The sequence below is a fragment of the Pleurodeles waltl genome, chromosome 4_1 (assembly GCF_031143425.1).
Source record: "Pleurodeles waltl isolate 20211129_DDA chromosome 4_1, aPleWal1.hap1.20221129, whole genome shotgun sequence".
NCBI classification, from domain to species: Eukaryota; Metazoa; Chordata; class Amphibia; order Caudata; family Salamandridae; genus Pleurodeles; species Pleurodeles waltl.
The window spans coordinates 610019074-610163252 of record NC_090442.1 but is presented as its reverse complement, the minus strand read 5'-3'; positions in this window follow the sequence as shown (position 1 = coordinate 610163252).

Here is a 144179-nt window from a genome sequence, read left to right as displayed (position 1 = left end):
TCCAGCCATGACTTTTGTTTGCCTACATGGAGGTACAGCAGAAGGGGGTTAGCTTCAGCCCCTTTGAATTGCTGTATGGGCACCCTGTGAGAGGCATTTCAGTTTGGTGAAAGAGGGGTGAGAGCAAGCTCCCAGGAGAGCCTGCCAGGATGTAGTCAGTTACTCGGCTGGCCCAGGATAAGCTGGAAGCTAGCCAGAAGGACATGAAATACTGGTATGACCAGAATGCAACTCTGGTTGAGTTTCAGCCTGGTCAAAAAGTGTAGGTGATGTAGCCTGTGGAGCCCCAAGTTCTGCAAGACTGTTGATTTGGGCCCTACGTGGTAAAGGAGCCCAAGATTGAGGTTACCTATGTGGTGGACCTCAAGACTCCATGTTAATCACCTCAAACCATAATTCAAGAGGTCTGAGATTATCATCCTCCTGATTACATACGATGGGGTGGAAGAGGAGAGTGTACCTCTCCCGATCTCCTTCCAAGGAGCAGGACGGGTCAGTGGAGTGTGTCAGCCTCTCCCCTACACTGACACTAGACCAACTGAGAGACTGCTGTCTGTTGCTGGGTGTTAGAATTTAGGTCTCTAGTTGGCAGAGGTATGTACCCTGTCCAAGTGGGACCACAGTCGTAGTCAGGGTAAGTCACAACAAAACCTAAATTATCCTGTGCTCACCCCCTGGTACTAAGGCAGAGATCAGAAGATAATGTGTAAAGTGTTTCTGCAATAACTCATAGAGTAACACCGTGAAAATACCACAAAAAGACTCTAAACCAGGTTAGAAAGACAGATTATGATTTTATAAATAAAATAAGACCAGAACAGCAAGCATTCAAGGTGTAGAAGTTGAGATATGATTTGTTAAATAATAAAGGCAACATAGTGCTTAGAATCAAATAGTCCAGGTCTCACTGGACCAGGGAAAAGTCAAAGTTCAGGGCGACTGCGATGGGTCAGCTACAGAACCAACGCAGGCCCCGAGGAAGAAAGCACTTTTCCTGGTCACTTCGGTGACGTGTGGTCCAGGTATTCCCAGGCAGTCGAAGGATGGGCGGATCTCCATAGACTGCTGTGGTGGCGAAGCGTGGTTCCAATGCGTCGGTTCTGAGAGCACTGCACCGACTCTACTACTGTAACCCGTTGATGCACTGGTTCTGCTACACTCAGACAGGAGATGCGGCGATTTCCATGATGCAAGTATCTGGGTCCACTTCCAGTGAACCAGGCACAGGTGTAGAGGTACATACTTTGTATCTCAAGCAACAGGTGGCAAGCCAGCAAGCGTTTGGAGATCAGTTGTGGTGCCAGGCAGAGGCCAACTCTCCCTCAGCAGTCAGAGAGCAGCAGGCAGCAAGGCAGTACAGCAGAAGAGCAGTCCTTCCAGGCCAGCAGTCCAGCAAAGTAAAAGACATTTTTGCAGCACAGCAGCTCTTCTGACAGAGTCCAGTTGTAGGTCCTGGAGTGTCTGATTTGGTGGGGTCAGAGTCCCAGTACATATACCCAGTTGTGCCTTTCGAGTGTGGGAGACTTCAAAGTAGGGTCTTTGAAGTGCACAGAGGTCCTTTCTTCTTAGCTCTGGCTCCAGACTATCAGTAGAGCGTAATCAGCCCTATATGTGGGGACAGGCTCTCCCTCTAGGTATAATTGTAGCTCTCCCTGCCTCTTCCTGTTCACGAAGAGCTATCAAATGCACATGAGTTCTCTGTCACCCCCACCCTTCCATAGCTTGTGGCTCTCTAGAGGGAATGCAAAAAGTATAGCTGTCACCCACCCCAGATGTGTATTGGAGGCAGGCTGTAAGGCACACAGAGCAATAGGAGCAGAGAAATGCACTTTCTAAAAGTGATATTTCTAAAATAGTAATGTTAAATTCAACTTTACCATTAAAGAGGATTTATCATTACTATTCCAACAAAAAACATTGAAGCAAACACTCATTTCTGATCAGGAATTACAGCTTAAAGGTGTATTAAGGAATTCCCAATGCAAGCCTATGAGGGGAGTAGGCCTCACAGTAGTGAAAAATGAATTTGGGAGTTTTTTACTACCAGGACATGTAAAATTTAAAAATACATGTTCTACCTTTTACATACATAGCACAATGCCCTGTACACTACCTAGGGCCTACCTTAGGGGGACTTTATGCAAATAAAAGAGGATTTTAAGGCTGGGCAAGGGGTTCTAAATGCCAAGTCAAAGTGGCAGTAAACTGCACACACACACCCTGCAATGGCAGGCCTGAGACATGAAGAATGCACTACTTATGTGGGTGGCACAATCAGTGTTGCAGGCCCACTAGTACCATTTAATTCACAGGCCCTTGAGAATGCATTTGTAGTGCACTTTACTAGGGACATATAAGTAAATAAATTCTGCCAATTGGGTGTGAGCCAATATTACCATGTTTGAATAATAAAAATTAATTTAATCATTGAAAACATAAACTTATATTCATTTTTTAGAGTAAAATATTGATTTTGTATATATATATGTATTTAATTATATATATATATATATATATATATATATACATATATATATATATATATATATAGTTAATTTCATTTATTAATATGTATTTTTAAAAGGTAAAAATAAATTATTTTATTTGAATACTATTTCCTATGGGGTATTGTTTTAAGCCCTTGCCTCCATTATTTCCTATTGGGGGTGTACATTATCCATTGTGGTGCTTTTCTAACTCCAGGTCTGAGCTGTATACACATTTACTCTTGTTTTGGTGCTTTTCTTTGTAGTAACTTTAGAGGTGCAGTTTGTGAATAGAAGTGGGTTTACTCTTTTCTAGGTAGGTGCATGTCCTTTCCTAAACCCACATTTACTCCTCCCTTAATATTCCTTAGTCCACCCAAAACCCCTTGATTTTAATAGTATGTTAGCTCCATTTGCCAGCCACTCACCCATCCCTCTCACATTTACTACTACATGTAGGCATATGTGTGGAGAGATCTCCGCAAGTGGGGCATCAATCTCTGGATATAAAAGAAAGGAGAGGCAAGACCTTGCATTTCGGATTGAGAATGTACTTCATAAGTAATTTTACAGTACTAATAAATTTACTACAAAATGCAGTTTGTGAATAGGCTCCAATCAACTTTTCAGTGTGAAGTCAGTCAGCAATTATTGGTGAGAACTGCATCTGCCAGTGTCTCTAGATCTCCTTTCTCCTTTGATTATTTTAGAAAGGCTGAGAGACACAACTATTATCCTGAGATGCAGAAATTCAACAAATGTCCCAGTATTAATAAAAACATATCACCTGGTTGACTTCTAGTTGCTTGGTCATTGCACTATAAACGTGTCAATATTGCCAACCAAGCTAACATCATTTTTTTTGCCAGAGACGCAGGGCCAGCTCCTCCGCAATGGCAAAGGAGCGTCGCCCCACTGGCTCAGAGCCAGCAACTGAAAAATAAAACAAAATTTGATTATCATTTTTATTTTCAGCTGCTGCCTCTGAGCCAACATGTGCAGGGAGGGGTGGGGCTGGGCCATGGGAGGGGGAGGAGATGTGGACTGAGTGCGCCTAAGTGTGCATGTCAGTTTGGTCGGCCGTCTGAGGCCGGCCAAACTGACATGCACACTTAGGTTTCTCCAACCTGGTTGTGTTGCACAGCCAGGCTGGAGAAACAGCACAGACTCCAGTGCACTGTCTGAGCGGCAGACAAAACTTCTCAGACCAATCCTAACACTGCTCTTATGCTAAGTATAACATGAGAACAGCAACAGGATTGCATGGGGAGCCTGTGATGGTGTCCCAGGGACTGTTGGGACACCAGCACCATTGGGAAAGCAGCGAGGCAGATGACAGGTACGTTTTTTAAAATGTATTTTTTGTTTTATTGTTCCCACACATCCCCTTTCCCCTCCCCTAACACCCCCTCAGCTCCCCGAGATTTGTGGTGGCTGCCACTGCAGACACAGGTCATTTAAAACTGTTTCATATCTTCAAGGCAAATCAACTGACCATATTCCTAGGTTTCTATGGGCCATATGTATGAAAACTGGAGCTTGTGAATCGCAAATAGCGATTTTTAAGAAATCGCTTTTTCCGAGTCGCAATTGGCCATGTAACAAAATTGCGATTCGGAAATAGCTATTTCTTAAAAATCGCTATTTGTGGTTTGCAAGGCCCATTTACTGAATCACAATTTGCATTATCGCAAATTGCGATTTTTTTGCGATTCGGTAAAAAATCACAAAATGCGAGAAAGTTCGAGAATGCACACCTGGAGGAGCCTGATGACATCACCAGCAGGAAATTAGTCATCCCAGGCAGTTTCAGGTGCCACACCCAAACCAGCATCCTGAGAGAGAGCAGCCTAGCCACACAGAGCAGCACTCAGAAGGAGCAAGAACACCTGAGCCAGGATGGACACCCCAGGCCAAGCACAGGAGAAGGCTGAAAGGAAGCGCAAGCTGAAATTCATCGAACAGGAGCTTGAGGTTCTAACTGAGGAGGTGGTGAGGAGCCATGACCGCCTGTTCGGAAAAAGCTCACTCCAGGTGCCTGAGAGTGAAAAGAGGAGATTATGGCTGGACATACAGTCCAAAATCTGCGCCATTGGAGTGGCACAGGGCTCCATAGAAGAGATTTTAAAAAAGGTGGTACAACCTGCGCTCCCGTGCAAAGGAGAGGGTGGCAAGGAGACTTGCGGAGGCCAGGGGTACAGGTGTCGGACCACCAACAGAAGCACCATCAACACCATTGGAGGACCTAGTGGACTCCACACTCCTCCCTGAGCTGTGACTGGGGTCACAGACATCAACACCTCCGGCACACCGAGTACCAGCCAAGGTAGGCGCAATATTGTATATGTATATGCACAAAAGCCCCTTAGAAATTAGCATGTAATGTGAAACAGTGTTTGAAGTAGTCCAGTCCACATCTTAGAAGCAGCACAACAATGCATTATGCCGTACCGGGCCTCTGGGTGTCCTCCTGCACACCTGGGAGGGGGCTGGTGGGGCACTCCTGGGCAGCTGGCCTGCTGCCGGACTTGTCGGGCATGCTGCCCTTCCCACCCTTCCCTGGTCATCTGTGGTCCTTTGACACCTTTGGCGGTGTGCCAGGTGGCACCCCACTTCCACACGGAGCCAGGGTAGGGATTTTGGTCCCTGGTGTCCGTGGCCTCTCGCGCCGGGCACTGCTAACTTTTGGGTGCTTTTCCGGGGCTGGGCTGTCCGTGCCTTGGCTCCTAGCCGGAGTTGTTGCCCTTGAGGGTGGGGGACTCCACAGTCCTTGGACAACAGTCCTGACAGGTCCTGGTTTGGTGGTGGCTGAGGTGCTGATTGCAGTCTTATGAGATGGACGGGGTGGGGGAGTTGTAGGAAAGAGGTCAAGTTTGGAAAATAAAAGCAATTTTGAAAGAGAGGGACGGGTAGGTGTAGTGGGTATGGGAGTGGAGGAAGAGGATGTGGTTGTAGGAGTGTGAAGTCTGGTGTCTTTGGGTGCAGGTGCTTGGGCTGGAGGCTGTCGTGAGGTGGATGGCTGTTGGGTGGGTGGCTGCTTGCGTTTGTGTGGTTTGGAAGAGGGGGTGACAGACACACTGGGAGAGGACACAGGGGACGTGTAAATGGTAGTGGGGGTGGTGACTGCACGTGTGCGGAGTGTTCTGGTGGGTGTGCTGGTGATGGACGTAGTGGCTGAAGATGTTGTGCATGCAAGTGTGAGTGGAGACGTCACAGGGAGGGAGGAGGGAGACGAGGAGGAGGGGGACACAGTGGAGGCAGTGGCTGTTGGTATGTCTGCATGTGGATGTTGCGTGTGTGAATGCTTGTGTGGTGCTTATGTCTGGATGAGCTTCTCTTGGGTGTTGAGGTGTGTGCAGGCTGGTCTGATGGTGTGTCTGTGATAGGTAGAGGTACTGGGGATTGGGTCTGGGTGGAGGAAGTTGGAGGGGGGAGGCTAGAGACAGGGACAATTGCTGCCGTCAGTGCTGAGGCCAGAGCGTTGAACGATCGCTGATGGGCAGCCTGACCCGAATGAATGCCCTCCAGGTATGCATTACTCCGGTGCACCTCCCTTTCTACACCCTGGATGGCATTCAAAAGGGCAGACTGCCCAACAATGATGGTCCTCAGGAGGTCAATGACCTCCTCACTGATGGCAGCAGGGGTGACTGGGGCAGGGCATGAGGTGCCTGGGGCAAAGGAGATGCCCACCTTCCTGGGTGAGCGGGCACGGGGAGAAGGCTGAGGGGCTGCTGGGAGGGCGGTGCTGGTGCGCTGGGAGGTGGATGTACCTGTTGTTGCGGGGGGCACGGATGTTGCCGCCACCACAAGGGAGCTCCCTTCAGAGGACGAGTCGCTGCCACTGACATCAGCACAAGGCCCCGCTGTGGAGCTCCCCTCGCCCTCCGTCTCACTGGTGAAATCCGAGTCAGTTGCATGGCCCGCCATGGCCATGTGAGATGCAGCTCCCTCGTGCTCCGATGCCACTTCTCCTCCGCCTGATGATGCTGATGCACACATGAACAGGAAGACCACAAAAAAGGGGGGGGAGAAATAAAGGCATGTTTAGTGCATGGATTACCGCTACCATTGGCGGACAAGACAGACACAGAAGCCCCCTGCACTACGCCGCGCACTTGGGGTCCACTACGCAATCCGTGGGACATGGCCTACAAGCCTATCGACGACAACTGCACACATAGATGACACAGGGCCATGGATACCTGAACTTGGCACCCTACAGAGGTGGGGGGCAGGGGCACAGGGCCATGCCTTACGGAGGGGCCTAGCCTACAGAATTTGCCCTGACCTAGGGAGACCCACAGCCCTCCTCCCCCATCCAGACACCTCCACTGCGCGCAAAGTCACCAGAATGAGACTGTACTCACCCCCTTGTGTCTGCTGTGATGTCCTCACGTGCCCATCCAAATCAGGGTAGGGCACCGCCAGGATCCGGGACATCAGGGGGGTCAATTGACGACTGGCACCCCTCCTACGTTGGGAGGCCATCCCCAGCAGAGCCTCCGCCGTCTTCCTGCTCCCGCTGCTGATGTCCTCCCACCTCTTCCGGCAGTGGGTGCCCCGTCTGTTGTGGACCCCCAGGGTCCGGACGTCCTTGGTGATGGCACGCCAAATTGCGATTTTCTGGTGGGTGCTGACCTATGTGACATGTACAGGGAGAGAAAAATTGTCATCACCTTCTGCATGCTCAATGTGAGTGGCCCCCCATCCCCACCCTTGCCATGTGGAACATGCTCTCATCTGTCGTCTGATGCATGGCTTAATCGCTCCCCTCCCCACCATCTTTCATCCACCCGACTCAACCCAGGCATTGGCCACAAAGCATGCTCCCAGTGTACTTACCTGTTGGTCTGGAGGATCGTAGAGTAGCGCATACTGGGGGAGGACCCCATCCACGAGTTTCTCCAATTCTTCGGAAGTGAAGGCAGGGGCCCTTTCCCCAGTCGCAGCAGCCATTGTCTCTTCCAGACCGAGGTCACAGCAGCACTTGCAATGTAGTTTCTCTCCTGTGGAAGATTAGGTATCGAGTGATTAAGCTGATAGAAAATGGCGGTCACGCCCGCGGCGGTGCGTACCGCGGCGGTGCGTACCGCGACCGCCAGCGCACATCGTCATTGGCTCCTGAAACCCATAGGTTTCAATGTAAACCAATGCGGCTTTGCGCCGCGGTCTTCGACCGCCTACCGCCACGGTGTGCCACGCCAGCGCATTGACCTCACATCCCATTGTCACACTTCACAGGTCAGGCAGCCGCCATTTCAAGGGCCCACATGGCTTAATTTCTACTGCGTCACCCATACCTAGGCCTTTCCTCAACACTCATACACACCATTCAATGCATAGTGAATCGTGTTGTGTGCAAGTTGTGGGAACGTACCTGTGGGTTGATTGACTCTGTGCTCGCTGTTGCCCTTCCTAGGCACCGTCCGCTTGGCAATGCGAGGAGATGGAGGAATCTTCCCGTGTACAGACCGCTGGTGGACCTGTCGACAATGGAGGAACGACATGTCATTCTGACATACAGGCTTGACCGAGCCACTATACATGAACTGTGTGCCCAGCTGGAGGCAGACCTGATGTCACCCATCCGCCAACCTACAGGGATCCCCCCTCTAGGGCAGGTGCTGTCAGTACTCCATTTCTTAGCAAGTGGGTCATTTCAAACAACAGTGGCCATATCATCAGGGATGTCTCAACCTATGTTTTCCAAGGTGTTGTCCAGAGTGTTGTCTGCCCTGCTCAAACACATGCGGAGCTACATCGTTTTCCCTGAGGTGGGGGATTTGCCTACAGTGAAGGGTGACTTCTATGCCCTTGGACATATCCCCAACATCATAGGTGCCATTGATGGGACCCATGTGGCTTTGTTACCCCCCAGAGAAAGTGAACAGGTGTACAGGAACAGGAAAAGTTATCATTCGATGAATGTAGAGATGGTCTGTTTGGCAGACCAGTACATCTCACATGTTAATGCCAAGTTCCCTGGCTCTGTGCATGATGCCTACATCCTGCGCAATAGCAGCATCCCGTATGTGATGGGTCAACTCCAGAGGCACCGTGTGTGGCTATTAGGTGACTCTGGTTACCCCAACCTTTCCTGGCTATTGACCCCAGTGAGGAATCCAAGGACCAGGGCAGAGGAAGGCTACAATGAGGCCCATGGGCGGACTAGGAGGGTGATAGAACGCACCTTTGGCCTCCTGAAGGCCAGGTTCAGGTGCCTCCATATGACAGGTGGATCCCTAATGTACTCACCAAAGAAGGTGTGCCAGATCATTGTGGCCTGCTGTATGCTTCACAACCTGGCTTTGCGCCGCCAGGTGGCTTTTCTGCAGGAGGATGGTCCAGATGGTGGTGTTGTAGCAGCTGTGGAGCCTGTGGAGAGTGAAGAAGAGGAAACCGAAGAGGACGACATAGACAACAGGAACACAGTAATAGAGCAATACTTTCAGTGACACACAGGTAAGAGTAGACACCGGCATATTACATTTACTTAAAGACTCCTACCTCTCTACTGTCTGACTTTTTCCCCCAGTGTATGGTAACTGTGTTGTGACTTTCCCTTCCGTTTTCAGAGCTGTGGGCCCCACTGCGTGACATCTGCTTAGTTTCCCCATGGACTACAGCTGTGTGACAGCGGTTTGTTGGCATCACAATGTGAAGAAAATGTTTGCCACTGTCATGTCTAATACATTTGTTAAAATCACAGACAGACTCCAGATTGTTTATGTGCAATAAGTGTGTTTATTCAAGTGCTCTAATTTGGATGGGTGGTTGCAAATCGGTGAGGGGTGATGGTGGAGGATTGTCCATGGCAGAGTCCAGACTATCAGGTTCACAGGTGCATTGTCCAAATGCCTGTGGGAAGTGGAGCAGGGGCAGTTTAAGGTTGGACAGGGTGACAATGTGGGACAGTGGGATGACAATCAGGGCGGTATCCTTTGCTGGCGGGGGTCTTGACATGTTACTCTGTCCTCTTCCTGGATCTCAGGGCCCGCTTGCGGGGTGGTTCTCCTTCTGCAGGGGTGGGGTTCTGGTGGCCTGTTGGTCTTGTGTCGGGGCCTCCTGTCCACTAGCGCCGGCGGAGGTGGTAGCCAGTTCTTGGTCCATGCTAGTGACAGGGGCCCTTTGAGGTGCCACAGTGTTCCGCAATGTGGTGATTAACTCATTCAGGGCCACTACGATGGTACCCATTGCGGAACTGATGTTTCTGAGTTCCTCCCTGAACCCCATAAACTGTTGCTCCTGCAGAAGCTGGATTTCCTGAAACTTGGCCAGGACCGTCGCCATCGTCTCCTGGGAGTGGTGGTATGCTCCCATGATGGAGGAGAGGGCCTTGTGGAGAGTGGGTTCCCTTGGCCTGTCCCCCCCCCTGTCGCACAGCAGCCCTCCCAGTTCCCCTGATTCCCCTGGACCGTGTGCCCACTACCACTGCCCCCAGGTCCCTGTTGTTATTGGGGTGGTGGGTTAACCTGGGTGCCCTGTAGTGGTGGACACACCGCTGACTGACGTGTCCTGGGGACAGAGGTATGGGCCCGCTGGGTAGGTGCTGTGCTGGTGTTCCCAGAGGGGGGAAGGTCTGCTGTGGCCTGTGCCTGTCTGAGGGGAATCGACTGTCCCGAGGTCCCCGATGGACCGGGCTGGTCATCAAGATCCAGGGAGACAGATTTGCTGTCATCACTGTGGGCCTCTTCTGGGGGTGGAGTGGACATTTGTGGACCCTCCTGCGCGGTGACCTGGCGTTCGGGTCCTGCAGGGGTATAAAATGATGGTTATTACTTCTGTGTGTGCCAATGGCGTGCAATGGGTGGGTGCCCGTGTACCCCAGTGCTGGCATTCCTTTGTGGGGGCTGTTGTGACGGTGTTTTTGGGGGGGGGGTGATGGGTATGTGCATTGGGCATGCTTTGGTGATGGGTGTCCATGCTTTGGGGCCGCGTGCAGGGCTAAGTTTTGGGATGGGTGGGTTGTGATGGTGAGACATTTGCAAGGGGTAGTTGTGAAGGGGGTGAGGGTGGGGGTATGAGTTGGCATGCAGGTGAGGTGGGGGGGATGAAGTAGTGAAGATGAGACTTACCAGAGTCCATTCCTCCAGATACTCCAGCGAGGCCCTCAGGATGCAGGATGTTCAAGACTTGCTCCTCCCATGTTGTAAATTCGGGGGGAGGAGGTGGGGGTCCGCCGCCAGTCCGCTGTACCGCGATGTTGTGCCTTGATACCATGGAACGCACCTTCCCCCGTAGGTCGTTCCACCTCTTCCTGATGTCATCCCGATTTCTTGGGTGCTGTCCCACAGCGTTGACCCTGTCCACTATTCTGCTCCATAGCTCCATCTTCCTGGCAATGGTGGTGTGCTGCACTTGTGTCCCGAACAGCTGGGGCTCTACTCGTACGATTTCCTCCACCATGACCCTGAGTTCATCATCTGAGAACCTGGGGTGTCTTTGAGGTGCCATGGGGTGGTGTGGATGATGTGTGGGGTGGAGTGTGTAGTGATAGGTGGGGTGCTATTTAGTGGTGTGTTGTGTGAGGTGCGTGGAAGTTCTGTGGGTATTGGTATTGTGTGCCTGTGGATGCTTGGTAGTTGACTGTGGTGTCTCTCTCTGGTCTTCGTTCTAAATTTTTGGCCATAGGGGTTTGTGGGTGATGTGGGTGTGTGTTGTATATTGTATTGGGTGTGTGGGAGTGGTGTGTGTATGTGTATCAGGTGTGTGTATTTCGAATTGTCCAATGTGGTAGTGTTTTGTAGGTGTATGTGTATTTCGACCGCGGCGGTGTGTACCGCCAATAGAATACCGCGGTTGAAAGACCGCCGCGTGGATTCGTGGATCGTAATGGCATGGGCGTATTTCTGTTGGCGTGACAGTGGAGGTTTGGTCATCGCCAGTGTATCGCTGACCTTTGGTGTGGCGGACTTTTGTGGATGGCGGTATTTTGGCGGTTTGCCTAGTGTGGGTCAGAATGACCATGGCGGTTTACCGCGGCGGTGTTATGGCGGTCTTCTGTCTGGCGGTAAGCGCCTTTTACCGCCGAGGTTGGAATGACCCCCTATGTGTTTCTATGTCAGAATAATTTCCCCCATAATTATGAATTGGTTACAATTGTCACAATATCTTTGCCCAGACTGTGCTACCATATCTAAAAAGGAAAAATAATGAAGCGGTACTATCATAAAATGTGCCGCATTATGCCACACAATTTGCCCTTTCTTGAAGTCTAATTTAGCCAATCCTGTCACTTAATTTGGTCCCTCGCCGCTACATACTTCACAATGGTCGTCGCAATGGTATCGAGGCCAACACTTGGTGCCTGAGACGAATAAATCATAGCTTCTGTCCTCACGTTCATGTTTTTTCGCATGCTCATTAAGGCCCCCACGATATTGCATTGCTATATTGTTGTTTTATACTTGCATTGGACTGGGCTGAAGGAAAATGAATGCTTTCCAATTTAGGTGTCCAATGTCTAAAATCTGGAGCGTGTAACTGGTACAGCGAGTCCAACTGGATAGGCGCTCAGGGAGACTAGGGAGTTGGGCGGGTTGCGGGTTCATACTGTAATAGGATTATGCTTTACCATTCCTTTAATTTAAGGGGATAATTTGCGAGCACATTTCCAGTACTCTGACGTTCACCCGAGGAAATAACAAAAGGGAAGCAACACTTTCCTCAACGTACAGTTTTTATGCAAGGAAATAGTAACGCATGGCCAGTTTTAGGGCATCATTTGTAATTTACATGACTTGTACACTGAAAGTTATCCCCTAATTGGAAACTATAGAGCCTCAAATGTGTCCCGAGCCGAAGTCCAGCTTCGTTAATCTTCACTTGAAGCTAAAAGTAAATGTTCCCGTCATAATTAAAGCCTCACTGTAAAGTATAGAGTCATGTGACTGCTACTCAGGCTCGCTTTGTCCACCCTCGGGTCTGCTTCTCGTGAACCTCCGCGATTTTTTTTGTCAGTCGCGAATCATTGTTTCATTTTGGAGTTTCTGCTGAAACATTGGGGGTTATTCTAACTTTGGAGGAGTGTTAATCCGTCCCAAAAGTGACGGTAAAGTGACGGATATACCACCAGCCGTATTACGAGTTCCATAGGATATAATGGACTCGTAATACGGCTGGTGGTAAATCCGTCACTTTTTCGTCACTTTTGGGACGGATTAACACCTCCTCCAAAATTAGAATAACCCCCATAATGTTCTAAACACTTTGGCAAAATACTGCAAACCTGTGTTATTTTCCTCTACTCTGTACTTGCTATGTAAAAGCACATGCCATTTTAAGATGAATTCCTGGCACATTTTGAATCTAATGCTAATGTAATCATTGAAAGGTTTATATATTATCAATGCAGATTTTCTTCCCTGTTGAAGGCAGGCTATTTGAATTATTTCTGAAACCAAATTACACAGCACTTGTCGCCTAATTATCAAACTACATTTATCTTGTGAATTAAAAGCTGGTTTTGCTGTAAATGTTTCACAGGGCAAAATAATGTATTTGGCAGTTGGTGAAACTAACCCTTAACAGACTTCCTGGCCCTTTTTTTTTTTTTTTTAAAAGACGTCTTTTATGGAGTCAAATACAAGAACATTAACTTAACATTGCCAAAGCAGAGGTATGCAGTTTTGGATATATATGAATAAGGAATATTGTACTTATAAATGCATATTAAGCATGTAAATGAATTAGGCATTTACGGCATATAGGCCCTCATTCTGACCTTGGCGGTCTTTTCGCGAGACCGCCGAGTTACCGCCGCGGTGAAGACCGCCGACCGCGGCGGTATGCCGCTGTGCGCATTCCGACCGCTGGGAGCGTTCCGCCGGGAAACCGCCAGCAGCCACACTGGCGGTCGGCGGAAAAGTGGAGACTGGTCAACCTCTACCGCCACGCCAGCAGAACACCGCCCACAGAATTACGACCCACATATCTGTGTGGCGGTCTTCTGTTGGCGGTGTTCTGTTGGCGGTCACCTCCCCATGGCTCCTGTCGCCTCCCGGAGGACCAACACACAAGGTAAGTTGACCGTCCGTGAGGGGAGGGGGAGGGGGGGTGTTGTGTGATGTGGGCGTACATGGGGGTGTGCGTGTGAGTGTGTAGAGGGGGTGTGTGAGTGCGTGTATGCGGGCGGGGGGTGCTGCTGTGTCTATGGGTAATGTGTGCTGTTCGGCAGGTGCGCATGTCTGCATGTATGTGTGCGGGTATGTGTCCCCGTTGTGTATGTGTGTGTAGGGGGTGTGTATATGTGCATGTTGGGGGTGTGTGCATGTCGGGGTGCATGTATGTGCATGTCGGGGTGGGGGTGGGGAGGGGGTTCGTACCACCTCTGGCGGGTGGCAGGGGGGTGGAGGGTGTGGGGGGAGGACTCGGGTGGGTAGTGGGGGGTGGGGGAGACCCCTATCAGTGCCAGGGAAGGAATTCCCTGGCCCCGATAGTGCTTACCGCCATGGTTCGCATGGCGGTTCCCGACCGCAAGAAACCGCGGCGGTAGGCAGGGTCATGATACCGTTGGCGGTCTTGGGACGACCGCCGGGCCGGAGTGCGCAAACTCCAGCCCGGCGGTCATGACCGCCGTGGCGGTCGGAGTGGGGAAGTGGCGGTCGATCGCGGCGGTGACCGCCGCGGTCAGAATGCCATTTTTCTGACCGCCGGTCTGTTCGCGGTCCGACCGCCGCCTCTCCGCCGACCGCCAGGGTCAGAATGAGGGCCATAGTATCAAAGACTCAAAGTTTGAATGAAGAAAGGGAGAGGGAGAAGAGCTGACAGGAAAGGGGCTTCCAGTGATAGCCATATGTAAAGAAAGGCAACAGGCAATAGTTACAGCGAATATAAGATGAAATACGTGTTTATAAGAAGAAAAACAGAAAATGTATTGGACATTTTAAAAAGGAGGAGAAAAATTAATTTCCTTTGCAGTGCATGAGAGATAGTTACTTAATGGCAGCCATATCTGATGACATTTGAAGAAAGCTTGTACATGTCACGTCTATGATGATATACAGAATTCCACCACTGTGTGAGAGTAATGTTCTCTGAAGATTCTCAGTTAGAAGTAATAATAGAGATTGTAATAGGAAGCAAGAGGTCCACCAGTTTTCCAAGAGGCTTGAATGAACTTCAAAGTTCTTGTAAGCCACCCAAAAAAAGTAATTCATATGACATTGGTAAGGAGATTTGAGCTATTGCTAAAATGAGAGACCATATTGAGAACCAAAAAATAGGTAGGAATGGACAAGAAGAAAAATTTGAAAGTCAATACCCTGCTGAGTGTGGCAGTGCCAACAATTATCATTTTGTATGAGATTGGGTTTGTAAAGGTGTACAGGAGTGTAAAAATGTCTATTATAAAAAAATATAGGGTCTGCATGAGGCTTGAAGTGCTTGCAGTGGAATATATCTTATACCATATTCTATCCCATAAAAAAGTTGTCCAGACAACACCAATATCTGATTCACACAATGTCTCAATGGGTGTTTTGAGTCTAGGTGGAACAGACGTTCTTAAAAACAGTTTATAAATACCAGCTGCCCTAGGATAATTAGAAGTTACGATCGCATGTGGAGATGATGCAATAGAAGAATGATTGTGAGATAGAGGCTTATTGAGTGGCATTTGGGCCAGAGCAGAGAGAATTAAATATTGGGATTTCATGTGAATAGGGAGATTATAAATTTCTGAGAGAGTAGTAAAAGGGATTAGAGATTCTTTATGATATAATTGGGAAATGAGAGGAATACATTTAGCTGTCCATTACCTTGTTTCCTAAGAGAACTGTTGTGCCAAATAGAGCTGCTAAGGAATTGATTAATGGGAGTAATGTGTGGAAAAAAAAAAGGTTTCAGTCATTTGATGGAATGGCAGATAGTGCTGGGCAATCAGAATTTTGAGGAGTTAGATGTAAATATAATAGCCCTCATTGCAACCCTGGCGGACGGTGCAATGATGGCGGTAGGACCGCAAACAGGCCGGCGGTAATTACCACCCCATTATGACATTAGCGGTTTGGCACATGCCAAACTGCCAATGTACCACACCGTCTGCCATGGTGGTAATGACCGCCAGGCTGGAGAAAACGGTCTGCAGCCCGGCGCCTGGCACTAGGCCGCCTGCGGGATCATGACCCCGCATACCACCATGGATTTCATGGATTTTGAACCTCCACCCTTCCCCCCCTCCCAGGAGTCCACCCCGACACCCATGACCCTCCTACCGCCTCCCAAAGGTGGTAGGGTCCCCTCCCCCCACTCCTCTGACCTCCATGGGCCCCCCCAGACATACCCACCACCCCCCACAAATACACACACACACCACTCACACACATAAACGAGCACTTACAAGCACACATGCACACATACATACACAAGACATTTCCCCTGCACACATCACACCCCCTGCATACATACATGCACACACACACCCCCTCTAAACACTCACACCTCTATGCACGCACACAACACACAACACCCCTCTGCCCCCCTCCCCTGTCGGACGATCACCTTACCTGCTTTGGTGGTCCCCTGGGAGGGAACGGGTGCCATGGGTGCTTCTTTACCGCCAGCACCTGTCACCAGAACACCGCTGCGCCGAATACTGGAACATAATTCGGTGGGCGGTGTTCTGATGATTTGGCGGTGACAGTGGAGCAGTCGCCACTACACCGCAGACCGCCAGTATGGCTGCTGGTGGCTCTCCATCCAAAAAAGGGCAGAGAGTCACCACCAGTCATAATATAGTTGGCGGAAGACCACTGGCGGTCTTCAGCCCGGCGGAACCTCAGCGGTCTTACAAAAAGACCGCAGAGGTTGAAATGAGGGCCAATGTGTTTATGGGAAAAGGGAGAAATACATGTTTCTTCCAAAGGAACCATAGCTTTTGAGATGCATTATTGGGGCAGATAAATAGGGTTGTATTTGCTTAATGCCAAAGCTTTGTGATATGTTAAAAAGTCAGGAACATTATCTCCACTTAGTACTTTAGGAAATTTTTGTTTAGAGAGAGAGATTCTGGGCGGTTTACCGTGTAACAGGAACTTGGATAGAATTTTCTCAATTGATCGAAAAACAAAAGATTATGGGGGTCATTACAACTTACCGCCGCCCGCCAAGCTGTAACCGCCGTGCGGCCGCCAATGCGGCCGCACTCCCGCAGTGCCCATTTGGACATCCCCGCTGGGCCTGCGGGCGGAAACCAAGTTTCCGCCCGCCAGCCCAGCGGGGATGGGGGCCGCAACATGGGAGCCGGCTCCAAATGGAGCTGGCGGTGTTGCGGCTGTGCGACGGGTGCAGTTGCACCCATCGCGCTTTTCGCTGTCTGCATGGCAGACAGTGAAAAGCCGCATGGGGCCCTGTCAGGGAGCCACTTCACTGCCCATGCCAGTGGCATGGGCAGTGCAGGGGCCCCCAGGGGCCCCACGACTCCCCGTACCGCCAGCCTTTTCCTGGCGGTTCATACCGCCAGAAAAAGGCTGGCGGTTGGGGACTCGTAATCCCCTGGGCAGCGCTGCCCAGGCAGATTGTCACCGCTGGAGCTAAAGTGGCGGTATACCGCCGGCCCCGGTGGTGCGACCGCGGCGCTTCCGCCGCGGTCGTAATAGGGCAGGAAGCACCACCAGCCTGTTGGCGGTGCTTCCATCATATTAGCCCTGGCGGTCTCGGACCGCCAGGGTCAAAATGACCCCCTATGTATTTTAATAGAAAGCATTGTAAGGAAGAAGTTAATGAGAGGAAGTAGCATCATCTTATTGGCGTCCAAGCTGCCCCACTACAAGAGATGTAACAGAGATCATTTCTGTGTGAGGTCTACAAGCTTTGCAGATATGATTTCTGAATTAGTCTTTAGTGTATCTTTGAGCGTGTTACAGTACCATACCCCCAGGTATTTTATCTTAGAAGAATTCCAAGATACCGATGAGCTGAGAAGCTGCTGTGAGAAGTATCCAAAAACAGAGCAAAAATAATAATAATAAATACATAAATAAATTAAATTAATTAAAATAAAACCCTAAACTAGTCTCTAAGAACAGCCATGGCAGAATACCACAGGAGCAAAGCACTTTGCGGCACATAGTCAAACATCTGGTAATTAATGTTAAGGGAATGTTCTGAAGAGAAAAAATCCCCTCATTCAAAGGAACACATTTACCATATTATGAAGAGCAATTTGAAAGAGCTCCTTGATAACAAGAGCTGCCAGTGAATGCTGAAAGTGGAAGACCTGAGCTAAATGTGTTTGAAGAGAGAGGTCAAAAGTTTAACTAGCTGTCTGAAGGTAATAAATATTTTCATTTCAGAGGAAATTAGATTTGTAGAATGACATCCAGGCAAGCATTTAAAAGTCAAATAGAAACATCTTCATGAAAGTGTAGATTTGTGCAGAGGCTTATGAAGTGGATGCAAATGACATAGATAAATAATTACCTGAGGCCCTCATGGTGAAAGGAGTGTGTGTCACATTGAAGTCTCTGAAATGACTACAAAACTCCATGTGTCTGTAAGATACAGGCTTATTTGCAGTGGCAAAGCTCTGGTGCTCAAAAATGCTGGAGAAAATTATCATTTTGATTTGAAAACATCTTGGGCCAGATGCAGGAAACGTTTAGCGAGTCGCAAACGGCAAAAATTGGCGTTTGCGACTCGCTAATCGCATTTCCCTATGCAGAAATGCATATTGCGAGTCGGGACCGACTCGCAATATGCATTTCAGAATCGCAAATAGGAAGGGGTGTTCCCTTCCTATTTGCGATTCGGAGTGGTATGCAATATCGCAGTTACCATCCACTTCAAGTGGATGGTAACCCACTCGCAAATTGGAAGGGGTCCCCATGGGACCCCTTCCACTTTGTGAATGGACCCAAAATTATTTTTTCAGGGCAGGTAGTGGTCCAAGGGACCACTACCTGCCCTGAAAAAATACCGAAACTAAAGGTTTCGTTTATTTTTTTAAGTGCAGCTCGTTTTCCTTTAAGGAAAACGGGCTACACTTAAAAAAAAAAACTGCTTTATTGTTAAAGCAGTCACGAACATGGAGGTCTGCTGACGACAGCAGGCCTCCATGTTTGCGAGTGCCTAGACTTGCTATGGGGTCGCAATTTGCGACCCACCTCATTAATATTAATGAGGTGGGTCATTGCGACCCCATAGCGAGTCGCAGACGGTGTCTGAGACACCGTTCTGCACACCAATTTGCGAGTTGCAAATTGCGAGTCGCAGGGACTCGCAATTTGCAAGTCGCAAATTGGCATTTTCCTACATCTGGCCCCTTGTTCCTTCCACAAAGTGCCAAAGCCGCACTGAGCTCTAAAGAGCAGTGGCCATTTGCGTGACGTCCAGCCATGTCCCACAGAGATGTTTTAAGTCATGGGTAAAGGGAGCTCTCGCCCAGAGTCCCAGCCTTTCGGGAGGCCCCTTCATAAAGCCAGTTCTGTTCTGCAGAAAGTCTTGCCCTGATGCCCTTGAATAATTCTTAAACAGATTGTTTTAAATATTGTTTTCCTTCACTATATTTTTAATGTAGGTGATCTGTTAGAGTCTATTGCAGACACTTTGCAGGGAAATGTTGTGGTTATGTTTCATGCAACACCCATAAAAAAGTTTATTTTAGAACAAAACAGGACTTCTCATAGGAGAAATGGAAAGGTGTCACAGAGATTATTTGCAGTAGTATTAGTGAGCTGCTGCTGTGTTACAATATTGTTATTATCACTAAATATTAGATGAAAACACATTTAGAATTTGGATGAGTGTGCCTGTGCACTGTCAGTGACAGGGCCAAAGAGGGCATGAAAACACTGATTTGGATCATTAATTTGAATTTGGTCCAAACACGGGACCTCAAAATAGGTTTGGTCCCCAAAATCCTCATGATATCCCTGCCTACATAGCAAATCTTTGTGATTTACAGGGGGAAAGGAAGGTAGGGTGGCAAGACCAAAGGTTACCTGTATCACTCCTGTGGATTTGCATACATGGTTAATGCCACGCTGTACTTTTATGTGCATTGGTTGTAAACATAGTTATTTAAGGAGAATCAGACATGTGCCATTGCATAGACCCACTGTGTGAAACAATAAAGATCTCAATTATCATCCAAGAGAAGCATTTATACTATGGTAATGATATGGAATCTGAGATTTGTTGGATTGTGGTGGTACATGTCTGAATCATCGTTTATTAATATTCTGATTGGGCCCAGGCACAGAACTCCAGTCTGCGGGTGGAGTTTGAGGAATTTGGGCACTCCATGCTATGCCGAGTAGGGTGGAGTTTCTGAATTACGTTCTCCGACGCGGATCAGAGCATGACAATTATCTTCGGTCGCTAGTGGGAGCGTGTGAGACTTCGCATTTTATGGTCTGTGGTGGAGGACACTTACGAGCACAAACTCACTTCTGAAGTAGATTTTCTACTCCAGATCCACTAAATCTAGTCAAAAAGAGCTTTTTAAACATGATATTCTTCTCGTACGGATCCTGCAATTTGTTTTTCAGATTGAGAAGCCTTTCTTTTTGTTTTCAAACAGGAAGGAAGTGTGTCAGAGACTGCAACTTCCTGTTCCCGTCTAGCAGGCTCCTCCCAGTGCTTTGTCCATCCCCTGGTCACTTTTCATTTGGATTTCGAGGTGGAAGGATCACTCTCTTTGCCTCCTGGATGTACCTTTGGATTTAAGGACTTTGGGCCGAATTTATGAAAAGTGGCGCTGCATCCAATGCATCCACTTTTCTTGCATCCCCCCTGTGCCCTCTTAACGCCATTATGTGTGCACCTTATTTAAGATACGGGGCACGTTGGCGGTAGTTAGAACAATTTCATTTTAAAAAATTACGCTATTGTGGAGCTTTTCTACACTAGCATCAAAAAGTTTGACGCTAGTGTAGCAAAGTGCAAGGAGGCCCATTGATTTAAATGGTTGCGTCTTTTTAACACCTGCTCTGAGCAGACGTTAAAAATGACAGAAAAAAACGGTGCAGTGAAATATTTTAAATTTCACTGCACCATTTTCTCGGGCCTCCTAAAGGGGGAATGCCCCTTTCATACATTGTGCCTGGCACAGGCATAATGTGGCACAAGGGGCTACAAAGGAGTTGCATTGTGCCACTTTGTAAAATATGGAATGGTGAAAAGTCCATCCTAGCAGAAAAAAAAATACACTAAGGTGGCGCTAAAGTGGCACAAGGGGCTCTTAAATCTGCCCCTTTGTTTTTGTGAAATCACACAAGTAAGTTCTAAAACTATATTGAATAAGAATGCTGTTGTTAGTTTGCCTGGGCATGCACCAGTATTTCTTTGTACTTTACTTTGTTTTAAAAAATGTATAGTGGTGGGTGGCCTGAAGTTTAAGTATGGGCCTAGTTATTATTTGTTTTACATTTAATTGATTTTTTACTTTTTGTAAATGGAAATTGTTGCACAACTCAGCACCTTTTCTACATGTTTGTAACATTTGCAATAATGTTTTAGTATGTGGCCTAGTTTTCCAAAGGGCCATTTAAGCCAGTCGGCCCAGGCCAGTACTAGCAGTCATTAGGGCATGAAATAAATGTTTCAGTGGTATCGGTTTTGAAACTTTATTTGGGGCAGGGATGGCATTAAAATTAAATTTGACATGTTGCCTATTGTTTGCATTTCATGTTTTTTAGCAAAAAGTGTCTATATTGTGGGGTAATAATATTTGATGGCATAGGAGGATGTTGTTTGACCATGTGGCTGGCAGCCATTTTGTGCATGTCGCCAGTGTCCTTTTGCCATTGACTTGCATGTGTTCTTCTTTATTTACTTTGCTCCTTGTTGTTGTTGTTTCAACATGTGGCTGTCTGGCAGCCATTTTGTGCATACACTGTGCAGTCAGTATGACTTTGGCATAGGCTTCTTTAAAACATCGTTAATTATTGTTCATTTGTATTTTAAATTTAAATTTTTATTTTTTTCCTATTTTATTTTTTAAAGTTTTCTTTTCAATTTTAATGTAATTTGTATACCATTTTTTCATTTTTAATTTTTAATTTTTATTTTCATATTTTATTTTCATTTTTACATTTGTTTTACATTTTAATTCAATGTTTTGGTAACTTTTTTATTTTGACTTTTAATTTTAATTTTCAATGTAATTTTATTTTTACATTTTATTTAATTTTGCATTTTGCCTTGATCCATCCATCCAATCCATTCCATTCCTGCATCCATCCATCCACCAAAGATGCATAGCTGCACTACAACATTCACTTTCCTGACTGTGGAGCACAGCAGGCAAATCAACGGCATAATTCATTTTGTTAGTGATTAATCAATTTCCCCTGGACCACCTTGCTGCCATAGGTTATGTCTCTGACTACCCCAGGTGTCTCCCGAGGGAGATGGAGATGAAGCAAAGAGCTAGATCTGCTTTGTGTGTTGTCTGATTTTAAATGTGATTTTTTATGGTGTGGTGTGGTTTCCCTGTACAATGTTTTATTAAATACTTGATATATTACATAAGTGATCAACCACACTAAGATTGTATTACTCTGTACTATTTTCAACTGCTGCAACAATGCCATGTTTCACTAACTACATGTTTTCTTGGCTTGGTTGCTTTTAGGTGTAAAAAAGAAGACACCCCACATCACCCCAATTACAGCCAAAGAGAAGGCTTTACAGATATTTTGGTCCACAAGCACCAAACTCTTTTGCTTAGACATCTTAGTGCTACTGCCAACCTAGAGCTAGTTAAAATGGCCCCAAATAAAGTTGCTCCCAAGTAAGTAGTCTGCTAAAGACAGCTTTCTGCCAGTGGTATGCCAATTGCAACCATTATTGGGAGACATGTGTCTGTCACATCGGCCTCCGGGGAGGAACCTGGGAGCACTCCTGCATCAACAGCACCATCCCAAGCACCAAGTCCACGTCTGTCAGGGAGGCAGCCACTGCAATCATGGCAACGCAGATGAGCAGTGATGTTGAATTAGATTTGTCCCTTTCGCGAAGTAGTACCCAATCGTTTAAGGAAATAAAGCAAAGTGGACAGTAGCCACAGCAAGATCTTCCCAAAGGTGGAGACGAACAGGAGGTCGAGCTTTCTGTTGAGCAAGAACCTCCTCTAGTAGAATCAAGGGCTCCCAGATCCACAGCAAGAAAAAGGAAGGGTACTACCCCATCATCCTCTTCAAGCACCACTTCTGATGACGATGATAGGGACATGGAGTGGATCCCGGCAGAGTCTGGGAGACACCAGGAAAGGTAAGGGAAAAGAAAAGTTCCAGAAGGCCTTAGAGTCATGGAAGGGGATAATGGCAAGGATGATGACAACAAAACTGTCATTGTGGAAGCTGGCACAGAGAAATCCAACATTACTATCCAACCTGCTCTGAAGTATTTGGCACAGATAGCACCACCAGCTCCCATACTTATAAAGACTCAGCAGAGACCGCACCAACCCCTACCACAGTGCAAGTATGCACTGCAGAGAAGCAAACAACACACCCATGACCACCTACATCCAGTTCTTCTTCAGGCCCTGGTAGTGGCCCAATAAGAAAGTATTTCTCCCAGTTTGGGGCTTTTTTACGATTAGCAAACAGGAGGAGAACATTACCATATGCTCCTTTTGCCCACAAATGTTCGTCGAGGTAAGTCTGGTTCACATTATGGTACTGGAGGCCAGACTACCCATATGAAAAAACATCACGCAATCCGGTGGGAGCAGCATTTTAAACAAATGGCTCAATGTGGTCATGGTGATGAAGGTACGGAGAGCCAGGAAACATCAGCTACACCTGGTTAAATCACAGTGAAGGGTGAGGAAGAAGAGGGTGACATCATCCTTGCACAAATCAGCCTTGTCCCCAGCAGTGCACTAAAATCACCCACCTCAGGACCTCATAATGGCATAGGAAGACTCAGAGTCAGACGGAGACACCACAGAATATGACTGCACCATCACAATACATATTGAGTCTACCACCACCTGCTTCTGAAAAGTTGCCTACATCAGTAGCCCACAAAAGAAGAAAATCCATGCTACAATTAGGGCCATGTTTAAGCATGAAAGGTCCCACAGCCGCAACCAACCAATGGCACTTATGTACAATGGTAAGCTTGCAAAAATGTTAGCGCTGGACCTCCTCCCTTTTTCTTTTGTGGAAGGAGTGGGATTCTTAGAGTTTGTGGCAGCCCTTAGCACGAAATAGAAGGTTCTAAGCCAGACCTATTTGCCAGAGTGGCTGATCCAGCACTGCATCACAATGTGCTGCTATTGGTTGGACAAGCTTTGCAGCAAAGTGTTGTCCACACTATCCACCTGACGACAGACATGTGGACTAGTTGTCAGGTGACTGTTTACATGTGCCTCACTGTACACTGGATCTCTTTTAGGGGGGAAAGCAAAATCTATCTAGAGGTTTGGCTCATAAAACATTTCTAAAAGTGTTCAGCAGCATGCAACAGTAGCCATGTTCGTCATGGAGAAGTCACACCAGCTGCAAACATCTTGGAGGGATTTAATAGCAAGGTGTCAGAATGGCTGCTACCCAGAGGTCTTCGAGTTGGATTTGTTGCCACAGACAATGGCAGTAGCATAGTCAAGGCCATGGCGAATGGTGGCTTTTTAAGGGTCCTGTGTTTGGCGCACTGCATCAACCTGGTTGTGCACGGCTTTCTTAAAAAAGAAAACACAGTCAGCAACATACTGACCCCCTGCAGATGCACTCATTTCAGCCATTTTTTTAAAGCCCAGAAACTAGTGCGGATCATTCAGCATGATAACAGAGTATTAGTTAAAGTCCTAATACAGGAGGTGCCAAGACGTTGGAACTTAACGTATTATATGTTGCAGTGCCTGTTTGAGCAGTACAGATTAATGAATATGTCAGTCAAAGAGGAGCTGATGCAATTGGGAAAAGATATGACTGTGGATGCAGACAAATGGGGCCTAGTCAAATGCCTCACACAGATGCCACTCCCTTTTGAGGTTTTTCACGCAGGAAGTTAGCAAGAAGGACAGTACAAGGGCCAAGCTGTCCCATTATTGCGTCAGATACAGGAGCAGCTAAAGAAGGTGTCCGAAAGGTTCACATTCAGGGGTGCGAACGAAAACCCAGGAGCACATGCCTTGGTTACTAGCCTAAGCTATTGCTTGACTTGTTATGCAACGTTGCAAAATGACATAGGCCGACATTACAACATTGGCGGTAAGTACTGCCTACTGTCAGGACCCCAGGAAAGTGCAGGCTCAGACATGCACATCCAAGCGCCCCCTGTTATTCTGCGCGCTTGCCACGTTTTAGGAGTATCCTCCTATGGTCCTCTCCATTGCTGGAAATCGCGCTCCTCCTTCTCCCCGTGGGAAGACCAATCTGCATGGGCAGAGCGCTCGATGGTGGCTGCGGTGTTCCCAATGAGCAGCCCCTGCTTGATACTACATTTCCTAGCTTCCCTGAGTGGCGACCATCTTGGGGTGTGGTCGGCTTATAAATACCGGCCACACCCTTGTAACCGGCGCTTCTTATTCTGAGCTCTTCTCAGAACCCACTGGCACCGCGTGTCTCCTCCTGTCTCTTCTTCCGAGCTGGGGCTGGAATCTCCTTCAGAGAATGGGCGGACTCGCACTGGTGAGACCTTTCTGACGGGGCTTCCCTCGCCGGCTCTCAAAACTCCGTTCTCGGAGTTGATACTTTGTTGCCGCTTCAGCTTGGAGCGTTCCTAAGCAACGGTTGCACGTGGCACTCCGGCTGCTTGCTTTTCTGTGTGAATCTCTTCCTCAGTCAGACTTAATTGCAACATTGTTTATAATGTATAGAGATGTTATTGTTTATAATGTTTAGAGATGTTATTCCATGAATGTGGGCACACAGTATTAATGTTATTTTTAAAAACCTGCATTAACCAACTTTTGAGGACATTTTCCTGCCAGTCTTTAGTGCCTGGCTTTGATGAGTGAATGTTGTTTATCATTGCAATTTTGGCGTGTTGGGGATGCCTAAGAAGTTTTGTGTTTACATTATTGGAGAGCTCCTGGCAGACGCTCTTTTGGGGATTTTCAGTGTTCTGGCACTAACTTGTGGTTTTGGTTTTTGGCACACTCAACTGGAGTCTAAGTTGTTTGTGGAGACTTTTGCTGTAGTGGCAAGTATATGCAAAGTATCTGAAGAATGTACTTGCTTGCATAATCTGGTGTATGTTGTTGTTCTCTATTTTTGCACTAACCATTTTTCCTTTTCAGATCTCCTTCCTGGCTATTCCTTTCCTGCTTACCCTACCCCCCCGCTGTCCCCTCCAATCTTCAGCACCATAAAGGCATCTGAGTTGGTGTTGCCTGGAGGTGGGCCCCTGATAAGCATCGCGCAGACCCCAAGGACTTGGTACACCTGACAGAATAAGAAGCCCACGAGTATAAATTCCTCTTGGTCTGCACAATCGCTGGTCGGGATGGCCACCTTAGACATAGTAATGCAGGCCTTAACACAACTACAGAGGGAATTGCAGGAATCCAGGAATGCAACTGCAGCCCTGGTCACGAAGGTGACACAATTGGAGGCTAAGGTGGATGGTGTAGGAGGCGTGCCCCCATCATGCCTGCCTCCTCCCCCAACCAACGTTTCTGTGACTGTTCCTATGCAAATTCCTCTTGCAGCTCCTGAGAGGTTTTCAGGAGATGCCTCCAAGGTACAAGTTTTCCTTAGTCAAGTGGAGTTACACTTCACTTGTCGCCCAGCCGCCTTTCGGATCCACAGTCCAGAATCGCCTTCCTCATTTCTTACCTGTCCGGTGATGCAGCCACTTGGGCAGTTCCTTTGGTGCGGCAGGGCAGTCTGTTACTACATAACTGGTGTCAATTTGTGGAAGAATTTGAGAAGTTTTTTGACAGACGAGCTTTCACTATGTCAGCGGACAAAGAACTATTGGAACTCCGCCAAGGTAATAGGGATGTGATCTCCTATTTGTCTCATTTTAATCGACTAGTGGTGGATACATCCTGGCCTGAGGAGAAAAGATCCGCTCTTTTTTATCAGAGCCTCAAAGAAGAACTAAAGGACGTTCTGGAGCAGATCGATCCTCAACCTAGTACTTATACTGACTTGATAAATCTAACTTTGAGAATAGATCACAGACTTGCAGAGAGGAAGGGTGACAAGAAACGCCCTGAGCGTGGAAACTGGCGCTCAGATAAATATTGAAGCTCTGTGTCTTCCGCTTCCTCAGAAGCGGTTAGTGAGCCCATGGAAATAGGAACCCTTCGTTAACCCCTTAGTAAAGAGGAAAAGGATCAGTGACGTCGTAAGGGACAATGCTTATATTGCGGTAAAAAGGGACACTTTGTGAGAGACTGTCTGGCGAAACCTAAAACCAAAACTGACCCTGCGGTTAACCCAAAGAAACAAATAGCCTCTCTTGAGAACCCTGAGGAAAACTAATAAACCCAAGAAACAAGGAAGGGGACCTCTTGGGTGTACTAACGATCCCTTCCATATGTTCTTGCTGGAACCAACATGAGAAACATCTTACACAGTTCATGGTTTCAGGAAAATGGCATCAAACCCAGGCACTGATAGACTCAGGGGCAACCGGGAACTTTGTGGACTCTCAAGCGGCCCGTAGGTTGCAACTCGTATGCAAAACAAAAAAGGTACCCGAAATCGTTCAAGCAGTGGACGGCAATGAGCTATCTGGAGGGCCAATCACCATGAACACTTCACTATTGCCAATGATATGTCTGGACAACAATGGCCGTCAGCACCATGAAAACCTCCAGTTTGACATCATTCACGCCCCACAATATGGGTTTATACTGGGGATGCCTTGGTTAAGATTACATAATCCGCATATAGACCTGCAAAAGCTAACCTTGAGTTTTTCCTCACCACATTGTTCAAAGCAGTGCCTAGTCTCAGAAAAGGAACCTTTGAAACATTTGGCCACTGCCGCAGAAAAAGCAATCACCTTGCCCGCACAATATACCGAATACGCTGATGTGTTCAGCGAACAGGCAGCGAGCACTTTGCCACCCTATAGGCCATATGACTGCCAAATAGACCTGTTGCCTGGTTCTATCGTATCGAACTGCAGAATATATGCCCTTTCTGAAAAAGAAAATCAATATCTGCGGGATTATCTAGATCAATGCTTGACCAACAACTTGATTCAGCCATCACGCTCCCCTGCAGCATTCCCACTGTTCTTCCTGCCTAAGGCTAATGGTGAGCTACGACCCTGCATCAACTACAGAGCAATAAACAAGATTACTATCAAAAACAAGTGTCCACTGCCATTAATCCCCGTGTTACTGGACCAAGTCAAAACTGCTGTTATTTACACCAAGCTTGACCTACGAGGAGCCTATCACATTGTCCGCATACGTGCAGGGGATGAGTGGAAGACAGCCTTTAAGACCTGATATGGCTTCATTGAGTATCAGGTAATGCCCTTTGGGCTTTGTAACGCCCCAGCCGCTTTCCAATATTTTCTTAACAAGATGTTAAGAGAATACTTGGACATTTTCGTCATTGTATACATCGATAACATACTCATTTATTCTAGTTCAGAGGACCTTCACCAAGAACATGTAAAGAAATTCCTACAGACCTTACGAGTTTAGAGATTGTATTGTAAACTCAGTAAATGCGAGTTCTACACTACAGTGGTGGAATTCCTTGGAGTCACCCTGACACCCAATGGTATGCAGATGACCGAATGGAAGATTCAAGCCGTCATTGATTGGCCCACGCCTAAGTCCAATCCCGACATTCAGTGCTTTCTGGGCTTCGCAAATTTCTACCAACGTTTTATCAACCAGTTTTCCCAAAAGGTGGCTCCAATCACCAAACTACTGCGCAAAAAGACTCCCTTTTGTTGGTCAACAGAAACCGAGAAAGCTTTTAACACACTCAAGCAGGCCTTTACCTCTGCCCCCATCTTGGCTCACCCAAGGATCTCTGAACCCTTCATTGTGGAGGCCGATACCTTGGAGGTGGCAATAGGGAATATATTGTCACAACGTCATCCCCACACCGGACAACTTCATCCAATCGCATACATGTCAAAGAAACTAAGGGGCATATTTATACTCCGTTTGCGATGAATTTGCGTCGTTTTTTTCGACGCAAATTAGACGCAAAACTAACTCCATATTTATACTTTGGCGTTAGACGCGTCTAGCGCCAAAGTTCATGGAGTTAGCGTCATTTTTTGGCTTGAACACCTTCCTTGCGTTAATGATATGCAAGGTAGGCGTTCCCGTCTTAAAAAATGACTCCGATGCTATTGCGTCGGATTTATACTCCCGGGCAAAAATGACGCCCGGGAGTGGGCGGGACTAAAAAACCCGCATTTGCGCCGGATTTTAGCGCCTGGGTCAGGGCAGGCGTTAAGGGACCTGTGGGCTCAGAATGAGCCCAGAGGTGCCCTCCCAAGCCCCCAGGGACACCCCCTGCCACCCTTGCCCACCCCAGGAGGACACCCAAGGCTGGAGGGACCCATCCCAGGGAAGAAAAGGTAAGTTGTGGTAAGTTGTTTTTGTAATTTATTTTTGTGGCATAGGGGGGCCTGATTTGTGCCCCCCTACATGCCACTATGCCCAATGACCATGCCCAGGGGACAGAAGTCCCCTGGGCATGGCCATTGGGCAAGGGGGCATGACTCCTGTCTTTGCTAAGACAGGAGTCATGTTAATGGCGTCTGGGCGCCAAAAAAAAATGGCGCAAATCGGGTTAAGACGATTTTTTTGCCTCAGCCTGACTTGCCCCATTTTTGGACGGCCAAACGCCATTTTTCCCTACGCCGGCGCTGCCTGGTGTACGTGTTTTTTTTTCATGCACACCAGGCAGCGCCGGTCGACTAACGCCGGCTAACGCCATTCAATAAATACGGCGCCCGCATGGCGCTTCAGAATGGCGTTAGCCGGCGCTAATTTTTTTTTTTGGCGCAAAACTGCGTTAGCGCAGTTTTGCGTCAAAAAGTATAAATATGGCCCTAAATGCAGCCGAACAAAATTACACCATTGCTGAGAAAGAACTGTTGGCAATCCGTGAAGCCTTTAAGGAGTGGAGACATTACTCGTCAGGAACAACCCATAAGATCATACTCTACTCAGATCATAGGAACCTACAATTCATGAGTTCAGCTAGGGTATTGTCTCCCAGACAATTGCAATGGATGTTGTTCTTCGCTGAATTCGATTTTGTGGTAACCTTCAGACCTGGCACCGAAAATTGGAAGGCAGACACCTTGACAAGGCAAGACTCCTCCTTTACACATGAGGAACCCAAGCCAATGCCAATCATAGAACCCTCTAAGGTCTTGTGTTTTATAGCCGCTGAGAAGTTCCTCGAGCTGATTCGCACCCACTTCCATATCACCGAATGGCAGAACTGGCTGCAGCAAGACAGCAAAATTCTATTCAACAAGGTCTACCTTTATATGACTCCCGAGTATTCTTGCCTACCAAAGAATTAAGACAAATGGCATTTCACTGGCTACACACGTACCCACAAGCTGGTCACCCAGGACCCAAGAAAAACGTAGAACTCATGAAGAGATATTTCTGGTGGCCCTTCTTTTCCAGGGATGTCAAACAAATGCTACAGTCGTGCGAAATCTGTGCACTGTGCAAAAGCTCGCATAGCAAACCAAAAGGCCTGCTAATGCCCTTACCAAACCCAATTCAACCATGGGAGCATGTCTCTATGGACTTCATCTCCGTACTTCCTGAAGTGAATCACCTCAACACCATTTTAGTGGTCGTGGACAGTCTCACCAAATATGCTCACTTCATCACCTGCAAATGTCTGCCAATGTCCAGCGCTTTAGTGAACATTATTCTCCACAGCATCGTCCATCACATGGTCCCCCGCGTATCATTCTCTCCGACAGAGGGCCACAATTTTCTGCCCACTTTTGGCAGAAGTGGTGTCAAGCTTTACATATTGATTCCACGTTGTCCACAAGCTACCATCCTCAAACCGATGGCCAGACCGAGAGGTTGAACCAGATACTAAAGCAATACCTACGGTGCTATGCAGCGGACGCACCCACAGTTTGGCCAGACCTCCTCTGGCTTGCCGAATTGGCGTACAATAACTCTTGTCACTCCTCGACCAAAATTACTCCCTTCTATGGCCTCTACGGTCAAAACCCACACGTTTTACCAGTTCCATTGCCTACTTCCACGCAAAACATGCCGGCAGTTCAGGATATAGTATCCCATATGAATCAGATACACTTGCAGCTCCAAAATAATCTATGCCGAGCAAAAGCAAACTATAAGATACAGTATGATAAGAAACATCAACCCGGTCCCGAATACAAAGCAAAGGACATGGTCTGGTTGTCTACGAAAAACGTTGTCTTTAAGAACAAGAACATGTTTCACCCCAAATTCGTAGGACCCTACGAAGTCCTCCGACGTCTTAACCAGGTGACATACAAGTTAAAACTACCACCTTCGTTAAGGATCCACCCAGTTTTTCATACGTCGCTGCTTAAGCCTGCCGTACCCTCCAGCGAGGTACGACCAGCTCCACTTCTAGTCCAGAACCAATGGAAATATGAAGTGCTCTCCATCTTGGACTCTCGTCTGCGTGGCCGCTCACTTTGGTACTTGGTAGCGTGGAAAGGATACGGACCTGAGGATAATACATGGGAGCCTGCTGCTCACGTCCATGCTCCTCGACTAGTCCGGCACTTCCATCTCCTCCACCCAGCCAAGACAGGCCCTCGCCTGTGCTTGGGAGGGGGGCGTACTGTCAGGACCCCAGGGACGCGCGGGCTCAGACACGGTCATCCAAGCGCCATCCCTGTTACTCTGCGTGCTTGCCACGTTTTAGGAGTAACCTCCTTTAATCCTCTCCATTGCTGGAAATCACACTCCTCCTTCTCCCCCTGTGTGAAGACCCATCTGCATGGGCAGAGCGCTCGATGGTGGCTGCGGTGTTCCCAATGAGCAGCCACCGCTTGATACTACATTTCCCAGCTCCCCTGGGTGGCGGCCATCTTGGGGTGTGGTTGGCTTATAAATACCAGCCACACCCTGTAACCAGCGCTTCTTATTCTGAGCTCTTCTCAGTACCCACTGGCACCGTATGTCTCCTCCTGTCTCTTCTTCCGAGCTTGAATCCCCTTCAGCGAATGGTCGGACTCACACCGGTGAGACCTTTCTGACGGGGCTTCCCTTGCCAGCTCTCAAACTCTGTTCTCGGATTTGATACTTTGTTGCCGCTCCAGCTTGGAGCGTTCCTAAGCAACGGTTGCACGTGGCGCTCCGGCTGCTTGCTTTTCTGTGTGATTCTCTTCCTCTGTCAGACTTGATTGCAACATTGTTTATAATGTATAGAGATGTTATTGTTTAAAATGTTCAGAGATGTTATTCCATGAATGTGGACACACAGTATCAATGTTATTTTAAAAAACCTGCATTAACCCACTTTTGAGGATATTTTCCTGCCAGTGTGTGTGGCTTTAATGAGTGAATGTTGTTTATCATTGCAATTTTGGCGTGTTGGGGATGCCTAAGACGTTTTGTATTTAAGTTATTGGAGAGCTCCGGGCATACGCTCTTTTGAGGATTTGCAGTGTTCTGGCACTAACTTGTGTTTTTGGTTTTTGGCACACTCAACTGGAGTCTAAGTTGTTTGTGGAGACTTTTGCTGTAGTCACAAGCATATGCAAAGTATCTGAAGAGCTTACTCGCTTGCATAATCTATTGTATGTTGTTGTTATCTATTTTTGCACTAACCATTTTTCATTTTCAGATCTCCTTCCTGGCTGTTTCTTTCCTGCTTTCCCTTCCCCCCACCTGGCCCCTCCAATCTTCAGTGCCAAAAAGGCATCTGAGTTGGTGTTGCCTGGAGGTGGGACCCTGATCAGCACTGCGCAGACCCCGAGGACTTGGGCCACCTGACACCTACAGCCATGGCGACGGCCACCAAAAGACCATCGTCGCGGTTAACAGCCGTCTGTCAAATAATGATCACAGCCGGATTTCTGCTACAAGAAGGGTGGAAATCCAGCTTTGGCCATGCTGGCGGATGGCATTAAGGTGGTGATGCTACCACCAGCAGCGCCACGCCAGTAGACCATCATCAGCCGTATTAGGAAAAATAACACAGCTTGGTGGTGTTCTGCTGGCGGGCGCTGCTGACGGTAGCAGCGCTCTGTCCTGTCCCCTGTGGGAAGACCCCCTGGAGCCAGGTAAATCAGGTTTCCGACAGGGGAGGGGGTGGGAGGTGTTGTGTGTGTGTGGGGGGGGTGTGCATGAGTGTGTGAGTGTGTGCATGAATGCAAATGTATATGTAGTGTTGTGTGCGTGCGTGTATGCATGAGTGAGAATGCGTATGGATATGTGAATGCATGTCTGCGTGTCTGTGTGAATGTGGTGCGGATGTGTGCATGAATGAATGGATCCATGCATGTATGAATGCATGTATGTCTGTGTGAGTGAGTGTGTGTATGCGTGGTGCATGTCTGCGTGTGTGTGTGTGTGTGTGTGCAGGGAGAGTGGGGGATTGAAGGGGAAGCGTGGATGGAGGGGACATCAGGGGAGTTGTTGGGAGGGAGGGGGGCCTCCTATAAGTAACAGGGAAGAAATTTCCTGTCACTGATAGGGCCTAACGCCATGGTTTTCATGGCGTCACGAACGCCACAAAAACCATGGCGGTAGGCAGGGTCAAAATGCCTGAGGCAGTACAATAGCGGCCGCTGGGCTGGAGATTCTTATCTCCAGCCCGGCGGCTGCTACTGCCATGGCGGTCGGAGTGGTACATTGGTGGGTTGGCTCCAGCCAACCCGCCAATGTCATAATGTGGTGGTATGTACCGCCAGCGTGTTGGCGACACCACTGCCACATTACCACCGTCAGCCTGGGTCATAATGACCCCCAAAATCCCTTCCAAAGAATACGTCTGTGCCAGCCTACTTGATTCATGCTACAAAATATTCCTCCCACAATCATGCCTTTTTCTGAGGGAGATGTTTCACAATAGAAAAAGTGGATTGTTGCGCAAGCAAGAGAACTGGAAGAAGAACGGCTGGAACATAGAGTCCCCCTTCACAGTTCTGGGGTGCCGTCTTCAACTTCCAGAGAGGACAGTTTTGTCTCACATCTGCCAACCCCAACCAATAATAAAACTAGTGACAAAATCAAAGGAAGAATGAGACCCAGCCTCTGCATTGGCTTGGTTTTAAGTGGCAGCTCTTAAGTCCAGTGCAGAGGTGAAGGAAAAAGTATTCATGCAAGTGGCACCACCAATGACCATTTAGAGGATGTTCAATGAGTATCTGGATGACCCGAAAGAGGTGTATGTGGATCAAAACCCATTGGTGTATTGGTATGGGAAAATGCACCAATCTCCAGAGCTCAGCAGGCTGGCAATAAAGTTTATTTCTTGTCATGTAGCCAGTGTGTCTGCTGAACATGTGTTCAGTGTAGCTGGTGCAGTTGTTACAGTGAAAAGGATCAGTCTCTCTCGTCAAAACATGAAGCGACTGACCATGATCAAAATGAACCAGCATTTTATACCACCTGATTACCCCATTCCTGAAACACAACAGGAGGAGGAAGAGGATGATTGGTCAGAATCATGCATGTTAGCTGACCAACCTCTGGGTGAACCACCAGAGCTTGAGAACAAACTCTACTTCCCGAATTGAGTATACCAGTTACACCACAGAACTTTTTCTTTATTTCTCATTCAACTTCTTTTCTCTTTCTTTATTTGTAAAAAAAAAAGTAAAAAATGCTAGTGCAACATTATGTTTGTGTTGGATTTATGCTGCCTTACCATTGATTTCATAGTCACATACAAGCCCAGAATGGAGTTGGACATGTGCACAGTGAAAAAGCCCCCACATACCCTTCAGGAATATTAGAGATGCTGCTTGCCTCCCTTACATGCCAAATCCAATCCTATTTTTACATTACCTGCAGGGCTGCCCTAGAAGATAATTGATTAAAAGACTGCCAGTGCTAATGACTAATTCCACTGTGTGGATACCATCAAAGAGGAGGTATTTTGTTTGGATTAGAAAAGGTAACTAAGAAACTATTGTACCATTGAGTGGTGATATATTGATTGACTGTGATTGTGACTTTGTGAGTGGTGACAGATGTATGTGGTGGCTGACAGTGATAGATGGAGTTCAACAAAATTGTAAACTTGTTTCGGATAATTTGAAATGTTTGGGGGGGCTGATGGGTGATAATTATTTCAAGAAAGTGACTGGCCTTACAAAAGTAGTGTAATTTACTTGCAGGGTCAACTCCTTTTCTCTGGTTACTTGTAGCAAACCAGCCACTTTAGTTACCAAATACAAATCTACACAAAATACTCCAGTTCTGTTTCTCTATTTGTTCTTCAACAGTAGTGCACTTCACAAGTCTAATTGCTCGGTTTGGGGCTGAGTCGGAGTTACTCTGAATCTGGAGGAGGAATATGGAAGGACTCAGGGTGGAACTACCTCAACAGCTAAAAAGGAGAAAGTTTTCAACTTCAAAAAGAACCCATGGTGATTGCGAAAACTCTGACGCCTAATGCTCACTCAGCCCTGTTAACTAGAGAGAAGTGCATTGATTTGGAAATGGTACCCACTATGTGGTTTCTGCAATGCTGGCTCAAACATAAATCTCCTCTTATATTCCAGCTCTGCCTCTGAGTCTTCTTGGTACATTCTTGATTCGTCATGAAGCTCACCTTGATTTCTTTTGTCCTTTTCCTTAACTTTATAATATAGCTACTGTTTTTTTTAATACACAAATCTTCTCCTAGTCCTCTTCTGCACCAAAACTTGGGAAACTCAGGACTCCAGCCTACCTACCGGAGAGGTTCAGACAGGCACCAGAGTGACGGATATTCCAAAAAGAATGAAGATACATCCCCTAATTCGTCAATACTGTATCATTTTCCTTTTAACAATCAGAGGCCCAGGTGTACGAATAGTTAGTGCCGTCTTTGCACCATTTTTTAAAAACAAAAGTGGCACTAAACGAGCACAATATTCAGATTTTGTTGCTGAAGCATTCTGCGAGAAAATTCCAGACTTTGGCCCTCATTACAACCCTGGCGGTCGGTGTTAAAGCAGCGGTAATACCGCCAACAGGCCGGCGGAAAAAAAAAAATGGAATCACAACCATGGCCGAAACCGCCAACATAGACAGCCACTTTACCACTCCAACCGCCACGACAGTAGAAACAAACACCGCGGCGGTCACCGCCAACAGACAGGCGGAAGACAAGGTTCCGCCCACTGTATTACAACACGCCTATCCGCCACCTTTTCCGGGGCGGTACCAACGACATCAAAAGCATGGCGGAAACAGGACTTGGAAGGGAAACCACTCACCTTTTGACACTTTACGAACAACCAGGATGCCATGGAGCCCGAACCAAAGGTGCTGCCCATGCTGGTCTACCCCCTCTTGTATCAGGGGCAGCAAAGACGCCGGCGACGACAACGGTGTGTACTGCACCTAGCACACAGGAAAGGGGGGAGGGAAAAGAGAGTGACACACACACACACACAACACCCCCACCCACACCCTTACCCACAACACCATACACACACATACATGCAGCAACATTACATATACACCCCGTCACCCCCCTGGAAGAACGCAAGGACAAAAGGAAATGATTGTAATGAGTGTAATCAATTAAATATCAGATAGGCCAAAATCAAAAATCAGTATACACAAATATGTACCCCAACTACACAAGTCCGGATATTACTGAAATCATGGTCCATGGATCAGTGTCCCAAAATGCATGGGCGAAGCCCACACAAGATACCTGACTTGAAATGGAGAGAACACTGCAGGGGCATCAGATGGAAAATAAACAGGCACCTCAGGGGGATGGGTAGGGGGGGCACCTCAGCCGGATGAACAGACGATGCCACTGCTCCATGAGGGGGCTCCATGCCCACTGATTGGTCCTGGGGAGTGCAAAGCCACAGTCTCTCAAGTCTCTCCATTGGGTGGTTTGCCCACTGCTTTATCCTGGGGAGTGCAAAGCCACGGTCTCTCAAGTCTGTCCAGTGGGTGGTTTGCCCACTGCTTTATCCTGGGGAGTGCAAAGCCACATTCTCTCAACTCTCTCAAGTGGGTGGTTTGCCCACTGCTTTATCCTGGGGAGTGCAAAGCCACAGTCTCTCAAGTGGATGCCTTTCTCCACTGGTTCTGGAAGGGGCTTTGTGCCCAAGTGCTTCATCCTGCCAAGGACTGGGGTAGTGCATGCCTTTCTCCACTGGTTCTGGTGGGGGCTTTGTGCCCAGAGTGCTTCATCCTGCCAAGGACTGAGGTAGTGGATGTGAATCTCCACTGGTTCTGGAGGGGGTTTTGTGTCCAGAGTGCTTCATCCTGCCAAGGACTGGGGTAGTGCATGCCTTTCTCCACTGGTTCTGGCGGGGGCTTTGTGCCCAGAGTGCTTCATCCTGCCAAGGACTGAGGTGGTGGATGTGAATCTCCAATGGTTCTGGAGGGGGCTTTGTGCCTAGAGTGCTTCATCCTGCCAAGGATTGAGGTAGTGGATGTGAATCTCCACTGGTTCAGGAGGGGGCTTTGTGCCCAGAGTGCTTCATCCTGCCAAGGATTGAGGTAGTGGATGCCTTTCTCCACTGGTTCTGGAGGGGGCTTTGTGCTCAGTGCTTCATCCTGCCAAGGACTGAGGTAGTGGATGCCTTTCTCCACTGGTTCTGGAGGGGGCTTTGTGCCCAGAGTGCTTCATCCTGCCAAGGACTGGGGTAGTGGATGCCTTGTCCACTGGTTCTGGAGGGGGCTTTGTGCCCAGAGTGCTTCATCCTGCCAAGGACTGAGGTAGTGGATGTGAAGCTCCACTGGTTCTGGAGGGGGCTTTGTGCCCAGAGTGCTTCACATGCTGTGTGGCAGGTCCCATTCGCTCACCTGGGTGTATGTGCCACAAGATTGCCTGGGAACAGGTAGCATGATACTCCATGCAGGCAGAGACACACTCCACCCTGCTGCGACTTCACCTGCCACCTGCTGGTACAAACAGTGCTGGGAGTCATGCCTCATGTACGCTGGGCAGGGTCCAGGATGTCTCCTGCAGCCTCGGATGGCTCCCCACTGGGGATGATTGCCATGTCAACTGTGGTGGCACTGTCTGAGCACGTTGCGGGGCTGGTGGCAGTGGTTGCGGCGGTGTATGTGGCAGAAGTGCTGGCGGTGGTGCATGTGTCTTCACCTGTTGAGGGACACAGCAGCACGTCTCCTGCAGCCCCGGATGGCTGCCCACTGGGGCTGATGCTGGGGACTGTTGGTGAGGCAGCAGACGTGCAAGTGGCGGTGCTGGTGGCAGTGCTGGTGGCGGTGCAGGTGGCGGTGTCCACAGCCGTACAGGTTGATGTTGTGGTTGACAGAAGGGGTGACTCTGGTCCCTCAGCCTGAGCCTCCGTGCCCTGTCCTGACCTGCTCTTCGGCTTGTGTCCCTTCCCCACCTCTGATGTCACTGCTGGTGCCTTGCCACTGTCCCCTTTTGGCTAGGAGGAGCCTTGCTTGTTGGTAGGTGCGGCTCCTCCCTCCGGCATGTGGGCACCTTCTTCATCTTGGCAGGTGTCAGAAGGGCCTGCTCCTTGGCGTTGCTGGGTGGCACACTGGCAGCCCTGATGGGTGGCGCCCACGATGTGACCGTACTTTCTGAGACCACTGTGCTGGAGCATTTGGTGGCTGAGGTGCTGGGCTGGGACCTGGACAGCCTGGCCCTAGGAGAAGGACGGGGGGAGGTGTAGTGAAGAGGTCAATGTTAGCCAGGAAAAGTTTCTTAGAAACACTGGGACAGGAAGATGGAGGGGGTTTGGGAGTGGAGGAAGAGGTAGTGGTTGAAGGAGGTGTATGTTTGCTGAATGTGGGTGAAGGTGCATGGGCTGGAGGCTGTTGTGAGGTGGATGGGTGTTGGGTGGGTGTGTGCCTGCGTTTGTGTAGTTTGGGAGGAGGGCTCACAGACACACTGGGAGAGGACACAGGGGACGTGTGAATGGTTGTGGGGTGGGGATTGCTCATGAGTGGTGTATTGTGATGGGCGTGTTGGTAATGGAGGCAGTGGCTGAGGATGTAGTGCATGCAGGTGTGAGTGGAGACGAGATAGGGCGGGAGGTGGAGGACGTGAAGGAGGGGGACACAGTGGAGGAAGTGGATGTTGGTGTGTCTGCATGAGTATGGTGCTTGTGTGAGTGCTTGTGGGATGTGTGGTGCTTATGTTTGCCTGAGCCACTTTTATGTGTTGATGTGTGTGCATGCTGGTCTGATGGTGTGCTTGGGATAGGCTGAGGTAGAGGGGATTGGGTCTGGGTAGAGGAAGTTGGAGGGGGGAGGCTTGACACAGGGACAATGGCTGCCATCAATGCTGATGCCAGAGCCGGAAATGCTCTCTGTTGGGCCCCCACGTCAGAATGAATGCCCTCCAGGTATGCATTTGTTTGCTACAAATGCCTCTCGACACCCTGGATGGCATTCAGAATGGCTGACTGCCCAACAGTGAGGGATCTCAGGAGGTCAATAGCCTCCTCACTGAGGGCAGCAAGGCTGACTGGGGCAAGGTCTGAGGTGCCTGGGGCGAAGGAGATGCCCACCCTCCTGGGTGAGCAGGCACGGGAAACACACTGAGGGGCTGCTGGGAGGGCAGTGCTGGTAGGGGGGATGGCGGCTGTACCTGTTGTTGCGGTGGGCACAGAGGTGCCCTCCACTGCAATGGAGCTCTCATCAGAGGAGGAGTCGCTGTCACTGGTGTCTCCTCCTGTCCCCGTTGTGGAGCTTCCCTTGCCCTCCGTCCCACTGGTGCCTTCAGACTCCATAGATTCACCCTCCTGGGCCAAGTGGGATGCAGCTCCCTCCGTCTCCGGTGCCTCTGCTCCTCTGCCAGATGATTCAAATCCACACAAGGACAGGGTGACAAAACAAGGAGACTGACTAGTTGTAGATGGCCTCTACCACTATTGGGGTTGTAGTGCCACAGACCCTGCCTACCAAGGGACCTACCCTACCAAGTTTGCACTGGCCTAAGGGAACCCACAGCCCACATCCCCCACCCAGACACCTCGTAAAGCGCGCAGAGTCAGCTGAATGAGACTGTAGTCACCCTGTTGTGGCTGCTGTGATGCCCTCAAGCACCCATCCAACTCCAGATATGCCACCACCAGGATCCGGAACATCAGGGGGGTCATGGTGCGACAAGCACCCTTTCACGTTGGGAGGCCATCGCCAGCTGGGCCTCTGCCACCTTTTTGCTCCAGCGGCGCAGGTCCTCCCATCTCTTGCGGCAGTGTGTGCTCCGTCTATGATAGACCCCCAGGGTCCGCACTTCCTTGGCGATGGCACACCAAATATCCTTCTTCTGGTGGCTGCTGACCTAGAGGAAAGGTATAGGATGAAAGGAAATTACTCCCCCGTCCGGTTCGTCATACTCATTGCCCACCACTTCCCACCCATGCCCTGACACACATACACTCACCATCCTCTCATGCAGGTCTCAGCCCCCAGCCCCACATGCATCCTCCATCCACACCACTCCATACATTCATGTCCCACACATCATGCTCACAGTGTACTCACCTGTTTGTCTGGAGGCCCGTAGAGTAGCGTGTACTGGGGAGGACCCAATCTACTAGTCTCTCCAACTCCTCCGAAGTGAATGCAGGGGCCCTTTCCCCAGACACTCGAGACATTGTCGCTTCCAGACACAGGTCACAGCAGCACTTGCAGTGTATGTCCTCTCCTGTTAAAGGTCAGGTATCAAGTGAGTGAACAGATAGAAAACCGCTGGCGTACATCGTCATTGGCTCCTGGAACCCATAGGGCCCAATGATAACCAGTGAAGAATTGCACGGCGGTCTTCAACCGCCTACCGCGACGCTGCACAATGCCATTGCAGTTACCTCATTTCCACTTGTCCCTCCTTACATGTCAAGCAGCCGCCATTTCAGGGTGGCACATGGCATGGCACCTAACTGCGTCACAGCACATTTGGGCAGAAATACAGACAGACAACGGCACACATGGATTTACTCACATTACTGCAACAACACTTGTGCAACCTATGTGGTACATGACCCTCTGCTCACCATTCTCCTCCATAGGCCACATCCGCTGGGGCAGATGATGAGATGGTGTCATCCTCCGGTGTACAGACCCCTGGTGGACCTGTCAATAATGGAAGAGAGACACATCATTATCACCTACAGACTTGATTGTGCAACAATCCAAGAACTGTTTGCCCAATTGGAGCCTGACCTGATGTCAGCTATCCGCCATTCCACAGGTATCCCCCCTCTAGTGCAGGTCCTGTCAGTGCTCCATTTCCTGGCAAGTGGTTCCTTCCAAACATCAGTGGCGATGGAATCAGGGATGTCCCAGTCAATGTTCTCTAATGTGTTGACCAGAGTGTTATACATCATTTTCCCCCAGGTGGAGGATTTGGCCACAGTGAAAGGTGACTTCTATGCCCTGGGACATATCCCCAACATCATTGGTGCCATTGATGGTACACATGTGGCATTTGTCAACCCCCGCAGGAATGAACAGGTGTAAAGAAACCAGAAAAGCTACCATTCCATGAATGTGCAGATGGTGTGTTTGGCAAACAAGTACATCTCTCATGTGAATGCCAAGTATGGTGGCTCTGTGCATGACGCTTACATTTTGAGGAGTAGCAGCATCCCTTATGTGATGGGGCAACTTCAGAGGCACCGGGTGTGGCTATTAGGTGAGCCCAAGGTCCCCACAAAGTATGAATAGGTGTCTGGGTATGGGGTAGTCCCTAAGGGTTAGTGTGAGTCTAACAGATGGCCATCGACATTTGCAGGTTATCCCAGCCTCTCATGGCTACTGACCCCAGTGAGGAATGTGAGGACAAAGGCAGAGGAATGCTACAATGAGGCACATGGGAGAACTAGGCATATTATTGAGTGGACATTTGGCCTCCTGAAGGCCAGATTCCAGTGCCTCCATCTAACAGGTGGCTCACTATACTACTCACTTAAGAAGGTGTGCCAGATAATCATAGCATGCTGCATGTTGCACAACCTGGCTTTGTGATGCCAGGTGCCTTTTCTGCATGAGGATGGGCCTGATGATGGTATTGTGGCAGCTGTGGAGCCTGTGGACAGTGAGGAAGAGGAGGCAGAGGAAGAAAATATTGACAACCGAAACAACATCATCAGGCAGTACTTCCATTGAGACACAGGTAAGAGACTGGCACTGACAGTTCACTTTGGCTTTCCATTTCACAGATCTGTGTACCTCATTCTGCCTTCTTCTATGTTTACTGCTGCCCAACAACTGTCATATATTGGTATGTGCAAATGAACATTAACATTGATATTTATAGAAGAAGTTGTAATTATACATTTGTGAATGTACAGACTGACTCCAGATTGTTTTGTGATTCAAGGGTGTTTATTTATGGGCTAATGTGTATAGGGGTATGTGGAAGGGGATGGAATGATGGTGGAGGAATGTCCATGATAGAGTCCAGTCTCTTGGTAGCACAGGTGAATTGTCCAAGGGGGCATAGGAAGTGGAGCAATGGCAGTTCAAGGTGGACAGGGTGACATAGTGGGACAGAAGGGTGACAATCAGGAAAGTCTTATTTCCTGGCGGGGGTCTTGGCAATGTTCTCTGTCTTGTGCCTGGATTGCAGGGACCGTTTGCGTGGTGGTTCTCCTTCTGCAGTGGGTGGGGTGATGGTGGCCTGTTGTTCCTGTGGCGGGTCCTCCTGTCCACTAGCGCCGACGGACAGGGAAGGCTATCATCTTTCGGGCTGGTATCAGGGGTCCAGTGGTAAACCACTGTCTCCCTCATGGTGTTGGCCATGTCTGCCAGCACCCCTGCAATGGTGACCATGATGGTGTTACAAGACTTCAAGTCCTCCCTGATCCCCAGGTACTGTTTCTCCTGCAGCCGCTGGGTCTCCTGAAACTTGGCCAGTACCGTGCCCATGTTCTCCTGGGAATGGTGGTATGCTCACATGATGTTTGAGAGTGCGTTGTGGAGAGTGGATTCCCTGGGCCTGTCCTCCCCCTGTCGCACAGCAGTCCTCCCAGCTTCCCTGTTGTCCTGTGCCTCTGTCCCCTGAACCGTGTGCCCACTGCCACTGACCCCAGGTCCCTGATCGTCCTGTGTTAGTGGGGTTGCCTGGGGTCCCTGTAGTAGTGGAAAACACTGCTGATTGACGTCCCCTTGGGACAGTGGCATGAGCCCGCTGGGTGGGTGATGTGGTGGTGTTTCCTGAGGGGGGAGGTTCAGTGGTGGTTTGGGACTGTGGCAGGGGAACCAACTGTCCAGAGGTCCCTGATGGGCGGACTGGTCATCTTGATCCAGGCATACAGAGCTGCTGTCGTCACTGTGGGCCTCTTCTGTGGGGGGACTGGATATGGCTGGTATCTCCTGTCTGGTGACGCTGTGTAGGGGTCCTGTTGGGGTATAAATGCATTGTTATTTTATCTGTGTGTGCCATCTTGTGTAATGGGTGTGTTTCCCTCTACTACTGTGCTTGCAATATCGCCTTGGCCCTTGTGTGAGTGGTGATTGTGTGCCCTGGGTGAGTCTCTCCCTTGGACATGCTTTGGTGATGGGTGTCCATGCAGGTCTGTGATGGGTATCCATGCATTGTTGTCACATGCAGGGTTTGGTATTAGGATGTGTGAGTTGTGATATTGAGGTATATGTGAGGTGTTGGAGTGATGGGTGTGAGGGTAGGGGTTGGGGTTTGTGAAGGCATGCAGTTAGGGTGGGGGGATATAATAGTAAAGATATGACTTACCAGAGTCCAGTCCTCCAGAGCTCAGGATGCATGAGCACCAAGACTTGCTCCTCCCATGTTGTTAGCTGTGGGGGATGAGGTGGGGGTCCACCGCCAGTCCTCTGTACGGCTACCTGGTGTCTGGATACCACGGAACGCACCTTCCCCCGTAGGTCGTTCCACCTCTTCCTGATGTCATTCTGTGTTTTTGGATGCTGTCCCACTGCATTGACCCTGTCGACAATTCTCCGCCATAGCTCCATCTTCCTTGCAATGGATGTCTGCTGCACCTGTAATCCGCATAGCTGTGGCTCTACCCTGATGATTTCCTCCACTATGACCCTAAGCTCCTCCTCAGAAAAACCTGGGGTGTCTTTGAGGTGCCATGATGTGGTGTGAGTGATGTGTGAGGTGATGTGTGATGTGTGGGGTGATGTTTTGGTGTGTGTGGTGTTTTGTGCGTGGATGGTGTATGAGTGATGGTGTTGTGTGCCTATGGATGCTGGTGTTGTCTTTGCTTTTCTCTCTCTCTGCTTCTTCCAAATATTTCATTGTAAGGGGTTGTGGGTAATGTGGGTGTGTGTTTTATAGTGGTGTGAGTGTGTGGTTTGTGTATGTGTGTCAGGTGTGTGTATTTTGAATTGTCCAATGTGGTTGTGTTTTGTAAATGTGTGTGTATTTTGAGCGCTGCGGTGTGTACCGCCAATGGTTTACCGCGGTTGAATGACCGCTGCATTGATTCGTGGGTTGTGATAGTGTGGGCGTATTCCTAACGGTGTGGGTTTTGGTACCGCCAGTTTATCACTGACCCTTGGTGTGGCGGACTTGTGTGGGTGTCTGTATTGTGGAGGATTTCTAAGTGTGGGTCATAATACCCATAGTGGATTTCCGCCGCTGACACGGTATGTGGGCGGCCGTCAGCACGGCGGTCAGCGGCTTTACCACCAGGGTTGTATTGAGGGCCTTTATATCACTTTACAGTGATAGCTCAACATCTACTTATTGCATTTTAATCGTTTTGACCTGTATCTTATCAGATAAATATGATATATATTTTTCTGAACACTGTGTGGTGTATTTTTGTGGTGCTACATGGTGTTATTGTATGTTTTTTTGCACAAATACTTTACACATTGCCTTCTAAGTTAAGCCTGACTGCTCATTGCCAAGCTAGCAGAGGGTGGGCACAGGATAATTTGGATTGTGTGTGACTTACCCTGACTAGAGTGAGGGTCCTTGCTTGGACAGGGGGTAACCTGACTGCCAAAGAAAGTCCCCATTTCTAACATGCAGGAATGGACACGTCACAGCACACCAACAATCATACCTGTAAATCCCACATCTCCATACCATGATACAAGGGTACCCACAGTGGACTGTAGCAGATGAACTACAGACAACGTACAGGGAGAGACCAGAAATGTATGTGAATGAGAATACATGGGACTTATCAGGGCTGGACTACTGATGCAGGGCAGTGCTGAAAAGCACAGCATGCCCTATCCTGTTGCACACCTGTCTAAAAACTATTGCATACATCACAATACATCTCATACAACTGTGCCACACTGGGCATATTAACCTCATGCACATATGTATGCCAGCCAGCAACTGGCAACAACAACACTTTGTGCAAGTGAGGTATTTCAAGTGTAAAGGGGTAGGATTCACATGCAACACACTGAGTCCTACACCTGTTGCATGGCACACAACACACAAAATAGTTACACATTTCAATAACATCACTCTTCGTCAGGTCTAAAGTGAAGGCACTATGGTCCACATCTCAGAAAGGTGGCACAGCATCTAAAGCAGCACCACTTTACTTAACGCCCCCTACTGCTAACATTTGTGTGCCATATTCAATATATGGTGCACCATGGCACAGATTAGGTGCAATAGTGTCAAGATAATGGATGCCATAGATGGACTGTGTGGGATTTTTGCCAAAATTATGGTGCAAATACTGCACAGTGTATAGGGGCCCATTGAAAGCAATGGTTTGCCCCCTACTAATGCCTGCTCTGTGCAGGGGTTAAAAGTATCTGATAAAAATGATGCATTGGAACCACTTATATTCCTCTGCATCATTTTTGCATTTTCCCTAATGACGGAACACACCCCCTACATGCATGTTGCCTGGCACAGGCATAATGTGGTGCTAAGGGTCACTAAGGCCCTCATTATGACCCTGGTGGTCGGTACTAGTATGGCAGTAGTGCCGCCAACAGGCTGACGGTACTTACCACCATACTATGACATTGGCGGTATGGCTGAAGCCATACCGCCAATGTACGACACCGATCGCCATGGCGGTAACAGCTGCCGGGCTGGAGACCCTGCATACCGCCATGGTTTTTGTAGGTTTTTTACCACCACGAAAACCATTGCGGTAGGCACAACCAGTGCCAGAGAATTCCTTCTGTGGCACTGATAGGGGTCTCCCCTGTCCCCCTCCCCTTCCCCTTCCCCTTATCCCTCCCCAGAGTCCTCCCCCTCGCAGCCCCCCTCCCCACATATACACACATACACACACACGCATACACACTCATACATGCATACCCACATTCACCCACATATGCATACATTCATACGTACACAGCAACACTCACTAATATACTTCCAGGCACACACGCAATCACACAACAGAACATACATGCACACTCACACCCATTCCTACACACAAGCATTACACATGCCTCACACCCACATACAAGCATACAAACACAGTCAAACACATCCCCATACACACACAGAACATCACCCACCCCCCTTGCCTGTAGGAGCATCCGCTTACCTGCTTGCAGGCGGTCCTCCGGCAGGAGACAGGACGTGGCGCTGCTGCCAGCAGCAGCGTCCAAAAGCGGAACACCACCAGGCCGCATTATGGATCATAATGCGGCCGGCTGCGCTCTTCTGGTGCGGCGCTGCTGCTGGCAGCAGCACCACCTTACCGCTGTTTGCCACCATGACGGTAGCCTGAATTCCACAAGCCTTCTGTCAGAATTCCGGCTATGGTCATATTATGGTGGATGGTAAGTAGTCACGGCGACGGTCTTTTGGAGGCCGTCTCCGTGGTGGTAGACGGGATTTCCTGCCAATGTCAAAATGGGGCCTAAATGTGGTGCACTGCATGGGTAGTGCTACTTTGTGAACATGGTGCTGTGTTTTTTGCCTTGTTGGGCCACAATACTGTCAATCAAAATGAAGCTAATGTGGTGCAAAGACGTGCTAGGTCCTCTTAAATTTGGGTCTTAAATTTGGGTCTCATGCTCAGATATAGACAAAACCACACATATTTGGCATGGGTGAACTGTCTTTGAATTTCAATTACAGTCACCAGGTACCTGAGGCACAACCCATTATAGGAAAGTGCACCACTACACACCAATGTAACCATTAATCCAAAAATGAACACACTCAAAACCAGATGCAAGTCTGATTCACCATTCCACTTCAAACATATATGTGCCATGGCACCTAGCAAACAACAAATGTGCATGATTGACACATATTCTCACATTCCTTTGCAGTGGACTAAGATTACAACATCCAGCTATGGGTCATGACACCTTTTGAAAATCCTACAACTGATGCAGAGTGGGCGTAAAATTAAAGGCACAGAAAGACAAACATGTGTGTCTGGCTGGCAGTCTGGGGCAGGCCAAACGCACATTCACAGTAGGCTCTCTCAAGCCGAGCAACACAGTTGCTGGGCTAGAGAGAGCCTGAACAGGCCCCCAGTCTGTCTGGGAGCGCTCTGGTTGGGTGCTCCCAGGCAATCCTGATGCTGCTCTGAGCGGGGTCAGGATTGGCCGCAGGACAATCTGGGAGCCTGTGCCTGCAGCAGAGAAGAAGCAGATGGAGCTGTGCGGCGAGCAAGGTAAGTGTTTTTTTATTTAGTTTTTTTATTTAATTTTCATTCCCTCTGGACCCCCCCCCCCGGAGCGCCCACCCGCGCCACCCCACCCCATCCCATCCCTTCCACGCAACGTGAGCCACAACTGCACAGAAGAGAACTAATTGTGCACAACTTTTTCACATAGACACTGTACTCCAAGATTCACCATGTAAATAATTCATTAAAATCACGTAAACTCAGAATGCTTATGGCGTACTCATTTTCACCATTACATACCATTTGTAACTTGGCCATATCTCACAGAGCATGACTTCACTACAACAGTTGTAAACTTCTTTGGAACATAGCCCAGATTTAGGAGGGCCTAGTGCACCCTTGTGCAACATTAGCGTCATAAATCGTACTCTAATGTGGCCCAATGATAAAAAAATCGAAGCACCAGAAATACATAGTGGCACACAATACATGCATTGTGCCACTTTGTAACACTGTGCACCACAATATGCCTGTGACAGGCATTAAGGCCCTCATTATGACATTGGTGGTAAATCCCGCTTACCGCCACAGTGACGGCCGCCAATTTACCACAGTGGCAGCAGATATCCGTTCACCATATTATGACACACACACACACACCAATCCGACAGAATTCAGCCATATACACAAATCCGCCAGTTCAAAGGTCAGTGATAAAGTGGCGGTATCAAGACCCACACCGTTACGCCAACAAAACAACGGCCACCACATTATGACACAGGAATCACCACGGCAGACATTCAATGGCGGTAAACCATTGGCGGTACATACTGCCGCGCTCACAATGGACACCCACAGACAAAACAACTCCACATTGGCCAATTCAAACAACACACACCTGACACTCATACACACACCACAGCCACACACCCACACCACTATAAAACACACACACATTACATACAACCCTTTACGATTACAAATCATTGCAACCAGAGGGACACCAAGACCACTGAGACAACAAGAGGCCACACACTACTCACACCCATACACTACTCACGCACTCCACATCACACCACTAGTCACGCACTCCACATCACACACCCCAACACATTACCCAACACACCCTCACCAACACACCTCACATAACACCCTTGGCACCCCAAAGACACGTCCGTTTCACAGAGGAGGAGCTAAGGGTCATGGTGGAGGAAATTGTCACGGTAGAGCCACAGTTATTTGGAGAACAGGTGCAGCAAATATCCATTGCAAGAAAGATGGCGCTATGGCAGAGAATCGTGGACATGGTCAAGAGACAAGGGATGATATCAGGAAGAGCTGGAATGACCTGCAGGGGAAGTTACGTTCCATAGCAGCAAGACACTAGCTCGCTATCCAGAGGACTGGTGGTGGACCTCCTCCTCCACAAGTCACAGCATGGGAGGAGCAAGTCTTGGCAATACTGCATCCTGAGAGCCTGGCCGGAGTCGGAGGAGGACTGGACACTGGTAAGTCAATTTTCTACTACTATCTCCCTCCTACCTGCATGCCATCACATACCCATGCCCTCACCTTCACTCCCATCACTCCACCACATCCCACATACTCCACCATCACATCTCACTTATCCCAATGCCAAGCCCTGCATGATGTACCAATGCATGGACACCCCTCACAGCCCTGCATGGACACCCATCACTAAAGCATGCACAGCAAAGAGAACTAACAATCCCACCATACACTAACAAACAAAAGTGAAAGGTGGCAGGGCAAAACCAACCCTAGAGGGGAAGCCAGGGATGGACAATATGGCATAAACATAAACCATAACACATCATTTACATCCCCAACAGGTACCCCAGCCAATGTCACCAGAGAGGAGGTGGCAGCACTATCCAGTCCCCACAGTGATGACAGTAACTCTGGTCTTAAGAATCTGGATGATCTACCTGGCTTATCAGGGACCACTGGACAGCCTGATACCCAAGCCCAGTCACACACCACCACAGAGCCTCCCCCACCAGGAAACACCATCACAGCACCCAGCCGGCGTACCCACACCTCTGTCTACAGGACACATTAATCAGCAGTGTGTCCACCTCCACATGTATCCCAGGCCACACCTCGCACACAAGACAATCAGGGACCTGGGGTCAGTGGCAGTGGGCACACAGTTCAGGGGACAGAGGCACAAGCCATCAGGGAAACTGGGAAGAGTGCTGTGCACCAGGAGGAGGACAGGCCCAGGGAACCGACTCTCCAGGAGGCACTCTCTGAGATCCTGGGAGCCTACCAACATTCCCAGGACATGTTGGGCCAGATCCTGGACAACATGCAGTAGAACAGGCAGCTGCAGGAGGGACAGTACCAGGGGATGAGGGAGGACTTGCAGGCCCTCAACAACACTCTCACCTACATAGCAGGGGTGCTGGCAGACATGGCCAACATTATGAGGGAGGCAGTCTCACACCAGCAGGCCCCTGCCACTAGCCAAATATCTGAACAGCCTTTCACGTTTGCTGCGGCTAGTGGCAAAGAGGCCCCACCACAGGACTCACAGGCCACCAGCACCCCTCCCCCTGCAGAAGGTGAACCACCCCTCAAACTTTCCCTACGATCCAGACAGAAGCCAGAGACACTTGCCAAGACCCCCACCAGGAAATGAGACTCACCTGATTGTCCCCCTTGGGTCCCACTCAGTCACCCTGTCCACCTTGAACTGCCATTGCTCCCCTTCCTATGTCCACTTGGACAATGCACCTGTGCTACAAACAGACTTTAACAGTACCCTGGACTTTCCACCATCATCACCCCATCCCTTTGCACTTTCCCCCTTTATGTTAGCACTTCAATAAACACCCTTTGAAAAAAATCTATTTAGAGTATGTCATGTATATTACATATATATTTTTTGAAACAGGTAAAAACATTGGAAATTAACTGTACATAGAATGAGCATAGATTTATGACCTGTAGCTGGCTGTAGTTATCACACCAGGAGTATGTGTCAAATCACCAACATCTGCAAAATGAATTGCCAGAGGGAACAGTAAGTTGGAAATATGAGCATGTCATTGCCAAATAGATTACAACCAAAGTCATTGAAATGTAAAGTTACACTGTCTTACCTGTGTGTCATTGGAGGTATTGACAGATCACAGATATTCTGTTGTCCTCATCCTCATCCTCCTCATCCTGCTGCCACAGGGGCATCTCCAGTCTCCTCCTCCTGCAGAAAAGGTACAGAAAAGAAAAGGTGAGGGCCAGGTTGTGCAACATGCAGCATGCCACTACTATCTGGCAGACCTTCTTGGGTGAGTAGCACAGGGATCCACCTGTTAGATGAAGGCACCAGAACCTGGCCTTCAGGAGGCCAAAGGTTCTCTCAATTATCCTTCTGGTTCACCCATGTGCCTCATTATAGTGTTTTTCTGCCCTTTTTCTGGCATTCCTCACAGGTGTCAGCAGCCGTGATAGGTTTGGGTAACCAGAGTCACCTGCAAATATTGAGGGACTACATTTAGCCGCACACTATCCCATATGGTCAACATCATAGGCATACACCAACATATGCTGAGTGGGAACCAGGGCTCACCTATTAGCCACACCCTATGCCTCTTTGGTTGGCCCATCACATTTGGGATGCTGCTATTCCTCAGGACAAAGGCATCATGCACCAACCCAGGATACTTAGCATTGACGTGGGAGATGTACTGGTCTGCCAAGCACACCATCTGCACATTCCTGGAGTGGAAACTCTTAAGATTCCAGAACCCCAGTTTATTCAAGCGGTGGGGGACGACAAATGCAATATGTGTTCCATTAATCGCCCCAATTATATTGGGGATATGTCCCATTGCATAAAACTCTGCCTTCACTGTGGCCAAATACTCAACCTGTGGGAAAGCAATGTAGCTGCACACGTGTTTTATCAGGGCAGACAAAACTTTTGTCATCACTATTGAGAACATTGGCTGTGACATTCCTGCTGCCAAGCCCACTGTCACTTGGAAGGAACCAGTTGCCTGGAAATGTAGTATGGATAGCACTTATACAGGAGGGGGATCCCAGTGGGCTGACGGATAGCAGATATCAGGTCAGGTTCCAATTGAGCACACAGTTCTGTGATTGTGGCCCTGTCCACTCTATAGGTGAGTATTATGTGCCTGCCCTCCACTGTAGCCAAGTCAACCAGGGGTATGTACACGGGGGGTGTCTCCATCTCCTATTCATCCACAGTGGTAGGAATCTATGGGACTAAAGAGTGAGGAGGCTGTCACAAACTGAACAATGGAGCTACAACAATAGTTTGCATTCTGTAAACATGTAATGGGTCAGTGTGATTTGTCCAGCATGTGCCTATTTCTCCTGTGATGCAGCATTATTCAATAGGGCTCCCCCCCTCCTGAAATGTCTTCTGCCTGTCCTGTGTGGGGGGACAGGTGGAAGTGAGGTAATTCCGCTGACATTGTGCGCCATGGTGGGAGGCGGTCGGAAACTGCGGTGCAATTCCTCATTGGTTAAAATTGGGCCCTATGGGGTACAGTGGCCAATGGTGATCTACGCCGGAGGTGACGGTATGTACCGCCGCGGACGTGACTGACATTTTCTATCTGATTCCTCACTTGTTACCTGACCTACCATAGAAAAGGACCTACACTCCATGTGCTGCTGTGACCTGTGTCTGGAACCTACCATGGCCTGTGTGACCAGCGAAAGGACCCCAGGCTTCACTTTGGAGGAGATGGAGAGACTGGTGGATAGGGTCCTACCCCAGTACGGACGTCTTAATGGGCCTCCAGACCAACAGGTGAGTAAACTGTGGGCACGATGCATGTGGCATGGATACATGGAGATGTGTGCAAAGGCATTGTGCAAGGGGAGGGATTATCTGTTGGCTGTGTGCATGTTGTGAGCAGAGCTATGTATGTGCCAATGGTGATGGAAAGGGGTATGGTGGGCCATGTGTGTGACAGGCTGGACTGTTTGTCTAGTGGTGTTCTCCTGTCTGTGTTGCCTCTGCAGGTCAGTGCCCATCAAAAGATGGGTATGTGGCATGCCATTGCCAAGGAGATGCAGACCCTGGGGTCTATGGCAGGCAGGGCACCCGCTGTTGCATACGGTGGGAGGACCTTACCCCCCTGATGGCCTGCATACTGGCAGTGGCCTATCCAGAGCTGGATGGGTGCTTAAGGGCATCACAGCAGTCACAAGGGGGTGAGTACAGTGGCTATCATTACAACATATGCCTAGTGGGGTGGTATCCGGGTGGTGGTTGTGTGTCCTTGTGTGCCTCTATGCCTGGCCAGAAATAGCAGCATTTGTCCTCTCATGGCTAGGGATCTGAAGGGATAATACTGCCTACCTAGCCTGTTAGCATCCACAACCGGCCAGGTCTGTGTGGGTCCCAGGTGTGCTGCAGTTGGCGGTGTGTGCCCCTCTTCATGCCTTGGTGGCTAGCAATTTCAGTTGTGGTGCAATTCATAGTGCGTAGGCCTGTTCCCTATGTGTGAGGGTGCTGTGTACGCCAATGGTGGTATTGGTGCAGTCACTGACCCAGTGTATCCTTTGTCTCTCTCGCCCCTTTCTTGTTTTGTCATCCTGTCCCTATGTGCATTAGCATCATCTGGCGGAGGAGCAAAGGGACAGGAGACAGAGGGAGCTGCATCCCACAGGACCCTGGAGGCAGAGTCCACCGACACTCAGGACACCAGTGGGACAGAGGGCGAGGGGAGCAGCACGGCAGAGACTGGATGGGACTATACAGACACAGATACCTCCTCCGATGAAAGCTCCCTGGTGGTGGCGGACACTCCTGTGACCACCTCAGCTACAGGTATAGCCACCACCCCCATACCAGCACCACTCTCCAAGCAGCCCCTCAATGAGTTGCCTGTGCCCGTTCACCCAGGAGGGTGGGCATCTCCTTTGCTCCATGCACCTCAGGCCCTGCCCCAGTGAGCCCTGCTGCCCTGAGTGAGGAGGCTATTGACCTCCTGAGATCCATCTCTGTAGGGCAGTCAACCATTGTGAATGCCATCCAGGGGCTGGCAGCCCAGATGCAACAATCTAATGCATTCCTGGAGGGCATTCACACTGGATTGGCAGCCCAAAAGAGATCGATCTAGGCTCTGGCCTCCTCTCTGATAGAAGCCATGTCCCTGTTTCTACCATCCCCCCTCCAACTTCCACTTCCCAGTCCCATTCTCCTCAACCCCAACCCATCCAAAGCACACAGCCAGACGAGCATGCACACATGACAACACCTAAGAGTGTCACAGGCAAACACAAGCACCACCCTTCATCCCACAGGCACTCACACAAACACCATCCAGTTGCAGACACAACAACATCCACTATTTCCACTGTCTCCCCCTCTTCCTCCTCCTCCTCCTCCACCTCCCACCTAGTTACGTCCACACTCACACCTGCATGCACTTCATCATCATCGACTACCTGCATCATCATCACACCAAGCAGAACACACACCTCACTGGCAGACACCTCCACAACATCCATGCACACGTCTCCTGCATCCTCTCAAACTGTGTCTGTACCCCCCTCCAAAATTACACAAACGCAAGCACTCAGACACCCAACAGCCATCCACCTCACATTAGCATACATCCCATGCACCTGCACCCAAATCCAGCAGACACCTCCAACAACCACTCCCATTACTTCTCCCTCTTCCCGCTCAATGTCCCTAAAAAGCTTTTTCTTTCCATCATTAACCTCTTTCCTACCCCTCCCCCCTGTCCTGCACATATGGCCAGGGTATCAAGAACCCAGGCAAGCACCTCAGCCACACAGTCCACGGGCCCAGTTCCATCCATACCTACTCATGGTGGAAAGGATTCCAGGCCAGGGATAATGAAGGGGAAGGGGCCTGCATCTGCCATCCAAAAGCAGAAGGAGCCTGCACCAGCAGACAAGAAGGGGAAGGAGCCTTCACCTGCCGACAAGAAGGGGAAGGAGCCTTCATCTGTCATCTGAAAGAGGAAGGAGCCTGCACAAGGAGGCAAGAAGGGGAAGGAGCCTGCACCTGACATCCGAAAGGGGAAGGAGCCTGCACCAGCAACTGTCACAGAGCCCCCACTACCAACCGTGGTTGTGCAGACATTGGAGGGTGTAGGGGCTGTGCAGGAGCCTCCCACTACCACCATCACCACCACCACAGTACAGCCATTGGGGGTGCAGGGGCTGTGCAGGAGCTACCACTACCACCACCACCACAGTGCAACCATCAGAGGGTGCAGGGGCTGAGAAGGAGCCTCCCACTACCACCATCACCACCACCACAGTTCAGCCATCAGAGGGTGCAGGGGCTGTGCAGGAGCCTCCCACTACCACCACCACCACAGTGCAGCCATTGGAGGGTGCAGGGGCTGAGCTGGAGCCCCCCACTACCACCACCACCACAGTGCAGCCATTGGAGGGTGCAGGGGCTGTGCAGGAGCCTCCCACTATCACCACCACCACAGTGCAGCCATCGGAGGGTGCAGTGGCTGAACAGGAGCCTCCCACTACCACCACCACCACCACAGCACAGCCGTCAACGCCGGCGGATGCAATGTGATCCTGCCTTCATGGGCTGCTGGGCAGCCTGTCCCCTCCAGAACCAGTAGGGAAGACAACCACTGGAGAAACTATGGCCTGTCACTCCCCAGGACCAAGCAGAGGGCATGTTGCCCCATCCAGAAGCAGTGGGGAAGACACCCACTCAAGAGACTGTGGCCTATCACTCCCCAGGACCAAGCACAGGGCATGTTGCCCCCTCCAGAACTTGTGGGGAAGGCACCCACTCCAGAGACTGTGGCCTATCACTCCCCAGGACAAAGCACAGGACATGTTGCTCCCACCAGAACTAGAGGTCTTGTTTCGGCCTCCGGCTGAGGTGTCCTCCCCTCTCCCTGAGGTGCCTGCCTATTTGCCAACTGATGCCCCTGCAGTGTTCTCTCCGTATTGATGCAGGTAATAAGTGGGGCCTTGGACTTTGCCCTGTGGCCATGTGGCCCATCCGAACTGAGGACTGGGCAGTGTTCCTTTTTTTGTACATTTGTACATATCTGTAGCATTGACAACATTATTATTTATACTGTGTTGATCTTATTACAATCACTTTAGTAAATTCCTGTTGTCCTTGAATTATTCAGCCGATTTATGGAGATTAACTTGTTTTCTTGGACAGCTGGTTGTGTGTATGGTGTGTGTGTCTGGTCGAGCTGGTTATGAGTATGGTGTTTGTGTCTGGGGCGTGTATGGTGCGTGTGTGTAACTCTTGTTTTCTTCTCCCCCTTGTGTGCAAGGCAGCTGTACTCACCGTTGTCGTCTTTGCCGGTGTTGATCTTCGTGGTGGAACAGAACGTAGAACATCATCGGGAACACTTGCAGTTCTGGTTCCATGGCGGTGTGGATCTTCCCTGTGTCTCCAATGGTAAGTCCTTTCACTTCTGTGCAGTGTTTCAGCCAGGATTTTGATGTCATTGGTACCACCCCGGATCAGGTGGTGGATTGTGTAGATATAATATGGTTGGTGGAACTCTGACTTCCACCTGGCTGTAGGCAGCTACCGCCATGGTGCCTGTTGTTTCTGTGCTGGTGGTCTGTGTGGTACATTGGCTGTCTTTTGGAGATCTTTCCACCATGGTCATAATTTGGCAGTAGTTACCGCCAGCCTGTTGGCGGTATAACCGCCACTTTATCACCGACTGACAGGGTCGTAATGAGGGCCTAAGTATGTAATGGGGACATACACTGGGTAGGGGGGGGTACCAAAATGGTGCAGTGGAATCTAAGAAAATGAACTGTGCCATATTTTGCTGCTACTTCTAATACCTCCTAAGAGCAGCTGTTTAAAGGGGGCACACCATTTGCATCAACGGGCCCCTAGGTACTGTTCGGGGTTAGGGCCAAAATATTGGCACTAACCATGAACAGTACATCAATAGCAGCATATACCTTGACACTATCACGCCCTACCCTGCGCCATTGTGCACCATCTTTTAAATACGGTACACACAAAGTGGTGGTAGTGGAGTGCTAAGGGCCGAAAGAAAAGTGTCCCTGCACTGGGTGCAGGGCCACTTTGCTTGAATCTGCCCCATAGTCAGGAACAAAAACAATTTAATAGAATTTGCCACCACATTAATGTGTGGGTGGAATGTAGACATAGGCCCTCTTTAGAACCTCAGCGGTCTTCTCTGAAGGCCACCAAGGCAGCGGGCGCCAGAATATCACCAGTGCTGGCGGTATTTTAGGCTCCCTATTTCGACTTTTCCGCTGGGTCAGCGGATAGTAACATTGCACCATGGTCATAATAGCAAGCGGAACACCGCCAGCCTGTTGGCGGTGTTACCGCCAGCTTACCGCCGGCCACCAGGGTCGTAATGAGGCCCATAGTCTGTAACAAATACATTTTACATTGTTCCACACATACCACACAAGTGTGTTGGCTTGACATATGCCTGTAGCAATCCTGGAAATATACGTGAAGACTGCTGTACAGATGTATGGGCTAGGTAGGAAAAGGCTAGCAATTACCTACAATGGAAGGTTTGTGTTTGCTAGGTAACCAAGCAAAGTCTGAATGGAAATATCACATGTGAGTACTGAGTCCATGTTTGAACAGGAGAGTGACATACCGGGACCAGTACAAATAAATGTTTAGGTGTATCACACCCAATCCAGTTAGGAATGTGCATGTAAATCAAGCAGTGTCCAAACAAGTCACAGACCCTTGGCAAATTGTGTATGTGAAGAATGACACAGAAAGGTTGATTGTTGTGTTTCCTATTCTAACAGCTGACATGAGTAATCCCAGTATCCAAATTAAGCTCATGGTGAATGTGACTTAGATTGTGGAATGTAGATGTGAGTGTGTGACCATGTTTAATAAATGATGTGAAGCTACAGTAGAACTGTTAAAAGAGAAGGTGGAAGACTTGGAGGGCTGGTCTCACTGAAATAATGTACGGATAATATGGGTACCTGAAAATATCAAGGGGCCGGCCATGGAACTGTTCATGGAGGATCTCATCCTGAAACAGCTGCAACCACATGGACTTTCCAAAATCATGTAGGCAACGCAAGCTCACTGCATCCCAGGGGCACTATCAAAGCCTGGAGCATACCTTCGGCCCATCATAGTAAGACTCTTCAACTTCTGATACCGGGATGTGATTCTCCAAGCACCTCACAGTGCCCCTACATTGCATATAGGTAACTATGAGGTTATCTTCTTCCCCAATTTCACTCTTCGGGTCCAGCGGCTGTGCCACAGATTCCTCAAGGTGAAGAAGGCTCTGAGGGAACAGGACCACAAGTATTCAAAGATTTTCCTGCTGCAGCTTTGAGTAGTTGCAGTGGCCAAAACTCACTTTTTTTCAAGCCCAGAAGCTGGGTGGGCTTGGCTGGATGGGTGGCAGGAGGGTCAAGGCAATGCATCCGCTTTAAACGGTACCGTGGGGGCGGTACCACAATGGAGGGCAAAAACAAATCACCTATCCTGGGGCATCGTCCTGATCCCCAGGACGGAGCTTGGGACCCATGGGGGGACGAGAGGGGCCCATGCGATTGCAAATGTGGCACTGGAGATGCACCCAGAGCATCTTGTGGGTGGGCTGGGAGCTGACCTAGATGGTCCTAAATCGGTGATTGGGTGCAAGATAGAGATTGAGGATATGAGAAACCAACTTGGTAAAGACATTCCAGTAAGGGGCGGTTGGGGCCCAGAAGGTGGTAGTGACACTTCCTAGTTAGCAGTATGTTTAGTTGGGGCAACAGGCACTCTGTGCAGTTAGACACTCATTAGACATTCACTCTCAAAGGAGTTTCCCCCAGACTGTTGCATGACTGTGAAGCCGAAGTGGTGACTGAGGGCTTCAAATATCTGAGCATATATATAATTAAAAACCCAGCAGGCTTCGACTCCTGTAATCACCTGCCACTCCTGACCCATCTTCGACGAGATGTTCACAATGGAGGGCTCTCCCCTTGTTATTGCTGGGCAGGGCCGCTCTTTTCAAGATGATATCCCTCCCACACTTTTCTTATATGTTGCATTATACCTCCTTCCCAGTACTCCCATCCTACCATAGAGCTATAGATAGCGACCTCAGAAGTATATTATTGGATGGAGGCACAGCAAGAATAGCTCTGGCCAAGTTGACTAGGAGTTGGGATGATGGTGAGATTTCCCTTTCTGATATCAGAAAATATCACTGGGCAGCGCAACTCACAACCATAAATTATTGGATGCACGTGTCCTCAGATGCCCTATATGTCACCCCCAAGACGATGCACACTAGTGGACCAATGGCGACACCAATCACACACTGGCGCACCACACTTCTGACCCTGGGCTGGGAAAATTGCACAGGCCACCCCCCTATGAGATTCTGAGGCACTGGCAACCTGATAGAATTGATAAATGGGATCTAATATGCATATCAAAGGTAGGAGACCTATGCGCAAACTTTCAGGTTGTTCAGTTCCTAGATCTACAGGATGACTAAGCCTTAGCTCGAAACGGATACTACCGCTATCTTCAGGGGTGTCAAGCTTTTTGGTGGGTGCTTCCAGGGGGAGTACACCTGTCTGAGTCCTCCTACCTGGAGAGTAGACAGCTGGAAGAACACCTGCATACAAAAGCCATATCCCTAACTTATCACAAGCTACTCAATAATACACCTTACCCACTTCCAAACCCCAAGGGAAGATGGGAGCGGGATGTGGCAAGTGTTGATGAGGACGAATGGTACGTGGCACTGGCTTCCCAATGGGAGGCAGGAATTAGAGCCTGGTTTCACCTGTTGTAGCTATGGACCCTGCATATGTCCTACCTACCAGGCACAGTTAAGGCCAAAATAGACAAAACACACAACGTTCGTTGTCTGAAGGGGTGCGGTCTTGAGCAATATGTTTTGCACATCATATGGGAGTATCCTCCCATACAGAACTACTGGAATTCTTTGATTGCCAGCATGAATGAGGTGTAGGGTAGCAGAATAGTTGGGTCCTCCAAATGGTGTGTGTTAAACATCCAGGAGGATACGGGTCTTGGGAGGGTGGCAGTGTTGTGGATGATGCTTGAATTGACAATAGCCAAAAGAAACATTGCAAGACTACAGGGGGGCGTCCATTGCGCCTGAAGACCGGAATTGTAAGAGAGACTTGGACTGGTGCATGGTGGCTGAGAATGTGGTATATTCCCCCGGAAATGGGCACACATCAGGGATTACTGGATCACTTACAGGGGAAATATATTTACTAATCCCCTCGTTGAAACAACGTCAGTCCAGGATGGAAACCGTCATGAGCAGGCAGACCAGTAGGAGTTGGAGAGGGAATTGTGCATGTCCATACGGTAAAGATTGGTTATGACAGTGATGCAACAGATTGTGCATGTTGCTTGCGGCTATGCTGCATCTAGAAGGCATTCTGATGTATATGATATGTTCTTGCCAAAGTGTCAATAGAAAGATAAATAAAGAAAATATTTAAAAATATATTTAAATTATGGGAAAGGACAGCTGAGAGACTCAATTATGTCATTTTTAGACCCAACAAGTTTGAGGTCACTCAGACTCTACTCAGGTGCAGTGGCTGGTGTTCTGTGATGTATGGGGGCAGTCATGTGTTCCAGCAAGGCCTGGAAATGGGAGGAATACTATTAATTAGCCTGTACAGGAGGCAGTGTCCATCTACAAAGTACACACGTCTGACTTTGTATGCTGTGCATGAATGAAGGGACAATGTTGATAATGAAGATGGGTACTAAGCCTAATAAGCAGAAATGATGCCAGCAACCTAGATTTAGTACCATACATGACAATATATGCCATCAATGTGTGGGAAGGAACACACATAGACTAATACTCACTGTATAACACAACTATGTTTCATGTAACACCAGACACATATTTACAGAGAATGTGTAGGTCAGTACATATTCCAGACACATAGGCAATGACTACAAGTATGTGCTTGGCCAGCACAAACAAGTGTGACAGAAGCAAGTGACAAATGACAGTATCTGTACCCTGGGTCTACAGACATAAACCAGTTCTGCAAGCTATTAATGACCTTGTCGCATAGGCTCTCATTATTCTAATGAGACTACTGGATTTTGAGCGGCAGAATCGCCTGCGGTGTGGGAGACTGAGTCCAACACACTGCAGATGACACCTGTCGCTCCAATCCGGGTTTTGCTCCGGTTAACAAGCAGTGGCTCTTCTCTACCAAAGGATAGTGATGATTGGGCAGCCAAGCGCATGACATACTAGGCTTCTAGAAGTCGTGGTCACTCAGTTCGCATCCGGTTCTCTCATTTACAATTCAGTCTCATATATTAATGACAAACAGAGGCAGTATATAATTCAATAATGAGTTTAATAAAACAACTGCATCTTGGATAACAAAGCGTGAGCTGCAATAACCAGGACGACACAACATGACAGTATTAAAATTGTGACGAGAAGAGTTAAGCATAAAAACAACGCTATCATATTGCCACTATTATCGATGGACTATTTCCTATCCAAGTTGTAATTTGAGCACAGCATGTTAAGCTCTAATTCTGCCTTTCAGGTTCCACTGGGAAGACATCAACCCCCATACCTGAGCAAAAGCCTGCGGTCTGCATTAGCATGTGTAGTGAAGCATTCAGCAATCAGCAAACAGTCGTGGTTCCCTGGCTGGAATCTCCCCCTAACGTGTAAGGGACAAGGAAGTGTTTATATAATGTCACAACAGATACTCTGAGAAAATGTTCCTACGTAACGATGTGTATTTTCTACGAACGTTGGAGACTAAACTTCTACAACATTCACCGGCAATGTACCGAGCTGTAGCCTTGAAGTAAGCACAGAGTGATCAAGAATGTCTTGTTTAAGAACAGAGTGCTGGATTAGGCAAAAACAGTTAGATAGATGAAAATAAAACAAGACCGTAAAACTGGTTATTGTAATAATAATAAGACGAAGCTGAATAAAATATATCGAGGTTAGAGTGCACAGCAGCCTAGTGTGCTAAAATAACATGCATGGAGCTATAACTAAAATGGCTACATAACACCCTCCCCTAGTCGGTTGAAAGTGGTTCAAGCCAAAGCTAACATTTTATTACTAAAAAGCTCAACCTAAGAAATATATAAAAGCAAAGTCAATTCGGACAAGTTGAAGGGACACATTAGCATCCTACATGACAATTTAAAACATGAGCATGTGGCATAAAACCTAATTCAAAGGTCACGTCAATTTAGAAAAGTTCCAATCTAGTTCTGAGTCATGGAGAATAGGAGATCTTCCACTTCTGCCGATGTTAAAGTCGGGAAGTCCTCGCCAAGAAGGATCAAGGAGCAGATATGTTCCGTAGCCTCAGTCTCAACCAAGGCGGCAGCCCGTGGTGTGCCCAGTGATGAGTCGTGAACAACTTCCACTAGGAAGGGCAACTCATAAGTAGCTTCACGCAGCAAACGCAACCTCAATGCGCATGTCCGGTAATGAACCCTCAGCGAGAACATCAATGGATCAGCGTCCAGTGTAGGCAAGCGCTGCCTCGAAAGGCAAACTTCCAGTGCATGTTCGAAAGAGAACCAGAAGCACCGAAACATGGACTGCACACAGTGCAAAACCGGTCTGAATGACAAAGACCAGCCACACTCCAATTGCTCCAGGAGTGTTGCTCCAAAATAGTGCATCATGCGTTCACGACACAGCTGCGCTGATGGGAGCGCCATGATTTCTCCTCATTGTGGCAGGACAGCCATTGCGCATAAGAAAGAGCAACAGCAGGATGCCAGCTAATAAAGCCAAAGTTATTGGAGAAAATTGAATGGATTGCTGATGGTATCAAACCGAATACAAAGGAGAAGGTGTGAATGAAACCAGAACCAACAGCTTTGAAAAAATGTGCGATTCCAGTAGTATTGGACGTATTAAATATTCATCCCATCAGTTCACCAAATTGTCTAGGAAAGTTTGTATTTAACAGGGACTGTATTTCTGCTGATGAACTTGCCACCTGAAGTGCGTGGGTCTCGCGTGCAGATATGAGGGCCACATGCTTTTGAAACAGTAAAGCCTTGAGTCTGCTCAACTTGTCAAAATTCACGTTTGAAGTAGCAATGTGAGGCCAAATATCAGCTACCTCCTTAAATTTAGTGGTGGGGAAAAAGTACGTTACAGCAGCATGTAATGACCTTAGAGACCGAAACAACGTAAACTATTCCGGCCCGTCTGCCCCAACAGTCTTCTCCATTGAGGAGGACGTAGCTGCCATTTGAAAGCACCTGGAACGCAGTTTCTAATCAAGGTGACTGGAACTCCCTTCAGATAAGAAGCCAAGTTTGCAGCAGACGCGTTACACGCCCCATGCAAGGACAGCAATTTACAAACCATAGAATGGCTGAATGAAGTCTCATATTCACTACCGCTAAGAAAGACTTCTTTCATGCCACAGAAGCATTTGTATGAGAAGGGAAGCTCCCACACCTCATGAATGTAACTATCTCCCAGCTTCTTATATCTGCCTACCTTTTTAGCCATTAGTTGTTGTCGCGTTAAATTAAAGGATGAATAAATCTCCTTTGCACTGACATGCTGCCAGGGAACGCGACCCACCTTCAATGTTTGAAGTGTCCAACCCAACTGCATAATGGACCTTAGCTGACTCTGCCAATGATGTAATATAGACATATCTGTTTGTATAATGTCTACAGCAGAGGAGACAATATTATTTAGTGTAAATATCCGGTCAGAAAAGGTGTTAATCTCATTATCCACAACAGCTAATGCCTTTTTTTAATTTTCCTGGTCTATTTACCTTAACCAGGCAGCTGCTTCCTGTTGGGAAAGCTTCCAAATTTCATTATATACTTCAAATAAGAAACGTTTCCTACGTCGTGTCCTGGGGCCTAACAGGAAGTCCTGTAAATCAGTAGTATTAGACAGGAGACTGAGGTGTTCTCTAACCACATCTAGTGAGGATGATTTTAACCATTTCTGGCACAATTTTCCTACACTATGGCCCTCATTATAACATTGGCGATACATCCTACTTACCGACGTGCAGAAGACCGCCAACACACTGCTGCAGCGGCAGAATTCCGCTACAGCTATTACGACCCACAGCTCGGAATCCGTCATAATCCAGACACCCACACAAGTCCGCCACACCAAAGGTCAGTGATAAACTGGCGATAATAAAACCTCCACCGTCATGCCAACAGGAATATGTCCACACTATCACGACCCACGAATCCACGCGGTGGTCTTTCAACCGCGGTATTCTATTGGCGGTACACACCGCCGCGCTCAAAATACACACACATTTACAAAACACAACCACATTGGACAATTCGAAATACACACACCTGATACATATACACACACCACTCCCACACACCCAATCCAATATAAAACATACACCCACATCACCCACAAACCCTTACTGCCAAGATTTCGAAAGAAGGCCAGAGAGAGACACCACCAGAAACAACACTTGCATCTACAGACACACAACATCATCACTCACAAAACATCCACGCACCTCAAACAACACACAACACATCCCCTCACACATCACAACACACACCACCTCACACATCACCCACACCACATCATGGCACCTCAACGACACCCCAGGTTCTCTGAGGAGGAGCTCAGGGTCATGGTGGAGGAAATCGTCCGGGTAGAGCCACAGCTATTCGGATCACAGGTGCAGCACACCTCCATTGATAGGAAGATGGAGCTATGGTGCAGAATCGTCGACAGGGTCAATGCAGTGGGACAGCATCCAAGAACATGGGATGACATCAGGAAGAGGTGGAACGACCTACGGAGGAAGGTGCATTCCATGGTATCCAGACACCAAGTTGCAGTACAGAGGACTGGCGGTGGACCCCCACCTCCTCCCCCACAAATAACATGGGAGGAGCAAGTCTTGGCAATACTGCATCCTGAGGGCCCCGCAGGAGTAGCAGGAGGAATGGACTCTGGTAAGTCAACTCTTAACTCTTAGCGGGCCCATCCCTCTGTCCCCAGGACACCTCAAGCAGCAGTGTGTCCACCACTACAGGGAACCCAGGAAAACCCACAAACCCAAGAAAATAAATCAGGGACCTGGGGGCAGTGGCAGCAGGCACACGGTTCAGTTGACAGAGGAATAGGAAAATAGGGGGACTGCTGTGCGACAGGGGGAGGACAGGCCCAGGGAACCCACTCTCCACGAGGCCCTCTCCAACATCATGGGAGCGTACCATCATTCCCAAGAGATGATGGCAACGGTACTGGCCAACTTTCAGGAGACCCAGCGGCTGCAGGAGGACTGAAGTCCATTAACACCACCCTGGTCACCATTGTAGGGGTGCTGCAGGAACTTGTCAACACCAGGAGGGACATTGTGGCACAACAAGGGGCACCTGACACTAGCCTGGATGATGAACAGCCCTCCACCTCCGCCGGCACTAGTAGACAGGAGGCTCTGCCACAGGACCACGACACAAGCACCCCACCCGCTGCAGATGGAGAGCCACCCTGCAAACGGTCCCTGAGATCCAGAAACATGACAGAGAACATTGCCAAGACCCCTGCCAGGAAATGAGACCCCCCTGAATGTCACCCTTCTGTTCCACTTTGTCACCCTGTCAACTGCCCTTGCTCCACTTCCTATGCCCCTTTGGACAATGCACCTGTGAAACAAATAGACTGGATTCTGCCATATACATTCCTCCACCATTACCCCTGCCCATTTTACAACCCCCTCCACTTCTTTGCACAGAAATAAACACACTTCAATCACAAAACAATCTGGAGTCAGTCTGTGCTTTCACTAATGTGTAATTGCAATAACTATGGAATATAGAAATGTCAATTTAATTGTCCACATACCGTTGAAACACAGCTGTAGGGCTGGAGGAAATATAGCAGAGGTCATAAAGTGGGACCCACATCTGTTAAATGGAAAGGCAAAGTGACAAGTCAGGGTCCATACACTGAGTGAAAATGACAGACTTATGATAGCTCAAACAATAGTATGAGATGTGTGAGGCAGTGATATCTTCTTTCCTGTGTCTCACTGGAAGTATTGATGGATAATGTTGTTTCTGTTGTTGATATCCTCTTCTTCTGCCTCCTCTTCTTCACTGCCCACAGGCTCCACAGCTGCCACAAGACCTCCAGCTGGACCATCCTCCTGCAGAAAAGGCACCTGTCGTCGCAAAGCCAGGTTGTGCAGCATACAGCAGGCCACGATGATCTGGCACACCTTCTTTGGTGAGTATCAGAGAGGACCACCAGTCATATGGAGGCACCGGAACCTGGCCTTCAGGAGGCCGAAGGTCAGTTCGATCACCCTCCTAGTTCGCCCATGTGCCTCATTGTAGCATTACTCTGCCCTTGTCCTGGGATTTCTCACTGGGTTCAGTAGCCATGACAGGTTGGGGTACCCAGAGTCACCTGCAACTTTCGAGGGACAACTGTTAGACACACACTAACCCGTAGGGACAACCCCATACCCAGACAACTATTCACAATGAATAGGGTCCTTGTCCTCACCTATTAGCCACACACAGGGCCTCTGCAGTTGCCCTATCACATAAGGGATGCTCCTATTCCTCAGAATGTAAGCGTCATGCACTGAGCCAGGAAATTTGGCATTCACATGGGAGATGTACTGGTCGGCCAAACACACCATCTGCACATTCCAGGAATGGTAGCTCTTCTGGTTTCTGTACACCTGTTCACTCCTGCGTGGGGGTGCCAAGGCCACATGTGTCCCATCAATGGCACCTATGATGTTGGAGATATGTCCCAGGGCATAGAAGTCACCTTTTACTGTAGGCAAATCCTCCACCTGAGGGAACACGATGTGGCTGCACGTGTGTTTCAGCATGGCAGACAACACTTTGGACAGCACGTTAGAGAACATTGTCTGGGACATCCCTGATACAATGGTCACTGTTGTTTGAAAAGACCCACTTGCCAGGAAATGGAGTACTGACAGGACCTGCACTAGAGGGGGGATCCCTGTGGGATGGCGGATAGCTGACACCAGGTCTGGTTCCAACTGGGCACACAGTTCATGGATTGTTGTACGATCAAGTCTGTAGGTGACTATTACGTGTCTCTCTTCCATTGTTGACAGGTCCAGCAGCAGTCTGTACACTGGAGGATGCCGCCATCTCATCACCTGCCCCAGCGGACGTGCCCTATGGAGGAGAACAGCGAGCAGAGAGTCAGCCAACACTGAGCTATCACAAAATGTCTTTTGCACACATTCATTAATCCGCAATGTGCCTGTTACTGTGTGTATGCAAGGCCTAGATAGGTGTGACGCAGTTATTATTAATGCCATGTGGCCCCTTTAAATGGCGGCTGACTGACCAGTAAGGTGGGACAGGGGGATGTGAGGTAACTGCGCTGGCGTTCTACACCGTCGCGGTAGGCGGTCGAAGACCGCGGCGCAATCCTGCATTGGTTAAAATTGGACCCTATGGGTCCCAGGAGCCAATGACTATGTACGCCAGCGGTGACGGTACGCACCGCTGCGGACGTGACCGCCATTTTCTGTCTGTTCACTCACTTGATACCTGACCTTCAACAGGAGAGGACCTACACTGCAAGTGCTGCTGTGACCTCAGTCTGGAAGCGATGATGGCGCATGTGTCTGGGGAAAGGGCCCCGGCCTTCACTTCGGAGGAGTTGGCGAAACTAGTGGATGGGGTCCTCCCCCAGTACACACAACTGTACGGTCCTCCAGACAAACAGGTGAGTACACTGTGAGCATGCTGCATGGGCAATGCCTGTTTTGATTGGTGTGGATGGAAGATACATGGGGGGACTGAGGCCTGCATGAGCGGACGGTGAGTGTATGTGTGTCAGGGCAAGGGTGGGAACGTGGGCCAATGAGTATGACGTTCCGGACGGGTAAACATTTTCCTTTTCCCCTGTACTATTCCTCTAGGTCAGCACCCACCAGAAGAAGGATATTTGGCGTGCCATCGCCAAGGACGTCCGGACCCTGGGGGTCCACCACAGATGGAGCACCCACTGGCGGAAAAGATGGGAGGACCTTCGCCGCTGGAGCAGGAAGACGGAGGAGGCCCAGCTGGGGATGGCCTCCCAACGTGGGACGGGTGCCCGTCGCACAATGACCCCCCTGATGTTCCGGATCCTGGCGCTGGCATATCCGGAGTTGGATGGGCGCTTGAGGGCATCACAGCAGCCACAAGGGGGTGAGTACAGTCAGAATCATTTGATTCTGCGCGCATTACGAAGTGTCTGGGTGGGGGAGGTGGGAAGTGGGTTCCCCTTGGCCAGGGCGAGCTCGGTAGGCAAGGTCCCTTGTGAGGCAGGTTCAGAGGAACCCCAACCCCACTAGTGGTTAGTGCCATCTACACCTAGTTAGGCTCCTATGACTTCCATGTGTGCAGCAATCGGACTTAGGCCTTCTACCCCGTGGGCATTTGATTATTCTAGGAACTATAAGTGCATGGCGTAGTGCAGAAGGCTGCTGTGTCTGTAGTGTCCACCAACGGTAGTGGTGTTGCATGAACTGAACATGTCTTTCTTCTGTCTTACCCCCCCTTTTTGTGGTCTCCCTGTTCTTGTGTGCAATAGCATCATCAGGCGGAGGAGCAGTGGCACCGGAGCAGGAGGAGCTGCATCCCACTTGGACCTGGAGGGCGAAACAATGGAGTCTGAAGCCACCAGTGGGATGGAGGGCGATGGGAGCTCCACGGCGGGGACAGGAGGTGACAGCAGTGACAGCAACTCCTCCTCTGATGGGAGCTTCCTTGCGGTGGTGTGTCCCTCTGTGCCCCCCGCATAAACAGGTACAGCGCCACCCCCCACCAGCAACGCCCTCCCAGCAGCCCCTCAGTGTGTGTCCCATGCCCGCTCACCCAGGAGGGTGGGCATCTCCTTCGCCCCAGGCACCTCAGGCCCTGCCCCAGTCAGCCCTGCTGCCCTCAGTGAGGAGGCTATTGACCTCCTGAAATCCCTCACTGTTTGGCAGTCTACCATTGTGAATGCCATCCAGGGTGTTGAGAGGCATTTGCAACAAACAAATGCATACCTGGAGGGCATTCATTCTGGCCAGGCAGCCCAACAGAGAGAATTTCAGGCTCTGGCCTCAGCACTGATGGCAGCCATTGTCCCTGTGTCCAGCCTCCCCCCTCCAACTTCCTCCACGAGACCCAATCCCCTGTACCTCAGCCTATCCCAAGCACACCATCAGACCAGCATGCACACACCTCAACACACAAAAGTGGCTCAGGCAAACATAAGCACCACACATCCCACAGGCACTCACACAAGTATCATACCCATGCAAACATACCAACATCCACTGCCTCCACTGTGACGCCCTCCTCCACAACTCCCTCCTCCCTCCCAGTCTCGTCTCCACTCACACCTGCATGCACTACATCTTCAGCCACTACCTCTATCACCAGCACGCCCTTCACCACACACCGCTCACGTGCACTCACCACCCCACTACCATTCACACATCCCCTTTGTCCTCTCCCAGTGTGTCAGTGAGCCCTCCTCCCAAAGTACACAAACACAGGCACACACCCAACCAAGAGCCATCCACCTCACAACAGCCTCCGGCCTATGCACCTTCACCCAAATTCAGCAGACGTACACCTCCTACAACCACTACCTCTTCCTCGACTCCCAAACCCCCTCCATCTTCCCATCCCAGTGTGTCTAAAAAAACTTTTCCTGGCTAATATTGACCTCTTCCCTACACCTCCCCCACAGTCCATCCCCCAGGGCCAGGCTTTCCAGGTCCCAACCCAACACCTCAGCCACCACATTCCCAGCCAAAGTGGTGCCAGCAACTGTGGGCTATTAAAGTGCGCCAACCATCAGGGCTGCCAGTGTGGCACAGAGCGAGGGCAAGGACATTCTGCCACCTGCCAAGCTAAAAAAGTTGCCCACATCCCGGAGGGAGAAGCAGAAAACACCTGCCACCAAGGGGTCAAGGAAAATGAAAGGGGATAGTGGCAAGACAGCTGCGCCACCATCAAAGGTGGGGAAGGGCCAGAAACTGAAGGGGAGGCCAGGAGAGGACATGGTGGCACTGACTGAGGGACCAGTGTCACACCTTCTTTCCATGTCGACTCCAACTTGTACGGCGGAGAAGACCGCCACCTGCACCGCCACAGACCCCACCGCCAGCACCGCTGTCACAGACCCTGCCGCCAGCACCGCTGCCACAGACCCCGCCATCAGCACAGCTGCCACAGACCCCGCCGCAAGCACCGCTGCCACAGAGCCCGCCGCAAGCACCGCTGCCACAGAGCCCGCTGCCAGCACCGCTGCCACAGAGCCTGCCAGCACCGCCACCACAGAGCCCGCTGCAAGCACCGCTGCCACAGAGCCCGCTGCCAGCACCGCTGCCACAGAGCCCGCAACCAGCACCACCGCCACAGAGCCCGCCACCAGCACCGCCGCCACAGAGACCGCCGCAAGCACTGCCGCGACTTACACTTCCGCAAGCACCGCCAGCGGCCCAGCGACATCCTGAGCCAGTGGCACCACCGCAGACATGGCTGCCATCCCCAGTGGTCAGTCGTCCGAGGCTGGTGGTGAGTTCCAGGAGCCTGGACAGCTTCCATGAAGCATCACTTTCAGTGGAGAAAAGCACTTGGCAGGATGATGCAATCTGGGCACCAAGCCTCCTCCAGAACCAGTGGAGATTCACATCCTCTACGTCAGTCCTTGGCAGGATGAAGCACTCAGGGCACCAAGCCCCCTCCAGAACCAGTGGAGATTCACATCCACTACCTCAGTCCTTGGCAGGATGAAGCACTCTGGGCACCAAGCCCCCTCCAGAACCAGTGGAGAAAGGCATCCACTACCTCAGTCCTTGGCAGGATGAAGCACTCTGGGCACCAAGCCCCCTCCAGAACCAGTGGAAATTCACATCCACTACCTCAGTCCTTGGCAGGATGAAGCACTCTGGGCACTTAGCCCCCTCCAGAACCAGTAGAGATTCACATCCACTACCTCAGTCCTTGGCAGGATAAAGCACTCTGGGCACCAAGCCCCCTCCAGCACCAGTAGAGATTCACATCCACTACCTCAGTCCTTGGCAGGATAAAGCCCTCTGGGCACCAAGCCCCCTCCAGCACCAGTGGAGAAAGGCATCCACTACCTCAGTCCTTGGCAGGATGAAGCACTCTGGGCACCAAGCCCCCTCCAGAACCAGTGGAGATTCACATCCGCTACCTCAGTCCTTGGCAGGATGAAGCACTCAGGGCACCAAGCCCCCTCCAACACAAGTGGAGAAAGGCATTCACTACCTCAGTCCTTGGCAGGATGAAGCACTCTGGGCACAAAGCCCCCTCCAGAACCAGTGGAGACTGTTATCCATTTGAGAGACTGTGGTTTTGCACTCCCCAGGATAATGCAGTGGGCAAACCACCCACTGGAGAGACTTGAGAGACTGTGGCTTTGCATTCCCCAGGATAATGCAGTGGGCAAACCACCCACTGGAGAGACTTGAGAGACTGTGGCTTTGCATTTCCCAGGATACATCAATGGGCATGGAGCCCCCTCGTGGAGCAGTGGCGTCGTGCGTTCATCCGGCTGAGGTGCCCCCCTCCCCTTCCCCCTGAGGTGTCTGTATATTTTCCATCTGATGCCCCTCCAGTCAGGTATCTTGTGTGGGCCTCGCCCATGCATTTTGGACCCAGTGGTACACGGACGATGATTGGTGCACTATCCGGTCTTGTGTAGTTTTTTGTACATAATTGTATATACTGGATTTTGAGTTTTGACTGATGGATTTTTTTTAAATACAATTGTTCAAATAATTTCCTTTTGTCCTTGCATTATTCAAGGAGGGGGTGTAAATGTAATGTTGCAGCATGTATTTATGTGTATGGTGTTGTGGGTGAGTGTGGGGGTGTTGTGTGTTGCGCGTGTATGTCACTCTCTTTTCCTTCCCCCTCCCCTGTGTTGTAGGTGCAGTACTCACCGTGGTCGTCGCCGACGTCGTTGGAGCTCCAGATAGAGGAGCAGGAACACCATCGCTGGCAGGATCTGCATTTCTAGGTCCATGGCATCCTGGTTCCTCGTGGGATGTGGAGAGGTGAGTGTTTTCCCTTCTGTGTACTGTTTCTGCCGTGTTTTTATTCACATTGTTTCCGCCCCAGAAAAGGCGGCGGATAGCCGTGTTGTGATAGGGTGGGTGGTACATTGTCTTCCGCCTGTCTGTTGGCGGTGTCTACTGAGCTGTTTGTTTGTACCGCCGTGACGGTCGGAGTGTTAAAGTGTCTGTCTGTGTTGCTGGTTTACGCCACAGTCGTAATCCCATTATTTTTCCCGCTGGCCTGTTTGCAGTATTACCGCCGCTTTAACACCGACCGTCAGGGTTGTAAAGAGGGCCTTCATTCTTTTGTTTTTTTTGCAGTTTTTTATAGCGCAGACTTGACCCGAAGGTATTGGAGTGCTTTACATGAGCATCAGTTACATTACACAAGGACACATTCATTTTTGGTTTAGGCATGGGGAGATCTGGCCAGAGCTACAGGATGTTGAGCTGACACCGGAACTTGAACCTGGTTTCACAGTTGCAAAGTCTGCAGCTCTAGCCATAATGCCACATTCTCTCCCCTAAGTGTAACATATAATCAAGTGATCAACTGGATAAAAAAAAATCAAGAAAGCAAATAATGAAAAATGTCCTAGCTAACAAGAAGGAAATTTGATATTCCATTAAGGACAAGAAGGCAATGGTTATGCATTTCTGTCTTCTCTTTACTTAAACAGCATTTTCAAAGAAGTTAGTAAAGAAAAAACACATAACAACGTCAGAACTACAAGTCCCATGAATCCCAGGGGTGAATATGTCCATAGTACCCATATTCCAATCACAACACAGTCTATTGTATATAATCATGTGACGTCCCTTCCTATTACTCTTCTTCACTGGAGGCATTTCAGTCTTTAGTGGCCATCCTACTCGAGCCTTTGATAATTTCCTATGCAATAAATAAACTAAGGTATGTTATAGAGATATAGTAGAATCACAGTTATTGTGAAACCAAGCAAGCAGATTTATTACTATATTTATGAAAATAGGAAACTAATAAAGCAGTATGTCATGCAAGAAATAAAAAAAACATTAATTAAAAAATCTTACTTACTGAATATGAAGGTATAGGGAGGGTCAGGAAATCAAGTTTGATGCCTGAGAGTGGTATAGTCCTCGCCTCCTTGCCCTTAATAGAAATGAAACTTTATTTTTCGTTAGCTAGTTAACTTTTTCATTCTATGTCAGGATAACCACAAGAGATGCAGCCTCTGAGATAGGTTTAAAATAGATTTTTTTTTTAATGTTGACTCTGAAGCCCAATCTGATGCATTCATGATGTCCTCTAATCTGCCACCTACCTGGATGGCTTTGGAAGCCATTGCTCCTCTAGTGGAGTGAGCATCAAACTTATGAATATCTACGCCTGCTTCTGTCATAATCCATCGTACCCACCTGGCAATAAAAGGTGAAGAAACTGCCTTAAATGTTTTCTGGAAGGCAATGAGCAATTGTTTTTTCCTGGAGGTCTAACCTTCACTGTCATGTCTTCCTATGCTTCAATAAATCTTACCACACATAGTTTAGGTTGATAAGGAAAAACTGGATAGGGTACTGACCTAATATTGGTCTTAATCCTTCTGGATACAGTAAACGTGACCCCTTCAGGAGTGAAAATCCTGGCTGCAATGTCTAATGCCCATATGTCAGAGACTCTTTTACATGATATCAAACAAAGTACGATGGCTAATTTCTTTCAAGATAAATATTGATTATCTTGTCTATTTATTAAAAACCATAATGTGATATTAACATCCCATAAATCGGAACATCTGGGTGCCGGCGGTCTAGAGAGTTAAATACCTCTCATTCATTTACACATTCAAGGATGCTCACCTATAGGTTTATTGTATGATAGGCTAATCCAGATTGTGCTAATTCGGCTAAGAAATTCATAATGTGAGTTACTTTGGCCTCCAACGGATCAAGATGTTTTTCCACACACCAACTATTCCATTGTCTCCAAGCCGATCAATACTTCTTGAAGGTGCACAAAGCCCAAGCTTGTTGTATGAAGTTAGCAGCTTCTGCTGAAAGTTGTTTGTTTTTCCAGTGGCCCTGGAAATCTTCCAAGCCATCAGAGAAAGATGACATTGAAGGACCATCAGGTGAAAGTAACCCAGGTGTTTCTGAAGAATCGAAGGGAATAAAGGCAGGTTTATCGGGAGATCCCGGGAGAGTTACATCAGGGTTGGGAACCAAGATTGCAATTTCCAGATTGGCATTACTAGAACTAGAGCTGCTGATTGATGTTTGTCCTGTGCCACCACCCTGGGAATTATTAGAAAGGGTGGGAAGGCATATTGATGATTTTTTGACCAATCCTGAAGAAAACCATCCACTGTTGCTGCATCAGGGTCTGGTCTCTAGCTCACATATTGGGGGAGTTGATGATTCAAGTGAAAGGCAAAGAGGTCCAGATCCCAAAGACCCCATCTCTCCATGAGGGCTTGGGAAACACAACTGTTCAATTTCCAATCGCTGCTGTCTGAGAAATTTCCGGAGTTCCAGTCCGCTATCGTGTTCTGGGTTCCAGGAAGATAAAGTCCTAGGTAACGTCTAGTAATATATTTGATCGATCTCCTTCCAGGTCATTGATGTATTGGACTGCTGATATGTTGTCTATCTGCAACGGGATACAGCATGACAACTTCTTCATTGGGAGATATTTTATTGCAAAAGACCCAGCTATGAGTTCTAGGCAATTTATGTGAAGTTGTAATTCCTCCATTGCCCATCTGCCTCCCATTGAAATGCTCCCACATCTGGCTCCCCAGCCCAGGCCGCTGGCATCTGATTTTATGATTTTGCTGGGTTTGTCCCAAAGATAGCTCTCCTATTTCAGGCTTCCTCATGGTTTATCCACCATTGGAGTTCTGTCCTGCCTTCCGAATTCAATGGGATCAGTTGTGAGTAAATTAGACAATTGTGTAAATGGGTGGCCTTTAGCCTTGAAGAGCCCAATAGTGTAAGGGTCCCGGGAAGATGGCTTGGATGGCGGATGAGGGAAGGCCCACTATACTGGCCAGTTGATGTATGGATATTCTGTCTTGCCGAAGGACTGTCCTGAGTTCTTTCCGAATCTTTGTGAACTTCGATGGAGATAGACTCTGGGAAACTTTCAGTGAGTCTATCAGGAATCCTAGGAAAGTAATTTGTTGAGTTGGAATGAGTTCTGGTTTCTGTTGATTGATGATAAATCCTAGGTCCTGGAGGAGAGCAATAGTCATGATCAAGTTGTATTTGCGATGTTGATGGGATTGGTCCATAATAAGAATGTTGTCTAAATAGATAATCATTCAAACTCCTCTTGTATGTAGAAACTCCACTACCAGTCTTAGGAGTTTGGTAGACTGAAGGGGAGAGCTTGAAATTTGTACATCTGATCCCTCCATAAAAACAGGTGAAATCTCTGATGAGGAGGGAAGATAGGAATGGTGAAGTAAGCATCTTCAAGATCCAACTTGACCATCCAATCTCCTATCAGAAGAATATCTCTCAGGAGATGTATACCTTCTATTTTGAAGTGGTGATAGATTAGCCACTCGTTTAATTATTTTAAGTTTATCACTGGTGTGAAACCCTTATACTTCTTTTGTCCTAGAAAAATATTGGATTAATTTATTTGGATTGGAGATCCCTAAAATATGATGTGAAAGCCCTGAAGAGTTTGAAGGATCCAAAGATCCATTGTAATTTTTTCCCAATTGTGAGCAAATTTCTGAATGCTCCCTCCCAGTTTGTGAGGGGAAAAAAGGGTATTGCTTACTCGAAATTCCTCCAGGAGTGATAGTGCCTGCTCTGGGTGCTCGGTTGCTTCTCTCTTTCCTTGAACCTCTGCTGGGGTAGAAGATTCCCTGTCTTCCATCGTTCCATCCATTGTTTGTTTTAAAATGGGCTCCAGAGGGGCCTTGTTGGGAGAAATGGCTGGAGGCCCCTGCCTCTTCCGGCCCCTGCAAAAACCTTTCTAGGGAAGATTTTTTTAATAGAGGCTTGTGACTTATCAAGGGCAGAAAAAGTTGCAACAACCCTCCCTAGTTCTTTAACAAATGGTTCTTCAAATAGGTTGCCCTGTGCAATTTGTCCTGCCTTCGAAGTTGCTAATTCAACCAGTTTAGGGTCAATCTTTATGAGGAGGTGTTAGCTTTAGGGTGGTCACCCCCAACTTTTTGCCTGCCTCCCTCTGCCTTTTGACACTGTTTTTGTTGGTTTTAGGAGTCTGCACACTTTACTACTGCTAACCAGTGCTAAAGTGCAGATGCTCTCTCCCTTAAAACATGGTGACATCGGCTCATACCAAATTGACATATTTAATTTACTTGTAAGTCCCTAGTAAAGTGCACTGTATGTGCCTAGTGTCAGGAATCCCCAAGGTGCCTCCTGCGTTATCTGTCTGCATCCCCAGGGATTAAGGTTAAATCATATCTCTGTTCTTGGTTAAACCTTCATGTTTCTAAGTAAACATAATGTGCTGTGTTACACAATTGGTTGTTATCAATGCTTGTTTTACCAATGCTTGTTTGCTGATGTGAGCAGGTGTAGACATGTGCTTCTAATTGGGTGTGGTGTAGACATGTGCTTCTAATTGTGTGGGGTGACTCATCCACATGTGGAAACTCAACTGTTTTCATGATTGGCCATAAGTAGCAGAGTGAAGCATGCCTCCCTGCTTGGCTTTGTTTTGCTTCCTGATCACAGCATCTGATTTGGCAGTTCAGCCCCTGCTGTCATCCTCATATTCAGAACGTTTGAGGCAATTATTTTCTTCGTTCCTGTACCAGCTGACACCAGGCATTCCTCCAGCACTCCCGAAAAGACTGCAGCTAAGTGACTAGTACTCTCCATGGAGTTTGTTCTTTGAGCCCCACGCTTGCCTAGATCAGCTGGTGTATTTCAGACCTCGTATTTTGGCAGAGTGCTTATCTTGAAGAGACAAATGCATTTCTGAACATTCTACATTATTATTGTAGTTACTTGCCTAAATGTGCTTTAGGAAATCTGCTTGAGCTCAAGTACTACAAAAAGTGACAGTGCAATTTTAAAAGAGCATTTACGTGACTTTTCTTTCTCTAATAGCATAACTCTTGGATTTAAATTGTGTCATTCATGCCTGTGATTCAAGTTTGAGGAAGTTGCTCTTGAAGGGTTTTTCACACACACAGTGAAACCAAACCAAACTGTGCCACCCTAACTGTTTAATCCCAGAGTGGACATTTGTATTTCTTGGATTGTTTTTGTTCCTTTTAGTTTAACCCTACGCATGCAAGAAAGTTATAAGTGATATAATTAATACCCTTGTTTGTCTTCTTGTGCATGATAAGTGCAACCACAGTTCTAATTGTAGTGTGCAACAGTGAATCTCTGTGTAGCCAGCCCTAGTGTTGCAGTACTTATTGTTATGGTACTCAGTTTAGGTTTTTGGTAATGCAGTGTTAGTAATTGTGCCAACAGTTATTATTATCCAAGAAAAGTGCTGGAACATCTCAGTGTTCTTTTACCGCTCTCGTGCCCATATCAGTAAGAAAGATTCAGTTTCAAGGAAGTTGAGTGCACTAACTCTACTATCATTCTGTCAAAAACAACTTGTCCCCTCGAAGATACAGGGTGCCTGGCCGGACCGGCAAGACGTGGCAGTGTTTTGCCTCTTTCTCTTTCTCTTCCACTCCCCCTTTCCTTTTGGGACAACTGCTGGAGTTTCTGTGTCCACCAGGAAGTGCTGAGGTGTTCCAGGAGGTGGGAGCATGCCATCGCCCCTGCAGACATACTTCTTTTCACGTGAGTGACCCCGTCTCGACATATATCATAAAGCCAAGCCACAACATACAGGGCTGCCTGGGTGATGGATTCCTCAATGTGTACTTTCAAAGGTTTAGCACAGGCTTTACCAGCTGATCAGGATGCTCCATCTTTATTTGATTTAACTAGGGCCCTAACGGGATTACAGAAGGAAGTTCTTATCTTAAAGCAAGAGATCCTGGAGTTGCACACTGAATTACAGTGGTATACACCACAAGACACCCCCTGGGGAGGAGTCAAACTAAAACAAAGATCTCCAGTACTACAGGCCCCTCAGTTTGACCAGTCTAATCATGTTCCTAGACCCAATTCAGGCCCAATGACTTCCACCACACAACTCATGCAGGTAATGGTCACAACACCAACTCCTGTGCCCGTAGCTCCTCCAGAAAGGTTTTTTGGAGATAGTGCCAAGTTCAACATTTTTCTTAACCAGTGCCTGCTACAGTTTTTGTGTCGGGCAGCTGCATTCCCCAACAATGTTGCAAAGGTAGCTTTAATTATCTCCTATTTGGGAGGCAATACAGCTAATTGGTCTATTCCGCTGGTGGAGCGCAATGACTCTATACTGTATGATTTGAACTGGTTCAAGGAAGCCTTTCGGAAACTGTTCACCAAACACCTCTTTGTGCCAAGGAAGCCTTGCGGAAAGTGTTCGCCAAACACCTCTTTGTGCAAGCCAGTGACAATAAGTTGCTGAATTTGTGCCTTGGAAACAAGGATCTTCTGTCCTATACCACCTCTTTCAATCGGTTGGTGGTAGAGACGGAGTGGCCCTAGGAGAAGAGGACTTCCCTCTTCTATCGTGGTCTTCGGCACGATTTCAAGGATGGTCTAGCCCAAATTGTGGAACCTCCTACGGAGTGTTCCAAGTTCATTGACCTGGAGGTATGATTGGATCACCATTTGAGTGAACGTAAGGGAGAAAAATTCCGGGTTGACACACGCTTACTGGTGCTCAAAACTGAGAAAAAGGAGTCCACCATTCCCACTCATGATACACCTGAGCCCATGCAAATTGGAAGTGTGTGGGGCCCACTACCTAAAGAAGAGAAAGAATGTAGGAAAAAATTGAAACTGTGTTTATACTGTGGTAAGGCAGGGCATTTTGCTCAGGAGTGTCCTAACAAGCCTAATGCTCCAAAGAAAGCCATCAGAGCAGTAACAGGGCCTGAATTCTCTCTTCCTGACCAGGTGGAAAACTAACTGGCTCGATAACTTCTGAGACCGTTTTATCGAGCACTTCTTTCAACATGGTCTCACATCTTCTGGCTAATACCACCAGTCCAGTACCTCAACATCTAACTGTTATTGTGACGTTAGTATTGTCCCCTCAGGTTCGTAAGGTAATTCCCATATTGCTTGACTCTGGAGCTACCAGAAACTTTTTAGACTTGGGTTTGGCTAAAACCCTTAATATTACGACTGTCAGAAAAGACATCCCTGAACCACTCCGAGCCGTGGATTGCTCAAATTGTCCTCTTGGCTTATAGTTTATCAAACAACACCATTGTCCATGCTTTGTGCAAACAATCATTCAGAACAAATTCAGCTTGACCTCATAGATACACGCAGCATTTGGAGCCATTTCTGGGGATACCCTGGCTTCAGTTACACAGTCCCAAAATTGACTGGCCAGGAAGGACAGTGACATTAGACTCTAAACATTGCTGGCACTCCTGTTACCAAGACAAACCATTACTAGTGACACATTTGCATTGTGGGTCCACACATAGTACGGCTTTCAAGCTGGATGACACACTGGTCATTCCTGCACCGTATAAAGACTTCCATGATGTCTTTAGTGAACAGAAGGCCACCCAGCTGCCGCCACATAGGTCATATGATTGTTGTATAGACTTGATTCCAGGGGCAACGCTACCATGTAGTAGGGTGTAGTCTCTTTCTGAGCCTGAGAATCGATACCTGCAAGACTACCTGGATGATCTATTGGCTAAGGGTTTCATTTGTCATTCAATGTCACCAGTATTGTCGTCTTTGTTCTTTGTGCTCAAGAAGAATAGTGAGCTGCGAGACTGTATAGACTATGGCGCAGTGAACAAAGTGACCATAAAAAATCAGTATCCACTTCTGTTGATCCCGGTACTTTTAGATCAGGTACGTCAGTCGACCATTTATACTAAACTCGACCTGCGGGGCGCCTACCACTTGATCCGAGTGATGAAGGGGGATGAGTGGAAGACAGTGTTCTGGACTAAATCAGGTCTCTTCAAGTACACAGTGATCCCCTTCGGGTTGTGAAACTCTCCTGCAGCGTTTCAATTTTTCATCAATGAAGTGCTGCAGGAGTTTCTGGATATCTGTGTAGTAGTGTACATAGACAACATTTTGATCTATTCGTCTTCCACTGAGGAACACATAGGGCATGTAAGAGCGGTTTTACAACTGCTTCGTGAGCATCATCTCTTCGCAAAGCTGGAAAAATGTGGTTTTCATGCTACAACTGTAGAATTCCTGGGATATATAATCACTCCTGATGGAATTTCCATGGATAGGTCCAAGGTACACGCTATCCTGGATTAGGTAGTCCCAAGATCCATCACGAAAGTGCAACAGTTTTTGGGCTTTGCACATTTTTATTGGGTATTTATACCCCACTTTTCTACTGTGGTATCTCCCATAACTCGTCTCCTACGAAAGGGGGTTAAGTTCCTCTGGGATGCAAAAGCTGAGAAAGCCTTCCAACATCTTAAAAACACATTCACTGAAGCACCCATTCTCCATCATCTCGACCTGGCTCAGCCATTTTTCGTGAAAGCAGATGCTTCCCAAATGGCAGTGGATAGTGTCTTGTCTCAACGAGATCCTGAGTCTGGGCATTTCCATCCAGTAGCTTATTCCTCAAAGAAATTGCTACCCGCAGAGCAAAATTCCATGGTGACGGAGCGGGAACTTCTGGCCATCAAGCTTGCCTTATAGGAATGGTGTCACCACCTACTAGGAGCTAGACACACTGTAGCTATTTACACAGATCACCTTAATTTACAGTTTTTTTCAAGTGACCAAGGCCCTGAAACCTCGTCAATTATGCAGGCTTCTATTCTTTAATGAGTTTGACTCTGTAATCACCTATATGCCCGGTACTACACAACAAAAGGCAGACACGTTTTCTAGGATGGGTTTCTCCTCTGATGTTGTGCTGGAACAGGTCAGAAGCATTATACCCCAGAAAGAATCGTGGTTGTGTGCACTTCCCAAGTGTTCCTTGAGAAAATACAGGTATCCCAACACAAGGTTCCCTGTTCAACTGATGTGTATGAAAAAGAGGGTTTACTATACCATGCTGATCAGTTATACATCCCTACCAAAGAATTACGGTATACAGTGCTACATTGGGGACATGATTCTGTCCTCGCAGGTCACCTGGGTGAGAAAAAGATGTTAGATTTCTGTCAAAGATGGTCTTGGTGGTCCACACTTGTGCAGGATGTCAGAAGCTACGTCCAGACTTGTTCCACCTGTGTTCGGGCTAAAACCCCACATACTCCAGCCGCAGGAATGTTACTTCCCATGCCAATTCCGGTGGCCCCATGGCATACCATAAGTATGGATTTTATTTCTGATTTCCCAGCTTCCAATGGACACACTGTCATATGGGTGGTTGTAGATTACCTAACAAAAATGGCTCATTTTGTTCTATTAAAATGCCTCCCTATGGCTTCATGCTCTCTGATTTGTTTGTCCAACACATTGTACGGCTTCATGGGTTGCCCACCACAATTGTTTCTGATTGTGACCCCAATTTATATCACGGTTTTGGCGTAGCTTATGTTCCTCTGTCCGTATGGACGTCCGCTTGTCGTCTGCATATCATCCACCAAGCATGCCTCCCTGCCTGGCTTTGTTTTGCTTCCTGATCTCCGCATCTGATTTCGCAGTCCAGTCCCTGCTGTCATCCTCATATTCAGGACTTTTGAGGCAATTCTTTTCTTCATCCCCTTACCAGCTGACACCATACATTCTTCCAGCACTCCGGAAAAGACTGCAGCTAAGTAACTAGTATTCTCCAGGGAGTTTGTTCTTTGAGCGCCGCGCTTGCCTAGAACAGCTGGTGTATATCAGACCTCGTGTTTTGGCAGAGTAGTTATTTTGAAGAGACAAATGCATCTCTGAACATTATACATTATTATTGCAGTTACTTGCCTAAATGTGCTTTAGGAAATCTGCTTGAGCTCAAGTACTACAAAAAGTGACAGTGCAATTTTAAAAGAGCATTTACGTGACTTTTCTTTCTCTGATAGCATAACTCTTGGATTTAAATTGTGTCATTCATGCCTGTATTTCAAGTTTGAGGAATTTGCTTTTGAAGTGTTTCTCACACACACAGTGAAACCAAAGCAAATGGTGCCACCCTAACTGTTTAAACCCAGATTGGACATTTTTATTTCTTGAAATGTTTTTGTTCCTTTTATTTTAAACCTATGCATGCAGGAAAGTTATACGTGATATTATTAATGCCCTTGTTTGTCTTTCTTGTGCATAAGTGCAACCACAGTTCTAATTGTAGTATACAACAGTGAATGTCTGTGAAGCCAGTCCTAGTGTCGCAGTACTTATTGTTATGGTACTCAGTTTGGATTTTTGGTAATGCATTGTTAGTAATTGTACCAACAGTTCTTATTATTCAAGAAAAGTGCTGGAGCATCTCGGTGTTCTTCTACTGTTCCCGTGCTCATATCAGAACGAGAGATTCAGTTTAAAGGAATTTGAGTGCACTAACTCTACTGTCACTGTGTCAACAACGACCCTCCCAAAGATACAGGGTGCCTGGCTGGACCGGCAAGACATGGCAGTGTTTTGTCTCTTTTTATTTCACTCCCCCTTTTCTTTTGAGACACCTGCTGGGGTTTCTGTGTCCACCAGTAAGTGCCGAGAGGTGTTCCAGGAGGTCGGGGGCATACCATCGCCCCTGCAGACATCCTGCTTTTCAGGTTAGTGGCCCCGTCTCGACATATGAAACCCAGGGCCTGTAAATTAAATGCTACTAGAGGGCCTGCAGCACTGATTGTGCCACCCACATAAGTAGCTCCTTAACCATGTCTCAGGCCTGCCAGTGCAAGGCCTGTGTGTGCAGTTGCACTGCCACTTTGACTAGGTATTTAAAAGTACTTGCAAAGTCTTAAACTCCCCTTTTTCTACATATAAGTGACCCCTAAGGTAGGCCCTAGGTAACCCTTAGGGCAAGGTACTGTGTAGACAAAAGGCAGTACATATACCTATGTGTTTTATATGTCCTATTTGAGTGGTAGGTTCTGATCAGAAAGGAGCAGAGAGGTCATATTTAGTATAGCCGGAATCGTAATACAAAATCCTGCTGACTGGTGAGGATTAATTTTATATTACTAGTTTTGAAATGACACTGCTCTGCGCTTAAAATCATTCTGTGCCTTACAGGCTGTCTCCAATCCACGTCTGGGCTGGGCTGGGCTGGTTGACAGCTCCCTTGTGCATTTCACCCAAACAACCACGAAAACAGGATGCTCAGTCACACCTGCACACATCTGCAAACTGAATGGGTCTTCATGGCCTGGAAGGGTGGCGGGCCTGAACCTTAAATTTCAAAGGACAGTGGTCTGCCCTCACACAATGGACTGACAAACTCCCTACTGATACCCTGGCAGACAGGGTTGTACTGAAAGGGACCTTGTGCACTTCAAAACCACTCTTTGAAGTCTCTCCCACTTCAGTGGCATTTTTTGGTATATAAACTTGGTCTCTGACCCTACCAACTTAAACACTTCTTGGTACAGACACTCTGCACCAGAACCTGCAACCTGCAACCTGCCAAGAGAAGCTGCCTGGCTTCCCAAAGGATTCGCCTGGACTGCTTTGCTGTAAAGAACAGCTACCATGCTGTTGCCCTCCTGCCATGCTGGCCTCTAGCTCTGCTGAGAAGTGCTCCCCAAGGGCTTGTATTGAGCTTGCCACCTTTTTCCTGAAGTCTCAGGGCCAAAAAGACTTCATCTCTGCAAAGAAACTCCTTGTTGGTGAACATCGACACACAGCGTGCCAGAATCGAAGCACAGTATGCCCAGTGGTGAGAAAATCACTGCATCACCGAACTGGAACAACGCAGCCCAGTTCCTCGAGTGGAGATCGACGCAGTGCCAGCATTGCAACCGGAAATTCGATGTACAGCCCACCGGATCAACTCATTCCTGAGCCGGAATGACACAGCCTGAATTCCTTCGTGAGGAATCAGCGCAGCATCTGCCGTGCAGCACAAAGTCTGATGCTTCACCCACCGGAACAACACAACAGCTTTGACTTTGTCCAGCACCCCCAGGATTTCCACGCATCATCCCTGGGCATCAAAAGATCCTGCATCGCTAAGCAGATTCAAGCCTGTGTGCCAGAATTTGATGCAAAGCCCTTGCTGCGTAGAAAAAAATCAACGAATCATCTGTGTGCACCCAGAAATCTGACACACACCTACCTTTTTCCACACATCTCCTCCTCTGTGGTCTTTGTGCATGTAATTGTGACTCAAACGTGGTACTTTGTGCTTGCAAGAGATAATTGTTGCTTTAAGGAACTAAAGACTATTCTTATCTTTATAAAAAGTGACATTTCAAATTGTGATTATCAAATCTTGATAGTTTTGACCTTAATTCACTCAGATAAGTATCTTATATTTTTCCCTAAACCTGTGTGGTGTATTCTTGTGGTGTTTCCACTGTGTTATTGCATGATTTATTGCACAAATACTTTACACAATGCCTTCTAAGTTAAGCCTGGCTGTTCAGTGCCAAGCTTCCCACTAGATAGTGCAGATAGAAAGAGAAGTGAATTAATATGGGAAAAAACAAAAAAAATATGTCAACCGCTGTAACGGTTTGGCAGGGAAACAACTGTGAAGGAAAACCCAAAGGGAAATCCTCACAGTAATTCCCTAACATGCGAGTGAGGCATGTAGAGAACAGTAGTGGTGATAGAAAAGCCTTGGCGCACCTTACAGGACTGTGTTGGCACGTGGGAGCGCTTCCTCAGGACCTGTGATAATCGGGAAAAAAAACGCTCGGGCAGGAAAGGCTACTGTGCGATATTAGAAGAACACAATACTTGTCTGAAGAAGCACATTATTATAATAGCATTAATATTACAATTAAACTATGTAACTATTAATATCTGAGGAGAAGTTAAGACTTAACTGACAAGCAGTGAAGAAAGAGAAACAGAAAGGGATGTCATGATTATATACAGTAGACTGCATTGGAATTGGACTATGAATACGATGGACACATTCACCCATGGGATTCATGGGACTTGTAGTTGACGTTGTTATATATTTTTTATTTACTAAGTTCTTTGAAAATTATGTTTAATTAAAGTGAAGAAAGCAATGCATAATCCTCGCCTCTGTTCCTGATATGGAATTTAAAAGTGCTTTATCGCTATTTGAAAACTCAGACAATATGTCCTCATTTTAGTACTTTAGAGCACTACCCATATTTTCTATAGGAATTAGACCCTCTCATTCTTATAATTTCTAAATTAAATGCTTTAGGTATAACACCTTTGATTGCATCAAGATGACATCAGGCGTGCAACACTTTTGTAATAAATGTATAATGTTAGCAATCAAGTTGTTCATTAGAATACTGTGGGGAGGCACAGATGGGGGCACAACTCAGATAATTGAAGGCAGGAAGGATGGTGCAGAGGAAACAAGTTGACCATGCTGGGCAGGTGAGAGGGGCAGTGGTAGCACAACAGGACCATGGATGGCAGGGAAAAGGGGGCAGGGGCAACAAACCAACCATGCAAGACAGGCAAAAGAGGCTGTGACAATATAAATGTTCACTGGGTGCAGAGATAAGAGGCAGTGGCAGTACAGCCAAACATGCCAACAGGACATTCAGGCAGAAGACTCCCAAAGTGGTTAAGCCTGAAATGGCTTTTATTCATCTGTCTCCTGCATAAAACCTCCTCTTTTTCAATGTAAGTTGAGTAGAAAAAATCAATTTCCCTGTTATTTATTTCAATATCTCCCTATTTCCAAGTTCCGAAAGTTGGCAAGTATTATACATTGGATCATGGAGGACAGGAGGAATGTGGTAGGGGCATGGACGTGGATAACAGAGGGCAGAAGAGAGATGTGCAGGGGCACCAAACTGACTTTGCATGGCAGGTGCCAGGAGTTGCAGCAGCACAATACACCACACAGGTCACACGGGGCGGAAGTGCAGCACAATGGACCATGGAAAGCAATAGGGAGGTGACAGGGTCATGCACATGGACAACAGAGAGCAGAGGCAAGTGCAGCAAGCTAACCATACTGGTCAAACAGGAGGGACAGTTTTAGCATAACGGACCATGATGGGCACGAAGGAGGAAGAAGGGGCATTACATATACCAGACAAGGCAGGAGGGAGGGGATAGGGGTCTGCTCATCAAAAACAGAGGACAGGGGGCAAGGGGCCAGTGTAGGAGCAGCAAGCAGACTATGGAGAACAAGCAGGATGGGAACTGGAAGGACAACACACCATAAAAGGCAACAGTGAGACTATAATGGCATACACACAGACAACGGAGGAAAGGTGGGAGGAGGTCAGGCCAGCAAGCTGACATCACAGGACAGGTCGAGGGGCTGTCTCAGCACGGAAGACAATGCAGGGCAAGCGGGAGGGATAATGACAGCACAACTGTCATAGTGGGCAAGAAGGAGGGCATAATTACGAAAGAAATTGGAGAAAAAGATATATAGGGATGGCGCTCATGGAAACTACACCATTAATTAGTCACTAAGCCAATATTGCCACGCTGCTCCTTGAAGGAGGGTCCTCCCAACTCCTCCAAAATTTTCTGAAGAGAATTTCAAAGAATAATCAAGAAATCAAAGCCGCTACGTGTAAGTAAAGAAAATATTATTGTCCATATCTCGAGTATCCACAAATCTTCTTCTTGTTGCAAAGATCCAAATAAACAATAACCAGCAGCTTGAGTCCAATTTCTTATTTATTGACTCTGAAAAGATCCCCTTGACTGAAGTCCAAAGCAACAGCCTCCAAAACACAGCCAACACGTGTTTCGTCAAGCGAAGAATATTTGCATCGACTTCCTCAGGGCTTATAACTTAATTCTTTGAAAGTCTCTATTAATAACAAATAAAGAATTGGAACAATGAGTAACAAACATATTATAAATCTTATTTAAACTATCACCCAAAGTGCCATATTATATTGAAGTTGCTCCCAAAAAATCTATGCAAAGCATCTTTTGCTCCATCTTGAGGAATGGATTATGGAGTCCGAAGCTCTTTCTGACCTACAAGCAGGATTTAGACCTGCAGTGAGTACAGTTGACCAAGCCCTAAGATTCATGTCAATAAAATGGAAGAATGTTGACCTGGGGAGGGGTAATCTCTATGTGGTCTTCATAGACCTCAGAGCCGCATTTGATTTGATCCCCAGGAACCTGCTGTGGTCAACATTATCAAACATGGGAGTGCCATCTGGTCTCCTGAAACTCATTGCTCAACTGCACGAAAATACTTTCGCTCAAATTAGATGTGGCCAGGGGGGTGAGTTGACTGACCCCGTAGCTATTAAAAAAGGAGTTAGACAGGGATGTGTTCTGGCACCCACTCTTTTTTTTGCTATATATCAATAATTGCATCCACTACTTAGAGAACTGTATAAATGATTCACCTAAATTGGTTGGGAAAAAAATCCTGTGTCTGCTATATGCAGATGACACAATTTTGATATCTAAATCGCCAATGGGAATCCAAAACCTGATCAACCAATTTTGTGTTTTTTGTAGTGACTATGGTCTGGACGTAAACATTAAGAAAACAAAACTCATGATATATAGTACCTCCAAGAAACGCTCGCGCGTAAGCATAGAAATGAACTCGATTCCATTGGAGAAAGTAGAAGAGTTTGACTACTTGGGTTTCAGACTATCGACCACAGGCAAATGGATGGCAGCCATTGACAAAGGGGCTCTCATTATAAGCCAGAGAGGTGGGGCCCTTGTCCGTAGATCGAGAAAGGCTCCGAGTCCCCCCTTGAACATACTTGCAGAGATTTACAATGTCCAAATCAGAGCAGCGGCCCTCTATGGAGCGGAACTTTGGGGGTCCCACAAAAACCTTGATACTCTGCAAACCAAGGAAAACCATTTCCTTAGACAGATTGCCCGGCTAGGTATGGGCTCACCAATGACCCCTCTAAGGCTAGACCTAGGTCTAAACAGTATCAAAACCACAGCAGCCCTAAGGCCTCTCTCCTATTGGATTCGCTTATGGAAATCTGTTGAACTCGAACCAAATAGGCTGGCTATAAGAGAGCTCAGTGCCACCCCCCAGGCACTGGAGAAAATCCCCTGGCTGAAGGAAATGAAATCTCCCTGGGACAAAATAGTTTTTCCTTCCTACTGGAACTATCCGGATCAAATCCCCGATAATGCAAAGAAACTTGTCACAAAAAGATATTGGGAGAAAGTTAACGAAGACTCCTTGCACCAAAAAGGGGCGGGCAGGCTAACAATGGAATTTCTCCAATTCAAGCACAAGCCCTGGCCTGAGAACTTCTTGAAACTTCCCATGCCTCCGTACGCCCGTGCTTTATATCTCCAACTAAGATATGGTACACTGCCTATTAATGGTTTTACGGCTCACTGGTCATCTAACATCGCTTCAAATGATAGATGTATCTCTTGCCAAAATTGTAAAGAAACAATAGAGCATATACTATTTTTCTGCCCTCTGTATAAAAGTCCCAGAGGGAGGTGTATCATTCCCCTCTGCAAAAATATGTCATTACATGATAGAGCAAACACCACCAGAATCTGTACATACGACTCATCCTCCGTGGTAGCTATTACAGTTACCAAATTTTTCGCGGAGGCCTGGTACATCCGGCGTAGGCTTATTGTTTCAAAGGGCATGTGAGCCATCCTGACATTAGTCGACAGAAGGAGTCTCAACTGTTATTTTTTTTGCCTCCATATGAGGATTGACGAGGGCCAGGTCTTACGGGGAAACAATTGCACACATTGGTATGTTAGACAGAATTTTATATTCTAGTTTTTTATCTTTTTTCATCCTTAATATTTTAGCCATGTCTTATTTATTGTACTTTTTATCTATAATCAAATACTTAGTCTTGTTGATCTTATTGTTATACTGTCCTGATTATTACTGTTTTTTTTTATTGTTATCTTGTTTTTTTTCTAACAAATACTATTTTATCATGTATGATTGTTATCTTTGTTACTCAAAATGGCCTAGATCTCTAGACCAAATGAACTCAAATAAATAAATAAAATATATTGAAGTTGAGCATCAAGTCAAGATAACTGCCAATTTTCATGCTTAAAATTTAAAATGTTAACAATTTTTTTTTTAATTACCATGAAACCCCTACATAAATTGGTGAAAAAATTTGCGGGATTGTATAGTCTATTGTGGTGGAGAGAAAAGATGCTAGAGCGACACCCGTGAAACAACGTTGTATACTGAAAATACCAATCTAAAGAAATCATACAAGCGTGAAACCAAATCCGAGTTTATGGGCCACATGAAATCATCAAAGTGATTAAAAAGAGTGCTGCCATCACATTCGTTCGTGTACGATGTTTGGTGTAACGTAACTTGTAATTTACTTCAACTGAAAGTATCTAAACGGACATGTGGGAGGCTGCTTCAAGCTACTTTATACGAATGCCGAAAGCACCAGTCATATCTAAGTTGAAACAAGCATAATGTTATCCACGCAATCCTTAGTGGTAATCAGTGCCAAATAAAGAAATAAAACGAAGGAAATTGTACCTGCCAGGAACGTAAAACGAAACAGGATTTATAATTCGGGAGATAAACTCCTGCTCCGTACTGCGGCGTGTACGCATCAATTAGTGAGCCCAAACGCCTGTCAAAACCCTCATTTCACCTGCAGAGGGAAGGAGGGTAGGAGCAGCAAGCTAAGCACAGAGGTTAAGCAGGAGAGCAATGATGGGGATGGAATTGTGCAACATAGGGAGGGAGAAGAGGGCAGGGACATCAAGCCAAATGGTGGGCAGTGGCAGCACATCGGACCAAGCAGGGCAGGAGGGAGGGGACTGGTGCCTGGGCTCAGTCAACAGAGGGTAAGGAGGAGGTGGATGGGGCAGCAAGCTAACTGTTCAGGATAGGTAGTAAGGGCAGTGGCAGAACAATGGCCACACAGGGCTGTAATGAGGGAGTAGGGTCATGGACTTGGACAGTGGATGGCAAGGAGGAGAGGGGAGCAGGCGTGGGTGGGGCCAGCACAATGTCCAGCCAGGCCCTGCATCTAACCCCCATTACGCCATGCATTGCGATGGGCATCTTACTTAACATTAAAAAAAAACCATAGAAATTCAGTGAAAAAGTTACAGGGGCGTTATAGTTAGGAAATAGAATTTTTTTTAAAACGTACAAATTCACTAACATACATAAAGTTGCTGGGACGTTATAGTTAGGTTCAGATTTTACACGCACAAAACAACAGAAATTCAGGCTTTCTAGTTAGAGGTATTTTGAGTAACTATAACTCGTGCCCTAAGGTAACTATAACTTGTGCCCTTGCCATGCTTTGCTATTTGCCCCAAATATGACATCACTCATGAAATCCCCTAAGAGATCTTTGATAATATCATTGTAAATTTGGCAGTAAAATTATTGATGAGACAACTGCACAAATATTATACACATAAACCTACCTGTGAAGCAATGTTTCCTAAATACTAATAAATAAACATAATATTTTTTTTACAGAACATCACTCACATAGCATCACTACCTCCACTCTCATATGCTCCAACCATCAGTCAATTATGTTGGCACAGTGGTGAGTAACTTGTTGCTGGATTTGGGAGACCATGGTATGGTGGTTCATGTAGTGCTGCACTCGCCCCCACCTCAGCCAACACTCCACTAGGCTGTAGCCTCAACCGGGCCTGTTGCAAGCATGAGAGGGTGGTGACTGCGCATAAAAGACTAGCACTGCAATCTCCATCTCACTAAACAAGTCGCGGAGCACCAGCCTCTCACGTCACCACCTGCCAAAGGGTGTACAGGAGCTAGCATCGCTGCCTTATATTGCCATGGCTAGTGGTTGCGTAGGACGAGTACAAATAAGACTAACTGGAGAAAAACAATTCAAGTAAACACACAGGGGATTAGGAAACTAATAAAAAAGTGAAAAATGAATAAACAAATTGTAACAGGTGGAGCAAGTTGGGCTGGATAGGTTTGGATGATGCCTAGCTATGCAGGAACACAAGGGGATGACTAGGCAGGAGCAGGCAGAAAACAAGCATTTGCAAGGCAATGGGTCCTGCCTTTACTCGAGTTAAAGGTATTAGCGTTGTAAACTCCTAACCGGACTTTTCTTTCCATGTAAACTGAAAAGTAAAACAGTTTCACATAAGCGAGCCGACATCTGCCATAAGTGCAAAGTAAACACACAAGAGGATGTTTCCTTTCAGTGAAACGTATTGGCATAAGGGCAATCATCCATGTAAACGTCAAAAGTGCAATTATCCATGTAACTGTGGCCCTCATTCGGACCTTGGCGGGCAGTCCCGCCGTCAAAATACCGTACCGCGGTCGCAAGACCGCGGCGGGTATTTTGACTTTTCCCCTGGGCTGGCGGGCGGCCGCCGAAAGGCCGCCAGCCCAGGGGAAAACGACCTTCCCACCATGAAGCCGGCTCGTAATCGAGCCGGCGGAGTGGGAAGGTGCGACGGGTGCTACTGCACCCGTCGCGTATTTCACTGTCTGCTATGCAGACAGTGAAATACTAGCGGGGCCCTCTTACGGGGGCCCCTGCAGTGGCCATGCCCAGGGGCCCCGCGACACCCCCTACCGCCATCCTGTTCCTGGCGGGCGAACCGCCAGGAACAGGATGGCGGTAGGGGGTGTCAGAATCCCCCATGGCGGCGCAGCGAGCTGCGCCGCCATGGGGGATTCAAATGGGCAACGGAAAACCGGCGGGAGACCGCCGGTTTTCCATTTCTGACCGCGGCCAAAGCACCGCGGTCAGAATGCCCAAGGGAGCACCGCCGGCCTGTCGGCGGTGCTCCCGCCCCCGTTGGCCCTGGCGGTGCATCACCGCCAGGGTCATAATGAGGGCCTGTATGTTTGTTTGGTGGAGACATCCTCATGCCATTAAAAGTTGTGAGAAATACGCTTGGGACCCTTTGGTAAGTTGAGCTGTCCTTCAGTCTGGAAAACGGTGGAAAATCCATTGCATACAACTAATGTGGAGACGGGCTGGGGCAAACGGGCTGAGCTTGAAGGTGATTTGGCACCTTCACATATTTAGCAGTAATTAAAAGGGAGAGCCATGGACTCTGCTCTCAGACTAACAGACAAGGAGAAAGAAATATTGGACAGTCACTATGGTAGTGATTGCACTCCAATAAACCAATGACGCATTCACATTCATCATAGATTTCAGACACTTTTTCTATGCGTACATGTAGAGAGAGGGCACTTGCTTTAATATGGCACAGCAGAAGAAGTTAGGATGGTTTGTCCTTTACAGAAGTGGAGCTTCAACTGGGGCACCTGCTATGTTCATATTTGTAAGTGCTTTCCATTGAGGTGTTATATTCTGTTAAATGAGCATCAGAGACAGATGAGAAGTCTGCTCCCACCTGGCATGAGCATTTTTAAATCCAGCGCCATCTGGGAGCAGACATGCCTACCCTGCCCATAGTGCATCAGGCGGGAAAGACATGTTTGCTCCCACATGGTGGGAGATTTTAAAATGCTCCCACCTGGCGGGATAAAACATGTTTCCCTGACCGCACGGGCTGGGAAACTACTTTGTCCATGGGGTGGGTTCCCCAGGACAGAGTACTTGGACCAGCCCTGGAGGATGGTGTCCCTGGGGCTTTTGAAGTATCAGTGAGGGGGCCTTGTGGCAATTTCCATCTCACTAAACAAGTAGCAGAGCACCAACCCCTCATGCCACCGCCTGCCACAGAGTGGATGGGAGCCAGCACCGCTGCCTGCGAATGCCATGGCTAGGGGTTAGGTGGGATGAGTACAAACAAATTACTAACTGGAAGAAAGCAATTAAAATAAACAGACAGGGGAGTAGGCAACTAATAAAAAAGTGAATTGACACATGGCTCCAGGGATGGGATCCCTGAGGCCTTTAAAGGCTTAGGCAGGGTGGGCGCACAGCCCCCCTCCTTTTTGTGTGAATTTAACCACGGAGTATGGAGTATGGGGTCCCAGGGACCTAATAAGGATGAGGGATAGAGTCAGTGTGCCCCCTCACCTTAATTATTGGCTGAGGGAAGGGGGTTGCATGCCCCTTTCCCTTAATTATGGTGCCGTGCCCGAGGAATGGGGTACCTGGGTCCCAAAATGGCCTTGGAGGGGGAGTTTTGGGGAAAAAACTTTTTTATTTTGGCCCGGGGGTTCCTTCTGGGTACCCCACAGGGACAGGGTATACACACCATTCTATTATGTTTATCATTTTTCGCATGTTGCTGGCAGTAAATCAGAGCTTTGCTCCAATGGGAGAAAATTCGCCCAAGGGGGGAAAATTCTCCAGGCCAATCAGAAGTCTCTATTTTTTAAAATTGTGTTTGAGGGACTCTCACGAGAATCCCTCAAACCTAACCATCCAGATATAAAAATATTTTTCAACCTTAATTTTTAAAAAGCTATTGAACAGATTTACACCAAATCACAAAAAGCTAAATCTATGTGACTAAGATTTAGGGACAAGCTCTAGCTTCTTTCCAGATTTGATGTAATTTCATTCAGCAATTTTTGTGGTAGTGGTTATTAAAGAAGTCAGCAGAAAATGAATGGGGATTTTGCGTTTTGGAACCCCCTATTTTCTCAGATCCCTTGCTTGATGGGTCACTCCAAAATGTTCCATGCACAAACTAGTCAATAGTAGCACCTTTTTGGAAAGTTTTGTGGAGATGCATTAAATTGTGCCAATGTTATTAACAACACAAACAACTATTTTCCTATGGAACAGGTGACATAACTATAACTACCCAGTGGTGACCGCCAGTGGGTACTGTAAAGGCATTATGTGATTTGCTAATGACTGCCTTTACAAAAGTTAAAGGCAGCCATGTTGTTTTGAGTACACTTTGGCTGTGTTCCGCATTAGGGCCTTAGATAAAGGTAAGTGTAAAGTTTTATATTTTTCCCTGCCTATTACCACTTTATGGATCAAATCTGTTTATTGGTATTTTCAATTATAAAACATCACATATGCAATGCTTCAGAATAGGACAAATGCGTTAATATACAGCATGCTCCATGCACAGTGATAGAAAAACTAAATACAACTTCAAACATTGTTTCCCCGCGGCTGGCATACCATATAACCATCATGCAATCCCAGGACTTGTGCCAGCGCAATCGTGGCCCAATGTGTACGTATCTACTGCACATTCGCTCCCCTTCGCTCAATTCAACTCCAAAACTATCAAATAGGTCGGACATGTCAGATCTGTGAACTCCATGGACAGTATTTGTAAGAATGGTTGCCAAAGTTCTTTAAAGTCCCCACTATGCTGCTGTGAAGTCAAAGTGAGCTTTTCCATAGCGAGGATAAACCAAAGCTTATGGAGCCATGATGTTACCGTCGGGATCTGGTCAGTCCCCCACACGCTTAATAGCAGCTGTAGGGCCGCATATAAAGCCAAGGCCATCTGCCGTCCTTTCAATGATCTCAGAGGGAAAGAGAGCGGGTTAGGCAGGCTGAGCAGAGTGTACGCAGGAAATCTGGGGATATGAGTATCAAACGCCGTGTCAATAATGTCTATTATATTCTCCCAGTACCGATGGAGCTTAGGGCAATGCCATAGTAGATGGACAAGCGACCCCCCCACACCCCCTCTAACAAAGGCCTGACCTAGCGGGATCCCAAGCATGAATCCTTGCTGGGGTGTAGTACTAATAGGAGGCCACTTTATAGGCTGTCTCTGTACCTGCTTCATTGTAAGCTGTGTGGTGTGTCCTGTAAAAGATGCTCTCCCACTCCTCATCAGAAAGCTCTCTCTCCAACTCCCTCTCCCATCTCAGCTGACCCTTAGTCTTAGACGGACGGGCCTCCCCCCGCAGGAGAGCGTAAAGCTCTGAGATCACCCGCTTATCATCCTTTTTCATTTTAATCCATTTTTCAAACTGTGTTAATGGCCTATCTATTAATGTTCTGTTAGCTGGTAGCAGGGCCCAATGTCGTATTTGATACTACATCATCCTGTCAGCCTCGGTTAAGCCATATGTTTCCCTCATCTGGTCAAAGGGGATCACTCCATGTTCGTCAAAGAGATATCCAACCCTTTTACAACCCCCTTCATGCCACCGACGCAGTGCCTTCGATTGAAGGCCCGGACCAAAATCAGGATTCGCGCCAAGGGGGGTCATTGGGGACGGGAAGGTCGTCAAGCCCATTCTGCTGGCCACACGGTACCACACCCTCATCGACACCTCCGTGAGCGGGGATACATACAGCCCACGCGCTCTGTGACGGCGCTTAAGCCAGGGCTCCTTCCATATATGTGAGCCAACCACTGCCTGGGCCATGAAGCACCAATGTTTCTCGGAGGACGGGTGACTCCATTCTAATAGGAAACGCAATTGTGCCGCCTGAAAGTATCGTAGAAGGCAGGGGACCGCCAGTCCTCCCTCCTGCTTAGGGCCATACATCACCCGTCGTGGTAGCCGCGTCGCTTTCCCCTCCCATATAAATCTTAGGACCGCTGTTTGCAGGGTTGTTAACGTTCGTGGCGGGGGTTCCACCGGAAGTGCCTGAAACACGTACAGTACGCATGGCAGGATGGTCATCTTAACTGCCGCCACCCTACCCAACCAAGACAGTTTAAGTCTCCCCCAGGTCTCCAAGTCTCGCTGCACCTCCCGGGTCAATTTCGTGTAATTCAACATCGCCGTATGAGCGACCGTGGACCCCAACTCAACCCCCAAGTATGGGAGCTTTGAGGAAGACCATATAAAGTGGAATCAGGCTTTCAAATCTCTTTCATGCTCAGCATTAATAAACCTGCTCATGGCCTGCGACTTTAGCATATTGATCCGGAAACCGTGACCCTTCCAAATTCCTCTAGTACACCCATTAGTGCATGCAGTGAGGTCGCAGGTTCCACCAAAGTAAGAATCACGTCATCCGCGTATAATGAGATGATGTGCTTATCTCCCCCAAACTTCATGCCCATAATCCCAGGGTCATCACGAAGCAGCTGCGACAAGGGCTCCATATAAAGTGCGAACAAGAGGGGCGAGAGCGGGCACCCCTGCCGGGTCCCTCTTTGAATTGAGAATGGCAACCAGAGCATCCCATTAACTCGTACCGCCTCCCGAGGCGCCTGATAGATACATCGGATCCATGCCATGAAACCCGGGCCCAGCCCAAAGCGCTCTAGCACCCTAAACAGGTATGGCCAATGAACCCAGTCAAACGCCTTTTCGGCATCGATAGAAAGAAAGAGCGCCTCCCTTTGAGAGCGATCAGTTTTATCCAATAGATGGAGCAGTCGCTTGGTGTTATCACTACATTGCCTATGCAGTATAAATCCCGCTTGGTCAGGGTCGACAAGGCCCGGCATATAGTAGTTGAGGCGATGTGCCAGTATGCCAATGAACAGTTTGGCATCAATATTCAGGAGGGAGATCGGTCTGTATGAGGCGCATTCCTCGGGGTCCTTCCCCGGCTTCGGAATAACCACAATAGTGGCATCCAACATGCTAGACGTAAGAGCCCCCGTATGTCGAAAGGAATTAAAAAGTCGCACTAAAACGGGTACAAGTTCCATACAGAAGGTCTTATAAAAAGGTGCAGAGAAGCCATCGGGGCCAGGTGACTTCCCGGCCTGCAAGCGCGTGATTGCTGATATAACCTCTTCCGCCCTTATGGGTTGTTCTAACGAAGTCGGCTCCCTCTCGGTCAAGAAAGTAATTGCTATACCCTCTAGAAAGGCCTCCGTGTAGGAAAGTATCATCTTGCCTGGCATGTTACCCCCATATTTCACTGTATATATGTTGTTTTAGTGTATGTGTCACTGGGACCCTGCCAGCCAGGGCCCCTTGCTCATAAGTGTGCCCTGTATGTGTTCCCTGTGCGATGTCTAACTGTATCATTGAGTCTCTGCTAACCAGAACCTCAGTGGTTATGCTCTCTCTGCTTTCTAAATTGTCACTAACAGGCTAGTGACCAATTTCACCAATTCACATTGGCATACTGGAACACCCTTATAATTCCTTAGTATATGGTACTGAGGTACCCAGGGTATTGGGGTTCCAGGAGATCCCTATGGGCTGCAGCATTTCTTTTGCCACCCATAGGGAACTCTGATAATTCTTACACAGGCCTGCCACTGCAGCCTGAGTGAAATAATGCCCACATTAATTCACAACCATTTTACACTGCACATAAGTAACTTATAATTCACCTATATGTCTAAACTTCACCTGGTGAAGGTTGGGTGTAAAGTTACTTAGTGTGTGGGCACCCTGGCACTAGCCAAGGTGCCCCCACATCGTTCAGGGCAAATTCCCCGGACTTTGTGAGTTCTGGCATTGGGAAGACAATTCCAGGATCCCCCGAGTCTCTAGCACAGATCCGGGTACTGCCAAACTGCCTTTCCTGGGGTTTCACTGCAGCTGCTGCTGCTGCCAACCCCTCAGACAGGTTTCTCGCCCTCCTGGGGTCCAGCCAGGCCTGGCCCAGGAAGGCAGAACAAAGGACTTCCTCAGAGAGAGGGTGTTACACCCTCTCCCTTTGGAAAAAGGTGTCAGGGCTGGGGAGGAGTAGCCTCCACCAGCCTCTGGAAATGCTTTGATGGGCACAGATGGTGCCCATCTCTACATAAGCCAGTCTACACCGGTTCAGGGATCCCCCAGCTCTGCTCTGGCGCGAAACTGGACAAAGGAAAGGGGAGTGACCACTCCCCTGACCTGCACCTCCCACGGGAGGTGCCCAGAGCTCCTCTAGTGTGCCCCAGACCTCTGCCATCTTGGATTCGGAGGTGTGCTAGCACACTGGACTGCTCTGAGTGGCCAGGGCCAGCAGGTGATGTCAGAGACTCCTTCTGATAGGCTCCTACCTGTGTTACTAGCCTATCCTCCTTCCTAGGTAGCCAAACCTCCTTTTCTGGCTATTTAGGGTCTCTGCTTTAGGGAATTCCTCAGATACCGAATGCAAGAGCTCACCAGAGTTCCTCTGCACTTCTCTCTTCACCTTCTGCCAAAGGATTGACCGCTGACTGCTCAGGACACCTGCAAAACCGCAACAAAGTAGCAAAGACGACTACTGCAACCTTTTATCGCTCCATCCTGCTGGCTTTCTCGCCTGTTTCCTGGTGGTGCATGCTCTGGGGGTAGCCTGCCTCCTTCTTGCACCAGGAGCTCTGAAGAAATCTCCAGTGGGTCAACGGAATCCTCCCCCTGCAATTGCAGGCAACAAAAGACTGCATCACCGGTCCTCTGGGTCTCCTCTCAGCACAACGAGCGTGGTCCCTGGAACTCAGCAACTCTGTCCAAGTCACTCCCACAGTCCAGTGACTCTTCAGTCCAAGTTTGGTGGAGGTAAGTCCTTGCCTCCCCACGCTAGACTGCATTGCTGGGTTCCGCGTGATTTGCAGCTGCTCCGGTTCCTGTGCACTCTTCCAGGATTTCCTTCGTGCACAGCCAAGCCTGGGCCCCTGACACTCTAACCTGCAGTGCACAACCTTCTGAGTTGTCCTCCTGCGTTGTGGGACTCCCTTTTGTGTCTTTGGGTGGACTCTGGTTCACTCCTCTTCTAAGTGCCTGATCCAGTACTTCTGCGGGTGCTGCCTGCTTCTGTGAGCGCTCCCTGACTTGCTGGGTGCCCCCTCTGTCTCCTCATCCAAGTGGCGACATCCTGGTCCCTCCTGGGCCCAAGCAGCATCCAAAAACCCTAACTGCGACCCTTGCAACTAGCAAGTCTTGTTTGCGGTCTTTCTGCGTGGGAACACCTCTGCAAGCTTCTTCACGACGTGGGACATCCATCCTCCAAAGGGGAAGTTTCTAGCCCTCTTCGTTCTTGCAGAATTCACAGCTTCTACCATCAGGTGCCAGCTCCTTGGCACCCTCAACTGGCATTCCCTGGGCATCTGCCCACTCTCGACATTGTCACGACTCTTGGACTTGGTCCCCTTGTTTCACAGGTACTCAGGTCCGGAAATCCACTGTTGTTGCTTTGCTGGTGTTGGTCTTCCTTGCAGAAACCCCCTATCACAACTTCTGTGCTTTCTGGGGGTTATAGTTGCACTTTACACCTACTTTTCATGGTCTTGGGGTGGGCTATTTTTCTAACCCTCACTGTTTTCTTACAGTCCCAGCGACTCTCTACAAGCTTACATAGGTTTGGGGTCCATTCGTGGTTCGCATTCCACTTTTGGAGTATATGGTTTGTGTTGCCCCCATACCTATGTGCTACTATTGCAATCTACTGTAACTTTACATTGCTTGCATTACTTCCTTTTGCTATTACTGCATATTTTTGGTATTGTGTACATATATCTTGTGTATATTTCTCATCCTCATACTGAGGGTACTCACTGAGATACTTTTGGCATATTGTCATAAAAATAAAGTATCTTTATTTTTAGTATATCTGTTTATTGTGTTTTCCTATGATATTGTGCATATGACACCAGTGGTATAGTAGGAGCTTTGCATGTCTCCTAGTTCAGCCTAAGCTGTTCTGCTATAGCTACCTTCTATCAGCCTAAGCTGTTAGAAACACCTCTTCTACACTAATAAGGGATAACTGGACCTGGTACAGAGTGTAAGTACCCCTTGATACCCACTACAAGCCAGGCCAGCCTCCTACACTCCGGTGTTGAATTACCGGGCTCCTCGGCCCCATATAGTTCCTGATAGAACTCCGCAAAGGCCTCTGCTATTTGGTCGCTTGTACGTGCTTCCGCTCCCGAGAGAGAGAGCGAACCACTTTTATCATTGACGCTGCGCGCTGCGCTCGCAACCGATGTGCTAGTAGCTTCCCACATTTATTACTTCCTATATAATACTTGTGCTTAAGGCGAACCACTGCGTACTCTGCCCTATCCCAGTCCAGCCTCCTCAAATGTTTCCTTACTTTCTCAAGCTCTCGCCATACTCTCGGTGCTCCGGTGTGTTTGAGTGAACGCTCCAGCACCCTCACTCACTGTTCCAAATCCTCTCTAAGTAGTCTCCTTGCTTTGTTATCCCTAGCGGACAGCGACATCACCTCACCCCTCAATACAGACTTCAGTGCCTCCACAGCGTCGACATGCTAGTAGTCCCGTCGTCATTACGGCTAAGGAAGTCTATTATTGCCCTGCGAATCGCCTCTACTGTTGCACCATTCTGAAGCATTGAGTCCCTAAATTGCCACACCGATGCACCCACGCATTCCATATTAATGTGGACCTCAACTGTAACCGGGGTGTGATCCGACAGGGTTCGAGGCTCAATCAGTGACTCCCGGACCCAGGAAAGAAACTCCTGCGAGGCCAAGAAAAGGTCCAGCCCAGCATATGTCTTAGTCGCTGCCAAGTAAAAGGAATAATCTCTTAACGTGCGGTGTGCCCTCCTCCACACATTCTCCAGGCCACACTCACTCAGCCACTGATGACCAGCCTCAGTTATTGACCCTGTCTGCCCGTACCAGTGACCTGAACGATCCAGATCACCATCCATCACCTAATTAAAATCGCCCCCCACCAGAATGGCACCGTCAGGGGATTGCAGCAGCGGGGTTAAAGCCTGTTTTAAGAAGGTTTCCTGCTGGGAGTTAGGCGTGTATGGAGAGGCAATAGTGAAGGAAAAAAAACCCAGTCTCATTCTCATAGCTAGAAGCCTCCCTTCCACCTCATGCAGTTTTGACACCACTTTCCCAGGGAATGAGCGCGCTAATAGTATCGCCACCCCTGCATGCTTTGATGTTGCCGAGGACCAGAACTGCCTGGGGAACCACTTAAAGCGCATACGATAAATATCTTTTGGGACGAGGTGTGTCTCCTGGAGCAGGCATATGTGACTCCCCGATCTCTCAAGGGCGGACAGGATGGCTAACCTCTTGGTAGGGTTATTGAGCCCACGGACATTCAAGCTTGTCATTTAATAATCATATCCTAAAATGAGGGCAGCTTGCAAGAAGGAAGGGAGCGCATAAGAAGAACACCCCCATGCCAAAATCTATACCATCTATAGCAACAAGACCTGAGAGTATCTCCACAAAAAAGCCAGCATCGCAGGGAAACCCAACAGCATTCAACCAATACGCACAACCGGTGCATAGAGCACAAAAGTCCTCGAACATCCGTCTTCACGAGGGAAAGTCTCCAGAGGGCAGGAGATCCATCCATGTTTGGTAAACCAGGTCCATTGCCCCCGCCGCCCTGACCCTCTCCAACGGCCGACATGCCGTTCACAGCAAGGCCAACCGCAGTCCGGGACACCCCCACCCACTCTTCTCTAAGCTGAAGTTCCAGCTGCCACACTGTTCAAAACAGATTCCCTCTCCGACCTCAGCTCCGAGGCCGTTGGGCGCTGCGGCTTCCTTCTTTTCTCCTTTCACCACCAGAGCGGAGGACCACCCTCCGGCAAGGCCGCCCTCTCACTCGTCTCCTGGCATATATCCTCCAGACCCAGGAGCCGTCTTGCCTCCAAAATGGATTTCACCTGCCGGAGCTGCTCCTCCCAGTGGAAGACCAGGCGGAACGGGTGGCCCCAGGAGTAAGACACATTGTGCGCCCGCAAGTGTTCTGTGATCGGTCTAAATTCTCTCCGCCTTTGCAGGGTCCGCACAGAAAGGTCATGGAATAGTTGGAGTTCATGCCCTCTAAAAAGTACCTTCTGGAGATTGCGAGCCCGCTGTAGAATCTTTTCTTTAAGGACAAAATTGTGGAGACAAGCTAGAATGTCCGGAGGGCGGTCTCCAGGGCCACCAGCGCAGCTGACTCGATGAACTCTATCCAGGACTATCTCTTACGTCTCATCCGGGCCAAGTAGAGAGCGAAACAGGCACATCACATAGTCCCCAATGTCCTCCTTCTCCACCCCCACCGGAGCCCCTCTGATGCGGATATTTTCTCTCCTCGAGCGATTTTCCAAATCCTCAACCGCTAGCTGGAGAAGATCCTGCTGCTCTCGGAGGCGGACTCCCTCCTGTTGCAGGCCCACCAACTCTTAACCACGAGGAATCTCACCATCTTCCAGCTGAGAAACTCGCTCTCCCAAGGAGGTAACCTCTCCTCGCAGCTCCTTCATCTCCTGGGATATGTCCCTTCGCAGCTCCTGTATGTCGCTCCGAAGCGAATCAAACAGGGAGGTCAAAAAGCCCTTCGTGACCGGTGAACACTCATCTGGATACACGTCCACCCGACCCTCCAGAGTTCTCATCGCCGGTGAGTCCTCGGCCGTACCACCCGATGTCAGGCGGACCCCTGTCAGCATTTCCCTCACTGAACGCTCTTGCTTGGATTTAGACATCGCCATAGCTCACGGGCCCAATCGCAGTTCGTCGGATCAGCCCCTCAAGTATCTCCAAAAGTTCCGCCTGGGACAGATCACCAGGTGTCGCCATGTCGAAGTCTGCGCCTGGGCCCAGCACCTGGTAACCACCTCTTGTGAGGCTTCACTTTTATGGCCTCTGCCTCCTTATGCACGGGCCCGCACTTACTTGTATTCCTGGTGGGTGAGGAGCCACCATGTGGCAATGCGAAGGCCTCCCCAGTCTGCGACCGGGATCTCAGGCCTCTCTTCCATCTCGCAGAGGCGCGCTAGGTTGGGGGGTGCCAACCTCCAGCCCCTAACAGTTCCTGTGTGGGGGGCGCCCTCCGCGCCCAAAGCGCTCGTGGATCCTGGGGCCGAGGCCCCCAATGCGGTCTCTCTACTCACAGGGCCAAAAACGAGCCCCCCCGGCCCTCAGCTCCTCTGGCGGCGAGTCCAGTAAGCCGCTGGAGGAGGGCCCGCCTCACGGCCCAGGCCGCCGCTCCCCGCCCTCGAACGCGTTTCAGGGCCTGCCACCTCCCCCCAAACGGGAGCAGCGCAGCGCGCCCCAGAGCCTCCGACGGACGGTCAGCAGCCCACGGAAGCGACCGTTGTTTCGGGGGGGGCCTCAGAGCGTCCCCCGGTGGGCCAGTCAGCAATTTTCGGGGCCAGGGCGGCGGAGCTCGGACAGGCACGTCCTAGCGCGCCGCAATCTTGGCCACACCCCCCTCCTATTACCACTTTAGGAGACTGGTAATAGGTAAGTATTGTAACTGGTCCTTTCTGTAGGTTTATCCATAAACATAATGCATCCCTCTTCCTAGTTTTATAACTGTGTTTTTGTTGGCTTTAGGACTATCTCCACTTTACCACTGCTAACCAGTGCTAAAGTATATGTGCTCTCTATTTAAAACATGGTAACACTGGTGTATCCACAACTGGCATATTTAATTTACTTATAGGTCCCTAGTAAAGTGCACTATATATGCCCAGGGCCTGTAAGTTAAATGCTGCTAGTGGGCCTGCAACACTGATTGTGCCACCTACTACAGTAGCTTTGCAAGCATGTCTCAGGACCATGAGAGCCTGCAGAGCCTGTTTGCCACTGCAGAGCCTGTTTGTGCAGTTTTAAACTGCTGTTTTGACCTGGGAAGTGTACCCACTTGTCAGGCCCAAACTTCCTTTTTATTACATGTAATGTACCCTGAAAGTAGGCCCAAATTAGTCCCAAGGGCAGGGTGAAGTGTATTTAAAAAGTTGAACATGTAATTTTAATATCCAGAGAGTCAAAAACTCGTAAATTCGTCCTTTACTATTGCCAGGCCTATCTCTACCATAAGATAGCATTGGGATTACCTTAAAATATCTTGTAGGTATAATTTTCATTTGGTAAACAATAGAAATAAGGAGTTTCGTGTCTCTGGACTTACAATTTAAAACCACAACTTATGGTGAACTCAGATTTTAAATTGTAAGACTAAAAATGCCACTTTTAGAAAGTTGGCATTTTCTTACTTTAACCATTTTGTGCCTCTGTTTGTTTCTGAATACATGTCTGGGGTTGTTGACAGCACAGCTTTGTTCATTCCCTCTGGAGAGTCACACACAAAGTTAGCTTAGGTGTGTCATATGTATTCTGATGGCCCATCACCAAGCTGGTGGGACTTCCTCGGCTGGATGGGTGGGAGGAGCTGACACTTACTACTGAATAGGCCTATGCCTCTCCTCACACAAAGGGCTGCATAACCCCTTCTAGAATAAATAGAGGAAGAGAATGGCAGGAACCTTGCGATCTTCAAAGCCCTCTTTTGAAGTCTCCCCCAATTCAAAGGCACATTTGGGTTTACGTACTGGAACCCAAACCCCAGAAAATCAGATCTCTATTGGAACCAAGGACACTGCTAGGAATAAGAACTGCTGTGCTGCCACTCTGCATCGGCATTGCTGTATTGGCCTACTACTGCTGTAGGAAGGACTGCTGCTTTGCTACTTGCTTTGCTGTGTTGACCTGCTGCTTCTTGCCTGCAGTTTAGAAGGGCTGGAGTTGTTCTCTATATCCTTGAACCCATAATCCTCCAACAGCTTCTTTGCTTGTCCCCTGTTCTGCTGCAGTCTCAAAAATATCAAAGACTCCTTGCAACTCTCCTGGTACTGCAGGACTCTACCATTGTCCTATCCATTCATTGAGGTGCCCCCCTCCAGTCCTAGGTTTCAGCAGTAGGTCCTGCCGCTGATTTCTGAAAAAAAAACAATGCATCACCTTATGTGCATGAGGAATGCTGCCACATCGTTCATTCGACACGTAGGCAGAAGCTGTTCGATGATAGTGGATTCACAGCCTGAGTGGCCCAATGACGACCCTCTGTGTGGCTCGGTGGCAAAGCATCACTTTCACTTCAGTGAAGCCAAACGATGACGCAGTGACCCTGCTTGGAAAATCCTGATGCATCATGCCCTCGACGTTGAGGCTTTGCTCAATCAAAGGTATTGTTTCAGTGGACCCTGTTTGGGTTCTATAGCCGACCTTGCTTCCATCACGGTCGGCCTAGATTTTGGATTTGCACCAGTCTCCGTGACTTTCAGTAACCTTTTGACTGCTAGTGACTTCAAAGGACTGTTTTCACAACTGGGACCTGATTACGACCTTGGAGGATGAAATACTCCATCACCAACGTGATGGATATCCTGCCCGTCGTATTACAAGTTCCATTATTTCCTATGGAACTTGGGGTGGATGTCCGTCACGTTTGTGACAGGGTATCCCGTCTGCCAAAAAACTGATGGACTAATCCCAGATCTGTGACTGAGGCTGAATGTTGGATTTGCTCTGCATTCCATCCATCATCTGTTATTGATGGGCCCCGCAACTCCCCGTACCGCCAGCCTTTGCCTGGCGGTTAAAACCGCCAGGAAAAGGCATGCAGTCGGGGACTCGTAATCCGGGGGAAATGTGGCGGAAAACCGCCGGCCCTGGTGGTGCGACCGCGGCGCTTCCGCCGCGGTCGTCATGACCCTGGAAGCACCGCCAGCCTGTTGGCGGTGCTTCCGTCATTTCAGCCCTGGCGGTCCAGTACCGCCAGGGTTGAAATGACCCCCCATATGTTGTTCCACTGTACACAACTACACTCTGCGCTACTCCGCTTCACTGTATTCCACTCTACGCTACTTCACTCTACCCCATTTCACTCTTTGTCACTCAACTGTATATAATTCCACTCTATGAAACTACACTCAATGCCACTTCACTCTATGCTATTCCACTCTGAACCACTACATTGTATTCACTACACTTTACACCATTTCACTGTACACCATTGTACTGTATGCCACTTTACTGTAAGCTAGTCCACTCTATGCCACTCCATTCTACACCACTCCATTGTACTCTGTCCACTGTATACCACTCCACTCTACACCACTCTACTGTACTCCACTACACTCAACAGCACTCCACTCTATGCTATTCCACTGTACACAACTCTGCATTATGCCACTTGATTCTATGTTATTCCAGTCTATGCCACTTAATGGTATGCCATTCCACTGTGCACAACTGCACTCAACACCACTCCATTGTATGCCACTCCACTATGCGTCACTCTTCATGACACTCCACTACATTGTTGTGGGTTCTCCTTGGTGCCTAGGTTAAATAGCCTTATTTTAGCATTAGGCTCATAGTCTGAGCCTTTTACACATAGACACGGTTTATATACATTTCATATTTTTTTGCACAGACAGCTTGTAACTTGTTAGTTTTATATTTTAACCAGCTGCTTCATTCTAAGAAGACTTAGGACCAGATGTATCAAGAAACTGAATTGCATTTCTTAAATAGCAAATTTTAAGAAATCACTATTTAAGAAATGCAAAATGGTATGTATGAATTTTGCGATTCAGTAATAGAGATTTCTTAAAATTCTCAAATGCTATTACCAAATCGCAAACAGAGAATCTGACCCCGTTCACACCTATGCACCTGTAGGCCAATAGTTGTGACTGTTTTTGTATTTACCAAATTGCGAATTCCAGTAAGGAATTTGCAAATTAGGAAATGCAAATCCCATGGTTCTGGGGGCCTAAGGGCCCCTCTGCTGCACCCCAAACATTTTTAAGGACATGTGAAGCACCTGCATGTGTGCGCTACATGTCAATTTTAAAAATGCATTTATAATGCATATTTAAAATTTGCACATGATTACCACCAAACTTTAATTTGCATTTCCTAAATGCCCAATTCTCATTTAGGAAATGCTTGATACATGTGCTTTGGAAATCGCAAATAAGGATACTCTATTTGCGATTTCCAATTTATAGAATTGCAATTTGCGATTCTCTTAAAGGGGCCGCAATTTTAAGGAATAGCTATTTTAGGGATTCCTTAAAATTGCACTGTGAATGCCTTTCATACATTGCGAAAGGCATTTTTGCATTCGCAAATGGCCAAATTTTGCAATTCGCACCGTTTGCGAATGCAAAAAAGCTTGATACATCTGGCCCGTAGTTGTTTGCACTGCACATTTTATCATCTCTTTCTCCACATTTCACTTTGTTCCCTGTTCAAGGCTGTCATTTTCAGGACATGATATTCTAACTTGTATTGCCACTTCAGGAGCTCAGGAGTCACATTAATGCATCAGACCTGTTCTTAGAACACTGCATTATAGAAGCACTACATAGGCCTAAAGGAGGCAGAGGGTATTCCAGTCATTACTGTCCTGCAATGCACATCTTCCATTGACAGCTCTGCTGATCCTTGCCCTGGCTCTTCAGCTACCCTAGAGGATCGCCATCCAGACAACAGGCAGATCCTTGCCAACCTCTTCAGGTATGGGGTCGGTGTCCCTCTCTTAGATTGGGATAGGCAGAAGGGTTACCACTGCTAGGCTCTCAGCTTTTAGACATAAGGTGTAGGTAGGACTCTTTAGGCTTTTAGGACCATATATAGATGGTGCGGTTCTTCATCTTTTTCACACTAAATGTAATGAGGATCGCTGTTCTATGTTTCACATGCATAATTATTGCGGGCCCATATTTTTTATAATAGGATGCAATTGATTCAATAATTGCATTGCATCTCGTGTTTTGCCTTGGCATGTGTGAGTCTCTGAGTAGCTGAGCAAAAGGGACATGATCTGTTCACCATGATTTCCCTGAGGGCTCAGAGTGTCAGGTTTCGGTTGCCACAAATCACCTTTAGTTTCTAGGGATGGGTGAACCCATGAGATCTAGTCAGGAATCAGATCGACAGCTTCCAGATGATGTGATACTGACTCAGTCACCCACACTTGGTGGTGCTGCTGTCCTAAAACACTCAGGGCCTTAGTACGAGGCTGGCTCACGGTGGTGGTTGGACTGATTCTGCTGTAGCAGTCTGACTACCATATTACGAGGTTGGCAGGCAGACCCGCCAACCTACCACTGTCACCTCCAGGATCAGTGATCCCGACAGGCTGACTGCAGTCCTGGTTGTAATTAGCCAGGGCAGCGCTGTACTCAGAGCTGCCCTGCTGATTACAACCTTGTTCTCCGTCCACCTTTTCATGGCAGTTTCACCACCATGAAAAGGTTGGCACAGAACAAGTGCAGGGGGCCACAAGGAGTTCTCCTGCCCAGTACCCTCAAAATGGGCACTGTCTGCAGTGCAGACAGTGTGCATTTCGAGGGTGCTGGCGTCACCTGCATACCTCAATAATTAGACAGTGACAATGTTGCTGCACCTTTCCTACTGAGCTGACTGGCAGACACCTTGCTTTCCACCGGTCAGGCCAGTGAGAAATCGTAATGGGTCAGGCGTTGCCCTCCCCATCGGGAGTTTGGTGGACGGATGTTTCTGTCTGCCAAACTCACAATCAGCCCTTTAGTCTTATTACCATAGCAGGAGCTGAACAACAGTATAATATTACACTGTACACCATTCTATGCCATTCTTGTTTATGCCACTCCAATGCATGCCACGTCACTCTACACTACTCTTCTCTACTCTATTCAACTGTATGCCACTCCACTCTACACTATTCCACTCTGTTACTCAACTCTGTCACTCTACAGTGAGCCACTACACTTAATGCTTTTTCATTCTATGCCACTCCACTCTACACTACTCCCCTGTATACTACACCACTCTACAACACTCCACTCTATGCCACCAAATTCCACACTATCTACTCTATGCCACTCCACTCCATGCCACTCAACTCTACGCCACTTCACTCTTCTCTTTTACACTGTTCACCACTACCCTCTACCCCACTCCAGACTTCTCCACTCCACTCCACAAAGCTCTACTGTACACTTTTCCACTTTATGCCACTTCACGCTACACCACTCCAGTCTTTGTCACTCCAGACTACATCACTCCACTGTGCACCACTCTACTCCATGCTACTTTACCCTGTGTTATTTCACTGTATGCAACTCTCCTGCACACCACTCCACTCTACGCTATTCCACTCTGTCAGTCCAGTTTAATCCACTCCATTACACACCACTCCATTGTACACTTTCCAGTGTATACCACTCTAGTATATGCCACTCCACTGTATGCCATTCCAATCTACTCCACTCTACAACACTACACTCTATGACACTACGCTGTATGATACCCTCTTCCACTGTACTGGTCACAACTATACTTAACAACACTCCACTCAACAACACTAAAATCAATGGTTTAAAACACATTTTGTAAAAAAAACAAATATTGCAATTCAATGAAAAAACAACTATCAAACCTTTGTAATAGACAGGAAAACTGTATTTATTATTTCCATACAAACCAAACCTAAACTATGCAAACATTACAAATTCTAAACCTTAAATTTATAATTAGCCCATTAAATTTAAATTTATGTATTCTTTATATACAAACCAAACTGAAACCACAACAAATAGATTTTTTTACCTTAAAGTTATATCTTTATGCAACATCTTCAAATTATTATAACTCTCACACCACTGTACACAACGTATTGAACTAGGTAGCCACATTACATTAACTATAACTGGCCACTCTACCATGCACTTTGCTCATACAAATAATGTAATGTGCACAGTCATAAGTATTGTTCTAAATTCTATTATTTTAGATGGTATAAGTGATATAATATGAAAGTATAAGTAGGTAATGACACTGACAGGCGCCTGGCTGTGAAGACCGCCATATCACAAGTACAGGGAAGGCACCTGCAGAACACAGCCAAGCTATAATTAGTACCGCCACAGCGAATGGGTTGGCACGGCAGGCGGCAGCCATCTTCAGGCCGGCAGTCAGGCAGTATCCCACAACCATATTATGAAGTGGCACACTGACAGGATTTCTGGGGCAGACCCACTGCCACCAAAGCCTGGTGGAAATGAACAACATAAAAGGCAACACATGTCTTCAGGAACACAGGCACATCCGTAGGTGCCATAGCATGCGAATTGCAACTCCTCCCAATACTCCATGTGGCCATGCAACTCCCAGACCAGCGACTGTGACCAAGATACCAGCTGTAAGTACACCAGCCTACCACACACTGGAGGGAATGACGTTAGTACACACATACAACACATACACGACAGGGGAAGCCATGCCCACACACACACTCAAACACCCATACCAACAAACACACACACACAATACACACGCATACACGCTAATACCCTCAACCACCACACATATATGTAGAAGGAACACCAGGACTAGGTAAGTACCATGAACACCAACGGTGTGGTGCCGCTAATATATTACAAAAGTTAAAATTTGAATAAACAATGAACACACAGGCCCAAGGGCCAGTCCAAAATTCCCCCAGTGCCCGAGTACACTGGGCACAAGGTGATGCCCCAACTTGACTCCTGACTGCAAAGTGCATATCTCCACAGGGCTGGGGCATCAATGGAGTATGCAGGCACCTCAGGTGTGGGGCTTTGGGCTTGGAGGGGGGTCCTTTGGTCTGGGCTTGGAGGGGGGGCTAGCCGGGGTAGGGATTTGGGCTTGGCCTTAGAAATTGAGAGAGTGGGCTTGGCCTTGGAAGTGGATGGAGTGTGCTTGGCCATGGAAGTGGATGGAGTGGGCTTGACCTTGGGAGTGGAGGGAGCAGGCTTGGCCTTGGAAGTGGAGGGAGCGGGCATGGGCATAGGTCTTGCAGGAGGAGCAGTGGACGTGACAGGGGATGAAGTTCAGGTGGTGGAGGGGCATTGCCAGGGGCAGTGGTGGACTGGGAGATGGAAGGCAGGGGCTTTGGAAGGGTAGCAGGGGCACTTGAGGGGAACAGGGACTGGGTCAGTGGTGGGGAGCAGGGAAAACTCTCAGAGGAAACGTTTTTTGGGGACACATGGGAGGTCAAGGTAGGGATGTTTGGGAGTGGAGGGAGTGAATATGGTTGTGAGGTGCGTAGTTGGATGAAATGTGTGTCCTGGGTGAGTGCAGGCTTTTAGTTGTACTGGGAGGAAGTGGGGATGAGATGCAGGGAGATGGCAGGGGGGACGTGTGAGTATATGTTGGGGTGGTGTCTGCAGGTAGGGTGGATGTGCTGCATGTGGGTGTGTTGACAGTCATATTGTCTACGCCAGTGGTGTATGGGGTGCTTGAATGGGGGTCAGATAATGTGGGGACAGTGGCAGTGAGGGCACATGTGGCTGGATCAGTGACCTATGTGGTGCTGACTGCAGGTGTGAGTGGTATACTGACTGTGAGGGGGGAGGTGGAGGGAGTCGGTGCAGGGTGTGGAGGTTGTCACATCTGCATGTGTCTGTTGTGTGCGTGCATGGTGGCGTTTGTGGTGCTTATGTCTGTCCTTGCATACGTGTCTGTTGATGTGGATGCATGTGGATCAGTAGGTGTGCCTTGGATGGGTTAGGGGAGAGGGATGTGAGTATGGGTACAGGTAGCTAGAGGGGTTACAGAAATAAAAAGGGACACTGGTTGCTGTCAATGAGAAGGCCAGAGCCTGAAATGATCTCTGTAAGCCAGACAAAGCACAGTGAATGCCTTCCAGGAACGCATTGCACTATTGCATCCCTGGATGGCATTCACTATAGTTGTCTGCCCCACAGAGAAACGGACCTGAGGAGGTCAATAGCCTCCTCATTGAGGGCAACAGGGCATGTAAAGGACTGCACACCCAACAGAATCTTGCAGTTGGCAGGCCTACTTGGCTATTGTAAAGTAGCTCTGTGACCACTTGGTGCACCTACACCACTACACATGCAGTGCCTGCCAGCTGATTGAGGCCCTAGGATTCTCTGGGATCCTTCCCTGGCACAGTGGTTGGCAAGGACTAGTCACAATGGCCTGACACCCCAGGTCCAACCATTCTGTTGCTATTAGCTGGCAAGCACATCTAGCTAGTAGGTGGCCACACAGTTCCAACACTGGATGAGTCTGCATCGCTACCACTGACTGTATGGCATTACCCACAACTGTGATGCCAATCCTTCCCAGATGGACACTACGCATAGTGGACATCATTGTACTAAGCACCCACGCCACAGCTACCCAATGGTGCCCCCCCCAGATCCACCATGGCAGCACATGTTGCAAGTGAGAGTGAGTACTTACTCCCATGTGGCTTCTGTGCTGCCCTCAAGCATCCATCCACCTCAGGGCAGGTCGCTGCCAATATACGGGCCATTAGGGGGGTCAGGGTCTGATGGGCACCCCTCCCCTGTTGGGAGGACAACCCCAGCTGGGCCTTCGCAGTCTTCCAGGCCCAGCATATCAGGTCTTCCCACCGCTTTCTGCAGAGGATGGTCCGCCGGAAATGGACACCCAGAATCCGCACGTGCTTGGCGATGGCATGCCAAATCCCCTTCTTCTGATGGGCGCTGACCTGCATGGGTGACCCTGACAGAAGGACACAGTCATGTAGAGTGGCATCCCTGGGACAGCAGCAGATTGCATACATCACACTTGCACACCCCCTGTCATCACCCAACGTAGCTTTAGCCCCTTGCCTATGTCCATGCTCCAGACACACTTCAACCTACCAAGGTCCCCATCCCTATGCGCCCAACTCACATACAGAACAATGACATTGGGCTCACCTGCTGCTCTGGTGCCCCATACAACTGTTCATACAGGTGCAGGACCCAGTCCACAAGCCGCTCCATTTCTTCCTGGGTGAAGACTGGGGCCCTATCTCCTGCAGGACGTGGCAGCTTGGCTACCAGAGTCAGTACACAGCAGCACAAGCAGTGGACGTTTTCAGTGCACAAGGTTCAGGAGTCAATTGATCATGTGCACATGAAATGGCGGTCACGGCTGCCACGGCCATCACTGTCACCCCCGGCGGTGATCATCCTTGACACCTGCCTCCCATAGGCAACGGTGTTAACCAATGGTGAGTTGCATGGCGGACGTGACTGCCTACCGCCATGATGTGTTACACTGGCGGGATGATCTCACTTCCACTGCCCCATGCATGCAGATAGGTGGCTGCCATTTTACATGTCCAATGTGTAATGTGCATGTTAGTATGTGCATTATAGGTGACATTTGCTGTACTGTGCCCACATCAACACCGTTGACGCAGTCTATGGTGCACAACATAATTCCAACTCTCCCCTGTTCCCAGGTATGATGGAAGGTTGTGGATGAGGAATGCACTGGTGTACAGGCCCCTAGCTGACCCTGGAGGAGCATCACGTCATCCAGACCTATGACCTGAACAGTGTGACCAAAATGGAATGGGTGGCCCAGGTGGAGCCAGATCTGGTACCTGCCATTCATCATCTCAATACCAACCCTCCAACAGTGCAGGTGTTGTCGTTTCTCCAATACCTTGCATCAGGCTGCTTGCAGGTCACAGTAGGCCTGGCAGTTAGGATGTCACAGCCCATGTTTAGCAGCATCCTGAGGGATATGCTATGTGCCCTGGTCAAATATATGTGCAGCTACATCAGGTTCCCCAGTGTGCAGAATTGCCCACTGTCAAGGCTGTGTTCTATGGAGTGGCACACGTCCCTCATGTAATTGGAGCCGTTGATGGCACCCACATTGCCCTGGTGCCACCCAGGAGGAGTGAACAGGTCTATAGGCACCGCAAGAACTTCCATTTGGTAAATGTGCAGGTGGTGTGTCTCATGGACCAGTAAATCTCCCAGGTGATGGCCAGGTACCACGGCTCTGTGCATGAGTCCTTCATCCTGCGGAACAGCAGTGTCCCACATATGATGGCACCACTCCAGGGGGATCAGGCCTGGCTCAACAATATGTACCCCTGCATATGTGTGCCCCTCAACTCTCTGCACTCTTGTGTCCCTGTCCTATCGTCCTCCCGGTCTTGACATGCCTCTTCCCTTTGTGCACACAGGTGACTCTGGCGCCTGACACCCGTGAGACATCCAACTTCAGCTGCAGAGGATTGTTACAATGAGACTCACGCTCGTACCAGACGGGTAATTGAGAGGTGCTTCGGCCTGCTGAAAGCCAGGTTCCAGTGTCTGCATATCTCCGGGGGTGCCCAGTTCTACAAACCACAGACGGTGGGCCAGGTCATTGTGGCCTGCTGCATGCTGCACAATCTGGGCCTGAGGCGTCAGATCCCATTGCTGGATGCAGAGGTGGAGGTAGCTGTACCAGTGGCTGATGAAGGGGGACATGGAGAGTGATGAGGAGGAGGATGGTGAGGATGCAGCTGACTCCAGGGCAGAGCTGATTCGACATTACTTTGGCTAGGATGCAGGTATGTGACAACTGTACAGGTCAGGCCTATACATAGTCACGCAGCTGTTGTACTGGTGCACTCGTGCCATCAATGTGTATGAACAATGTATTGTGAGCTGCCAGTTCATGTGCTATGTGTGTGCCACACAGGGTTGTTGCATCAGTGCAGCATCTATTCTGGGAGTCGACATTAGGTGGCAGTGCTGCATTGTTGTTGTTGACAGTAGGTATGGGGTCAGGTCTGGCGCTGGGTGCTATGCAGGTGGGACCATTTGATTGATATGTGTTGTTTTTGTGTGTTAGGACGGGACATATGGTCGTGGATTGGACTGGCAAATCTGACTTGGATACCTGTTCCTACAGTGAATTTGTGTTGAGTTGGCATCTGTGACTCCTACCGTGATTGTTGTCTCTGTCTCGCTCTACTTTCAGGACATTGTAGTGGCAAACTCTGGTCCCGGCCTGGACTTTTGCCTCCATTTACACATATCTCCAGCCACTGGCTGCTCCACGAATGACCTCCCTGCATTTTATCACCCTCTCATGCATGTGCTGGGTGATGCGTTGCCATTTGCACACGTATTGGCAGTTCCATTCGTACTCATGACAATAAAATACATAGGCAGTAATTGTGCTCAATTGTTGTTTATTTGGGATTGACGAGTGAAATGGGTGATGAGTGGGGTCATGGCGGCTGAAATCATCAGAGTGGTGAGGCCAGCTGTGGGTAGTCCAGGTCCAGTCTTCTGGCCATGGGAAAATGGAGATATGAGAGTGGACAGTCGACAAGGTGTCTCAGTCACACACAAGGGAGAATGTTCAGGAGAGGGCCACTTCCTGGCGGTGGTCATGGTCTGGGCATCATGTCTGGCTGGATGTCTAGTTCGACATTCTCGCTTTCGTAGGGGTTCCTCAACTACAGACAAAGGCGTGGTGATGTCCTGTGTGTCCTGTAGTGGGGCCTCCTTGCTATTGGCTGTCACTGATGTGGAGGGCTCTGTCAACACCAGGACAGTGCGTGCTCTATGGGCAACATAATGCAAAATGACAAACCTTATGTAATGTAATACTTCATGCATTGTGTGCTGATATTTATATTAACTTTTTGCATTGCAGGTATTTATCTTGAAATGTCTTTAATACTGTTTGCAATGTATTGTTCATTTTCAAGCCTTTCCTGCAGCCTGGCTGGGTGTGGCTGTGTGTGGCAGGTGGGCGGGGCTTGGGTCTATTTCAGGAACCTAGCCCAGCTCCACGTGCTCACTATTCAGAGGTCCCGGTGCAGAGCAGCAGAATTTTCCAGGGCTACTGTTCCGGAGGCCTACTTGGACATTTCCTGGCCCGGTCCTCATTATCTTGCTGATCTTCAAGCAGGGTGGTAAGGCGGAGTTCTGGATAAACCTCGACTCCATTTTCTAGAAACATTTGAATTTTTGGCTTTGTGATTTACCGCGTGTGCGATTTACTCTTGGCAATTAACCCTTGCAGTTCGGATCGGCAGAGTGTGCGATCATTTCAAGGCATTTGAATCTTGATGGTTTAATCGGCAACAGTGTGTGCGATTCATTCTTGGCAATTAACCCTTGCAGTTCAGATCGGCAGAGCGCGCGATCATTCCAGGTACTTGAGTCTTGATGCGCAGTCTGGCAATAAGGTGCGCAATAATTTCTGGGCAATTGAATTTTGAAACTTAAATCAAACAGAGTGTGATCTTTCTAGACAAAACAGGTTTAGTCAGTTTGCCTAATCCACAGTATAATTCATGAATCCTATAGCAGTTAATTCTTTGGGAACTAATGTACTCATTGACTCTTTTATTGTGATGTAATTGCTATTCTAAGGATTAACTTGAGAAAGATCAATGTTCAGAGTATATGATTATAAAAAGGTCACGTTATTGAAAAGTTCTTGATCTCTCATGTTATTAGAGAATAAAGAGTTAAAACAAAGCTCATGAAGATTAATGTGAATGACCTGTGCTATAACGGCTAGTAGAGTTTGGAGCTGCCAAGAGGTAGACATACTTGGGACAGGCGCAAACCACGAGGATCCGGTCTCGCTGACAGGCTCTGATGGGATGTGGTGAGTGGAAGGGGCCTGCTGGTGGGTGGTGGACTCATGCTTGATGGTGGTCAGGTCCTTGAGCACCCCTGCTACGGAGGCCATGGTGGCATTGTGGGCCTGCCACTGTTGCATGGCCTGCTGATGGTATGTCCCCTGCTACCTCTTGGCCTCCTGCATGGTAGCCAGTTTGAGGCCCACTGTGTCCTGGGTCTTCTGGTATACACCCAGGACTTGGTTGAGGGCTTCCTGGGCAGTCAGTTGGTGTCACTGGCCCGAGCCTTGGACCACGGTTCCCCTCTCACTATCCTTGGCCCCCTGTGCTTGTGCCCCAGACACAGTGTGCCTGCTCCCAGAGCAGCCGGGCCTTCATTGTCTGGGGTGTGTGCCCTTGACTCTGGCCCTTGTACCATGGGGCACACCTCTGATTGTGATGTCTCTGGGGCACAGGTTTGGGGTTCAGGGGCTGGCTGTGGTGTTGTTGCACATTACACAAGGGAGAGCGGATGGGAGCAAGGGGAAAAAACCAAACCGTACTCGACTCCCACAAGAACACAATCACAAAAAAGGGGAGTACGGGGTTGTTTATAAAGTAGGGGGGTCAGTAGTGTACTAATTGTGACGCTAGACCACTCGTAGTCCTCAACTAGAGGTGAAAATTGGGTGGGCTGTGTGGTGATGTTCGGTCTGGGGGGGAAGGAGAGGAGCTGGGGAAAAAACAAGGAAAGGAAAGTTTCCTTTACGGACTAGGTGGTCTCACACACTATATAGTGTCATGCTTCATCATATGACCACCTAGCCCCACCCAGGTAGGACAGTGCCACCTGGGCGGACTCGACCTCACTGTTAAAAGAACAGGAGGGAGTGCGTAAATTAATCTTATTCCTGGAAATAGGGATTCAGCTATACTAGGGAAATAAAAACACCTACTCAGGTACCCGGGTAACTTTAATGGGGGTCCTGTGTGGTGTGGTTAAAAGGGATGGGGAACCAGTGTGAGAGCAATGACTCACAAGGTCACCTGTCTAAAATGGGGTAGCCGACATGTTTCTGCCCTTATGGTGGAGCTATGGAAAGTCTCTGGGCATTCATCAGGGCATTGGATCCCTGTAGTGATTCCTACTTAAACACTGCGAAAATAATCACATAGGGAAGGGAGGGCCTACCTTAACCAAGAAAATATCTGGGGAGGACCTAAAGAAAAAGGGATGAAAACAGACCAAAACATAGTGAATAATAAAACACAGCACACCACTCCACACGTGTCAAAATTCATGCATGCCGCAGAAGTGCTGGTTGCAAAATTTAAATCGCAATAGCATCGAGGTAGGTAATGCACGGTACGCATTAGGAGGGGAAGACAATTTCTTACCCTCACAGTTGAGGCTACTAGCCTCTGGTATCCTGGAGAGGGAGCGTCCCCTTATAGTAAGACTCTAAGGTTCCAGGGGAAAAAAGGAGAAAGAACAGAGGAAAAACCGATAATCATAAAGGTAATTAAAGGAATGCAGGGGAGGGGAAGAGAAGAGGAGAGTGAGAAGAAGGGAAAAAAAGGGGGAAGGAGTAGAGAGAGAGGGGATCCAATGACAGAGGAAAAGAGAGAAAAAAGAAAGGAAATTAGAGGCAAAGATTATAGATCAAGATGGAGAGGAGGAGATAAAAAGGAAAAAGAACAAGAGGAAAAAAGAAAAAAGAGAGAGAAGAAAGAAGAAAAAGAAAAAAAGGAAGATAGGAAAAAGGCAGAGAGGAAAAAGGGAAGGGAAAGGGAAGTGGGAAGATAAAATAAGAAAAATAAATTAAAAAATTAAAAAGGGAACAGAGATGTCTTATCTGTGTCTCCCACGCTGTCTGACTCACTGCATCAAAGGTGGGCGCTCTCTGTGCGCCTATACCGACCTCTCGTTCAGGACCGCTTGGATACAATGGTCTGGTGGTGAGGGGTAGATATAGTGGCCTTAATTAGGACAAATGGCAGCTGATGTGAATCACCGTCGCGGCCCAGGGGGGCGGGGCCGGAAGTCCGGAGTGATCCATCCAAATATGGTCATAGCCCGAAGTGGCCCTTAATGGCTTTTAGAGTGCCTGGGGCCGGAACCTATGAAAATCCACTAGGACGTGCGCCGAGGGGAAAAAACATTGTCCCCGTAGGAGGAAATGCCGGTATGGGGGCGAGGACGCGTCAGCCAGAACTCTGTTACTGGCGGTGACGCTCGCCCCGCGAGTGCTGTAGGGAAATGTAGTTTCCCAACAGCACCCGCGGCTTACCAGCTGCGTTAGCCGCCGGGAAACTGAGCTTTCGGGCGGCTCAGTGCGCTTAGGGAGCGCAAACTGAAAAGAGGGGGGGGGGAAGAAGGGGGGGGGAAAGAGGAAAGGGGTGGGGGGGGAAAAAGGGGAATTGGGAAGGGAGGAAGGGGAGGGGGAACGGGGAGGGAACAAGGGCAGGGGGGAGAGGATGGAAATGAAAAAGGGAATGAATTAAGAATGAAGATGAAAATAGAAATAAAAATAATAATAATAAAAAAATATAAAGGATCAAAAATAAAATATATATATAAAAAAATAAAATATATATATAAAATTTTTTTTTTATATATAATAAAATAACAAAAATGCAACTGAAAAAAGGGAAGGGGAGGGAGGTGGGGAACAGAAGAAAGGATGGGGGAGGGAACAGAAAAAGGGGAGGAGAAAGGAACACACAAGAGATGAGAAAGAGAAAGAGAGAAAGAAGAGAGAAGAGAAGAGAAAGTCCGTGGGCAGAAAATTCTGGGCAGAAAAAATTCAAGTGGGTTCTAGGGTTGCAGAGAGAACCACGGTATCTCATCATTTAATCCAACCGTGTCTGTGTGCAACCTCCAAATCCAGCGTTGCTCAGCCCTAAAAAGTTTTTCAGACATGTTGGTGGTCGAGGGGGAAAATTGTTCCAGGACTGTCCATGACATGTCGTCTGGGGAATGATTTTTTTGTAAGAAATGGCTAGTAAGTTTAGTAGCATCTCGTTTGCACCTGATCGTGCTCCTGTGCTCACAGATTCTGATGCTAACTTTTCTTGTGGTCATCCCCACGTACTGAAGTGGGCAAGGGCATTTGATTAAGTAAATTACGTTTTTGCTGTTACAATTGGTAAATGATTTTTGCACCCAAGGGGTTCTAAGGTTGAGGTTGATGGTGGTGGATTTTTGGGTAAAGGGGCAAACACTGCAGTTGCCGCATGGGTGGTGACCAGCAGGGGGGGCCAATTGCCAGAGTGTGGTCTGTGCGGGTCGCCGTTTCTCCTTTGGTCTGGTATGGACCACCATATCACGTATATTACTTGCTCTCTTATACGCGTGTAGTGGTGGATCAAAGGGTAAGCCACCTGAAGTCAGGATTTTCCAATTGTCTTTTATGATCTTTTGAATTTCATTAGATAAAGGATTAAATGTGGTCACACAAACGATCTTGTCCAAATTTGACTTCGGTGCGTGGGGCTGTAGCAGCTGGTCTCTATTATTATTGCGCGCTCTTTTTAAAGCCCTGCTCACTAGGTGTGGGGGATAGTCTTTGGTGTGTAACTTCACAGTTAATTTGTCTGCATGTTTGCGATAGTCAATCACTGAAGAGCAGTTTCGTCTTAACCGTAGGAACTGCCCAACCGGGAGGTTATCTCTTAGAGCTCGAGGGTGGAAGCTCTGATATTGTAACAGATTATTACAGTCCGTTGGTTTGTAGTATACCTCAGTGGCTAACCCTCCATCATTCTCATAGATAAGTAAATCTAGGAAAGGTAACTTGTTGTCGCCTATGTTCATTGTGAATGTGAGGAAAGGGTTTGCTCCGTTAAGCCAAACTGCAAACGCCTGGGCTTCTACCCTACTTCCCGTCCATATTAGCAGTACATCGTCGATGTATCGCTTCCAGAGTTTGATCTGGTCACGGTAGGGGTTCTCCTCATTCAAGACAATTTGTCTTTCAAAATGGTCAACGTATAGACATGCTAGACTAGGGGCGAATGTGCTGCCCATTGATGTACCCTGTGTCTGTAAAAAGAAACTATCCTCAAATTTAAAGTAGTTTCTGGTGAGAGCGAGATGTGCTAAGTCCAGGATAAAACCCGGAGGGGTTTGGGATTCATTCATGTGAGTTTCCAGCAGGTCACTTATCACTTCCAAGGTAGCCTCTTGCGGAATATTGGTGTATAGTGACTCCACGTCGAGGGTAATCAGGAGCTCCTTGGTTTTGTCAAAGGTTATAGAATCCAGTAAAAGGAGGACATGGGAGATGTCCTTCAGATAGGTCGGGATTCTTTTAACTAGTGGTTGTAGAAAGAAATCCACGAATTTTGACAAAGGCTCTAGTGCTGAGCCTAGACCGGAAACTATGGGTCGTCCGGGGGGGGGAATCTTTTCTTTGTGTACTTTTGGTAAAATATAAAAGTACGGGATGTGGTGTTGTTGCCACATGGGTAGGGGAGTCTGGTATGTCCAGGGTGGGTCTGCCATTGGTGGACTGTCCAGTGGCCCCAGATGGCCCAGGCAAGTCGTTCTCATCCAGGCATCCAATGGGGCCTTCTTCCTGGGGAGGGCTGTCTGCAACTGGCAACCTCTGCAGGGTGGCAGTGGCAGGGGTACCTGTGGATGGAAACAGTAGATATTAGTAGTGTAACCTTAGTTGTTATGTCCCTGTAGTGATGCATGCAGTTGGCTCGACTTTCTTCCCAGTGATGGCAATGACAGCTGCTGCACTGCAGACATTGATTTGGTGTAGGGGTTTGTGGCATGGTTTCCATGTGGCATTGGGTGTTGTGGTTAGGGGTTGGCATTGCTGTCATTGCCATGTGTTGGGAGGAAGTCGTGGCAGCCAGTAGGCGTGGTATGTGGTATAGTTGTCCATGCAGTAGTTCCACAGTGCAGTGGATCTGTAGTGTGTTGCTGTGTGGTTGTGCTGTATTGTGGGAGCTGTGGTTCTTCATGTTGTGGTTGTCATCCGTGCATTAGAAGTGTGTGGGTAGGGGTGGTGGGAGTGTGGTGGTGTGGCATGCAGAGGAAGGGGATGGGGTGTTGTGACGGGTGCAGTGGGGTGAGTTGTGGTAGGCTGGAGAGTGGAGGTTGGTAGGGAGGCATGCTGGGCAGGGGTGGTTGGTGCTTGGGGGGTATTGATGACTTACCAGTATTAAGCACTCTGCTGATGCCAGTGAGGCCCTTCGGGTTCCATGATGTCCAGTACCTTCTCCTCCCAGGATGTCAACTGAAAGGGCGGAAGTGGGGGACCACTGCTGGTCTTGTTCTGGGCAATCTGGTTCCTCAACACCATGGAACGGACCTTCTCTCTGAGGTCGTTCCACCTCTTCCTGATGTCCTTCCTTGAGCGTGAGTAGGTGTCAACTGCGTTGATCCTGTCTACGATCCTCTGCCATAACTTCGTCTTCTTGGCTATTGATGTCTGCTCTATCTGGTCTCCCATGAGGTGTGGCTCTACTCTGATAATCTCATCCACCATGACCCTCATTCCGAGTGAACCGTGGGTGCTTCTGAGGTGACATGTTGTGGAGTGGGTATGTGGTGTGCGTGTTTGGTGCAGTGGGGGGTGTGTGGTGATGTCGGGGTGTTAGGCTGTGGGTGCTGGTGTGCTGTGGTGTGATTTGTGCAATGTGTGCTGTGTGATATGTGTTTGTTGTGTTTGGGGTGTGCTTTGCATCAAGTGTGTGCCTGTGGCTGCTTGTAGTTGTCGCAAGGGATTGTGGTTATTTGTGTGAGGGTGTTATTTTGTGGTGTGTGCAGGTGTGCGTGGTGTACGTATGAGTTTCAGGTGTTGCATATTTGAACTGGCCAATGTGATGTTGGCTTCTTTTGGCGCTGCCTTGTTGTTCCGCCACAGTACGTAATACCAACGGTTTCCACCATCCATGTTCCGCTGTGCTGGAGGTTGCCTCTAAATATGGAGATCAGAATGGTTTCGGCGTGGCGGAACCGCTGTTTGCTCAGTCACTCTTTCGCCATGGGTTGGCCTGGCAGTGTTGGTTTTTTGTCTGTTTTTGGGAGGTTTATGCTTTGTGACTCATAATGTGGCGGTCGCTATGCCTCCACCACTGGCGGTATAGTGCCGCCATTTAGCACGGCGGTCTTGCTCAAAACAACCAAACTCGCAATGAGGGCCTTAGTCCTGTTCTGAATTATTTTTTTTAAATGAGATAAGAGATACCCTGCCCCTCTAAGCCCCATTGAGGGGGACCAGAGGGACTCCCTCGGGCCAAACATTTTCAAAAAGTCAGCTGCCTTATATGTAAAGAGAGGGGTAGGCAATAGGGATGTCCCTGCCCATTTAGGCCCCCTCCCTGAGACTACTTAGGCCCCGTTGACCCCATCTCTCAGGGCCAAAATGTAAAAAAAGGGGAGGGAACCATGCATCCCCCCTCCCCATGTTTTAAAAAGGCCCTAGGGACCCCATCCTCCAAGACCTTAAGTTAAATTTAAAGTGAGGGGGTCACAAGACCCCCCTTCCTGGGCCTTTGATAGCTCCGAACACCCCATTCCCTGTGGGTTGGCAATGTCCTGTGCTATGGCAATTCCACCCCATGGGACACAGTAGTTTCCCTGCCCACCTGTGTTTGCTTCCATCTTGGGTCAGCATTTTTAAATTTCCCATCAAACAGGAGCAAACACTAAGGGCCTGAACAGGATCTTGGCGGATAGGATACTTCATCACAAATGTGACGGATATCCTGTCCACCGTATTACAAGTTCCATAGGATATAATGGAATTGGTAATACAGTGGATGGGATATCCTTAACATTTGAGACGGAGTATCCCAACTGCCAAGATTGTAATTAGGCCCTAAGTCTGCTCCCAGCCGATGGGGAAATTTGAAAATGCTCCAGCTGGCAGGGAGCAGACTTGTGTTCTATTTCTCTGCCCACACATTGCTCTCAAACTATGGGGCTCATTTACAGGCCCTTTGTTCTGCCCTAGTGCAATTTTTGTATGCTACGGTAGCGCATAACAGTCCCCCACCCCGTGGCATATTAACAAACTGGCACAATGGTACCATTGCGCCAGTTTGTAGACCCTTGGGCCACATTATACCTTCGCCTGGGAGGCGTTCCCCCGCTAGGAGGATCACAGGAATGGTGCAGTGAAATCTACAAGATTTCACTGCATCATTCTAGCATCATTTTGATTAAGGGCAGGCGTTAACGTGAGGGTAGGCTGTTTTAGATGGGCCTACCCAAGCTTTGCTGGACTAGCTTCAAAACATTTGATGCTAGTCCAGCAAAACGTCACAACTGTGTCAGAAATTCTGATGCAGCTGTGCTAACGAGCGTCATGGTGCGCTGTATTGTAAATCTAGTGCTACCATGGTCTTGTTAGGGGGGCACAAGGTGGCGCATGCAATCTGGAGCATCATGACCGATCCACCAGTTTGTTGTAAATGTGGAGTCAGCTGGGGGAGCCCTCCGGATCCCCCTGCAATCCCATTGTAGCCCTTGGTGGTTGCCCCCAGTGGGCACTGGTGCACCGACCTATAAATAATGTAGGCCCCAGGGGAATGGGTCATTTATATGCCCAGTGGGCACTGGTGCACCCACCTATAAATATTGGAGGCCTTTGGGGATTGGGTCATTTATACAATGTTTTTATGTTGTGTTGTTACGTTAGGTTGAATTGTTTTGTTGTATTTTGCAACCTGATGAAATTTAATTTGTTGTATTGCTCGTTTTTAATATTGCTGTGTTTTTGGCGTTTTGATATTTTGTTTTGATGTATTGCTGTGGTTGTAGTAGTTTGTTTGTGTTGATGTTCTTTATACTTTCAACTGCTATGCTTGTTTTACGTTGTTGAATCTCGTTTGTCCTTTTATTTAGCTTGGCTTTTTTCATTGTGTAAAACTCTTATTAACTCTTATGTTATGTCGATAGATAATTTACAGACTTCAACACATTCTTATATTCTTATATTCTTTTAGCCATGGAAGCACTCTTTATTACATTTCCATCGAAAAACAACACTGCCAAATGTGGTAAAGTGCCACAGCTAGCACTACCACTTTTTATGACACCGATCAGTCAAAAACAATCTCTCAGACCATGCCCTGTAATTACACTTTGAAAGCTCAATTGATGTGATTCGGCCCAATAGCTTCATGTAAGGGATTCCTCTAGTAATTTGAAAATTATAACATTTTGCTTTTATCATCCAAACATCAGTGAGCAACACAGGCAACAACATTTAAAATGTTCCTAAACCTATGAAGTACTGGAACGTCGATGGTAGATATGAGAGAAACATTTTTGTATATGCCCAGTAGTCTGACAGTCTCACGGCACACCTTGTGAATCATTTGGTAAGACCGACAAGTACATTTCTGAATGTAAGTAGGAGCAGACCCTGCTCCTATCGGAGCACCTGTTCTGAGGAAAAAGTATAACCCTAAATATTGTGTGTGGATTGTAAATAATAATATAAATATTCCATGTAATTGCGTATTTCAATTGTTAATAGTGTTCAATTCACAGTATTTTATAAAAGCCCTTCGACAAAACTGTTTCGAGTCATTTTTGTAATTATTCACTTTCATTGTCTTTAATTTCAAGGAAACGCGTTTTATTAGTGTGTGAAACAAAAAGCATCTTCCCACAGTTTTTCCGCAATCATAAATGACTTCTGTCACCCTCCTACCCTTGGACTGAAAGTTATTGTAGTTTTGACAAATTATACCATTTCATGCACCACAAAAGACTAATACGTGCAAACGAAAATGAATTAAATGCTCATAACTAACGCGTTCTACGGTGATTGGATTGACATTTTCGCGACTGTGTGATATTTGCATGTTTCTGAGACAGGGCTGGTTTTACTTAGGCGGGGAGTAGTGCCCTCTAGTGGTCTCGATACGGTAAAACAGGTACAAAATAAAGCAAATATAACAATCCGATACCCATGACATCTTCTAAAAAAATGTACTATTTCCTGTGAAATAATAGTCCATTGTAATAGAACGTTGGGCGAAAGCGCTTGTTGTTTTTGCTTTTCAGTTTTTGAACTGAAGAAATAGCTTTTATTGTGTGCCTGTACTTTGGCGATTATGAAATATACTTTTCGACATTACAAAACTAATCCTACATATTACGGGCTAAAATCATCATTTCATGCATTGCAGCAAGACACCTTGAATGAACCTTATCTATTAAGCTTTGGCGCATTCCTGCTCACTGCCTGCGTTGGCGCACAAACTGCAACAGAGCCACTGCAGGCACCCTGTACCATGATGCAAGGGTGCCTGCGGGCGGTAAAACAGTTCTCTGGGGCTTTTTCCTCTTTCAATGTGTAATGCAGAATGCATAGAAAGAGGAAACACACCTTGGTAAATGCAATAGGTTTCGCCCATGTGATTAATAATAAGCTGAATACGCTGTTTTTTGTTGTAGCTTGATGAGCAGTTGTGAAATTGAAGCAAAAAGCTGAAAAAAGCATTGGCAAAGCCAATAGGTTGTGCCTATGTGAGTTTTATTGGCTTGGCTAATGTTTTTTAGCTATGCTGCAAATGGCTGTAAATAATGTAGAAAAGCTGTCTGACACAGCCAGCACTGTCCGCGTTATAGCACTTTTTACAATTTTAATATACACTGCATTGAAGTTAGCACTGCTCTATTAAATGGCTAACAAAACATTGACAAAGCCGATAGATCTTGCATAGGCGAGAGCTATTGGCTTTGCCAATGCTTGGTATGGAACATCATACGGTAAGTTAAAAGCATTTATTGACTGTGTAGAACGGCTGAAATGCTAATATTATTGAATGGAGAATGCCCTTGCCAAGGTGTTAGTGTGTCCAGATTCAGAAGCATTTCCGGACCATACAAAAACAGTGAAAATGTGCCATATAAATGCATTGCATGTAACATAAGATGTAGGTAGACAGAAACGTCTAATAGATTACAGCTTTTAGTACAGTGATACTTTAGGATATGTGTTACTTTGGGTGCAATAGTTACAAAAGAACCAAAAAAGCACTCCTGATTGCTTGCTAGAAGTAAAATATAGCAATAATCGGTGTTCAGTTGATTTCCTACAGCATTTGGTTCCTGTGCCACTGCACCTGCTGCATCATTCAAATAATGTCCCTGGTACCTGCAAGGTAACTGCACTTGTGACTGCTTGCTTAGTAGCAACATACAGCAATAATCGGTGTTCAGTGGGTTTCCTGGAACTTTTGGCCCCTGTGCCACTGCACCTGCTGCACCATGAAACAGAGTTGTCCTGGAGGCTGCCTTGGCGACTGTTCATGGAGGTCAAACATAAACTGAACCACTTGCAATCACTGGTGACCCACAATACAGCTCCAAGGTCTTGCTCCTCTGGCTGGCTGTACCTCGAACGAGGAGAACGAGACACCTCCAGCAGCCGTAGACTGAGAGAGGGGCTGCGTTGAGGTGGGCTAACAAGGGGGAATGGTGGCAAAGGGAGTGCCGTGATTGCTGAAGAAAGGGGTGGTGCACTTAGGGAGGTTTCTGCAGTGTGGCTGGCTATACCCCCTCTGAGGAGAACGAGACACAATGCACTTGAATATATATTTATGTGTATATTTATTAACAATTTTGTGTGGCATTCAAACAAAAATTAAGATACAAGAGAGCTTTGGACTGCAACAAACGATACAATAGGGTTTCTCTGTAAAAACAGCAGTGGATGCGAGGGGGGCAGTCAGAACATGAGCCGTGGACTGAGAGGAGGACCACGTTGAGTTTTTTTTTTGAGGAGCGGCAGCAAAGTGTCCCATTTGCGATTGCAGAAGGGAGAGAGTGCCACTGAATGCCAAATTGAAAAAGCCATGGTACTGCCTTGGGTGAACACGTCAAACAGGAATTATTTAAGATGGAAATTAATTGTTAAGGTGTTAAAGTGATTTCAATGATTTGCAATCTGATGTGATTTTGCCATGGCCCGGGTGCCTGCAAGGCAACTGCGCTTGTGACTGCTTGTTTAGTAGCAACATAGAGCTATAATTGGAGTTCTGTGGGTTTCCTAGAGCTTTTTGCCCTTGTGCCACTGCACCTGCTGCACAATGCTATAGGGTAATCAAGGCATGGTGACTGTTAATGGAGATTAAACCGAAGTTGAACCAATTGAAATGGCCAGTGCTCCACAGCACAGTTCTTGGGTCCTGCTCCTCTGGCTGTCTGTACCTCTGATGAGGAGACACCTCCGGTAGCCCTTGACTGAGAGGGGGGCCGCTTTGAGGAGGGTATGTGAGGAGCAGTGGCAAGGTGTCCCAACCCTGATAACTGAAGGAAGAGCGGGGGTGCACTGAGGAAGGTTTCCACAGTGCAGCTGGCTGTGGTTCCTCCAAGGAGAACGAGACATGATAAGCTTGAATATTTATTTATTTATTTATTTATGCATTCATATATTTAACAATTTTGTGCAGCACTCAAACAAAAATCAAGTTATAAGAGAGCTTTAGACTGCAACAACAGATATTATAGGGTTTATCTGTAAACAGAACATGAGCCATGCACTTGGAGGGTGGCTGCTTTGAGGGGGGTTTGTGAGGAATGGCAGCGACATGACCCAGCCAGGATTGCTAAACAAGAGTACAGAAAATAGAAGAGAAGGGGCAGGGCAGAGGATGTGGTGTAATAGCCTGAACTGCTGATCTTGGAGCTGGGAAGCCGGGTTCGAGTCTTGGCATTTGAACAACATCCTCTTCAAGTACACCTAATAGATCAGCCTCACAAAGACGTTAAGCAGTTGAACTGAGTACTTGCGCCTTGGGACACTGATAAGATTAAACACAAGTGGAACAACAGGAAATAGCGTGTGAAATCCATTAGAAACAGAGAAAAATAAGTGGCAAGTACACAAATCAATAAAAAGTAAAGGGGTATGTAAGCCCCTTTTAAGAGTCATATTAAACACAATAGAATTCACAAGCAGATGACACCTAATCACAAACACTTTGCAAGCACACTGCAGGCAAAACCTAAAAACAAGTAGAAGTAAAGCTATTTCTCTTTTTTAGGCCTCCCCTGTGAAAGCGTAGCATTCTGACACATTCCCATATCTACCAGTATTGGTAAATCTGGGAATGATTCAGAATCCATGGGCTGGTGTGTGGGAACACCCATACCCCACCCATGGAACCCCTCCCTGGGTGATCTGACTATCATTACTCCAGATTTACCAAGCTACTCAGGGCCACGCAAGGTTGCCATGCGCGGCTCAGTAAATCTCATAATAGGCTTTCCATCGCCCTTCTCCCCCTTGAACGGCACAAGGTTGATCTCGAAACCCTTGATAAATATGCCCTACATTATTAGTAAACAATATAAGACAATTTAAAATTGCCTTTTTGCTTTCAGGATAACCTTTTCTTCCATATCATATAATATATCTCTTGGTCTTCTGAAATTAACTCACAAGTGTTTCTGTTCAGACAGTGTAATTAATATCTTTGAGTTTCACCAAGAAAATTGAAGATTTCAAAAGTTGTAGGCAGTCTCACTTTTTTTAATTCACGTTTTTTTCAATTTCTCCATTAATCGGAACATTGCTACATATTAAGCAACACATTTTGGGTATTTGCTGATTAAGTAAAGAAACTTTTACCTAAATAATGAACTTATTCAATCATCAGGAGAGATTTGGGTATATCCTCCTGTGCTGACTGTTTATCAGCCCATGCTTGTTGTTTTTTTTTTCTTTTTTTTCTTTGTTTATTTAGTGGGTGTTGTGTGGGTAATTGTACATTCATAAATTAAGTTTCAAACAGTAACAATGCAAATAAACCCTGGGAGTGGACAATGCCCCCTGCTTCTGCATTATTGTCTGAGTTTAGACCCCCAACCGAACTGTGACTTTTCTTCCGGAACAGACTTTGGCCCTCATTATAACAATGGCTGAAAGTGTCGCTAACCGCCATGCTGACTGCCGCAAACATACCGTAACCGTGGCGGTATATCGCTACACGTATTATGACCCACACATAGAAGTCTGCCACTATACAGACACACACACAAGTCCGCCAGCCCAAAGGTTAGTGATAAACTGGCAGTACCAAAACCCACACCCTTACGCTCACAGAAATACGCCAACAGCATTATGACCCACGAATCACCGGGGCGGACATTCAACCACGGTAAACCATTGGTGGTACATTCCGCCGTGCTCAAAATACATACACTCAAACAAAACAACACCTCATTGGACAATTTAATTAACACACACCTGACACACATACACACACCACACCCACACAACTATAAAACACACACCCACATAACCCACAACCCCTTACAACTCAAGAAAATTGACAACTGAGAGACACGCCAGGAGCACCCACAGAATCAGAGTCACAGAACACCATCGCCCATACACCATCCACACACCTCACAGCACATAACCCAACACATCACCCCACACACCCTCACACACACCACTCACACTACACCCATGGCACCACAAAGACACCGCAGGTTCTCTCAGGAGGAGCTAATGGTCATGGTGGAGGAAATCATCCGGGAAGAGCCACAGCTATTCTAATCACAGGGGGAAGGTGCGTTCCGTGGTTGCAAGAAACCAGATAGCTGTACAGAGGACTGGGGGTGGACTTCCACCTCCTCCCCCACAACTAACAACAATGGAGGAGCAAGTCTTGGCAATCATGCATCCTGATGGTCTGGCAGGAGTAGCAGGAGAACTGGACTCTGGTAAGTCAAATCTTTACTACTTTCACCCCCCACCTGCATGTCATCAGAAACTCCTACACCTACCCTCACCCCATCACTCCACCACCTCACAGATACCCCACCATCACAACCCACCCATCCCAGTACCATTCCCTGCATGCAACACCAATGCATGGGCCCCCATCATAGACCTGCATGGATCCCCATCACCACAGCATGCACACTGGTGACAATCACTTAGCCAACCAAAGCACAAATCGCACAAGCCAAAGCTGCCTTAGTAATAACAACCATAGAGGGGAACATAACCGTGCACAAGATGTCACACACAGAAACAATAACACTGCATTTACATCCTCACAGGACCCCCACATAATGTCAATGGAGAGGAGGTGCCAGCAACATCCAGTCCCCCTCCAGAAGAGGCCCACAGTGATGACAGAAGCTTTGCACGGCTGGATCTGGATGACCAACCTGGCCCATCAGGGACCTCTGGACAGTCGGTGACCCAGCCACAGTCCCAAACCACTGCAAAGCCTCCCCCTCAGGAAACACCAGCACAGCACCCACCCAGCAGGCCCATACCTCTGTCCCCAGGACACGTCAATCAGCAGTGTGTCCACCACTACAGGGACCCCAGGCAACCCCATAAACACAGGACGATCAGGACCCTGGGGTCAGTGGGCACACGGTTCATGGGTCAGAGGCACTGGACAACAGGGAAGCTGGGAGGACTGCTGTGCGACAAGGGGAGGGCAGGCCAAGGGAACCGACTCTCCACAAGGCACTCACCAACATCCTGGGAGCATACCACCATTCCCAGGAGACCATGGGCCAGATACTGGCTAAGTTGCAGGAGACCCAGCGGCTGCAGGAGGGACAGTACCTGGGGATCAGGGAGGAACTGAGGGACATCCACACCACCCTGATCATAGCATTGCAGGAGTGCTGGCAGACATGGCCAACACCATGAGGGAGGCAGTGGCACACCAATGGGCCCCTGACACTAACCACACCGGTAAACAGCCCTCCACCTCCGCTGACGCTAGTGGGCAGGAGGCCCCGCCACAGGAACAACAGTCCACTGGCACCCCTCACCCTGCAGAAGGAGAACCACCACGCAAAAGGTCCCTGTGATCCAGGCAGAAGCCAGAGAACATTGCCAAGACACCATCCAGGCAATAAGACTCCCCTGAATGTCACCCTTGTTTCCCACTATATCACCCTGTCCATCTTGAACTGCCATTGCCCCACTCCCTATGCCCCCTTGGACAATGCATCTGTGACACCAATAGACTGGACTCTATCCTGGGCATTCCTCCATCATCAACTCAGCCCATTTCAATACCCCCTACACTTAGTATCACAGAAATAAACACCCTTGGAACTAATACAAGTATGGAGTTTGTCAATTGATTGAAAAATTTATTAGTTTAACAAGCTGTAATCATTGCAACTCAAATGTACAGTTATATATACATAGGTATGACCTGTAGTGGGCAGCAGTAAACACACCAGGAGCCAGAGTGGGGCACAGATATCTGAAAATAGAGATGCCAAAGGCTACAGTAAGTGGCCGTAGATTTTGGAAAATCAGGCTGCCATGTACAATGTCCAACACAAAACTGCAATGGAAGGTGAAGTTACAGTGTCTTAACGGTGTGTAACTGGGAGTACTGTTGAATTATAGTAGTTCTGTTGTCGACATCCTCTTCCTCTGCCTCCTCTTCGTCACTGTCTACAGGCTCCACCGCTGCCACACGACCATCTCCAGCCTCATCCTCCTGCAGAAAAGGCACCCGGCGTCTCAAGGCCAGGTTGTGCAACATGCATCATGCAACGATGATCTGGCAGACCCTCTTGGGTGAGTAGCACAGGGATCCACCTGTCAGATGGAGGCATCGGAATCTGGCCTTCAGGAGGCCAAAGGTGTGCTCAATGATCCTCCTTGTTCGCCCATGTGCCTGACTGTAACGTTCCTCTGCCCTTATCCTGGCACTCCTCACTGAGGTCAGTAGTCATGAGAGGTTGGGGTAACCAGAGTCACCTGTAAATATCGAGGATACCTGTTAGCCAGACACTCACCCTTAGGGCCAGCCCCACACCCACATACCACCAGACACTGGGTGGGGACCATGGGCTCACCTATTAGCCACACCCTGTGCCTCTGGAGTTGAGACATCACATATGGGATGCTGCTATTCCTCAAGTAAAGGCATCATGCACAGAGCCAGGATACTTTGCATTGACATGGGAGATGTACTGGTCCGCCAGGCACACTATCTGCACATTCAGAGAGTGAAAGATCTTTCGATTTCTGAACACCTATTAATTTCTCCGTGGGGGACAAAGGCAATATGTTTACCATCAATAGCACCAATAATGTTGGGGATATGTCCCATTGCTTAGAAGTCATCCTTCACTGTGGCCAAATCCTCCACCTGGGGGAATACGATGTAGCTGTGCATGTGTTTCATCAGAGCAGACAACACTCCGGTCAGCACGTTTGAGAACATAGGCTGTGACATCCCTGATGCCATGGCCACTGTCGCTCAGAAGGAACCACTTACCAAGAAATTGAACACTGACAGGACCTGCACTAGAGGGGGGATAACTGTCGGGTGGCGAATAGGTGAAATCAGGTCTGGCTCCGATTGGGCACACAGCTCTTGGATTGTGGCCCTATCAAGTCTGTAGGTTAGGATAATGTGCCTGTACACCATTGTCACCATGTCTACCAGGGGTCTGTCCATGAGGTATGTCTCCATCTCCTATTCATCCTCAGCTGTTGAACTCTAGGGTAAAAAACGGTGAGCAGATGGTCATATTCAAACATATACTCAGATTAACATGCCTTGCATTTTTTTACAGAAACTTAATCTGAACGTGTAGGTCCGTTGATGTGCCTACATCTGCTGTGACGCAGTTAGTTTCCATGGCCTGTGCCCTCCTGAAATGCGTCCGCCTGACCTGTGAGGAGGGACAAGTGGAAATTAGGGAATTCTGGTGACATTGTGCGCTGTTGTGCGCCGTTCTGGGAGGCGGTACAACATCATTGGTTATCATTGGGGCCTAAGGGTTCCAGGAGCCAATGGTGATGTACGCAAGTGGTGACGGTATGAACGGCCGCGGATGTGACTGCCATTTTTTATCTGTTCACTCACTTGCTACCTGACCTTCAACAGGAGAGGACCTACACTGCAAGTGCTGCTGTGACCTGTGTCTGGAACCGACCATGGCTCGAGTGTCTGGGGAAAGGGCTCCTGCCTTCACTTCCGAGAAGTTGGAGAGGGTAATGGATTGTGTCCTACCCCAGTACCCTTTACTTTATGGTCCTCCAGACAAACAGGTGAGCACACTGTGAGCACGATGAGTGGGGCATGAATGTATGGAGTGCTGTGTGTGTAAGCCTCGTGTAGGGGGGCTGAGGGGTCCTGGGTAGAGTGTTGCATGTTTGGTGGGCAATGTCTGTACGTTAATGGATGGGAGGATTATGGTGGGCCATGAGTATAACAGCCCGGACAGTATGAATAATACCTTTTCTTATGTATCTTTTTCTGCAGGTCAGCACCCATCAGAAAAACGGTATTTGGCGTGCCATCGCCAAGGAGGTGCGGACCCTGGGGGTCTTTGACAGGCGGAGCACCCACTGTCGTAAACGGTGGTAGGACCTGCACCGCTGGGCAAGGAAGACGGCAGAGGCCCAGCTGGGGCTGGCCTCCCAACGAGGAAGGGGTGCCCGTCTTACCCTGACCCCCATGATGTTCCGCATCCTGGCGGTGGCCTATCTGGAGTTGGATGGGCTCTTGAAGGCATCACAGCAGCCACAAGGGAATGAGTACAGATTCAGAATCATGAAGCTGCGCGCGTTAAGGTGTTACCTGGCTGAGGGATGTGGGTCTGTGGGTGCAGCTAGGCCAGGGCGAACATGTCAGGTTAGGTTCCATTATGGGCAAGCTCAGATGCACTCCAACCCCAATAATGCTAGTGGGCATCTACTACTGTGCGGGGTCCTGTGGGTTTCAGGTGTGCAGCTAATGACGTTAAGCATTGTACCCAATGGCCTGGTGGCTAGCATTGTAACTGGTAGTGCATGCCTAAAGCATAGGGCTATTCACTGTGAGTTGTGTATGCCAATGGTAGTGTTGTTGCTGGCATGGACCAAGTGTATCCTCTGTCTTTGCCCCCCCTTTTTTATTTTGTCACCCTGTCCTTGTGTGCATTAGCATCATCTGGTGGAGGAGCAGAGCCACTGGTGACAGAGGGAGCTGCATCCCACATGGGCCTGGAGGCTGAATCCACCGACGGTGAGGGCACCAGGGGGACGAAGGGTGAGGGGAGCACCACGACGGAGACAGTTCTGACAATGACACCTCCTCCGATGGAAGCTCCCTGGCAGACAACTCTGTGCCCATCCCAACTACAGGTACAGCTGCCACCCCCATACCAGCACTGCCCTCCCAGCAGCCCCCTAGCGAGTTTCCTGTGCCCGCTTACCCAGGAGGGTGGACATCTCCTTTGCCCCAGGCACCTCAGGCCCTTCCCCTTGTCAGCCCTGCTGCCCTCAGTGAGGAGACTATTGACCTTCTGAGATCCCTGTCTGTTGGCCAGTCAACCATACTGAATGCCATCCAGGGTATAGCAGGGCATTTGCAACAAAGAAATGCATTCCTGGAGGGCATTCACTCTGGTGTGGCGGCCCAACAGAGATCATTCCAGGCTCTGGCCAACTCACTGGTGGCAGCCATTGTCCCTGTCTCTAGCCCCCCCTCCAACCTCCTCTACCCAGTCCCTTTCCCCCCAAACCCCAGCCTACCCCAAGCACAACTTCAGACCTGCATGCACCCAAATCAACACACAGAAGTGGCTCAGGCAAACACAAGCACCATACTTCATCCCACAGGCACTCACACAAGCACCATCCAGATGCAGACACACCAACATCCACTGCCTCCACTGTGTCCCCCTCCTCCTCGTCGTCCACCTCCCTCCTAGTTGTGTCTCCACTCACACCTGCATGCACTACATCCTCATCCACTACCTCCATCACCAGCACACCTATCACAACACGCCCCTCACTGGCAGTCACCACCCCCACATCCATGCACATGTCCCTTGTGTCCTCTCCCACTGTGTCTGTGCCCCCTCCTCCCAAAGTACACAAATGCAAGCACTCAGCCATCCACCTCACAACAACATCCAGCCCATGCACCTGCACTCAAACATAGCACAGACACCTCCTACAACCACTCCCTCTTCCTCCACTCCCAAACCTTCACCCTCTTCCAGCCCCAGTATCCCTAAAAGGCTTTTCCTCTCCACCCTTGACCTATAACCTGCCAGTCCCCGTCCTTCACTTTGAGCCAGGGTGGGCAGAACCCAGCCCAGCACCTCAGCCACCCAGTCCACAGCCACTGTGGTTTCTGCAGCTACTGCAGGTGTGAGAGGTTCCAAGGAGGCATCAGTCAGCACAGCCAGTATGCCTGCACCACCTGCCAAGGGCAAGAAGGGGCCACCAGCTAGCAAGGGCGGAAAGAGGACACCAGCCAGCAAGGGGAAGGAGGCACCACCAGCCAGCAAGGGAAAGGAGGGAACACCAGCCAGCAAGGGCAGGAAGCGGCACACCAGCTGGCAGAAGCAAGAAGGCACCACCATCTGCCAAGGGCTGGAAGGGGACAACAGCTGCAAGGCCAATGTAAAAGGAACAGACTCCGCAAGCAGGATGGATCTGGTGCCTGGGGCTGGAACAGCATCTGGGCAAACAACACCAGCCATGGCACTTCAGCCATCTGAGGCTGCAGGAGAAGGGCTGGTTCCTCCCCCCACCACTGACAGCACCGCCACCTGCACCGCCGGCCAGCACCGCCAGCTACACTGCCAGCAGCACCACTGCCAGCAGCAGCATCCCCAGTGGGCAGCCATCCGAGGCTGCAGGTGAAGGGCTGGTGCCTCACCCCACCACAGACAACACCGCCACCAGCCCCACAACTGCCATCCACTGAGCAGCCATCGCCGCCGGTGAGCAGTGTGTAGTCGTGACTACATGGGCTGTAGTGCGTCCTGGACCCTGCAACACCAGTAGGTGTGACACCCGGGAGAGAGACTGTGACCTTGCACCATCCAGGATCAGTATCACAGGGCACAAGGACCCCTCCAGAACCAGGGGAAGAAGGCATCCACTGACCCCTTCCTTGCCAGGATGAAGCACACTGGGCACAAGCCCCCTTCCAGAACCAGTGGAAGAAGGCATCCCCTCACCCCCTCCTTGTCAGGATAAAGCACACTGGGCACATGCCCCCCTCCAGAACCAGTGGAAGAAGGCATCCACTCACCCCCCCGCTTTGTCAGGATGAAGCACACTGGGCACAAAGTCCCCTCCAGAACTAGTGGAGGAGCCATCCACTAGAGAGACTCTTGTGGCTTTGCACTCCCAAGGTCCAAGCATTTGACAAACCACCTACTAGAGAGCCTGTGGCCTTGCACTCCCCAGGACCAAGCAGTGGGCAAACCACCCATTTGAGAGACTGTGGCTTTGCACTCCCCAGGACCAAGCAGTGGGCAAACCACCTACTAGAGAGACTGTGGCTTTGCACTCCACAGCACCAAGCAGTGAGCAAACCACCCACTAAAGAGACTGTGGCCTTGCACTCCCCAGGACCAAGCAGTGGGCAAACCACCCACTAGAGAGACTGTGGCTTTGCACTCCCCAGGACATCACAGAGGGCATGTACCCCCCTCCAGGAGCAATGGAATTGTACCATCTTCCGGCTGAGGTGCCCCTCCATTCCCCGTCCCCCTGAGGTGCCTGTGTGTTTTCGACCTGATGCCTCTGTAGTGTTCTCTCTGTATTGAGGCAGGAATCAAGTGTGGCCTTGGCCCATGTGTTATAGCCCTGTGGGCCACGGACATTTTGGAGTGGGCATTGTCTCTCCATTTGTATATATTGTACATACTGTTTAGTGCTTTGAGGACGTATTAATCTAAATCTTTTATATTACATTCACTTTAATCAATTCCTTTTGTCCTTGCATTATTCCTGAGGGTTACGGGGTGTATATGTGATGTTGTTGCATCTGTTTGTGTGTATGGTGTTGGGGGTGTTGTGTGTTGCGTGTTGCGTGTTGCATGTTGCGTGTGTGTCACTCTCTTTGTCCCCCCCCCTCCCTTGTGTGCTAGGGGCCAGATGTAGCAAACGTTTGCGACTCGCAAACGGGCAGAATCGCAATTTGCGACAATGCAAAATCGGAAATGGGATGCAAAAAGCCCATTTCCGACTCGCAAAAAGCGATGGGACCCATTTGCGAGTCGCATCCGGTGCGACCTCATTTTGCGACCCGCAAATAGCAAGTCGCAATTTGCGAGTCGCAAACCTTATGCAATTGCAACTCGCAAATTGCGACTAGTCGCAAAAAGCCCAGTTTGCATGTCCCATTTACCACTAACTCAGAGCAGGTGGTAACCATTACCAAAGTATAAAAGGGGACCCAGAAGCCATCTGGGTTACTCAAGATGGCGCAGATATACCTGATAGCAGTGAGGAGGAGAGTCTACGCAGCCCAGCAGAGGAGGAGGAGGGGCCACAGACAGGAGAAGATATATAGAACCAGGCAGACTCTTTTTCAGCAAACTGAAGAGGAGATCTATGACAAATACCGCCTTAGCAGCGCAGCCATCCTAGAATTAATTGATTTACTGAAACCACAGCTAGAACACCAGACTCTGCGTGGCTGCGCCATTCCTACGCATGTGCAAGTACTATGCTCACTGCACCTCTTGGCCTCAGGGAGCTATCAGGGGGTCATTGTTGTGGCAGGTGGGGTATCCCAAAGTGCAGTGTCAAGGTTCCTCAGGGCCTTCCTAGATGCCTTAGTCACGCACATGTCTCACTTCATATACTTACCAAGGAATGAGGCAGAAATCAACAGCACCAAGCTGGACTTTTACCGCATTGCCCACTTTCCCCATGTCATAGGGTGTGTAGATGGGACACACATTCAAATATGCCCCCCTGCTAATCTGGAACACATTTTCCGCAACAGAAAGTGTACCCACTCACTCAACATACAGGTCGTTTGTGATGCCCATTATGTCATCACGGACATCGTAGCTAAGTTTCCAGGCAGTACCCATGACTCATACATTTTTAGGCATAGTGGGATACATCAACGCCTGGAACGTGGGGAATTCGGAGACGGTTACCTCCTAGGTAGAGCCACAGACACTTGCAGACATACACACTGGTCACTGTGCACGACAATCTGGACTTCCTAACAGTGTACTTTTTGTGCCCAACAGGTGACAGTGCATATGCTCTTAGGCCTTGGATCATGACTCCGTTTTTGACACCCAGAACTGAATCTGAGAGGCAATACAACGGTGCGCATAAGAGGACCAGGAACCTGATAGAGCGCACCTTCGGACTCCTGAAGGCAAGATTCAGATGCCTCCACCGCAGTGGAGGTGCACTCCAATACACCCCCATTACCGCATTCAAAATTGTGGTCGCATGCGCCATCCTCCACAACATAGCCACCCGACGTGGGCTACCTCTCACCCCTGCAGACCCAGATCCTGATGATGAAGAGCAAGAACAACCACATCGCCATCATGGGGATAGGAGTCTATCTAATCAAGGCAGACTGAGACGGGAACACATTGCAACACAATATTTTGGACGGTACGTGTCAACTCCCACCATACTCACCTATTAACCAAAAACTCAATTTGTTAAGTGGAACAAAAATAACTGTTTTATTACTGTAATTGAGAAACTATATACAAGTTGAAATTGTCCTTGGGCAGGGAAATGCCAACCAGTCATGTGGCACATTAACACCATGTGCCACATTTATTGGTCCTGGGTGTCATCTATGTTCTCCTGCTCCTCCTGCCAGCCTGGCTGGTCCCTGCTGCGTCCGTGGTGCTGTGCCTACCACTCCTCAGCACCCTGCTGTCAGTGGCAGATACACTGCTCACTGTTGAGCCCTCCTCACTGTCTTGGGGTGTTTCCCCGGTGGCCGTTGACATTTCCCGTGTCTCCATAAGTTCAATTATGTGGGTGAGACGTCCCAGGCCCCTGGCAACATCCCCAGAAAAATGGCCCATCTCTATTTGCAGGCCAACTGTCCTCCTCGACAGGCCTGTTGTATTAATGGCTAGCCTGCCGATCGATGTGGCCATCCTGTCCAGTCGTTGCATTGTCTGGCGATCTCTGCGCCGCCCAGCCTCTGCCTGGCCCAGCAGTCCGCCCGCCAGTTCCCTAATGGCAAGGGCAATGTCCCCAGTGTTCTAGCACATCATGTCCATGCGTCTGTTGAGGTGCTGCATGCTTGCATGGTTGTGTCTAACAAAGCGGTGCAGCACACCACTAATCCTGCCCAATATTCTGTTCTGCAGGCGCTGACCCCGCAGCAGATGTGCCTCACTGCTGGTTGGAGGAAGTATCCTGGATCCAGATGGTCTTGCCCTGCGACGCCTGCGCAGCGGTGGCTGCCCTGTGCTCCCACCTGTATCCTCCCTGCCTGTTGCTGGGGCAGCTTCTGGCGTGATTGTTGCAGCAGGCGTTACTAATGCAGGAATGCTGCTGACTGTGCAGGTGGGGGTGCTGGCGGATCCTGGGGTGTCCTCCTGGGCCTGGGTGGTTGGGGTGTTGGGGGTGTCTTGCTGGAGACCTGTGGGACATGGGGAACACACTGTCAGTGTCTAGTATCTATTGCACAATTCCTAATTAACATTTGGCTATGAACTGCCTATTTGACTACATTTCCCATAATGCATCATTCTGGCTTTTTCTACCCTGTAATGGAGCTATCTTGGTTGTGCATGCACCTGTGTACATGGTGGGTGGGGTATGACATTGATAGGGGTACAGGCTTATCACATGGTACTCACCGGTTGATGTACTGGCCTCTGAGGTGTCCAGGTCCCCAAATCCACACACTGCCTCCTGCTCCAATGTTTCCTCCACCCTTTCTTCCAGGGGTGTGGGTGGTGGCACAGATGATGGTCCCCCTCCAGTGCCTCTCATCTCCCGGAGCCTTTCTGCCACCCTCTCCTTGGTCCGGGATCAGAGGTCATACCACCTCTTCTTTATGTCCTCAATTGTCCTGTGGCTCACACCCAGGGAATTAATTTTTTCTTGAATGTCCTGCCAGAGTTTCTTTTTGGTGGCCTCAGGAACAGTGAGGGCTGCTCTCCCAAAAAGCTCATCATGGTGCTGACAGCATTCCTCTGTCAGCACCTCCAGCTCCCTCTCAGAAAATTTGAGTTTTCTTCTTCGTGGGGTTCCCTCCATGGCTGCTGCTGCTTGTTCAGTGTGAAGACTGGCAGTTATAAAAGGGTGTGGTCCAGCCTCCTCCCAGGTGTATTTGTTAACTTCCTGGCTGTGATGTCATCATCATGTGCCAGGAAGTGTTTACAGAGCGTTCTGGTGTGCTTTCTGGAGTGTTCTGCTGCACCTGTAAGCAATTTTGAAGGTAGTCGCAATTTGCGACACCTACTCGCTAATTGCGAGTTCGTTTTTTGCACACTCGCAAACAGCGACCTCGCAATCTGCGGACTCGCACACAGCGTTGCGAGTCCGGCTGCGAGTCGCAAAATCGGATCGTTTTTTTTTCTGGCATTCCAAATTGCGACTCGCATTTTGCGAGTCGCATCAACTCGCAAAATGCGAGTCGAAATTTTTATTTTTGCTACATCTGGCCCTAGGTGAGGTACTCACCGTGGTCGTCTTCGCCACCGTTCGCGTTCCTGGTGTAGGAGGAGGTAGACCAGCATTGGAAATATGTGCGGTTTGGGCTCCATCGCGTTGTGATTTTTCCTTGAGTGTCGAGAAGTGAGTTGTTTCCCTTCTGTGTACTGTTTCCACTGTGCTTTTGATGGCATTCGTACCACCCTGGAAAAGGTGGCGGATTGGTGTGTCATAATAGTGTGGGTGGTACATTGTCTTCCGCCTGGCTGTTGGCGGTTACCACCGCAGTGCTTGTTGCTACCGCCGTGGTGGTCAGAGTGTTAAAGTGGCTGTATGTGTTGGTGGTTTCTGCCATGGTCAAAATTCTATTTTTTCTTACTGCCGGCCTGTAGGTGGTATTACCGCCGTTTTATCACCGACCACCAGGGTTGTAATGAGGGCTAGTTATTCGTTTCAGCATAGTTGGCCTCTCAGTAATTTAGCTGTCAGACTTGTCCTTCTGTCACAAAAGTAATCACCAAGAGCAGTGATCTCATGTCTCAAAGATGCACTGTTAGCTTCATATGACTGATATATAAATGAAAGTTTAGTGTTTCCCTTGTTTGGATGGCACACAGTTGAAGTATTGTGATTATATCATGCAGGGCACTTGTACATAGATTGGCCTGCTACCAGTTCAACTTGTTACTCTGTGTCCACCTTTCCTGCTCTCGACTGCTACAAACTAGATAATTTCCTGTCCCACGCAAGAAGTGGTATTGGGTGACCAGATGGTATGCTGACCATCCACTTACAATTTGCTGGCAACATGGCATATCAATAAGAAAAATGTGACCGCTCTCCCTCCCCACTAGAAATGTGAAATATCTTCCCCACATTGAGACAAAGCTAACCATCTTGTACTACAGCATTGTTATGGATGTCTGTAGGTGGCAGATGGGTTTAAGTTTCTTCAGTCAGTTCTGAGAGCATCTGCAAAGTCCACTGCAAACTTCTTATGCCTCATTAAAAGTTGAGGACTAAGGGCCAGATGTAGCAAGGGTTTTGCGAGTCGCAAATGGCGAAAATCGCCGTTTGCAAGTCGCAAAAGCCTCTTTGCTATGTAGAAATGCATTTTGCGAGTCGGATCCGACTCGCAAAATGCATTTCCTACTCGCAAATAGGAAGGGGTGTTCCCTTCCTATTTGCGACTAGCAATGCTATGCATTTTCATTTGCGATTGCGGTCGCAAATGAAAGCGCAGTTACCATCCACTTGAAGTGGATGGTAACCCAGGCGCAAACGGGAAGGGGTCCCTATGGGACCCCTTCCCCTTTGTGTCTGGAAAAAAATAAAATAAAAAATTCAGGGCAGGCAGTGGTCCAATGGAAACTAAAGGTTTCGTTTTTTTTTTTCAAAGTGCAGCTCGTTTTTCCTTTAAAAAAAAAAAAAACTGCTTTATTTAAAAGCAGTCACGGACATGGTGGTCTGCTGTCTCCAGCAGGCCACCATCCCCGTGAGTGCCTTGACCCTCTATGGGGTCGCAAATTGCGACCCACCTCATTAATATTAACCCCATAGCGAGTCGCAGACGGTGTCTGAGACACCGTTCTGCATAGCAAATTGCGAGTTGCAATTTGAGAGTCGGAAGGACTCGCAAATTGCAACTCGCAATTTAATACCTACCTACATCTGGTACTAAATTCCAATCCTTGTGTAAACAAAACTTTGTACTAGGACGACAGTAATAAATTGAGTGATAATTACCACAGCTTAGCAGCTTTCTCTTGATGGATTTTGACAGGTCAAACCTGATGAGAACTATCAGGGGAAAATGCTCACAAAAAGGCAAAATAGCAGAGTTCATGGTGATTAAACTACTTTTGCATGTTACATATAATTTTCTTGTTGAATTCTTGAAATAGGAGGAATTTGCCAAACGTGGGAAATACCTCCCTCTGGCGTAATGGCGTTTACCAGACGTGGCTGTTGACATGTTTTACTAATTAGAATTAATGCCTAATTTAGAAGTAGTTACATTAGCATGACAAGGCCTCAGTTAATTTGCATTGACAGCTATTCATATTTGTAAAATAATATTGCATGTTTACTTTAAGTGAGCAAGCTATTCTTTGTCCTTGTGTGCTTGTGTATTTTTCAATTCAGTAAAAGCTCAATTGTAGTGTCTGTAACATAATATTGTGTTTAATTGAGGAAGTCATGTTTAGAATGTTTCCTTATTTGGTACCTTTCCAAGGTTTCCTGCCAGTGTTCTGTTTATGTCTTTCAGTAGCTTCACAAACCACTGCATTGCTGTGTTACAGAAAATCGTGGACGGTAGGAAGTAGGTGCCTCTGCAAACTATGAATTGGTTTATGTGTTTGCAACATTGCTAGCTAAACCTTCTCATGTGATGTCACATCATTAAATGACTGTGGCTTCTATACCCCGAAATTATATAAAAGATGTGTTATTTTGGAGAGGAGTAAGTTCCTTGTGGGTTTCCTTTGAAGACAGACTCTACTTTAGTCAGTTTAGTGATCAGTTGTTTTTGAGCTTTCCAACTGACCAGACTCAACATTGGCCTGCCTATTTGCTTTATATTTAGTTCTTTATTCGGCTTTCTTCAGCGACGAACCTTAAATCAGCCCTCTTACAGAATATTACTTTGACTGTTTTAATTTAGCTGATTTCTAATTAACTAATTACTTTTGACTTTCTGTAATGATTATATTTTTGAATACATTTGTGAAGTTTTAACCAGGAATCCTGTCTTGCGCAGGTTTGTGTTTATGTGTTTTGGACCAAGTATCATGAATACTCACAAGGTCTTACAAAGAGTCAGAAAGCCCAGATCTTGCACCTCCCCTCTAAATTAGCTAATAAGAGATTCAAAAGATCTTTGGCACAGAATGTTGGCAAATGGGCTAATTAATTAGGCTAATTAATACTAATTAAGTTAATTTATTTAATATGTTTTGCTTACTGAAGGTTGGAGAATGTTCGACAAATTTGGATTATTACCAGAGTACTTATCATCAAACAAATACATTTGGTGAGAATAGGGTTTACGCGGTGTGTGATTTCTTCTGCTGTCCAATATGTTATATTGATTTTGTGATTGTGTTTGTGTTATGTTTCATATACATGGATCATGTGACATGTTGAAAAGCACTGTGGATTGTGGGTTCATATTTGTTGAAGATATTTATGTTTTATATGACTTAAGAAAATTATTTGGTAATCATGACAAGACCATTTCCAAATAAAGAGGCTCATGCAAAAGCACGACAAATTAGAACAAGTGAGTCAACCGTCAGGCATTCTGTATCATTCTTGGAGGCTGGACAGTCATGTGAGGTAAAAGTTGTAGAAATCAGCATATTAAATCTTACAGACAATTTATACCATTTATGGATTTGGGCATTTATAAGGATACAATCCTAAATGGTTTTTTTTGGGGGGTGGAAATCTGTTTATTAACATTTTCAGCATATTATAACATTCATTTGTACAACAAGTGCAAGACATTTAGAATGTGCAATTATTAGTAGACTAGATGAGCACAACTGTCCAACACAGACAACGGAATAATTGGTTGCGAAGGCATATTGCATATGGTTCCACCACGCACCATAAAACCCGTATATAACAGGATTAATTAATGCATGAGCGCTATCAGAGGAAACCAATCACTGGAACCATGAGTCACACAGTGGTACCTTAACCCTTTCCGGCAGGTCATTGTGCACGTACAGCAGTGTGCATTCAGGCGCAGATCTTCAGATAAAACACAACTTAACAATAAGAACGTGAACATGAACGAACTTTGGAGGACTGCCTCTACAAGCAGCAGGCCCAGGCTGGAGCATAGTCTCTGGGGCACAGAGACCCCATGTTTTGCCCGTGCGCATCAGCAAAGGGCAGACATGTGCACACACCACACTCCCCCGCCTCCCACATAGGTCACAGTCTCAACTCAAAAGGCCTAGGTCAGGTCCGCTGCTCGAAATACAGCACCCAACCCATCGCATTCCCACACCAGGAGGAGATACATACACTCAATGGCCATCAGACCGCCACCTCCGCATCCGTGGTCCGCCCCAAACCCCGCAAGCATGCCAGCATCGCCTCCCAATTGACCGATAGTGGGTACTTACGCAACCCCAGCGCATCTTCCCTCTCCAACGCCACTCCCTCCGCGCCAGCCCACACCTCGAACGAGGAGTTCCAGGCCCTCTCAACCGGTGGGTCAGACGACTTCCACCAGCGGGTTATCAATCTTTTGGCCGTTATCAGGCCTAGGTCCAGAAATCGTGCTGCAGCTCTGTTCCACGTGTCCTTAGGAAAAAGGCCCAGTATGCAGGACTCCCAGGTAAACGGTACCGGCCGCGACACGCACTCCGATAAGCAACCAAACACCGCCCCCCAAGAAGCCACTCAACGATGGACAGGACCAGAGCATGTGGAGTATGTCCGCGTCAGTGCGGGAGCAACGGGGGCACGCCACGTCACTGCGAGCAAAGTATCTGTTTATGCGGGATGGAGGGAGGTATGCCCTGTGTATGATGTAGAATTGAATCAAGCGGAATCTGGAGTTACAGGGTATATTAACATGGCCGGAAAGAGCTGACTTCCACGGCACATCCGTGAACGGAGCAATAGCATCCCCATCCCAGGCCGTGCGCAGCGAATCACA